The sequence below is a fragment of the Gopherus evgoodei genome, chromosome 2, assembly GCF_007399415.2.
Source record: "Gopherus evgoodei ecotype Sinaloan lineage chromosome 2, rGopEvg1_v1.p, whole genome shotgun sequence".
NCBI classification, from domain to species: Eukaryota; Metazoa; Chordata; order Testudines; family Testudinidae; genus Gopherus; species Gopherus evgoodei.
Window position 1 is genome coordinate 196,993,343 of NC_044323.1, and position 144,179 is coordinate 197,137,521.

The window sequence follows — 144,179 nt, forward strand, 5'->3', positions numbered from 1 at the left end:
AAAGGAAACACAGCAGCTTTTATTACTAACTTGGGAGGTGTTGCACCAGAAAGGACACAGAAATAACACAAGGGTCCAAAAAAGGAAATAATCCAGTGAGATTCATTCTGACAAAAAGCAGACAGACACACCTGGGAATGAATATTGCAAAAAAAAAATAGCTATTCAATGAAGAGAGATGGGGAATAGCTAGCTATTCAATAAAGAAAGCGCTATGATTCAGTTGTGACTTTCAGCCACTGATCCACATTGGGGGCTGCGCACAGTGGTACAGACCTAGGCAGAGCTTCCAAAGAAACTGTGCTTCCAAAAAGTCTCCTGGAGTTTTGAGGCATTTGCAGAGGGAGTATTCATTATCTCTTATGATGATGTGCCATTCCCTGCTCTGTGCATCTGACTGGGGAGGCTAACTGAGGTGGAAAGAGGGTATGGCCACCATGGTACCTCGTGCGCGCGCGCACACACACACACACACACACACACTCACACCCCTTCCTGACCAAGGAAGCTAGGAGGGTGCAATATCTGCTTCTTCTGACCCATACCCCTCCCCTCCCTGCAGAGTGGCCAGGTACAATTAGTCAGCAGTAAGACCAAAACACCTAGAAGTGATATTTCATTTCAGTATGATCATATAATGTGTAAAGGCAGGAAAAATGTGCAATTTTGAGCTGTTGAGGTAGAGACTATATTTTGGCACAAATGATAGTGCCCTTCTCAATAAAGTATTCTTGAGGCTGATGTAAAATTCTGCACATAGTTGTTGGCATCTGTATCAGAAAGATTTGCAGGAACTGGTGTGTATATACAGAGAAGAACAAAGAGACACCAGCGATTCTGCAAATATTGTCGTACAGTAGGAAGAAGCATTAAAAGACTCAAACGTATGTACTGGTACATTTAAAGAGTTAATCTCTTAAAAAAAAGAGACCAGCTCCAGCAATATTTCCTGTACTTCATGACAAATACCACTAAAACCAGTAATAGTTCCAGAACTGGGAGGAACTTTTTTAACGCACCCACTGTAGCTTGGCTAAACAATCAATGGAGCCTATGATAACCATCTACAAAGGTTTGAACATGAAAGAGAAATCATTTATGGTGACCCAAGGAGATAACTAGAAGTAGTTAGATGTATCTAAAGAAAGTTTAAATTCCCCTAAGGCCTCAGGTCAGCAAGGTGCTTAAGCACATGCCTAACTTTAAGCACATGAGCCATCACAAAGGCATCGATGTGGTATCATCACTCCCAAGTCTTTGGGAATCCATGTGAAACATCTACACTTCTGTGCATCCTCTAGATTTTCTCTCTTTACTCATTCCAAGAGCATGGCAGTGCAGGGAATGGTCCCACAGTTTGCAACTGCACACTGCTTCTCCTTTGGCAGGTTAAAGGCCATGGATCCAGAGTTATCATCTATATGAAACTCTGGCAGTGGCTAGTGCAGCTGAAGTTGCTACAGCTGACCTGTGTCCTAAGTCCTTGCAGCTGAAGTCCCCCTGGCTGAAGTCCCTACAGCTGACCTGCCTCCTAAATAACATGGTGGCCTGGATGCCTGTCATCCAGACTGATCATGGTGTCCATTCCATTCCATTCCCACTCTCCAGGCACATTGGAGAGCAGAAGGCTTTTGATTTTATGAACATTAGGGGGGAAATATACTTCAGAATTCCTGTAATTCAGCTCATTAAATATCAGACTAAAGTTTTTCAGCTGAGTTATTTTGTTATGACATCTCAAACTCCTTTGTTCTTTAGAAAAAGGGAGCTTGGCTAATTAAGGACTTCATTGTCAGATCACCACTGTACATGAGTGCTTGAATTGTAAACAGATATTCCACTGCTGCAAAAACAAAACCACAAACCAAGCAAGGACAATGAAAGCAAGGAAGTCCTCCAAACAAACCACAAGTGCTGGTGTGACATCAAAAGGCAACATGTTGTAACAAAATAAATCTTTTTGCATGTTGACTGTGTGATCTGGAATCTCGTAAATCTATCTCCATTTGTAGGTATGCATTGATCAAATTCAATTTACTGAAACATTGTCTCTCATTAAGAGTAGCAAACAGATCTTCCATACAAGATAGTGGATATTGTTCTACACACTTTGAAATCAAGGATTCAGACAACTATCCCTCTTGATCACTGCTACAATGAGTGTAGCCCACTGAAATGGACACAAAACTCCAGTGTTAACAAAATTGTTCAAATCAGCTTCCAACAGAGACTTCAGAGTATAAGGCACATCCCTGAAGTTGCAATATTTTGGCTGGCTGTCAGACTCAACAGTGAACTTTACTGACATGTTGCTCATCATTCCAACTTTTCTTTCAAAAACTCTGTCCAGTATTTCTTGAAGATTTCAAGATGTTTTTGTGATCACCTTGATCTCCATCCAATTAACCTTCTCCATATAAGGATGGATACTTTCCTTCAATCATATACAAGGGTACAATGACTGATTGTCCATCTAGCGGAATCCCTTTTGGGACCAACTTTTTTCCGGTATAAATCTTCAAAACTGTGGAGGTTCCTTCTAGAATAACTTGTGATAGTCTGATTATAGGAGCAGAAATCAATGAGATGCCTGCCCCATATCAAGCTCCTTTCTTGTAGGAATTCCTTCAAATCAGGTGTGCAACCCCAGTGCCATTTTTTACTCCAGCTTGTGAAAAAACTTGATCAGTGTCATCTGAACTAGGCTTCTTCCACATTATGAATTCCTGACTTCCATCCTTTTTTAGGTTCAATCTTCATAGATGTCTTCTTTTATGGACAGTTGCCCTGTTTTGGTTAGTGCTGAACTGTGTGACAGTTGAACTGTGTGTCCTTTCTTCTGGCACTTCCTGCAAATAACCTGGTATGCCCAGCAAGCCTTCTCAGCATATGTAGTTTCTGCACAATGACCACACAGAAATTCCTTACATTCCCATGGGTGTTTTTCACCAATTCAGGAGATTAATTTCAATTCACACTAAATTCCAGAGAATCCTTCTCTGCAGTTATTTCAACCACATTTTTGAATGCAAGCACTGATACAGTCAGTAACTTCTTCCAGACTTTTTCATTGCTTAATCCAGAGACTAACTGATTGCTCAGGGCATCACTAAATGCTTGGCCAAACTGACAATGCTCTGACAACTTCCTTTGAGCAGCAACAAACTGTGCTACGGACTCTCCACTGATGGAACTGATATCATTTTGTTATCGTCTATGGGTTAGGAGAAAAATGTGCCTGAATTACTGCAATAATTGTGGTGTGCAAGCAGGGCTGGCTCCAGGGGTTTTGCCGCCCCAAGCAGCCAAAAAAAAAAAAGCCGTGATCACGATCTGCGGCAATTCAGCAGGAGGTCCTTCGCTCCGAGTGGGAGTGAGGGACCCTTCGCCAAATACCTGAAAGTGCCACCTCGCTCTGGAGTGGCAGCCCCAAGTACCTGCTTGATAAGCTAGTGCCTAGAGCTGGCCCTGTGTACAAGGCAATTATAGGAAATAACGGGTCATGCAGCAGTTCATTTGCCTTTGAACCCATCACTCTCAGCAAGGTTGAAACTCATCCATCTGCAATGGTGTTGAAGGTTACAAACAGCTCAAAATGTTTGAGGTACACCACTCATGATTTGCAGTTCACAAAAATTGCCTTTTCTTTGCTCTCCTGTTGGATTTCATGCCTCCTGGATGTCTTCTCTGGCACAGAGAAACTGGTTGTTTTTGTTTTGTTTTGGTTTCTTTTTGTATCTGTGCTCGACCTGCCTCTTCTGGTTGCATGCCAACACTGCAAAATTCTTCCTTTGGCTATACTTGGGTTACCTGCGCTAGTGTGCACTGAGGCTGCATAGCCAAGCTATTTGTCTGACTGCTTGCACATGGTCAACCAATATAACTGCTTACTTCCCTCTCACTGCTTTGGTCGCAGTAGCTCCAGACAGCAAACTATTCCTTTGCTTTGATTTTAATTGTCAACTCCCCCTCTCTAGTTCATGCTGTCCCAGCAGCAATAGCAGCAGTTTAGACAAGCATTTAGTGATGCCCTGAGCAATCAGTTAGTCTCTGGATTAAGCAATGAAAAAGTCTGTCACCTTGTTCCACTAGGTGAGCTTTTCCTTTCTTTCTTTCTTTCTTTCTTTCTTTCTTTCTTTCTTTCTTTCTTTCTTTCTTTCTTTCTTAAATAGAATTATTTGCTTAGTCTTCCTTCTTCTGGCAGAGGCACAAGTGGACACCCAGGAGATAGAAATCCTTCATCACCAAATGTGATATTGGACCCATCAAAGAAGGGAATAGACTGACACAGAGGGAGCTGTCAACTGTGGGGGTGACTTTATTGGTCTGACTGCAGAATTGAAACTAACATGCAAGAGAAGCTTTGTATGGGAGAGGGCAGAAGTGTTCAAGCATTTAAAGGGGCAGGACATCACACACATTACTAATAAGACTAGCGAGATTTTCTGATTATTCCTGATTAACAGAAATAACAGACATCTAGGGACATTTTCGCTTCCTCCTGTAATGGAAGCACAACTTTAATTTCTTTCCTAAATTAAAGCTGTTTAAAAAAAAGGTAAGTTTTAAACAAAATCCTAAACTGGTTTAAATCGTCATAATTCCACTGAAGGGCAAAGGAGCTATGCCATTTTACATTAGTGAGGATCTTGCTAGCAGTTTGATAATAGTGCTGAAATATATCAATATTTCTTAAAACTAAATAGATATTGGGATGCATGGAACACTCCAGGGTTTTTTTTTTTTGTTGTTGTTGTTGTTTTTAATTAGTACCTGTATACATTCAGAAGCAAAGACTTTTTTAAAGTTTGACAAATTCAGAATTGTATTTCTTATTAAGGGCTCTAAGCCACTCTTCAGATAGCTGCAAAAAATTGCTTGACCTTAGAGAAAGGTTAGCTCTATGCTACAGGGATTCTAATTTTTAGTTTCATTAAAGAATTAAATTAGAGTAAAACTCTTACCTCTTTTCCCCTCTCCTTAACTCAAAAAAGGAATGTTAGCTTCACCCAGACTTGCTGCTCATCTTCAGTACTTTGCAACCTTTTCTTCACAGCAAGGGCAAAGGTCTCTGCATTGATATTCTGAAGGGAATCTGCATGACATTGTTAGGAATGGGCAAGTGATCTGAAAGTCCCTACACAGCCAATATGATTCTGATTAAAGCTTAGCATTTGTTTTCTTGCTCTTTGGAGCAGACAGCATGCTGCCTGGAATTAGAAATATGAAAGGGAGAGGAATTTCCCACTGTGCAGAGAGCATTTCTTCCTCTTTTCACAAGGCAGTAAAATTGGCAATTGTTTTTCCTGAGATTCAGATCATTAAAATGAGGTCATCTTTGCTTTCCCCTTTAGAATGTGATGGTGTTATGACTCTCAAACATTATTCCCTAGAGTTGCTGAGAGAGACCTGAGATTGCACTCAACTTTCTAACTAATATTTCATATGCAGCATTTTAAGCTGGAAAAAATATACACATTATTTCGCCAAGCAAAAGAGAAAGTTATAGTTTGAGGAAAGTTTCATGTAGCAAATTAATAATAAATGTAAATAAAGCATCATGCATCTTGAAGGACGGCTGTAACACTGTGAATAATTTCATCAGGCTGAATAGTCCCCATAATTATGCACTAGGAATCATTCACATTTTGATGAGAAATTGCCAAAATTTAGCATTTTTGAAAAACTTTCCATCCATGCTATTTCTAGTATATCCATCATCATAGTAGCTAATTTCCAATACCAGTATGCCACACATAGCATATATCTGCCATAATTATTTTTTCCTAAAATATGAAATCTGTTTAAATCTATTTGACTATTACAATCGTATAAGAAAGTGATTCTGTCCACTCCTATTATGATTTTTTGTAATATTGTCACTATGTATAATTTTAAAATTGTCCAAAACCATACTTGCAAAATGTTTCCGCATCTGTTGTGACCACAAGATCCCACATTCTTGTACTCAGTCACTGTATATGTGTATATTTAGTAATCAGATGCACAGTTTCTGAATCCCACAAACCAGCTGACAGTGCAGAAATGTCAACCTCATAGGTGTTCCCTAGGGCATAAGGATGCTGCCCTCTGGTGCTGCTGGCAATCACTGCCACAGCTACTACAGTGTTTCTTTAACCTAGAGGAAGTTGGAGAATTCTTAAAGGACTACTCTTTCTGGGATATATTGACAACTTTATCCAGGGGCAGCGCTGGGGGCAGGGAGGCTTGCGGGGGCTATAGCCACCCTAAAATTTCCCTTAACCTCTCGTAGTCACCCCTCCCAGTGCAAAGGTCAAAGGTTATGCAGAAGTAAGGGTGGCATGGTATGGCATTGCAATGCTTACTTCTGTGCTGCTGCTGGCGGCAGTGCTGCCTTCAAAGCTGGGAACCCAGCCAGCAGCTGCCACTCTCCAGCTGCCTAGCTCTGAAAGCGAAGCAGAGAAAGAGCAGTGGCTGCTAGGTGGGTGCCCCGCTCTGAAGGCAGCGCCACCACCAGCAGCAATGCAGAACTGCAGAACCACGGATGCCGTGTGCCCGCAAGATGTATAGCGCAGCCTTCCACAATTTTATATCTAGCCCAGCTCAACCCCTCGCTCCAGTGGGAAGAGGCTGGCACCGCCCTTGCCTCTAGCCCATGTGGAAGATTTTCTCTGGGCCCTGTGCCTCTAAAATCCTTGCTCCATCAGAAGCGGGATTTGCAGTACATGCTTTACTGGACCGCAACCCTTTCCAGTTTGCTATGTTGTAAGTCATGGCTGCAGACACATTGTCAATGGAGTTGCTTTTATATTCACTCCAGGGTAAATTAGAGTGGAATCTGTTCCTGAGGCAAATTATATCCTCAAATGTGTACCAAACTCTGATGTCAACAGGAGTCATATGAGAGTGCAAAAGAGTAGAATAAGGCTCTTGATATGGGGTGGTGTAGTTGGGGAAGTGTTCAGCTATGCAGTTGCTGAGTTTACCCACATTTCTGATTTGTAGATGCAACCCACACATTTTTGGGGCACAACTAATGTTTGATTATTTGACCCCAAGGGCCATATTTTTAATTGTAAGGTCTTTAGGGGAGGCCTTGTGAATGGGATTTTCAAGATGCCCAAATGATTTAGCAGAAGAGTCACTGAAAGTCTTTCAGTGGGACTTATACCCCTAAATCACTTTGGCACTTCTGTAAATCCCACACTGTTTATTCCTGCATGTTTGTACATGACCTCATACATCTCAGGGATTAAAGTAACAATAGAGTAAGACGCTGCACCAGTTTAGCTGAGAGAAGACGCTGGACCTAAGTGTTTGACTTCAATGAACAAAATCAACAAAAATACAAAATAAGGAATAAATCTGAAATGACAAAAGTGAAAACATGAATCCTTTCCCATGACTTAGTGCCCGGATGGGTCATATTTAAGTCCACACCTCTTTCAGGTTACTACAGTCCCCGGTCTACATAAAACAATACCCAAAGTTCAGTCTCTTCAGACCCTCTTTCTGGGAGTGACTAAGACCCATGGATCCTTACAAAGAATTTTCAGTGTAGAACACAGAATGAAATCTCAATTCCTGAATGTCTAGTTCTATTTAACTCCTCAAGACTTTATGGAACCCTGTCTCAAGGCTCACCTCAGCAAGAGCCTCTTGTTTCCCACAATCTTCATACTTTCTCAGTCTCAGCTCCCTATTGAAACCTCTTTTGGGCCTGCTGCAGTAAGAATTGCCATCCCCTGTAACCTTCGTCTTTTCACTGACTGGCCTTACCTAGACTTTTCCTTGCCTCTGGCAGGCTTCCCTCACTCTCTTAGCTTTCCAGACTTCCCCTCCAGGTCCCACGCCCTCCTTCTTCAGAATGGCTTGGTGGGGCTCAGCCTAATGCCTGCATGGTTCTTTCTGACTCTTCTTTCAGAAGCCCAGGTTTCCTCCTGACTCAGGTCCCTCAAGTTCTGGTCCAAGGACAGGGGTGGCTCCAGGCCCCAGCATGCCAAGCATGTGCTTGGGGCGGCATGCCATGGGGGGGCGCTCTGCTGGTCACCGGGAGGGCGGCAGGCAGGGCTCTGGTGGACCTCTCGCAGGCTTGTGTGCGGCGGGTCCGCTGGTCCCAAGGCTTCCGTGGAGCCGGGGGACCAGCGGACCCTCTGCAGGCACGCCTGCGGGAGGTCCACCGGAGCTGTGGGACTGGCGACCAGCAGAGAGCCCCCCGCAGCACGCCACTGTGCTTGGAGTGGCGAAATGTCTAGAGCCACCCTTGTACAAGGATTCTCTCAGCCTGTTGCCTAAGGTGTTGTTCACACTTAAAATGCTGCTAGTGCAAACCAGGCCTAAGAAAATTAATTCCCTTTCTCCTGGGTCTCCTCCCTAGCTTTTCTTCCGACTGCCCCCTGCTCTTACCTTTCTGAAGATCCAGCTCCTCTCCAAGTGTGTGCAATCACCAATTAAGCCTGTCACCCCACCAGGTACCCCCAAGTGGCCTCATTGGGCTCAGGCTACTGTTAAACCATGGTTAACCAATGTGCGGTTAATACCCCGCCCCCCATCACAGAATGTTAAGAATTAAATTCTGAGGCCTGGTCTACAGTAGGAAATCCACTCCCTCGAGCAATGAAGTTAAACTGATCTAACCCCCAGTGTAGCCAGTGCTAGGTCAATGGGAGAATTCTCCCATCAACCTAACTACCACCTACCTCCTCTTATGGAAGTGGAGTGCCTACAGCAATGGGAGAAGCCCTCCCATCAACATAGGTAGCATCTTCACTGAAGCACTACAGAGGCACCACTTTAAGCATAGACAAGCCCTTAGTTCATGATTCATAGATTTGAAGACCATTAAGTTCATCTTGTCTGAAATCCTGCGTAACACAGACCTTAATGCTTGAACAGCAACATATTGTGCATGTTGCAATATCTTGTTAGGCAAAAAGAATCTTTTCTCCAAGAATCAGGCAAGCATAGACAATACTGAGGGGAGTTTATTCATGGTACCGGGAAGACTGAGAAACAGCTTCAAAAATATGGTGCCACCATGGCTAGTTATATACATTCTCTTATCAATTAATTTGCATTTATCTGTACATACAGAGGCAAACATTGTTACAAGTCAAGAGAGAGCCCTGAAGAAAGATAAAAATAGAAACAGTAGGTACATATAGAGGTCATCAAACATCTATGGCTACCTTGTGGGGGAAGGAGACAGTATTTGAGGGGGAGGGGGTAAGGAAAGAATGCTTACAGATATCTGGTGGGCAGTGAAGGGAGAGTTTGTTCTGTTCTAAGGGCTGAGTTACTGGGTGGGCATTGACCATATAAGCTTATGAAGTGTTTCCAGTTGTCAGTGCCTTTTGAGCTACTGAAGCATTCCTGCTTGATCTGCAGTTTCTGTCTTAGCTGTTAGCTAAATTTTAACTCTTGCCTGACAACCTCATGTTGCTATCAGTCTTGTGCCGCACCTAAGAACTAAAAGGAAATTGTGTTTACATAGATTTTCAGTTTTCACTGTCAATTTATGTTCCTTGATGAGTTTAATTCAGCTCTTCAAGGGTATTCATTATAAGTATTTTTGTGGTGGCATCCACTCATAGTGTCTGTGGGCATTTCAAAGTACAGACTTTTCTAGATTACTTCATGTTAGCAGATTTGTGGCCACTGGAACAAATTAGTCCTTGGTGGAACTCCAATGAAGGGACATATTTGGTCCTTGAAACGGTCCTGACCTCTCACAGGTTCCTGAAGATCTGCCAGGTTTGGTGGGGGAGCAAAGCATGCCCTCTCTTGAAGAAAATTATTGGGAAGAACCTTAATAAAGAGATAAAGACATTCTCCCCTAGATTTTTCTAATCTTGAAGTTGTTCCACTTTAATTAAAAAATTGAATAATTAAATATTCATTGGACCAGAGAAGGAGTGAGAATGACTTTATAATATATTTTTATTACTTTCATTCTAGATGCTGACTACTGGAATATTTTGATGAGGAAGATGCTATACTGTCATGGTAAATAAATAGGAGGTAAAACCTATGTGTTTAGAGGCTAATTACCTTCTTCTTTCTGTATTTTAAACTACCAGGCCAGTAAAATCTAAATTACTAATGAACATACTGTAATCACTATGGGCTACTCTGTGCCACTGAAGTTTAAGCAAAACTCTCTGTTAATTTCATTATGGAGATCTGTTTATACACAAATGGCATGATGTTGCCTACCCTGTGATATTTGCAGGCATATGGAAATAATACTGTTGTGACACTATATTTACCAGTTAAAGCCTGCAGCGCGTATTGTAGTCACCATGTAAGCAAGTGAGCATTTACAGAATACTTGAATGCTGTAGAATAAATCAGTCATCATTACCAAATGCTTTGGGAATATGCCCAGGGGAGAACGACAAGCTAAAGATGTTTTCCACCGGAATTATCCTTAATGAAGCTTGTCACTTGGCAAACAGATATGGTGGAGTTAATTGAGCATGCAATAACCTTTTTGGTTTAAGTGAAATCTATCAGTTTTATCACTAATATGTGATAAATCATCTTTGGAATTTAAAAATATAAAGGAATTTCAAAAACATTTGGAAAATGTGCATCCCTATATGTAGTACATTTTGTTATTAAATTCAATCCTGCATGTTGTGCGTAAATGAAATGTCTCTCCCTTATGGGGTTATCAAAGGCTAAATTGCAATGGCCTGTCTTGTGATAACACGAGAAAATCCTTGAAAATAAGCTGCCATGGTGTTGCTGAAATTAAAGATGCATGCATCCACATACTGAGATGCATTAGCAGGTCCCATTCATTTTCTTTCTTCACTGTTATCAATTTGATTTCAAATGCTGGCAGGCTTCTCCTTCACACTCTTGTTTGATTTTCCACAGTAGTTCCATATACTAAGATGCATGGGGCATCTATTTTAGTGACACTAGTTATATGTTCATGACTTGATTATACATTTTAAAACAAGGAATTTTTACTTCAGCATGAAAGATGGAAAGAATCTGAATTGTCCTTGGGGTTTCCTGACAGCAGGAGCAACAATACTGACTCCTCTACTTAACTGTAACAACATCTCAACTGAGATCATTCAAGACACAGTAAACCAATATGTGTATAGCCAGTGACTGTTAATTTATAAACTGAGGTGGGTGAGGTAATATCTTTTATTGGACCAACTTCTGTTGGTGAGAGAAACAAGCTTTCGAGCTTACAGAGCTCTTCTTCAGGGCTGGGAAATGTACTCAGAGTGTCACAGCTAAATGCAAGGTAGAACACATTGTTTAGCATAAGTAGTTGTGAATCATAGACTATCAGGGTTGGAAAGGACCTCAGGAGGTCATCTAGTCCAACCCCCTGCTCAATGCAGGACCAATTCCCAACTAAATCCCCAAATGGCTCCCTCAAGGATTGAACTCACAACCCCAGGTTTAACAGGCCAATGCTCAAACCACTGAGCTATCCCTCCCCCAACATATTTCAAGGGACCATTCAAGGTGAAGTGCTCTGTTAACATATTTCCAGCTGTAGAGAGAGAAAAAAAGTGGGAGGTGAGGAGGGAAACAGTAAGCAATCACTCTACATCTACATTCTCAGTCCTCATCCTCAAAGGAAACCTGCATAACACCTTCAAAAGACAAGTCTAGGAGCTTAAATTCATATCTTTGCTAGATACTAAAAATCATATACTGAATAGAGACACTAGATTTATGTTTTATTACAATAATCTATAATCCACTAACCCACTACCCTCCCCTCCACCGAGTTTTTCCCCCTTTTCCCCTCTCTGGCTGGAGAGGTATTAACAGACAACTTCATCTTGAATGGTCCCTTGAAATATGTGATTACTACTTATGCTAAACAATCTGTTCCACCTTGTACTTAGCTGTGACACTCTGGGCATATCTACACTACAAAATTAAGTCGACCTAATTTACATCATCATGCAGTCACTGCAATAATTACATCAATAGTACATGTCTACATTTTGATCTTTGTGTCAGAGGTGCACGTCCTCATCAGAAATGCTTTCACTGATTGAACTGTCAGTGTGGCGCATTGTGGGACAGCTTCTGAAAGCAACAGTTGATGCAAGCAATGCAGTGTCTACATGGTGTCGACATAACTACATCAAAATGACCTCTCAAAGAAGTGGAATTATTAAGTCAGTGAAGCGTAAGAGTTACATCTGCAAGAGCAAAATTTTAGTGTAGACACTTACAGAGTTGGGTTGATGTAGACTGCCTTGTGTTAACCTAACTCTCTAGTGTAGTCCAGAGTACATTTCTCAGACTGAAGCAGAGCTCTGTAGTCTAATAAAATATATTACCTCACCATTACAAATATTCCAGGACCAACAAGGCTATAACACTGGATAAAATTTATGGACTGGCATTTGTTCTGCCACCTGGAAAAGCCTCCTTTCAGTAGCCATACAGGTAAATAGCATCACTGAAAGAAACTGCAGGTTACTCAAAAACAAACAACAAAAACATTTGCTGTACATAGTTATCTGTCTCTCTCTATCATAGTAACTAGAATTTATTTTCAACCTTAACTTCAGAAGAAGGGAGGAAAGGAAGGAAGGAAAGATTCAGTTTAGCTTAATCCTTAATGAGCCTAGTGTTAGGTAATGTAGTCAACATCCACACATGTACTAATGATCTAGGCCCAATCCCCAATTGATGGAATTTGGTGTGCTCTATTGGATTCAACACAGTTACTTTGGTTCACACCAGCGGAAGATTTGGCCCTTTTATTACCATAACATACAATAGATCAGATTTGAAGTATAAATTGATACAGCTCCCTTGATTTCAATACAGCAATATTGATTCACATCAGCTGAACATCTGACTCAAGTCTTTTATTAATTTTCAATATTAACTGATTTATTTTCTGCAAATTTTGATATTCTTTAAAATAACAGACTAACATCACTAATTTCTGACTGGAGTAGAAATACAGTACTGGCACACCAGTGTCACATCCACAGTTGCTCAATGGGTTGTCAGTCTAGCATTTTTAGTGAAATTTTACATAAGAACTAAAGTATGGTTCACATTTTAAAAAATTCATTCCCTACAAAAGCATGTGATTTTAATCTGAGGATGGGGAGAATTAAATAGAGCAATAATAGTATCTGAAGATTAGAGGACAAATTCTGCTCTCAGTTACACTTGGTAATCCAGAGTAACCCCTCGGGAAATCACAAGAGTTATACTGTATGTGCATCAGTGTAACAATGGGCAGAACTGGTCCCTAGATATTGATATGCACATGCTCCAGTATACGAGTACTATCTTGGGCAAGCTCCCTTTCAGTTACACTGGTATAGCTGAGAACAGAATTTGGCCCTAAGCATCTGGAAAAGAACAACTCAGTGCAACAAAATTATACAGTGTCTGTAAAAGAATTCTGGATTGACTATGGAAAAAAAAAGGTGATGTGTGCTCCTCTCTCACAGCACCTCTAATTTTCCTCATGGTTCTTGACATGTACCACATTAGTATCACACTAATTACATTGTATCTCACATTCTTCAGCTTTAACTCAATTTCTCAGAATTAACCCAGCTCCAAAGAAAAGTCATTTTTCCATTATCTTTCTTCTCATCTCACTGAAACCTTCCTGAAATGAACTTCTTGACGGATAAAGGACTGTTATTCATTCCAGTTTCAGTGATTCTTTTCCCCAAGAAAACTAAATTGAAGAGTAATTTTTGACAAGAAAGAAATCATACCCCATGCCTGGAAACAATTTAATTTCAACAGCATCGACATCCAGAAGAAAATACAAAATTCCTGAAGTTATATTTTTCATTCAGTGACAAAAATTATTAGCTTTTGACAAATGACACATTTAACATTTATTAATTCAGCTTCCAAGCCAGGAGATCACAGTTGCTCTCCTTCTCTGGATGAAAATGTACAGCATATTATATGGAAGTGCTGCATTTCATCCCAATTTAGGAAAGCATCCCTATTCAGCAATGGCACATAAGCACATGTTTAACTTTAAGCAGATTATTAAATCCAGTTAGAATCAATGGGACTTAAGTACATGCCTAAGAACTTTCCTGAATAGGGATAGATTTAAGTACATGCTTAAATTCTTTCCTGAATCAGGGCCTTTGATATTGCAATTCCTGCTCTGAGCAATATTGCCCCTTCATTGGCTATATCCATTCTTTTAGTTTAGTAAGAGACTGGCAAGCAAATTGCTAGATCTAATAATTGTTTAAGGCAGGGAATAGGATAGGGGGACTTTCTTCAAAGCTCTGAGACAAAAGAGGATTAAATAGACATTAACAAGTATTAGCCCCCATGGGCTGTTATTAGAAAACAAAACCAAGTGTAAATCCAATCCATTGAATGGATAGTTTGTTTAGACTGAAGCAGAGCTCAATTCTCCACTAAACAGTTACGGGTTTCGATTTTGAAATAAGCCTGGTGAATTTTAAAATATAATTATGCTAAACAATTTTTCAAATGAGCCAGGCAGTGTCTTACTTTTCTTCTTTTATTATAAGTTACAAAGTAATATCATATGCTAGAAATACACTGAGCAGATTATTAAACTGGCTCTAGGCACTGATGGCTGGAAAACTAATTTTACTGAGACTTCTTATATTTCACATTCATTTAAAAAGAGCAATAGAACAAATAAACACCCCACCAGATGTTCAGTGTCAAAGCAACTGAGTTCTGTTTCAGCTGAGCCTAGCAATTCTTGCAGGGCATCATGGGAGATGGCATCTCTTACTGGGCTGCAGATGAAATCAGGTGTTGAGCATAGAGGGAGCACAATTTACTTTAAACAGTTTTATCAATCTCAGCAAAAACTTTGTTTCATGAAGAGTAAGAAAAAAATAAATCCTCCTTGAAAACGAAGATATTAATAACTTTATAAAATAAATGCTTGCCTTTCTCTAGGTATTAAGCCTTTATTTTATTTATTTGTTTGTTTATTTATTTGTTGTGCAGGCTTTGCAAAATTTGTAAACTGAATTATAGAACAATTTGCTGCGTCTTTGATGTAATAACTATAAAATGCATTCAAAGGGTGGACAGATCTGCAGGGGAGGAGTAAACAAGGCTGGAGTTTAATTGGCAAATAGTAAGGTAGTATTCAGGAGGAAAAAAGCTTTACATCTATTTCTTTCTCCTCTGCCCCCTCCTTTCCCTCCTCCTTCCTCTACTTGGAAAGGAAAGCTGACATCTACCCTGAGTCAACCTCTGGTAGACAAGTCATCAAGCTATTTACAAGCTAATAGTAGTAGTCCAATTATCTCACCAAAGCATCACAAGTCATCATTGTCATGCTGCAAGTCTATTTTTCATGAGAGCCTTTCAACAGGCAATAAGCAACTTGGCAACAAAACATAGCATACTCATCTAGCTTCTGTCTGTAAAAATACAGACACCATTCTTTTCATATATGGGAACATTTGGGTACCATAGGGAGCATTTAAGGTATATATCTTATCTGGAGATTAGAAGTGGTAATTTGGTATTTTACATATCTGCCTGCTATTTACCAGAGTTAAGAGTTAGGGTCCAAGCCCACAAATACTTTTTCATGTTATCAACTGCATTTTCATGTTATCAACTACATTTGTGAAGGCAGTTGTTTTCAAAGTAATTGATGTTGATTTCAAAGCAAGTGCTCACAAAGTTACTCACCTATGCAAATATTTTCAGGATCAGGCCCCCAAAGTAGCTGGTAGATGTATCCTAAGAGATAGACACCTGTAACCAGAAAAGAAAGACATTATCTAAATAAATTAAGGCAATTTCCTTCCTGTGCAATGTATGTACACAGAGGGTATAAATGCCAGCTACAATGATCCCAAACCTTTTCTTCCTGCTCCTTCTGACAGTTATCTTGATGGAGAGTTTGCTTGGATTTGTTCTTATTCTCTTGGAATAAATGTCAATATTTATAGGATCAGGTGGTCCATAAACGCATTCTGGGTCTCACAGGTCCCCAAAGCCCTTAATTTATGCGATATAGCAATAGAAGCAAATTCTCGATTTAAAGCAGGTAACATTACTGCACAATAGCTAGAACTGCTTCTCTTTGTAGTTCTGTTGCTAATGTTTTGGATTCCCTTCATTGCAGTATTGACTGTACTTACTTTCCATATTGACAGGATGAATGTGAAAAAAGGAAGTTTGGGCCAAAATACTGCAGGAAACTAGATGCTACTGGGAATGGCCTGGCACTAAATTACCCATGTCAGTGAGAGCAATAGTTTGTGAGATTGGTACTATATTGATAGTAATATGTTAATACAGTAACTGTACAAGGCCTCAGCCAAAGTCTAGTGAAGATAATCGAAGGACTGACTTTGAAAATCCCAGCCTTAAGCATTCACAGTTGCTACAGGTGGTTTCTGCTCCCGACAGCAAACAAAATGTGCTGATGTACCTTTAAGAGAAAAAGGGAGAAAGAAAGGAATGTTAGTATCAAACATTTCCATGTGGCTTGGGCTTGACTGGCAGATTATTTCTTTTATTCCAGCAGTCAGAAAGAAAGGGAGGGTACTGAAGAAAGCATCAGAACTCTCCAGGAAAAGGAGAGAGAAGGGCCAGTAATAAAAAGTTACGGGATGCAGGGTGATATGAGGGAAGTGGTGTGTGTGTGTGTGAGAGAGAGAGAGAGAGAGAGAGATGCTACAGGACTAATTGGGTATGCAAGTGGCCTATTGTGCAGGGTTGCCAGGTGTCTGGTATTCAACCATAAAATCCAGTCAAAATGGTACCTGTGCAGTGTCCAGTCAGCACTGCTGACTGGATCCAAAAGTCCAATTACCTCAGTAACCATGATCGGCCTCTGCCACTGGGAGGGTGGGAGGAGCAGCTGCTGCTGGAGGAGAGGGGATTCTAACAATTCTTGGAGTTTGGGGAGTGGGGCTGGCAACCAGGCTTGCAGCCCATGATGGCGCAACCCACTTTCTCAGCCTCCTGGTGCCCTAGCTCTCTCCAGTCCCATGCTCCAGGGAGACAACCCTAACACTGTGGTATGAGCTGTTATAGGAACTAGATACAGCCCACAGGCCTGTAACTGAAGAATGGTTATATAACATTTTTGGTTTTTGTACTATGCTGTGGCTAAAGGGAGAAAGAGAGGAACAGCTGCTGTGTGCTGGGTCAATATTCTCATGTTGCCTTAGTTAAAATACAGTTTTACTGAATTCAGTTCCTAATGCAACTCTTGGAACACAACTTATAACACTAACTCTGATGTGCAAGTTTCAATAACATGTTCAACAGAGGCTAGGGGCTGGGTTCTATACTGTGATGTGGTCTCCTGGTGCCACTCAGGAAATGCAAGGAAAACAGTTTTCCCCAGCTGGAAATTCTTGCAGCGTGGCTCCACTGGGCATGTAGCTGTCATAGCCTGTTACTGTGCCACATGCCCTTGCAAGCCCCTACTGTGATCTGGCAATCCTCATCTTGTGCCCATCTCTTTGGAGCTCAAAACCAGCTAGCACTGATAAAAGCAGCCCTCAGCTTGCTCTCCACTACAACAGAGCCATCACAGAACTGATCCCAGAATCCAGAGACACAGCTGCTGGATTGTAATTAACAATCTGGCACCTTTTGTATTTAAAGCTGTCTACTGTACTCGTTCCCCAAAACATTTCAGTTTTATCAAAAGCAAATAGGCATGAAGTATTGGAATCTCATTGAGATGTTTTTCCCGCAGTTATCTTATCGAGAGAGGTTGTTTTTCCAAATTGTTTAGAGAATGCCAGTGATAGTGACATAATGACAGGTAACTAGATCTTAAAGTTACTCACCAATGTCGAGGCCTTTAAACAGCTTGCATATTTGTGCATGTGTCTGGGGGGTGGGGGTCATACTGCTTTCTGGCAGCTGGAATAGTGCTAAATATTCCCAGGTCTTTTGTATTTGGTTTATTAAATTGGAACCTGCACATGCTTTGGGCACTACTCTAATTTTCTAATGTCTTCTTTGTTTTTAAAAGTAAATTCTCTTCATCTTTCTCCTTCTTACCCCTTAAATCCCCTCTAGAAGGGCCTTATTTCCTCCTTTACATGAGCTCCTAGTCACTCATTCTCTTTTTTCTTCGTAATAATAAATTTGACTGCTAATGAGAAATTTTAGATATTGGATGCGGTGGCTAAATATTGCTTTAGCAAAGTGAATAATTACGTTTTTAGGTGAGACAGAATAATAGCTTGTTTCACAGTGTAGCTAGTATTGCCTGCCCACATATGTAGAAGCTCTTATTTTTGCCTCAAGTAACACTGTCAAGTAACACTTCCAACTCCTCGAGTACTGAACTGGGGTACCATATGTGGTTGTTGAGGTTGAAAACTGCTGAGACTCAAGAGGTTCTAGCCAAGCACAGGACAATGCTCAGATATTACAAATCCACTGTCATTCTTTTGTAGAATATGATCATTAATAAACTGTTTCTTTTGAGTTGTTCTGGTGTAAGAAATAGGAAGCAAAGTTAGTTTGTTTAGCACCCAAAGGAACTGGAAAGCAGTACCTCCTAAGAAGCTCTCCATGCATGTATATTATAGTATAACTCATATTGTCAGTTATTATCATTGATGAGTATAAAAATATTGCACAGGCATGCAGGAGTGAAATCAGGAAGGCCAAATCACACTTGGAGTTTCAGCTAACAAGAGATGTTAAGAGTAACAAGAAGGGTTTCTTCAGGTATGTTACCAACATGAAGAAAGTCAAGGAAAGTGTGGGCCCCTTACTGAATGAGGGAGGCAACCTAGTGACAGAGGATGTGGAAAAAGCTGATGTAATCAATGCTTTTTTTGCCTCTGTCTTCATGAAAAAGGTCAGCTCCCAGACTGCTGCACTGGGCAGCACAGCATAGGGAGGAGGTGACCAGCCTCTGTGGAGAAAGAAGTGGTTCAGGACTATTTAGAAAAGCTAGATGAGCACAGATCCCTGGGGCCGGATGTGCTGCCTCTGAGGGTGCTAAAGCAGTTGGCGGATGTAATTACAGAGCCATTGGCCATTATTTTTGAAAACTCATGGTGATCAGGGGAGGTCCTGGATGACTGGAAAAAGGCTAAAGTAGTGCCCATCTTTAAAAAAGGGAAGAAGAAGGATCCAGGGAACTACAGGTCAGTCAGCCTCACCTCAGTCCCTGGAAAAATCATGGAGCAGGTTCTCAAGGAATCAATTCTGAAGCACTTAGAGGAGAGGAAAGTGATCAGGAACAGTCAGAATGGATTCACCAAGGGCAAGTCATGCCTGACTAACCTAATTGCCTTTTATGAGGAGATAACTGAGTCTGTGGATGAGGGGAAAACAGTGGATATGTTATTCCTTGACTTTAGCAAATCTTTTGATATGGTCTCCCACAGCATTCTTGCCGGCAAGTTAAAGAAGTATGGGCTGGATGAATGGACTATAAGGTGGATAGAAAGCTGACTAGATCGTCCGGCTCAACGGGTAGTAATCAAGGGCTCCATGTCTAGTTGGCAGCCGGTATCAAGCGGAATGCCCCAAGGGTGGGTCCTGGGGTCGGTTTTGTTCAATATCTTCATTAATGATCTGGAGGATAGTGTAGACTGCACTCTCAGCAAGTTTGCACATGACACTAAACTGGGAGGAGTGGTAGATACACTGGAGAGTAGGGATAGGATACAGAAGGACCTATTAGAGGATTGGGCCAAAAGAAACCTGATGAGATTCAACAAGGACAAGTGTAGAGTCCTGCACTTAGGATGGAAGATTTCTATATACTGCTACAGACTAGGGACTGAATGGCTAGGTAGCAGGTCTACTGAAAAGGGCCTAGTGGTTACAGTGGACGAGAAGTTGGATATGAGTCAACATTGTGCCCTTGTTGCCAAGAAGGTTAATGGCATTTTGGCCTGTATAAGTAGGGGCATTGCCAGCAGATCGAGGTACATGAACATTTCTCTCTATTTGACATTGGTGAGGCCTCATCTGGAGTACTGTGTCCAGTTTTAGGCCCCACGCTACAAGAAGGATGTGGAAAAATTGGAAAGAGTCCAGCAGAGGGCAACAAAAATGATTAGGGGTCTGAAGCACATGATTTATGAGGAGAAGCTGAGGGAACTGCGATTGTTTAGTCCAAGGGTTGGCAACTTTTCAGAAGTGGTGCACTGAGTCTTCATTTATTCACTCTAATTTAAAGTTTCACGTGCCGGTAATACATTTTAACATTTTTAGAAGGTCTATCTCTATAAGTCTATAAACTATTATTGTATGTAAAGTAAACAAGTCTTTTAAAATGTTTAAGAAGCTTCATGTAAAATTAAATTAAAATGCAGATCAGTTTAGTGCAGTGGTTCTTAACCTGGGGTGAAAGCACTGCCTGGGGCAGGGCCGGTGCAAGGATATTTTGTGCCCTAGGCAAAACTTCCACCTTGCGTCCCTCCAAACCCTTGTACATCGGTTCATTGAGGGGCAAATGAGCCTTTACAGTCCCCAGGGGCCAGCCTGCCAGGGGCCAGCCATGCCTAGGGGCTGCTCCCCAGACCAGGTTCCCCCCTCTCTGTTCCCTGAACTCCCCTGGAGGGTACACAGCCCCCCTGCAAGACCTCCCCACCCCACCCCAGTGGCCCCTGCCTCGGTGGACCCCGCCCTGAGTCCACTCACTGGCTTTACCGGGCTTGGGCCACTGCAGCAGCTCGGCAGGGAGGAGCCACTTTCCGGAGACACCGAAGAGCCAGAGCTTCCCTCTTGTGGCAGCAGCAAGCCCCAGTCATGAAGGAGCTGGCATGGTGCAAGGGGGCAGCAGCCCTACAAAGACGGTGGCGCTGCTAGCGGGGAACAGCTGTGCCCCCCCACCTCTCCTGCCCAGGCTGCGGCCCGGCACCCCCTGGAGGCTCCTGCATGCTGCAGTGGATGTATGCAGGTGCTAGCCCCCATGTACCCCTCCCCCGGGTCCCCTCTCACTTAAGGTTACCATATTTCAACAATCAAGAAGAGAGGAGATCCCTGCCGTAGCTCCGCTCCTATCCACTCCCTCAAACTTCCCACTCCGACTGCCCCCGTCAGAACCCCTAACCCCCACCCCCGCTGCTCCTTGTCCCCTGTCAAGTTGCAGTGGGGAAGGTTCAGGTTGGATATTAGGAAAAACTTTTTCACTAGGAGGGTGGTGAAGCACTGGAATGGGTTACCTAGGGAGGTGGTGGAATCTCCTTCCTTAGAGGTTTTTAAGGTCAGGCTTGACAAAGCCCTGACTGGGATAATTTAGATGGGGATTGGTCCTCCTTTGAGCAGGGGGTTGGACTAGATGACCTCCTGAGGTCCCTTGTGTCAAAGTTAGAATCAGGACTCACAATTTGTCAGACCACTCTGTTTATTAGCGCAGCGCTCCGCCAATAACATTCAGAATATGTGAGTGGCCATGCAAGGCCCAAACAGTCTTATTTATACAGATAAAAGAGCGGGAATTAGACAAAGGGACAAAGAAAGCAAAACAGGAAAATTCACCTGGGGCACAGCATGCACACCCTATTTCCTTACTAACTGTTATCGATTTAAGGCTAATACTTCACCAATTGCCCTCAAACGGTGCAATTGTTCTATGTTAATGTCTGTATTCCTGACACCTGGATTGCAGCATTCCAACAGTTTTGCTTAAAGGTACAGACAGCATTTCTTTAATCCTTTCTATTCTTACTATATAATTCATTCTACTTTCACAATCCCTCCTTTTGGTCAGGCGTACGCCATGACCAATCCTTACTGAGTTCCACAAATTAACCGTTCCTTATCTCTTAGTTCATCAGCGATATTCAAAATCATCATATTAGCACTCTGTTTTGGGGCAGTCATCTGGGTGACACAAGTCTGTATACAACAGGAGATTAACTGAAAGCATACAAAAATCACTAAGATTCCAAACAAGATAGTTAGGGCTCCCTGAAACAACCAGTTTCCTATGCCAGAGAAATTGAACAGGTTACTTAGCCACTTCCATAAAGAACTCGACTCTTCATGGGGAAGATATGTGATTTGTTCTAAGTGGCTATAGCGATCTATTACCTCATTGGTATTGTATAAACATACAACATTGTTTTCCAGTGAGAGCACAGGTCCCTCCTTTGGCCGCCAGCAGCACTATGTTCAATGCCTGATAGTTCTGGAGGGCCACCTGTCCGATCGCCCCTGTTTCTTTGGCCAGGGCTCTTAAACTTTCTCTGGTTTTATTTGCCATTATTTAACTACTTAGGAGCCTTTTTTTTTTTTTTTTGCCTGGTGTATTGCTCCCCCAAGTGGGATAAAGGAACTGCCAATAGCCTCTTCCAGGTGTCATGACTGTTCCATATTGTGTTAAACAGACAAGGTCCTCCAGTGAGGTCTGGGGAATTGAGTGGGATAGCCAGGACAGGAACACCAGTTTGAGATTGGGCTGGGATGTGGCTGCAGACCCAGCATCTAGAAATAATAAGGGTCTGAGCTATCCACACTTGCTGCTGGATAAAAGAATTGTCATTGTGGACTCCCCAGACCTTAAGATACCAGCAGCCGAAGAACAGGCACCACCAGAGGCGCATGTTGGAGGCAGGGCCCTTCTGGTTCTGACAACCTCAACTGAGGGAACTGCAGTCACAGTTTTATGTCCACCAGGCAGCAGGCGCTAAGCTAACTACTGCTTCTTCTTGGGCCTTGCTTTATGTAGTCATCTGCTTCTGGCAACCCTTACGAGAGCGTAGATTGTAAGTTATTGCAGGCTGTTCCTCTACGTCTTCTTCTGGAGTCAAAAAAATTGACTCTGCGTGGTCCTGAGATGGTGGTTGGTTCACTGGGGGTGGTGCATTCTTACACTGCGAACATGTATCCACTCTGAGATGCCAGACAGTTTAACAGCTGTCCCTTGACTCTGGCTGTAACAATGGCCTTCACACCTTGTCTTTTCCTGATGCATACATTCCTCATTCACACAAACAGATTGAGAATACAAACAGTAGTATTTTATATAGAACAAAAAAAAGCATTGCAAATTAAACCTTGCTAAGTTTTACAATTGATAACTAAGACAATTTACATTGAGACCCAGGCCTTCAATGTTTCTCTAATTTACTTAACACAGACACAATAGAGAATCCTGTCTCTTACTACCTAAATCTTAAAACAAAGAGTTAGAGAGGGCCCAATTTGTAATGCATATGGGAAAACAGAATCTTATAGTCCCAGAGGGTGATTTCTTTCTGGTATTTAAAAAAGGTGGCTGGCAGGATGAAATCAAATTATACTGTAATTCTTATGGGACATTATAAAATCCTGCTCCTACATATCCCCCTTTTGACACTAAGATTATTAATCGCCAGTGTCACTTCTTATTTAGTCCATGTAATAGAAAATACTGGGAGATGATTTGGGCCTGTGGCTTTAGCTTTACATACATTTGTTTTATCCACCAGCACATTTTAAACATTTCAATTAAACACATACAATTTAAAACCAAAAACAATTAGGGGTAGTAACATTAGTATGCCAGTAGTTGTGGGAGACCATCCAGAAAATATGTTATACCAATGGTAAGCTGTTATGCTTTTCTGCAGTGGCAATTCTTAACATGTCCCCATTTGCGTGTATAATATGAATAGTCCAGTTTCCAACTTTTTTTTTTTTTTTTTTTTAGGAACTATGTTACCTTTTTACCTTTTAACAGATGATTGGTAACTGTTTGCCATTCAGTGCCAAGATTGATAGAGAACTCAACTAAATCAGTGCTTACAGTAAGCTGAGACTCTTTTGGTGGTGTTGTTGTTGTGGCAAATAGTAAATGTGATTATTGGTAAACACAGTACTTACAGTACATTTACATTTGTCTTCTGGTGGGTTGCTAACACTTTTTAAACACTTTTCCCCAAGAATTAACACATACACATAGTCCATTATACAGTACTTTGGATTATCTGAAAGACAAAAAGAACATTTTTCTACCCCTTTTGGGGTGGCATTGATTCTACTTTTTAAGGGTTATGCAAAAATTATTCCACTGTTTAGTTATTAAATTCATGAGGTGGTGTACCTCAAGTTTTGCCTCTTATATAGCAGACCAAGTTTGTAATGTTTTTCCTGCTGTGTTAAGCTTTAAGTTTATTTACAGGTAATAGCTGGGAAGCATCAGTACCATATTACTTTAAAGGATTTATTTCAAAAATCATACACACTACAAGTTGTTACAGGGGTACTTACTAACATTAAAGTTATTTTAATGTTTAATATTAACAGTAACATTAGCATCAAATTTATAAAAGGTATCTTGTTATACCATGCCTTTTATGTAGGCAGTTTGTCTGCTGACCAGGTATGTTCTTTATTTGCAGCTTCTTTTGTGCTGGTAGTTCTCACCTTTCTTTATCAGTTAGGTAATTTGCATCAACACAGGCTAGGCTTTTGGATTCAAAGCCATCAGCAGAGTTCAGAGACTCTGTCTTAACACACAGGGATCTGAAAAAGAAAACACAGCCTATTGCGGCTCTTTTTGGAGCTCTAATAGGATTTTAATTCAGCAGCACGTTTCATTTGCATTTTTTTTTTTACATCCCTTTCTACAATATATGCTGCACATGTCCTATGGAAAATGCACATTCTTTCTATACTATAACTTTTCAAAAACATTAGCCATATTAATGTTTACATAAAGTATAACTGTTTCTTTTGTTCTGTGCACTTCACCTCTGCTGTTGCTTCAGAGGGTCACTGTTAATTTCTTATTCTTTCACTACAGCTCTTATCTGCTATTGTTACAAAAAAAACAAAACAAACAAACAAACAGACTCCAGAATCTCTACCTATTCTCCTGATTTTGACTGCCCTATTGCAGCCATGACTTGGTCTTTATTTAAAAACATTTTAATTTTTGTAAAGAATCAAGTTACCCCTTAAGGGTTAAATGCTAAATCCCAAAGCCAAACAACACTAATTACCTGTGTCTTGCAAAAAGGTCTGTCAGTTTTGCAACTTTGAATTAAAGAGTCAAATGAATTTTTAGTGGCATTAAAAACAAAAACAAAATCAATTTATCTTACACCTACAAAACAGTAGTTTTACAAACCAGATGTGCTGGTTTAGATTCTTAGAACTTTACATATTTTCACAGACATAGATACATACACATTTTCTTTTCCTTAACATTCCTTTACACTGTTTTGTTTTTACATAGCTGTATATATATATGGATTATTTACAGGCACTCTTCTGGAAAAGGGCCCATTTCCCTTCAGAATGGCTGCAAAGAAACCAAGAATTCTCTCTTTAACATGGTCCTTTTTTAACATTTTCACAAAGTTTAACTGCTTAATTCTCTCCAGCCTTTGTAGAGTTAACTTTTCACTCTCTTTACTTAAATCACTTGTTTATGTCCCAAAATGACACCTTTATCACCTCAGATTTCACCATTTTAGGTATTGTTCCAGGGGTTCATGCCTGCACTTACTGCTTTTCTTACTTCTAACACTATTCCCTTAGGGCTTTCAACCTGTTTTTCAGTTTCTTTATCTGTTGCTTGCCTGCTTTTCTGGGCCCGATCCTGCTTTTTTTTTTTCTTCCTCCAATGAACCGTTTGTGAGTGCTATTGTGGTCACTTCACAATTTTGAAAGAAATGTTCAAGGAAAGGGACCAGGAAGGGTGGGGGCTAGTTGAGGAGCTCCCCCCGCCCCCAGCCTTGCTGAATTGGTAGTGGGACACTATAAAGAATCAGTTTCTGAGGCAGACAACAAAGGGGAACAGAACAAGGGACTTTTTGTCCTTTTTACAATGAGATGGGAGTATGAAGGGGTTTGGATCGATCCGGGGTTTGGAGAACGGGGTAAAGGGGAGCGCTCGGTTTAGTGGTGGGAGAGGAGGCTTTTAATAAAGCTTTTAACTTATTATTTGAATAATTGAGAGAGGCCAGTTTTGATTTTGTCCACCTATGATTTGCCTCTTGCCACCACTGCATGAAACAATTAACCTCTCCTTTAGCAAATTTAGTTTTAGGTTGGCCGAGTTTGTCTTTTAAGACATCCACTCAGTCTTTGTTCCAAGATTTTAACAGTGGCCACTGAGTTTTGGGATCCCCCTGAGTTAGCCTAGACCATTTTCCCAGAAATTTACAGGAGTCTGGACCCTTTTTACAGGAGTCTGGACCCATCCTAAATACATAAAATGAGCCGGCGTTCATTTAGGGAACTGTCCCGACTTAGACGTCTGGTTACCAGTACAGGAGGACTTTCACACACCAATCACACAAGAAGGAAATTCAGGTTCGTCAGAGCGATGCCTGCTGCAACACACAAAAGGAGCCCACAGGCTACTGCCTCAATTGCCCTTGCTTTCACACTAAAGGTTTTACCCAAGGTTTGGTGCGGCTGCAATTGTGCAGATTTCACTCACTCAGACCGCGGGGACAGGAACCCCTTGGTCGGCCGATCCCCAGACAGAGACGGCACCCAGACTCAAACACTCCACAAGAGGACAGATAGACACAGAGACAGAACAGTCCTCAGTCCGGACAAAACACAGAAATAATTACCTGACCAGATTCCTGATGTCAGATCCCGGGATCCCTACCAGAACAGAGTGGGAACCAACAGGTTCGATGGCGTAGACCTCACTGTGGCTGTGCGCCTTTCCGCTCTAGTGGAGGACCGCTTGGGCCAAATGCCCAGGTGCCGGCTGCCACGTTCATCCTACAAAAACAGTCAGGAATCACACAGCCCCAGTGAAGACGGTTGCCATCTCGGTGGAACCTCCAAATTGTCAAAGTTAGAATCAGGACTCACAATTTGTCAGACCACTCTGTTTATTAGCGCAGCGCTCCGCCAATAACATTCAGAATATGTGAGTGGCCATGCAAGGCCCAAACAGTCTTATTTATACAGATAAAAGAGCGGGAATTAGACAAAGGGACAAAGAAAGCAAAACAGGAAAATTCACCTGGGGCACAGCATGCACACCCTATTTCCTTACTAACTGTTATCGATTTAAGGCTAATACTTCACCAATTGCCCTCAAACGGTGCAATTGTTCTATGTTAATGTCTGTATTCCTGACACCTGGATTGCAGCATTCCAACAGTTTTGCTTAAAGGTACAGACAGCATTTCTTTAATCCTTTCTATTCTTACTATATAATTCATTCTACTTTCACACTTGCAACCCTAATATTCTATGATTTCCTTCAGAACAGTTTTCTCAATCGTTCAGATAACTCTAATAACCAGGAGACACAGGAGATTATAATCTTTATTTAGTCCGGTGGTACCTTAAAGACTAACAGATTTATGTGGACATAACCTTTTGTGGGTAAAAAACCCACCTTTTACCCACGAAAGCTTATGCTCAAATAAATCTATTAGTCTTTAAGGTGCCACCAGACTCCTTGTTGTTTTTGTGGATACAGACTAACACGGCTACCCCCAATACTTGAATCTTTACTTAGAAGCTCACATCAGTTATATAATTAAGGTGTCATGTGACCACTTCCGGAATGGAGCATTTTGAGCACTGAGTTATTGAGTCCAATTGCTGAAACATTAGTCCATACTGTCTTGAGGGGATTTTTCCCCACTTGTCACACTCGAATGCTGCAGTTCTGTGCTTGTGGTTTCTCCAGATAGTATTTTTCAATACAAGATTCAGAAGAGAATATGTACACTGTGCCTCAGCTGTTTCAGCATCTCTCCCTGTACTGTAAAAAAGACCTTCCCTGGCTCTCAGTTACACAGTGGATTGATTTAAAAGTTACACATGACTTGACTTTGTCTTATTAAGGTGAACACTTGGGTCCATAGTATCTTCATTCGGCCAGCTGGCATTTACACATTCTATGGTACAACATTTTTCTTGGAAATTGTGCCCTTTCACACTGGTTTGTCAATGGAATCCAATTTATTTATGCAATTTTGAATGTCAGATGCACAGTGCAGTTTTAGAACTTAACTTAAAAACTTCTCTGCTTGATTAAGCCTTTTTAAAGTTTTACTGGTGCTTGTATTTTGTATTTACTGAATCCATGCCCCTCCCCCAGGTATTTGCATAAAAGGGGAACATTAGAAAGAAAAATTCAGATGATGAATGAATTTATGTGGAGAGGTTTATTAACATTTTTTGTCATTTTATCCCATTAAATACGCCAGCATCCCACAGTGGTGATGAACTGCAATATGTTGCCAACCTAAAGAGAAAAAAAGAAAAAAGAAAAAGAGAAAAAAAAAGTCTATGAAGATTAATTTTAAACAAAGCTCCTTCATTTTTCATTAATTTCTAGGAAGTGAGTTTATTAGAAGAAACATCTCCCAAAATGTCAGCTCTAGAGCAAACATAGCAGAATTCTCACGGGAAGTGAATTTTGAAGTCATAATTGTAGTATCTGCATCATGAACCCAATTCTAAGAATTACCCTCATCCCCTTCAAAAAAAAGGAACAGAAACAAATCATATGACTTATGGACCCCAATGCCATCTGAAGTCAATGGAATTTTTCCCATTTACTTTAACATGAGGATCTATGTGTCATAGCGGTTAGCGCCAGAAGGGACCACTAACTGACTAAATCTGACCTCCTGCGTGGCACAGGCCATTAAACACCACCCAGCACCTACACACCAAGCCCAACAGCAGTATTAGACCAAAGTATGACAGCCCTCAGGAGACTAAACTGAACTATTGTGTGTCCTAGCAAAGGAAACTTGAATTTTAAATTTTAATTGCTAAATACTCACAACAAATGGCTCATGAACAAACTACAGATCAACATTTGTTCATAGAAATTATTCAGCAAACAACTTCAAATAATGACTAAATTTGAAAAAAATGTGATCTGCTCATGATCATGGATACCTGGTAAACCGAAAAGAGGCAAAATTCATTGAATAAGTTTTTCATTATGAACTGTTTCCAGCTGTTCCACTAACTCCATATGTCAGAGCAAGTCACTTAATTAAATTGATCCTTCATTTTATTTACCTATACAATAATACTTATTGGGATGGGAATTTGAAACGTATTATGATTATTAAATTCACTCATATTTGTAAAAAACTTTGAGATCCTTGGGGGAAAAAAACCTACAAGATTGTCCAAGAAGGTAAAGCGAGGAGTAATAGGAGGAAATTGAGATAAGAAACATATCAAGAAAATATTCTTAAAATTGAGATCCATTAGGCTGCCAAATCACATCCCAAAAGAAGGGATCAACACTTCATTGATTGGCTGATTTAAAGTACCAGTTGATGAAAAAGTTGAGAATGTAAAGTAGCGAAAAACTTTGTCCTGGCAGCAAATGGCCAAGATAATCTAATCGATCATCTTCCATCTCTAATTCCTGTGATTCCTGTTATGTCATTCCTACTTAGCTATGCTGATGAAAACTACTTTTTATTCCTGTTAGTTAGACTTTTAGAATGGATGTCTGTACAAAACAGCTGCATTCTGTTCTGCTTCGTGCTTGTCAACAGACTACTACCTAAATAGTAATTTCAGGAACTGTATTTTTGTGATGATAGGTTAAACAGAAATAGAGCTGGCCTGATGTTGAATAAATATTAAGCAGAAATGAGGGGGAATGCTGTTGAAACTGACTCAGTATTGTCCTGGCACTTTAGCACACAATAATCTGATACTTGTTCAGGAGAGTGCATGTGGTGAAAAGTACCCCTGTGTTTGGTCTCTCAAACCTGCGGCTGCCACAGATCAGAAAGACCGCAACTTGTTTTTAAGGTTGACCTAGCCTTGCTGGCAGTTAGAAAAATCTTATTTCAGTTTATTAACAGGCTAATTATGAAATAGAAACATTTTATTGAGGATAATATGAAACATCAAGGTGTCTTTTTTTAAATCATTTTCCAGATCATAAGAGCACTTCAGCTAAAGCTGTATCTTATGCACATACATTCAGAAGACACACACACACACACACACACACTGCATTCCCAGATAAACTGCTGTTCGTTTGTACATATCTTTATTTTCTTTGGGCTGTGAAATAAATGTTACTAAAAATTAATTTCCTCCTAGTGTGCAACTTGAGAGTCACACCAATAGAAATAGGTCCTTTCATGTTGCTGACATTTAAAGAAATGTGTTTTTCTTTTGGTGACCCCCTGAGGGCTACCAACCAACAATTTCAAGAACCTTCATCAAAAGACCTTATCACTATGTGTCTAAAACCAAGAATAGCATTATCTTGCATAAAATCTAGTCGAACAAAGCTAGCAAGGACCCAAAGGCATGACAAATTTAGAGCATTCTTAAATATTTAAAGTTCAAAACAGCATTTTCATTCTTGGCTTTAAGCATACTTTTAATGGTTGCCAGTTTAGCACTTCTTTTAACAGCTCACACATAGTATATATAAATCCCCTAAGGTGCAATTGAAACAATGATGTTACATTGCACTGTAGTGGTTAATACTTTATTTCTTCCCATAATGCTCTGTGTTTCAAACACAGTGCAAAGACTAGATTTAACCGCTCATATATCACAATAAATACCACATTTTGGAATATGATTTCAGAAGGAAAGAAAGCTGGAGAATAGAAGACATCTCTGTAACCAAACACATTCATCTAAAGCCTGATCTAAAGGCCACTGAAATAAAATGAAAATCCTCCCTCTTACTGTAATGGGCTCTGGATGGGTGAAAACTCTCATTTTTGTTAGAAAGGATTAGTCCAGAAAACTCTTAATTAGCCAGTCTGATATTAAGATATGCTGTGGTGTTCAGGTATTTATGAATAATGAAGGCTTAAACTTTTCATGAGCTAATTATTATTTTATGCAATAACCTGTGGCAGCTTGCAATGATGGGATTGTGTTAACATGATAATAGTAATTTTGCTTCCAGCAAGAAAAATCTTATGATAGGACTATGACTGATGTATAGCACTGCTCTATGGGGCAAATTCTGATATCATGGAGCACTACGAGTATGTTTGAATGTATTCTGCAAATGAATGAACTGTCTGATTACCTAGTAAAGCCTTTTCTTCTTGCTCCCAGGGCCTGACTAAAAGAAGCTGACATACATTAAAATTGTTGCAGTTGTCCAATGGAAGCTATTCCGGTGCCAATGACAGGGAAGGCGGCCTACACAGTTGTGTATGGGAGGGGAAGTGGTTCATAAAACAATCGTTCTATTAAAATAGGATCCACAAAATTACATTTTTGTAAGCTTCCACAGACTACATAGTGAGCTACTGTACATTTTGGTCCAAGAGATACAGTTTCATAACAGCAATAAAGATTAAGCACGGATACCAAAATAATTATACAAGCACATCCCTCTTGTCCTTCTGTAGGCAAAATTCCTACTGAGTTCAAGAGGATTTATATGTGTATTTGAGCTTCAGATACCGTCTGCCTAAGAACTGCAGGCGCTAAAAACATAAATGGCCAGACAAGAAGTGTAGGCAAAATTCTGAGCTCAGAACTCCATAGCCATCTCATCTCTGATATTCTTGCTTTTCTATCATGCAGCTGACATCCCATCCTGCAGTGCTTACTCAGGCAAAACCCTCATGACAAACGGCATTTTGCCTGAGAAAGACTTTACTGAAAAAGGCTCTAGATTCAGATCCCATTTACGATTGTGTAAATCTGGAATAACCCCAGTATTTTCACAGAGGTTGCCATAGTAAAAACTGAACTTTTTCTGCTTGAATTTATCACTGCTACTTTGTCCCCTTCTCCCATTCCTTCTACAGTTCCTCCCACTTATTTGTTGCATTTTGTCATAAAGTGTAAACTCTTTGGGGCTTTGATTTCAGTTACATTACTCTGGATTACACCAGTGTAAATGAAACCAGAATTTGGCCCTAACTGATCTATTATTTGGAGTTTCATTTAAGGACACCAGCTGTTACAGACTTTGTGCTTTATAGATTGTGACAAAATGGCCGATGTAGTATGGTAGGTCCTGTGTTTTTCTTGGCGAGGAGATAAGATGCCACCCCTTGCCTCTGTTCTTGGGGCACCAAGGGCCCCGCCAGTGGCCCGGAAATGTGGTAAAAGAGGGAAGTGGGGGAGGTGTCTGGGTTTGATCCTTACTCTGAGCCCCAGACCCTCTCAATCCCTGCGGGTTCTTACCCTCTTCCCCCTTGGGTGGGGTACCTTTGGTCCTTAAATGCTGGGGCAGGCTCTCCTTTACTCCAGCTTTTTGATCTTTCAAGTCTCATAACACACCTCCAGTCCTGTCTCCTTCCTCCTTCTCCCAACTCCCTGAAGCAGGGGGGTTTATTAGGTTGCTAACACGGCCTTAATTGACTACACGTGCTCCAATTAACCTGTAGCAACCCTCCCTAGTCTACAGGGAATCACACCTTAATTAGCCTAGGGCTTAGATACATCCCCTCTACCACTCTCCCACTGCTCCCTGACCTTCTATGGAAAATCTCCATTTTCAGGCACACTCATAGGTGATCATTAACCCTTTCTAATCTTGTCCTGCAGGATAGGACAGAAGTAAACATAAACAGATATAACTGATAATAACCATCATACTTGATTACTATGAGAGCTGATCAAAAATTGATTTTCTGTCCCTTGGGAAATTCCATTTGTTTTTGTTCTGAATCAGGACAAAATGTCAAAGTAACAATACTTTTTATGGAACAAAAGAGTCTGAAAAATTTTGATTTGGAAATGTTGAAATATTTCATTTTGGATCATCAATAATCTGCCTGTACCCATGATGCACATTGGTCTCATAAGACTCATGCATGACTGGATTAATGCAGGGGCTTTAGGGATTGCAGCCCAGGTCCTCAGGCTAAGGGGGGACCCAGCCCTGCAAAAATAAATCCAATTATATATATGAAAAAATGGGGTCAGCAACAACCTTTGGGACATGGCCCATCAGGGTAATCTGCTGGTGGGCCACAAGACAGTTTATTTACTTTAAGTGTTGGCCTCTCCAGACATGGCCCCCTGCAGGCAGCTCCCAGTAGCTGTGGTTCACCCATCCTGGCCAATGGAAGCTGCAGGAAGGTCAAACATGGATCAGATGAGACTGAATAATTTGGCTCTAATGTCAATAGAGTATGACTTGCCTCGTCAACTGGATTTCAGTGACAACATCAAGAATTTCTCTACCCTGAAGACCAGAAAGAAACTAATATAACAGCTGTTTAAGGTAAGAAGTAGGCTATTTTGAATTAACTTAACTAATATTCTACATGTTTTAAGACTGAAATGTAACCGCAGGATGGTCTTATGTTAATTAAAAAGCAAATTTAGTATAATGCTGTCATAGGTTTCACCCCCACTCTGGACTTTAGAGTACGGATATGAGGACCTACATGTGAACCCCTAAGCTGAATTACCAGCTTAGATCTGGTTTTGCTGCCACAGCTCTCAAGTACTAACTCCCTTCCCTGAGTAGTCTTGAGAGACTTCTTCACCAGTTTCCTGATGAGCACCAATCCAACTCCTTGGATCTTAACACAAGGAGAATTTAACCATCCCACTTTCTTTCCCCCATCAATTTTTGGTAAGTCCAGATCCATCCCCTTGGATCTTAACAAAAGGAAAAATCAATCAGGTTCTTAAAAATAAGACTTTTAATTAAAGAAAAGAAAGGTAAAGAAAAAACCTCTGGGAGAGATTAGCATACCAGCTACTCTCACAGACAACAGATTCAAAACACAGAGGATGTTCCCCTGGGCAAAAACTTAGTACACAAAAGAATTCCCAATTTGATTATTCCTCTAACTGCACAAAGACAAAGTCACAAAAGAAAATAAATATAAACCTATTTATTCTTTTTTAAAACTTACTACTCTGATAAGAGGCTGGTTCCTTGATCTTTCCACTCCGGCCAAACTGAAACTGATCAAGACAAAGGGAACTTCCCTCCTTCCTTTTGAAACATCTTGTTTCCCCATTGGTTCCTCTGGTCAGATGTCAGCTAGGCTAGGTGAACTTCTTAACCCTTTACAGATAAAAGAGGCATTAACACTTAAGTATCTGTTTATGACAAACGCTAATAGCCTTGATGCCATAATTGTGATCATTTTGTTTTAAATTAGGAAAAAGACTTGTATACAGAGGTGTCCCACAAAATCTAATAGCCCTGGGCCCACAGGAGAGTTAATCCAACCCTGGATCCATGAACCATCTCCAGCAGCTCTGTCTCAGGGAGAGACAATGGTGAAGCATGGAAGAGACCTCAGTTCCCACAAGGAACCTTACAAGAAGACACCAACATTAGTGTTCACCTGAAACAAGACATTTCAGTGCGATTTTCCCAAAGGATTATTCCACAAAAATCATCTTTTCCCACAGGAAATTCTGTTTCCAACAAAACCTAATTTTTCAATGGGAAAAGGTTGAATTTGAAATTATTCAGTCAGTCCTAATTATTATTAGTAGTAGTAGTCTAATAGCACTACAGTAGTAGTGTAGTTGTATTGTTCCAGTAGCCAAGAGTGCCAGTCGGGAACAGGGCCCCATTGTCCAGGCACTATACAAATACATAGGAAAACATATTCTACTCCTCAAAGAGCTTACATTCCACCTTTTGACAGGATGTAACAAGTGAGTACGGCAAACAATAATAGGGAAGGGGAACAGCAGATAAGAGTAACAATAATAAGTTCAAGCGGTTACCTAGGCTAAATGGGCCTGACTGAAGGGTTACCCCAATGCAAAGTATGGGAGCAGAGAAGTAAATTTTTAGGCTGTGGCTAGGAAATATATTTTTATATGTCATTGCAATGAATTTAAAGCAGGTTAGGTAATAAAAGCTACATGTGCTGTACTGTAGAAGATAGTATAAAAAGCATAGATTGACAAAGGCAAAAGGTTTTCTCCTTCCTCCCCACCATCAACACTGATAGCCTCTGTGGGACTAGCCTACTACCTATAGGAAAGTATTATTAAAATATCCCCGTTTTAAATGTTCCAGTGGGGAGCTTTGCAGGTAACCTGAAATAAAGCAATGCATCTCATGCTGTGGCTCCCTTGGTGAAGAGACTTTATTAAATATCACAAGCATGATCCCCTGGTTAAGTGTCTGAGTACCAAAGGTTATCAGGGAAGATGAGAAAGTACAGGTTTTCTTTCTAAAGTTTTTGTTGAGTTTGACGATCTCTAATGTTCATGAGAATGTTCATAGAAAAAAGCATAATGCAGACAACATCTTTGCAAATAGCAATGATAGACAGCTTTTCCAGTGTACCTCACTCCTGATTTGCAATACCCCCAGGAGTTCTTATGCTGGGCATCTTCTGCGGTGAGTTGTTCACTGCTTGTGTGTGTGTGTGTGTGTGTGTGTGTGTGTGTGTGTGTGTGTGTGTGTGTGTGTGTGTGTGTGTGTGTGTGTTGGGAGTTCATGATACAGGTAAATATTGCATGAAGAATCTAATAAAGAAAGAAAATTCATTTCTTTTATAATCTAAATCTAAGTTGAAAACCAAAGACCTGATCCTCCACTGCCATGCCCCATCACCAATGGAAAGGGAGTGCAAGATTGGTATAAAATGCTACCAAACCAGAATTTTTCAGTCTGGTAAACTGGTGGTAGTATTTTACACCCACTTTGGGATCACTTTTAAAAAGAATAAATGACTACGCAAAATGCAAAGCAGAGGAGATTCAGACTTTAAAACTTTAAGAAATAATTTTCACAGCATTGCCACCTATCAGATTCATTTAGTTGTTCTTTATTTCTTAAAGTAATGAATCTCTGCTTACCTGCTTATTCAGAGAGTAACCAATACATTCAGTAAAATCACAGTCTTTGTTTCCATCCAGGTCCCCCAGCCGACCCAGGGCTTGGACCTTACCATCCACTACCCTCGTAAGAGGGTTAAGGAGAGCTATGGGGTGGGGGAGAGAGAGGAGGAGGGGAGTTAGCTCCCTGCCATACCAATCATAGGAGTCCCCGTTCTCTTCCATTATCCAATACCTCCTTTAAGTCCTTTACCAGGCCATTTATCTGGTCACTGGCCGCCCTGCCTATGGAGCACTTGCACTGAACATCCACCACAAGGATGCGCCAGCAATTTGCTTGGCTGCCTCCCCCACAACCCTGCCAGATTCCCAGACATCTCCAAATGGCCTGTTGCCTGGCAGCCCTACTGGGGAGAAAGAATCCATTGTCCCAAGTGTGATCATCAAGGGGCACCAACAGCTGCATTGTCCTTGACCCAGTACTGCAACAACCGCCCTCCATGGGCAGAGCCTTCTCAAAATAAAATTACCCTTCAAAATAGAAACCCAACAGGTCAAAGTTCAATGGGCACACCGGCAGTAGTAGGAAAGCAGGCTTGATATCATATTTAACCATTAACACCCCAGGCCCATACTCCCTAATGATATGAATGGTTTCATCAATGGAGGAATAGCATACGGAATATAGTGCCTGGTCTCGTCCATCATTAACAGAGCCACCCTGCGGGTATGACAGGTGATGAATTAATGGGTATGTCCCTGGGGTCTTCTTGAGGACCAACCCCAGGAGGGAAACTCTCATATGTGCTATAGGCAAATGATTAAATGGCCCAGCTATCCTACCCTCCTTCAATTCTTGTGGAATCTTTTTTTGAACAATATGTCCCATCCCAGATACTGTCTTTACATTTTTTGACATCAAATTAATTCTATTTCCCACAAAAGGGATCCGAAATCCTGCTGTAAACCCCTCCCACAAATTTGCCCCATGTGCCCTGTTAGGGTAATCCCATAGGAGAACCCTTAACACATCTGGCCTAACTGGTGTTGGAGTCAGTGCCCATTGCACCACCCCTACCTCGTCCCTTCCCCAGCTTGTGCTTTATGTCCCAGACCCTGTTCCATCTGTGCCATACCTGTGGTTGATTCTTGCGCCACCCCCATTCCTGTTTCCTCCCTGTGATCTTCCCTTTCCACTCTGGCAAAAACGGGCTCAGTGAGTCCCAAAACATGTCTCACAAACATGCCGGTATCTACAGGGGTTGCGAAAACAACCATCATTAAATGCCCAGCAAATACTATTATGTGCCTGGGGTCCCTCCTGAACTTGTTCTCATAGACTCATGGATTCTAGGGTCAGAAGGAACCAATGTGATCATCTAGTCCAACCTCCTGCACAAAGCAGACCAAAGAACCCTACCCATCCCTAACCTATGTCTGAGTTATTGAAGTCTTCAAATTGTGGTTTGAAGACCTCAAGCGCCAGAGAATCCACCAGCAAGTGACCCATGCACACTGCAGAGGAAGGTGAAAAACCTCCAGGGCCTCTGCCAATCTGCCCCGGAGGAAAATTCCTTCCCGACCCCAAATATGGTGATCAGCTAAACCCTGAGCATGTGGGCAAGACTCACCAGCCAGCACTCAGAAAAGAATTCTCTGCAGTAACTCAGATCCCATCCCATCCAACATCCCATCACCAACCACTGGGCATACTTATCTGCTGATAATCAAAGATCAATTGCCAAAATTAGGTTATCCCATCATACCATCCCTTCCATAAACTTATCAAGCTTAATCTTAAAGCCAGATATGTCTATTGCCCCCACTACTCCCCTTGGAAGGCTGTTCCAGAACTTCACTCCTCTAATGGTTAGAAACCTTCGTCTAATTTCAAGTCTAAACTTCCTAGTGTCCAGTTTATACCCATTTGTTCTTGTATCTACATTGGTACTAAGCTTAAATAATTCCTCTCCCTCCCTAATATTAATCCCTCTGATATATTTATAAAGAGCAAGCATATCCCCCCTCAGCCTTCTTTTGGCTAGACTAAACAAGCCAAACTCTTTGAGTCTCCTTTCAAATGACAGGTTTTGCATTCCTCGGATCATCCTAGTAGCCCCTCTCTGAACCTGTTCCAGTTTGAATTCATCCTTCTTAAACATGGGAGACCAGAACTGCACACAGTATTCCAGGTGGGGTCTCACCAGTGCCTTATATAATGGTACTAACACCTCCTTATCTTTGCTGGAAATACCTCGCCTGATGCATCCTAAAACCGCATTAGCTTTTTTAACGGCCATATCACATTGGTGGCTCATAGTCATCCTGTGATCTACCAATACCCCAAAGTCCTTCTCCTCCTCTGTTGCTTCCAACTGATGTGTCCCCAATATATATCTAAAGTTCTTATTATTAATCCCTAAGTGCATGACCTTGCACTTTTCACTATTAAATTTCATCCTATTACTATTACTCCAGTTTACAAGGTCATCCAGATCTTCCTGTATGATATCCCGGTCCTTCTCCGTGTTAGCAATACCCCCCAGCTTCATGTCATCCACAAACTTTATTAGCACATTCCCCCTTTTTGTGCCAAGGTCAGTAATAAAAAGGTTAAATAAGATTGGTCCCAAAACCGATCCTTGAGGAACTCCACTAGTAACCACCTTCCAGCCTGACAATTCACCCTTCAGTATGACCCGTTGTAGTCTCCCCTTTAACCAGTTCCTTATCCACCTTCCAATTTTCATATTGATCCCCATCTTTTCCCATTTGACTAATAATTCTGCATGTGGAACCATGTCAAATGCCTTACTGAAATCGAGGTAAATTAGGTCTACTGCATTTCCTTTGTCTAAATAATCTGTCACCTTCTCAAAGAAGGAGATCAGGTTGGTTTGGCATGATCTACTTTTAGTAAAACCATATTGTAATTTGTCCCAATTACCATTGACCTCAATGTCCTTAACTACTTTCTCCTTCAAATTTTTTTCCAAGACCTTACATACTACACATGTCAAACTAACAGGCCTATAGTTTTTCGGATCACTCTTTCTCCCTTTCTTAAAGATAGGAACTATGTTAGCAATTCTCCAGTCATACGGTACTACCCCTGAGTTTACTGATTCATTAAAAATTCTCGCTAACAGGCTTGCAATTTCAAGTGCCAGTTCCTTTAATATTCTCGGATGAAGATTGTCTGGGCTCTCCGATTTTGTCCCATTAAGCTGTTCAAGTATGGCTTCTATCTCAGATGTGGTAATATCCACCTCCATATCCTCATTCCCATTTGTCATCCTTCCATTACCCTTAAGCTCCTCATTAGCCTTATTAAAGACTGAGGCAAAGTACTTATTTAGATATTGGGCCATACCTAGGTTATCCTTAACCTCCTTTCCATCCTCAGTGCTTAGCGGTCCCACTTCTTCTTTCTTTGTTTTCTTCTTATTTATATGGCTTTAAAACCTTTTACTATTGGTTTTAATTCCCTTTGCAAGGTTCAACTCTGCTTGGCTTTTAGCCTTTCTCACTTTATCCCTACATGTTCTGACCTCACTAAGGTAGTTTTCCTTGCTAATCCCACCCTTCTTCCACTCCTTGTAGGCTTTCTGCTTTTTCTTAATCACCTTTCTGAGATGCTTGCTTATCCAGCTTGGTCTACAACTCCTACCTATGTTTTTTTCCCCCTTTCTTGGGATGCGGGCTTCTGATAGTTTCTGCAGCTGCAACTTAAAGTAATTCCAGGCCTTCTCCGCATTTAGATCCACAAGTTCTTCAGTCCAATCCACTTCCCTAACTAATTTCCTTAATTCTTTAAAGTTAGCCCTTTAGAAATCAAAAACCCTAGTCCCAGATCTATTTTTGTTTATCCATCCATCTAGTTTGAACTGAATTAGCTCATGATCACTCGAACCAAGGTTGTCCCCTACAACCATTTCTTCTATGAGGTCCTCACTACTCACCAAAACCAAATCTAAAATGGCATCCCCTCTTGTTGGTTCTTCAACTACTTGGTGAAGGAATCCATCAGCTATCACATCCAGAAAAATCTGAGCCCTATTATTCTTGCTAGCACTTGACCTCCAGTCTATATCTGGGAAGTTAAAGTCTCCCATGATCACATATTTCCCATTAGTGTTTACTTCATTAAAAACAAACCACTGTGTCATCCACTCCAACCACAGTGTGTGATGAGGTATGTCCCATCTTATCCCAGTTTGCACTGCTGCCCTTAATCGCAACTGCTCATCATAATTAAATCGGGACATGCCCCCAAACATATTGTATGCCCACCTAATTAAATCCATATACTTAACCAAGGCAGGGCTCCTCTCTGGGTAAGCCTGTACTATAACACCCGCATAGATGAGGAAGGTTGCCTCCCAATTTTCCCATGTTCTAGGCACCCATGGTCTCTTAGGCAGATCGCTGTTTTGCTTGCCTTGCCCATGTTTACTGTCTGTCAACACCTCCCTGTGCAATAGGGATAATATAGACACATATTCGCCTCTCAGGATTTTATCTTTAGTTGTCCTGAGTAGGTAAACTCCCATTGGGTCAGCCACCCCGGCATAACCATACTCAGGACTGCATGGAGGGAGACCTGCAGAGCCCTACTCCCCCATAGACCCCTCACACCTAGCTTCCTGAAACTGCTATAGTAAGTGCAGATTAGCTTGCAGCCGCTGTGGAATACCATCAGTGCCCCTACTGAAGTGAAACCCCAAGGAGAGTCTGCCTAGGTGAGTCTGGACCTTCCACCTTTGAGCCCAGAGTATTTACTACCCCAACAGGCTCACTCCTGTCCCCCTCAGGTGAACTCACTGAACGACTGATTGAGCACCGTACCTGCACCTTGCTGTGGCCCCTGCAACTGCTACCCCTTGCCAGGCTGGAAGGCCGGATACCACCTCTGCCACCCATCTCCCCAAACTCTGTGTGGTTCAGATAACACTCACCCTTGGGATGAGCATTACCGCCATCCCTTGTGTTTAGGGGAAGAGAACTTCCTGGTTCTAAATGACCTCGTGCCCTTTGGAAGCACTGTAATGCTGTGGAGAAAACCTCAGAAAGAACTTCACTGACCATTTGCTGCACAGCTCCAGTGACTACCCCATTAATCCACACAGCTTGCCTACCTGCATGCATGGACACTTCCCCTCCGTCATTTCCCTCCCTCAGTGCATGACGCTGCCCCGGGTCATGCCTTAGGTTATTAAACACACCACTCAGGGAATGAGTACCCCCCCCCACTTGTGAGCACCCCCTGTGCCTGCTGCAATATTGTCTCCCTTGGGTCCCCTTCCAGCCCTTGGGCTCCATTGGGACTGCCTTGCTGCAGCTGCTGCCTCTGCTTGCCCCCTTTCCAGCAAAGGTACAGGCATCTGAGCAGCAACCTGCTCTCTGGTACATGAAACAGTTAAATTCCCTCCCCCTCCCAATGCAGGTTGATTGTTTCAAAAGCTGACTAGCCTCACATGCCAATTCACCCTCCCTGATTACAGGTTCCATCCTGCTTAGGCTATGGGTGGAAATAACTGGGACAGGAGAATGTTAGTTCCCCTTTCTTTCCACTCTCTCCTTTTTGCGTGAGTCTAAAGCCACACTGTCTAGTGGACTGCAGTAGACACGAAGCTTCACTTGCTAAATCACCCCCCTTGTGTCCTACTTGTAATTTTCCTCCACTTGCCTTTCCCTGCCTCTGGGGCCGGGGGAAACAGCCTCTGGTTTTCCGAGCTCACCCTACTCCATGCCCCTGGATCCATACTGCTTAATCCTGATTGCTGCTTCCCTGGAGCCATACTGTGTCACAGTCCTGTTTGCTGCTTCCCTGGAGCCATACTGGCTTCCTCACTAGGTGGAGCAAAGAGACTTTGGTGGCGTACCTTTATGCACATTCCTGGCGGAGTGGGGAACTCACTGTGGTGAGTCAAACCTGACCACGGAGCACCTTTTTAACAGCAGTTTCTGACTTACTTCCTTCCTCCACCTCCCCCCTATCCAACAAAGCACAGCTGCTCTTTCTTGGGTAAGCCCCAGACAAACTCTGTCCCACTTTAGTCATGGTGCAGTCACTGACGTTCATTTGAGGGTTCTGTTGGAGTTACACCAGCATAAAACTGGAGTAATACAGAATTCAATCAGACTCATTGTGTGAGAGTTTTGAAACGTCTCAGGAGAAGATGCGATACATATCTGTACAGTACACATCACATACTTTTTTTCTGCACGCAGCATTATTTCAGCTATGAACAAAAACAAGCATTCAGTCTTATTCAAAGATACTCAGGAGAAGTTTTTAATAACTGGAGACAAAGCACAATACTACAGGAAAGTTAAACTGAAAACAGAGGGCCTGATTCACCACTTTCTTACAACATGGTACACCAACATAATTCCATTCCCTTCAGAATAGCGAATCAGGCCCAAAATATTCATTGCACTACTATGTTGCCTACTGGTTGTCTATCTTGAAGATACAACGGAATAATTGAAACAAATGGATTTAGAACAGATGACCTTTCACCCAGAGGTCTTTTCTTTTAATATCTGCAGACTACTGCTATGATATATTTTTACAGTGTATCAGTGTATTTTTACAATATACTCACTTTTACAGAAGACCACCCCAGGAAGTCAATTTCTAAAACTGGAACACAGTCAAAATCAAGCCATTGCTTTATGGTACATATGTAATTTATAGTACATTATATTAGGAATCCTGTGAAAACATGCTGCTAAATTCTCATCTCAGTTTACAGAGGTGTAACTGAGTAAATCAATTGATCTGGATAGGGTTACTCCGATTAACATTGTATTTTGTATGTTCTGATGAATGCCACACATAACATGATTATGTTTCCTTTCTGTGTTACCCTGACAAGAGGTGAGGATAGAAATTGTTGGAACAACATTCCCCCTACAAATTATGCATTTCTCTCAGTGTCTGAAAAAAGCACAGTAGCATCTGTAAAATGCTCACACACTTCCACAGTCTCCCTCTCAAATCCACTTAAAATAAAAGAATAAGAATAAATAAGTATGAAGCCTAATTAGGCATCTTTGACCTTCCTAACTTGCTGCTTAACTTGTTGAGTTCACATTAACTGTCCAAATGAAATGAGCTAATTCTCCTATCAGCAGGATATCTACTTCCTTTTAACAGAGGCTCAGAAATATTAATTTAGATTCACATGGGAAGACAAAGAGAACTCTCCCTTATTGTACAGCAGTGTCCAAATCTGATCTTCAGGATTCCACATTGAGTTCTGGCAGAGACCTGGAAAAGAAGGAAGAAATTGCCCTTAGTATGGAACCACTTCTATTTTACAGGCACTTCAGAAACATGGGTATAGGATTCTCTCAAGCACATCTTCACCAAATTACAAACACAAACTGTGAGGACAGCTCACAGAGCCAAATGAGTAAATCAATCACATGATAAGCACTAATATCTTATTTTAAATAGTATTTCCCAAATAACAATCACATGATTTTCCAGATGTCTAGCATCTAAAACAAACAAATCAAAAACTTGATTCTATTGAGAAAATGTACTTTTTTTTCCCCACGTAAAATGTTTCAGAAGATTAGAACTGTATGGGTTTTTTTTTCCAGAATTTTTTCCTACTGAACAAACATGGTTTTGTTTACACTGAAATTCTGCATGGGAAAAAAAATTTAGTTGTTAAGTGTGAAGCTTCATTTTTTTTTTCATTTCATGAACTGCCATTTCAGTTTTTGTCAAAAATCCAAAATGAAATGATATTTTACGTCAGATTGATTAGAAACAAAACAAACAAAAATGTTTTGAATCGGTTTGAAACTCCCTGTGGGGAAACCAAAATTTCTTGTAGGAAAAAAATGTCAATTTTCTGACAGGCTCGAAAAACATGTAGTACCTACTGTTGTGAAATAGATAGATAATTGTTAGACTCTGTCTGTGTGCACCTTTAAATCTTGATGGAATTTCCTGCTTTCAGAGACTGGAAGTTTTTTGTGGTCTCTTCAGTGCAGATTTTACAGACTCATGAAGACACTATTTTTTGTTCTTTCTTATGTTATTCTCTCAACCTAAAGTAAAAGTCAGTGAGGCTAAAAGTATCTATTGGCTCTTTCAGGCCTTAATCCTGCAAATATTCATTACTAAACATAGAATGTATTAATATAAATAGTCGTGTTGAAGTTAATAGGGCTATTTACAGCAATAAGAAGGACTATATCTGGTAGTGTTTTCAGGACTGAGCATTATGTGTGGAGAAACATGTCATACACTGGAAATGGACCAAAGGCAAAATGCTACATATAAACAGTTTCAACAGTGTTTAAAACTTGAACTTATAGAAATGTTCTGCAAAAGGCTGCTATTTTTGTAAAGGGTTGACAAACAAAATCAAATAAGGATTTCTGTGAATATATTTCAGAATTCACTTAAAATGTCTTGTCTCTGCATGCATTCCTGCCATACACTTGTTATTAGAATATTGGTGGAAAGCAAACAGAAAAATGCACTCACATAATTTAAGGACACAATCCTGACATCTTTGTTGAGTACTCATATAAATTGCTTACATGCTTAAATGTTTGCAGGATCAAGAATAAGTTAATTCAAATCTTTAGGCTCTCATCCAGCAAAGCTCTTAAGCACATGCCTAACTTGAAGCTGAACAGGATTGCTTTCATGCTTAAAGTTTTGCACATGCTCTTAAGTGTTTTGCTAAATCACGGTCTTAGTCTCTTAATACTTGGTTTATAATTTAACTTCAGTTACAAATGAAGTGGTGAGTTCACTGGTTTTATTTTATTCATAGGAACACAGGAATTGCCACACTGGATGAGATTGAGGTCCATCTATTGCAGTATCCTGTGTCCAGCGATACTCAGCACCAACCCATTTTTGAATCATGCTAAATTCTTGACCTTAATGACTTCCTGCGGCAATTAGTTGCCCAGTCTAACTACATGTTGAATGAAAAAGGATTTCCTGTTATCAGTTTTGAACTTTCTGCCTTTACATTTCATTTAATGTCCCCATGTTCGTGCCTTATGAGTAGGCTTGGAAGAATTAGATATTTTTATATAATTTTGATGGATAGCAATGTTTATTTTTAAAGTATTTTTTAAAATTTTTATTGATTTAAATTTTCACAGGTGTGCAAAATTATTTTAAGTGTCTTTTTCAATTATTATGTATGTAAAGTCCACTCTTCCAAGAAATGATATGGAGTGTCAGACAATAGTTATTTAACTACAATAGAAATTGTTATTCCAAAAATTCAAGCTTTATAACCTTTAAAACACAAACACTTAGCAGCAGATGTCAAAATATGCAAAGTAAATATTCTTAAATCAAACTCTTAATTCTCAAGCAGCATTTTTCTTACTTTGCCTATCTGTATATTTCAATTCTCCTCAATATTTTTCCATTGGTTTGTATGTATATGGTGAAATCGATGTTTACCAACATTAAGCAAGAAAAACTTAATTATTTCAAACCTACTTATGAGACAAGGAGAACAGAAATCCCTGATATAGCATTTCTGTGCCATCTGTTATTTTATATACTTTTATCATGTCCCCTTCTCATTCATCTGCTTTCTAAAATAAATGCACCCAATGTTTTCAATCTCTTTTCCTATGAGAGTTTTTTAGGCTCTTGATCATTCTCCTTGCTTTTCTCTGAACTCCTTCTATTTCTGCAATATCCTTTCTGAGAGAGGATGACCAATACTGCACACAATATTCCAGATGAGGCCTTACCATTGATTTCAAGAAAGGTCTTCATTTTGGAGTTGGACTTTCCATAGGAGTGAGGAAAGGGTCTCCACCCACAAGATAAAGTCTATTTAAACCCCTGGGAGACCCCTCCATTTTGTCTTCAGATGGCTCAAGAGATAGCCTCTCCACCCAAAAGGATACCTGAAAGGAACTGGAACAAAGGCCAGTAACTACAGGGGGTGTGAGTGATTGCTGGACCCAGACTAGCAGGAGTCTAGTCTGTAAAAGGAAACTTACTGGAACTGGTAAAGTTTTATTTGTATTCAGTTTCTTACACATAGACTTGCATGTTCTATTTTATTTTACTTCATAATTCACTTTGTTCTGTCTGTCCCTACTTGGAACCACTTAAATCCTACTGTCTTTATTTAATAAAATCACGTTTTACTTATTAATTAACCTAGAGTATGTATTAATACCTGGGGAGGAGGAGGTATTATGCTGTGCATATCTATCAGTGTTATAGAGGGCAAACAAACAATTTATGCATTTACTCTGTATAAGCTTTATACAGAGTAAAATGGATTTATTTGGGGTTTTGACCCCTTTGGGAGTTGGACACCTGAGTATTAAAGACAGGAACACTTCTGTAAGTTGCTTTCATTTAAGCCTACAGCTATTGGGGGACGTGGTTCAGGGCAGGAGAGCAGGGGCAGAAGTAGTCTTGACACATCAGCTGGCAGTTCCCAAGGGGGTTTCTGTGATCCAAGCCATCACACACACAAATAAAGGTGAGTAAACAGTTCCCAACTACTTTGCTATGACACCGTGATAAGAAGCAACGCATTCCTATATTGGAAGGGAAGAGTGAAGGAGTGCACCTATGGCTTGATGAGCAGTGTTGTGTGAGAGAGGCTATATGTGTAATATGCACCTTGTGACATGTGCAGACTCAGACCTTAGACTCAAACTTATAAAATTGCCATTGGCTAGAAGATGTAAGCAGCTTTTCTCTAATTAGCAAGATTGTAAAATATACAGGAGTCTTCCACAATGGAAATGGTGAATGCAGACCAGAAAACCATTATTATGGGGATTTCAGGTTTGGTGGTATGGGCTGATGGCCCAGTATATCAGACATGGTGTCTGCTCGGATCAGTAGAGCAGTCAATCTGCCCTTCTTGTCTAAGTCTCTATAGTCCTTTTCTAGAGGCAAAGATGTTAGTTTCTGTCTCACTGGAGCATAAGGACTAAATTAGGCTCATTTATGAGGAAAAATGTCATGCATGTTTATGTGTGCATTTCTTGGAAGTATATAGTTGGTCCTTATGTTTTCTTGTTGGTCAGAAAGGAAGTATAGGGGCATATAAAAGTATACGGGGGGTGGGAGGTGGAGCGGATCAAGCGATGGGGAAGGGGGTGGAGGGAGAGCAACATCTGGCTGGGCCTCGGGGAGAAGAGGCAGGGCAGGGGAGGTCCCGGCACTCTTGCTGGAGTGTCCCATGAGGCCCCCCGGGACCACAAAACATTAATCTGGCCCTGCCCTTGGATCTCTGTAACTCTCTAGTCTGTCAGTCAGTTTGTCCCCTTCTGAACTGTTGTCTGTGGGTGACTCTTGAGTAGCTTGCTGGCAGGAGCTCCTTTATCCAGCCTGTTCACTCCCCGGAAGCAGCCCCACCCTTCTGCTTCCTAGCTCTTTTATCCTTCCAGCCACTGTGAGACTGCCAAACCAGTGGCCCCACAGTGCGTGTATTAACCTTGTTGCTGGGCTAGCATACGGTACATACACCCCATGACACCTACTCAAGCCTTAATATGGTCTATATTGGCAGACAGAATGATGAGAAGATCTGCACATCACTAGATACCCCAACAGTGTCCATCCCTTCATGCCCCATTTGTTTCAACTTATGTGCACTGCAACATAAGGACCTTGTTTCTGTGCACTGCCACATAAGGAGCAGAGCAATGTTTCTGTGATGTATGTTTCCTGCTGCTTCCTATGTGCAGAAGAACTTACCCACCCCCCATTAAGGTATAAGTACTAAAATTATTAACCTCTTCTGTGGGCCCCTATTTCATATATTAATTTTAGTGGCATGTTTGCGTCCATGTCTGCAATTCCATTTACTGCAACTGAAGCCAGAGCCTACTTGCTGGCAGAACAGATTACTTAGGTCCTTGTAGTCTGTGTGAACTGGCAGAAGAGCAAGATAATTGAAAGACAATAAAATACAGGGTCAAACAAAGAAGGGGGGAAAAGAACAACAAATATGTGACAAAAGCTTCCTGACAAATAGACAAAGTAATAATTAACTGCCTCCTACCAACAAGCTACAATTAGCAAGAGCAGAGCTAATGATTATAAAAGTCATGCTGGTGATCTTTTGTTTTGACATTTAGATGCACACACACAAAAGCTTCCCGATAGAAAGCATGTTTCAAGAGAGCTTCTTCCATCAGTCTGTTATCATAAACTGTCATACATTGTCATCTCTCATGGAAATAGCTGCCTGACAGCAACACTGCATTTCTAAATAATACATCAAACAGAATTTGTCATTTACAGCCATTATTGCACTTCTCTGTATATGAGTTGTAGCTCTATTTTCTTATTAATTTAGAATTTCAATAGCCATCTTTGGTTGGAAGGGGGAGGAGGAAAAAAATGCTGCTGGAGGAAAGATGTCATGTGTAAAGAATTGTTAGAGTACAAAGTACAAAACACAAATAAAGAACTGCTATGGAATTTGCAGGTAGAAGGAAAGGTGCTCATTACCTGCTGCCATAATGATGTATGCCTCTCCTGTCAGTGTAACTAATTCAACCCATGGGGTACGCAACTTCATTTCATTATTTCATAGAGTGAAGGGTGTGTAATATGGCATAAAATAAAGAAACATCAACAAAACAAAACTAATAAAAAAGCATCCATGGAAATGTCACTTCCTGACTGTAAAGAGAAAATGGCCCTCTAAAAATAACTGTAATATAAGAGAGTACTCATTAGTTTTAAGTGTCTTTTGCAAATCCAAAGTACACTATCAAGAAAGATACTAACCTCCTTCTTCAGAAGTTCATCTCAGTAGTTTATATTCAAGCTAATTTCTAAATATAAAAAAAAAAGAATTATGTATCTATGTGAGGAACGTTGTTTGCACTGTTGCTGTAGCCCTCTTGGTCCCAGGCTATAAGAAAGACAAGGTGGGCTTGGTAGTATTTTTACTGGAACACGAAGCACCACTGAACTCTTCTTCAGGTCTGGGAAAGGTAATCAGAGTGTTACAGCTAAAGATGCTGGAACAGATGAGTTAAGACATATTGCAAGAAAACATTCTAATACAGTGCTAATTAGCACCTCTGTAGTCATAGGATAAAGGAGAATTAGGGGATTATAGATGGTGGTAATGAGACAAAAAAAACAAACAGTCTCTCTGTTGAGTCCATGATTTTTGGTGTCTATTAGAGTTCTGTATTTAAGCTCCCAGGTTCATCTTTTGAAGGTGTTGTGCAGGTTTCCTTTGAGGACGAGGACTAAGAGGTCAGATATGGATTGACTGTTTTGTGAAAAGTATTCACATCGGTGATGGGGTGTTTTATCATTTTTTCTGTGAGAGTTCATTTGAGAGCATAGTGATTGTCTAGTTTGGGGGTTCAGTCCCCCTGATGACTGCAGTCTCAGTCACCAGTGTTGCCAATTCTCACAGTTCTGTCACAAGTCTAGTAAAGTTTGGTGCTTTTCTCAAACCCATAAAGTCAGCAGAGACACACTCTGTCTCTCTCTCTTTTTAAATAAAAGTACATTTCTAACTCTTATGGCTGCAGGAACATGCTTGAAAATGTTACCTGAGTGCATTCTAAGGGGTCAGAAACCAAACAGCAAATAAAAAGCACCCAACAAGGATTATGTATTTTTCAAAATCTCATAATTTTTAAGCCAAGCTCATGATATTTTCCTGAGGGGGATGAAGTGTCTGACTCCTGATGTTTGTATGATTGGAATTGGATATTGTCTGTATGCAGCCATAGTTCATTACATTATTATTTTGTAATAGAAAATATTGTTATTGCTGAACCTTGATTGAGTGCATGTGGTCATGTATGCTTTTGTCTCTATCCAATGTACATATATATTTGCTTCTTTGCAGTTATTGCAATCATCACAGGTATTAATCTTCCTTGAGAACTAAGGGATAAATAATTGTCTCACCTCCACAGTGAAGGGACATACATCTTGTGCTGGTCTGGAGGAGTGCTATATCTATGGCATCATCTCCTTCTTTCTCTGACCCCATGGAGACATTTTGTGCGTACTCCATGGAGACACCTACTGGCACTGTGAAGTGGGGGCAGCCATTCTCACATTGGGCACCCACATCATAGCCATCATCAACTTGGGTTGCCCTCTTACCTCATCACAAGGTTCTGAGACCTGAAGCAGCGAGTTCATGGGCATGTTTCTGACAGGTCCAAAGAAACTTGAGGCCAATAGGAGCAATATGGAGATACAGAGCCTCCACAAATTGGCCTTGGACTCTGATAAATAGCTTGAGATCCATGTGGTATCTAAAGGGGATCTGCTGATCTTTGGCAGCAAACTCCATGCCAGGTTTGCAGAAAAGCAAGCTCCTCCTTTCATGAAGGAGGCAATTAAGAATGAATCTCTTGAGAGCAGAAGACTAAATTCTCTAAGTAGCTGGCCTCATTGGTGCAGCTCACTACTCAAGAAAGAAAACCACTCTGCATTCCAACAAGTACAAAACCTATTTACATAACTTAAATTTTTCACAAAAATTTAATTAGTTTTTAAAAAGAGATAAAGTACAATCAAATCAAAACAAATAATTTCTCAAAATTGTGGATGAGAGAGAGAGAGGGGGGGGCTCTAATTTATTTTGTTTTATTTTATTTAGTACTTTTCAAGTGTTCAGACACATTTTAAATTAGATTAGATTAGATTAAAGGGAAAAATCTGTGGCCTGGATTCTCTGCTGGTATAAATTGGCAGAATCTGAGCCAATGAGTGTAGGTTTTCAGATTTTCTCAAAGGAAATAATTCTATGTCAATCTGGTATGTCTGAAAGCTACTTCAACAATATCCAAGCAAAAAAATAATGTTTAAAATTTTTCTTAATTATTGGTAGAGGGATTCATTTGCAATGGATGTCCCCAAAATGGCCATTGAATAATATTGAGACACTGCAGGCAAGAACTAAAAGGTTCCTAATTCACATTAATCTAGTCTTATTTTGAAAATAAATTTGCTAACATGAACTAGAAACCTTTCAGTTCACACCATCAGAACCCGCACAGGGGTGATGCACTGCAGCACTTTGGTGTGCACTGCTATTCACACCCCCATACTCTAAGCTTCAGGGCAGTGTAGACCAGCTCTTTTTCCACTCAAAAAAGACACCCCTTTCCAGCAGCACTTGGATGCCTGTGACACAGGTGCAGAAGCTTGAAATCTTTTTGCCAGCAGTAAATTTGATAATATTGCACTTTATAGTCAGGCTATTTCTAGTGTTCAGTTAATTTATCTCAACTGCCAGACACGTTGACTAATTAACAGATGTTCAAGTAGTAAAATATTCAGACCTTCTAAGCATCAAATAAATTTTCCACACAAGTATAACAATTAAACAACCAAAAAGGGAAGGATGTGGAGGTGGGAGGGACTAAGGCTCTCTGCAGTTACACAAGAAATAGGAAGGGGCCATTAATATAATGGAGTATTTGAACTGATCTGTCTACCATCAAAGAACAATAGTTGCAATGACTGTATCTTGAAGATTTTTTTTAATCAACAAAGAAGGAAATAAACAGAAATGAATGAAAAAGTGAAAGAAAGGTAGAGAGCCTTTACATGCTTACTCTGATACTTCTCCCCCCTTCCTTTTCTTTTTTTCTTATTTTTTTAAGTAAGATTTAATGATTGACAATGCTAGGGAATGAAGCTGATTGTCTGTTTTGCTAAGGATGCTCTATGCTGTGTTGGGGAAACAGCACCTGGGAAATACTCATTGATTAAGGGGGCTTTCCTGACAGTGTAAAGATGTGGAGTAGATCTAGGCCAAACCCCCTCCCAATCCTTGGCATACGGGGAGAGCAAGAAGAAGGAAAGAGAGTGCAACTGTGCTCTGGCTATCTCTGCTTCCCTTGAGCCATAAGGGGATATGATAAATAATTAGAATAGCCTCATCACAAGAATTAAATTGAGCTGTTAAGAGGGAGAAAGATTTTTAAGTTAGACAATTTAAATGTCCTGTTTTTTTGTTTGTTTGTGACACTACTTATTTAAATTCATTTTGGAGAAAGGAAGATTTTTTTTAAATATTTAGCACCCTCAGCAATTCAATTAAGGTGCTAAGAGTTCTCAGTAAATATCCCTTTGACCTCCCAGAATTTCTCCAGCAAAGCCTCAGAAGAGTTGACATCTCCGATATCTCTGAGGTTAAAAAAAAAGTAGAAAAACAAATAAGCAAATGCCAGACATTCTCTATGCCTCATAAAGAGAAGGGGAGGGGGGAGAAGGGCACTCGCCCAATTTTTTAAAACATTTTTGCAGTTAGCCTAGAAGTGAAACACAGACTTCATCATGTTTGAGTTTTAGTCTGATTTTCAAACCTACAATGTCTAGTGTATTTATAATTGGACAAAAATGATTCTCCTCATCCCTACTACACTACCTTACCCTGTAAATTATTTTTTTTCAGCAGCTGGGCCAGCATTTACAATAATTTTGCTCTTCTTTTAACACCTTTCTTTGGGTTAACTAGATATAGCATTACCCAAAATAAACTATTACAACAGAGACTCAAATGTTATTTGTTTTTGTAAAGAAGCAAATTATGTCACCAATAATAATCACATTGTTTGACTGTGAAGATTGTAATAACTGTGCACAAATGGAAAGCTTCTGCCCTCAAATAAGATAAACTGTGCGATACATTAATGGGATTTGTTTTGTGTTCTTGGCTGCCAACCACCTGCTGGCCAAGCATGAGCGCTGACTGGTTAATTTGATTAAACATCCACATGGGTAGATCTTGTTGGCTTTTCAACTTCAGAAACGTAACAACTCAGTGGCTGAGTGACAAATTGTTGTTGAAATAGCTCATGTATTTAAGGTATTCTAATGCAGAATACCATTACCAGTCTCTGAGAAAAAACACCACTCAGGAATCCCACAAGTTTAATTTTCCTTTTATTAAAAGAATCTTCTGCACATTCTCTACTTCCTCCATCAAAGTGAAATGATCTGTAATAGATTACCCTTTAATGGTTATATTGGGAATCGGGCACGGATGTTTTCCATTCTGATATACAGTACCTTCAGTTTTGTCACATTGTTCTCTGAGCAATAATGTGTGCTACTATGGTGATACAACTCATGGCTATTGGAACAAAACATTCTTAGTTACACTATCTTCTTAATACAACAGTGATGTTTACATAAGCATAAATGTAGGCAAAGCCTTGTTTAGGCCAGTGTTTCTCTGGCAAGAGGCTAACATACCATAATATAACATTATTCAGCAGAACCCATTATCTAGTTTGCAAGCATAAAGCAAAATTGGTTGAATTGCATGTTGTTTTACTTGAAGAGGCTTTACCTAGTGTCCAAAACCATTTAGAGGGGTGGAGTGAGGAGAAGGGAGGCAAACCGGTATTTTATTTGTGATGAAACAGTATTCTCTAGACAGGAAGTGTATTAACTCTTGGGCCCTTAAGGACAGTAATCTTTAGAATTCTAAAATGACGGAAAGTAGGCAAGGAAACTTGGTTATCTCGCCATCTGCTTCTACTTCCTCCCTCTCTCTCTCATCTCTGGACTGAGACTCCTTTTCCCCCCTTAGTCCTTTCACAGCATCCATCTTTCCCAGAATGCCAGAGTTCTCCTCCCTTTGATAGTGGGTCAATATAGTCATGGCACCAAACCATAGCTCTTAACCCATTTCCCCATCCCACAGGCTTTCAACATGGAACAGGTCGTGGCTCTACACCAGTGTCCCTCATTCCTGGCACAAATATACCTGGTCAAAATTTAGTGCAGAAGATGGAGTTACATACACTATTCTCCTAGTATTGTGAACAACAGCGACTGTCTCAGCTTTTCATTCACCTAGGATTGGGACACTATATTTCCCCTGAAGATACTCTTCCCTGTCACTGCTACTTTTTTCTGATCACCCCAAAAATGTATTCTTTTTTCCTCAATCTCCTTGTTCATTGGGGAAATTAGACCCTAGAATTATAAACTGGATGTTTAGGATAGAGTTTTCAAAAGACAAGCTTTAGCTTCACGCAGAAAAGTGCAGAAGAGTCATTAAAATAAATGTTATTAATCCAAATTACTTCTGTAAAAAATGGAACAAAGTTCTCTCTGATTCACTGTTTGACTCTCTTATCTAGAGTTTAAATCTCTATCCTATGAATTTAAGTATTTTGATTATGTTCATTCTCACAAAGGTATTGTTTGATGCATCATGCATATTGTAGCCCCTTTTTGACCTAAGCATCTAGTCAAAGTTTGGGGCCCATGAGTCAGATATTTTCTTTGTTGCAATCTGGCTTATTTATAAGGAATGTACAAAGTCTTGCTTCTCCAAAGGCAGAAGGAACCAAAAACAAAAGGAGAAGTTTCTTAGTTTACAGCCCCAAACCTGTTTAGCCAACAGACACAAAAGCTCTCTCTTTTTCCAAGGTCACATTGTGCTCATAGGCTACTGCTGGGTTTTCTTGCTTTTTTGCCTCTGCTTCTCTCTCTGTTCTTGTCTGTTCTCAGTTTGCGTGTGTTCTGCTCCCCCACACCCAGTACTCAGTAAAACATCTTCACCTACATAGTCCAAACTTCTGGTTGGGTTCACAACCACCTTTTGTCTTAGGTGGGGGCTTCAAGTATGTTGATAGAAGGGTGTGTTCTCACCCAATCTCAAAGATGTTTGTGATCCAAGCAGTCACCAGTACCTCTCAGGATAACAATATTCTGCATTCATCCTATGGGCAAAATTCCCAACAATATTAATGGAAGTTCTAAATATGATGCAGGAGCAGAGTATCCAAGAGATAGCCACATTAAGACATGGAGGAGAGAGTCTGGGTATCTAATGGCTGGATGAAGGTTTATTGCTGTGAGTTGGCTTAGATGGCTGAAAGAAAACCATTGCATTTCTCATCTAACACCTCACTGAAAGCGAGAACATAGCAAACTTTTTAAACTGTCGCAATAACAATGAACGTTGGTTCAGGTCTACAAAATGGTTGGCCACAAACCCTTTCGTTCACTTACTAGAACTGTCCTGAGGCAGCCACACAGAACACTGTGGGACAGTGAGGCCCAGATGACAATTACACATTACAGAACAATACCAAGAGATACTAGAACCTCTGCTGCTGCCTTTCACATCACTTGTTTGTTTGACTATCATAGCCATTTCTTATCAATTTGGCTTGAAACCCATCTGAAGTAAAACAAGACCCTTTACACAGGGAGCTTTCCTTCATGAAAGTACTCCCCTTCCAAATTAAAATCTTCAGTCAAGCCTTGAAATGTTGGAGCAAAAGAAAAAAAAAAGCTTTCTAAAAGTCTGCCTTTCAACTCAGCAAATCAAAATCAATGTTGTTTTCCTTCTGCATTCCTTTCTTTTACTGAATGTAGTCAAATGGTAGGGGGAGTACTTTGTCACACTCAGGATTAAAGTAATATAAAGGTCTCTGTGGTTTGTGGCAATTGTATGTTAAATAGTCATACAAGACCTCTATGGTGCTCTGAGGTGCTCTTTGGCAGGATATGTTTGCAGTGTTGGTGACTGTCTTATGAAAGGCCCAATGGATTCTCACATTAATGGGTCGGAAAGAAAGAGTCCTACTCATAATAAGTATGGGTCTTGATTTATGTTATTCTGTCCATAGGTACCTGGTTAATGCTGAACCAATTTCTGCAGTATCAGTAAGAGAATTCTGCAGCACCATTTACTGCATGGCGATTGGAGGACATTTATGATCATGTGCCATAGAATTTAGTCTCATTGCCTTAACTCAAGAACTGACCTTTCACTACTCCAGGACCATGTCTTTGGGCCTAGAATCAGTTACCATCCTGGCACCTGAATGAACATATTCTCAGAAAGAGCTCTTAAATGGTTCTATAGGAATATATGCAAGTCTTACTGACAAATCACTGTTTGATAAAAGGGCACTGCAGCAAATGTAGACCTAGATAGATAGATAGAGCAAGGCACTGAAAATATTAAAGGAACATATGTTACCAGTAAGTTGAAAGCAGGCATTTAAAATGGAGTTTGCTAGTGCCTTTTTTTTTCAACATGCAATTTTAACCTGTGACAAAGATCACTGTTTATTAAAGCTCTGACTCAGTGAAATGTGCTTCTTCCACCCTGAGATAACGGAAGGAAAAAAGGTAAAGTTGCAGGAACCCCAGAGAGTTTTAAAGCAATTTGGTAAAACTGCTGATATGAAACCTGTTTAATTGTTGAAGCTAGGTTTCTTGTTAAAAGGATTTTAAATTCTAGTGAAGTAGAGGCCCCTTTAGGGTTGTGTGACTCCAAGCAGCAGTTCAGAACAAGTTTAAGAATTCTATAAAGTCAGGGCTTGTTTGCCTGCCTTCACAGTCAAGGGTCAATGAAAAGGTTCATGTTTGAAATAATGTGATTTGTCCTTGGTCAGTTCTCAGTGTGAACCTACACATAAAGTTTGGGTTTATGCATATTCATACAAGTTTGCTAGTTCATCAGAACTGAGATTGGGTCATACCAACAAATATAAATCTAGGTACTCCTGAGGTGATTAAGAAAGCGTATATCAAGAAAGATCACATAATAAAAATAACTTTAAAAATAATTGTAGAATAAGGAGAAGAAGAGGGCAGAGAAGAGGGGAAAAGAGACTGCAGGAGAGGAATATGCAGAAGAACCGTGATGTGGTAGTGCAAAGGAGAGGAAAAGACAGGTGTAGTAACCAGATGTGCAAAGCGGATCCTTGTTGGTTACCAAGATGGAGGTCTGTCAAGGTTTTTTCCCCACTTGGAACTTTAGAGTCCAAAAAGTGGGGACCAGCATGATCACTTTTAAGCTTAATTACCAGCTTAGATCTGATAACACTGCCACCAGCCAAAATATAGTGTTTGGCACACTTCCTGTTCCCCCAAAACCTTCCCTGGGGAACCTAAGACCCAAACCCCTTGGATCTGAACACAAGGAGAAATTAGCCTTCCCTCCCCCTTTCTCCTTCCAGACTTTCCCCTCCCTGGGTTACCCTGAGAGGCTACACTGATCCAAATTCCTTGGATCTTAAAACAAAGAGGAATTAACCGTCGCCTCTCCTTTTCCCCCCCACCAATCCCTGGTGAGTTCAGACCCAATCCCCTTAGGTCTTAAAACAAGGGGGGGGGAATCAATCAGGTTCTTAAAAAAGAAAGCTTTTAATTAAAGAAAGAAAAAGTAAAAATTATCTCTGTAAAATCAGGATGGAAAATGCTTACAGGGTTCTCAAATTCATATAGCCTAGAGGGACTCCCCCACCCGCAGCCTGAGATTCAAAGTTACGGCAAACAAAGGTAAAAATCCTTTCAGCAAAAGGAAAAAACATTCACAAGTTGAAAGAAAACAAACATAAGACTAATCCACCTTTCCTGGCTATTACTTACTATTTTGAAACATAAGAGACTGATTCAGAAAGATTGGAGAAAACCTGGGTGTAGGTCTGGTCCCTCTTAGCCCCAAGAGCAAACAACGAACAAAACAAACAAAGACTTCCCTCCACCAAGATTTGAAAGTATCTTGTCCCCCCATTGATCCTCAGGTCAGGTGTCAGCCAGGTTCACTGAGCTTCTTAACCCTTTACAGGTAAAAGAGACATTAACACTTAACCATCTGTTTATGACAAGGTCCATCTTAGATTTGGAGTCAGTGTGCTGTAGAACATACTAAATAGTTCAGTACCTGCAATGTATGGTGGTTAAGGCACTAGACTAGATTCAGAAGATTTAGGTTCAATAACTTGCTCCACCATGTGTTCCCTGGAGAGTATTTCCCCCTAACTCATGTCAGCCAGTAGCAACAACACAAATTAGCCTCTATATGCCGCACTCTGCCATGTAGAAAATGCTGTTTCTAAAACTGGATGAGGTCTGCTGACCTCATAGCATTGTATAGGTGACATGCTCATTCCCCTACAGTGTTAAAATCCAATATCAGAGAATTAATCCAGATTCACATTAGGGTAAGAGCAGACATAGGCCTAGCAAATTAATTGGGTCTGTGACTGAGCCTATATTAGCCAATTGTTGGTGTGGCATTATTTTATCTGGAGTAGGTAAAATGAGATTGCCCCCTTCTTTCAGGTGATGAGTGGTGGTAAAGAGAAGGGAAGGCTGGAGATGTGCATTAGGAAGGTATTGTCTACCTTATCAATAGGCTCTGCTCATGTCTTTGTAGCTTTCAGTGGTCACATCAGCTAAAAGTACATTTTAAAAAATGACTGATATGACCATGTAGGATCAAGCTGTGAGGGCGTGTTTTATTCCCCTCTAGCAGTTAGCAGGAAAAGAATGAACATTCTCTTCCTGAGTAGTGGAAAAAGCTCACAGCTGCATGCCCTAAATGCAGGGATTGTCTGAGTTGGACCAGCTGGGATTAATTCACTAACTGCCCTCAGCTACTATAAGAGTGAGGTGCTGTGACACATTGGGTTTAGCTGGTTTTAAAAGACAGTTTCTTCCTGAGACTGCAGCTAGACTGTTACCTGAGAGGGTGTGATTTTTTTTTTCCTGAATAAAGCTATCCTCTTCTGGTAAAAGTCATTTAGAAAGATTGAAGAAAGCTATTCTGAGTTCTTAGTTAGGAACTTCTGATGGGCAGTTTGCTGGGCTTTAAAATGTCTGGCCCCCTCTGTGAGCCAGGTGAAAAAGGTCTTGTGCTATAGTACCTAGGTGCAGCTTGCCTACCTGTTGCAAAACTACAGATTGCCACTCATGAAAATTACCTCATGCATTACTATCAAAGTATTTGTGGGAGTTTGAGGGTTATATGAAAAAGCAAGGTTGCTCTTTTCCTGAATACATCATGTGACAATTTGCAGGAGTTAGTTAAATCCTTTTGTGTCTCAATTATCCTCTTGTGCACACAATTGTACAAAATATGAAGAGTAAAATGGACAGTGTAGGGAAGAGACTACACAACTATGAAACATGTTGAAGACTTTCTGTCAGTGTAGGTGTTAAATTAAATTGGTGCTGTTCTGGGGTTTCTCTGTGTTGCATTATTCTCAAACTTTTGTGCTAACATATGTAGATTTGATAGCACTAATTAATAAGCACTTCAGTGCTGGAAACCTCACAAGCTTGTTTATCTGTTCTGACTAAACAAACAAAATCCTATAGTCATATACTAGAAGCCTTGAAGTTATCACAATATTTGCTTTTATGGGACACTTACAGTCCATGTTTCACAGAAGTTTGCCAGCAGAGCAAGTAGAAACCTCATAGCACACCAAGAAATAAGATGTTCCTTTAAGGCATTCATGTAAAAGGCATGCTTAAGGTGACATAACCAATCTGAATAATAGTTCTCAAGAGACATGACTTTCAAAGAGATGAAAGAGAAATACTGTACTAACCAGAGATGTTCCCAAGCCATAAAGTTCAGACTGATCTATGTCCAAACACTGTGACTGGCAACTTTCTGAGTTTGAGGGGAATTGGCTTAGCCCATCTTTAATCTAGTGTTTCCATAGATACAGCAAGCTATAGGATGTGCTTGTGGATTGTTCTTTCCACTTGTTCATAAAGTTTGCTCTAGTGGTCCTTATGCATTACTCACATAATCTAGAAATGTGACATTTTGCATCTGCCACATCCCATCATCACCTTCTGCCTCCATTGGTACAATTACCAAAGAATCTACACAACACACAATGTAAATAAGTAAAGACAAAAATAAAGTTTGTATGAGATTGGAGATAACGCATCTTACGTCGAAACTAGCTCTGATGCCTTGCCCATTTCCCAGTCTAATTAGTGAGATACTAGGATGTTGCATGCTGCCTCAATTCACATCTACCTGGTAGACAGCAAACATATCTTCCTTCTACAGTATTGCAAAGCCAAAGATGTAAAAGGTGGGATTTCTGTCTGAGCTACTGTTGGGGCAGATTGCTTTGAATACAGTGATCTGCAAGACATTACAGTTTGTAGATTGTGGGAGTCACCATGGGTTGTAGATGTTGCAGTAACCAGTGAGTTGTGTATGTTTGCATTTTAGGCAATGTGAATAAAAGTGGAACGGGGGCATAGTCATCTTTATTTAAATAATTTCTTTTTGAATTTTGATAAACAAGTTCAATTTTCAGCGATTGTCAAGTATATCTAATAGCGGTGTAGCATAATTACATTAACAGTAAACAACTTTACAGCCCTTGCATATATCCTTGCTTCTGACTATGTAAACTATTCTTGTCATATTATCTAAGACAGTAAAGGAAACAGCAGTTTTCCCTTTAAGGGCTGGTCTACACTAGGGGATGGGCTCGGTCTAAGATACGCAACTTCAGCTACGTGAATAACGTAGCTGAAGTGGAAGTATCTTAGATCGAGTTACCTACCTTCCTCACAGCGCTGGATCGATGTCTGCAGCTCCCCCATTGACTCTGCTACCGCCATTCGCGTTGGTGGAGTTCCAGAGTCGACAGAAGCGCATTCGGGGAACAATATATTGCGTTTAGATGAGACACGATATATCGATGCCCGAGAAATTGATCGCTACCCGCCAATACGGCCAGTAGTGAAGACATACCCTAAGTCTTATCCTCTACTGATGCCAGTGTAATCACTATAGAATGTCAAATCATTACAGTCACTTGATTCCTTTGCAACTACAAATTCAGATGAGAGTGAGAACTTCAATTTTCTTCATTTTTCTTCCTGTCAGGTACTTCAGTACTAAACAGGAGATGGAGACATTTAAAAAAAACTGTGAAAATGTTGAATGGTCATGGATACAAAGGGCCACAGTCTCCATGATCTTCCATGCAGTATCTGTGATTTTTCATATTCTAAACCACTGCTAAGGCAGTTTGCTCATTTTAAGTAATAATGTCAATTGATTCTCAAGGCAACCATGCCAATACTTTGGCCATTCTGTTGTCTCTCTAATAGTGCTTAGCTTAATCATTACTAAAAATGTGAGAACCAGGAATTCAGAATATTTTAGACTATTCTAGAACAGAACTTTTTGGGTTCTAGAACTCCACAAATTGTAGGACTTCAGGGTTTTGTGACTAAGTGGAGAAGCATGGGAAATAAAGATGTCTCTGCAGGGAAGTAGACATTCTTTACAAAAGGTTCTAAAATGTCTTATGAAATCGCTAGAATTTTCCAAATATTCTAGAAGTTTGTGAAGCCCCAAATTGTCATAGTTTACCCATCTCTTGTTGCTACATCTCAGTGGGAATAGGTAAGAAATGTTTCTCCCAGAGAACTGGGATACATATGTAGTTGGAGATGGGACCAGAGCTTACCACAGACTTCCTGTGTTACCATGGGCAAGTCACTTAATCTTTCTGTACCTTAGCTCCCCCTATGTAAAATGAGGATAATGCTTCCTTTCTCTCACCCTTTGTCCTTCTTGCCTATTTAAATTGTTAGCTTTGGGGGAAAGAGACTTTTGCCATGTGTATGTACAGTGCCTAGCACAATGCGGCCCTGATTTCAGTTAGAGATTTTAGATAGATATAGATATATATATAATAAAATAATATTGTCACTGGATGTTTTTGCACTTTTCTTTTCCAAAGTCATTTTTTTTCTTTAAGTTGGCCTCTAGTTACTCAGTAAATATGACTAAGATATACAACAAGCTAACTAGGAACTTTGATCCTATGTCAGATCCTTCATGCAAAATATGTAATGCAGCTCCTGGAGAAAAATGATTTTTATGTAAGTCTTTGACAATGACTCCATTTTATAGCACAACCTTTGTTGTGTGGGGATTTATGAAAATATCCCTGTAGAAAATTTTCTTTGAGAGATTCGTTACTGACTATTCATATAGAATGAGTTAGAAGTCTGTTCTCTCCTTGTTGTGCAACATCGGTTCCATTTGGAGTTGTGATGGGGATGTAGTCACGTACTTGTACAGTTTGTTAATGTATATCTAACTTTTATTTTGTTATGCCTTTTAAATTTCTCCTCCTCCTCCCATTAAGCTTTATAGTCTATCCTTGGTACCAATTTTATTGATTCTGAGGACTGAAGGCATGGTATGACCAAGAGTGCTTTAAAATTTCAAGATACTCGCTGAAATTCCTCAGATATTTGACATCTTCTAAGCTGTTGTGTTTTAAACTGTACTCTTTCAGTATTTCTCCTATTGATCTTAAGTGTAGGGGGCAGCATTGTCTGGCTTGCCGGGGAAGGAGTTTACTGCTTTAAGGAGGGGGCAGAGAGGCATGGACATTGCTGCTGAAGCAGAACGGGTCAGTGTGGAGATGCTGACTCAAGAAGTGGATTAAGCTTTTGTGTGGCCCTGAGCCAGAGCAAATGCTCCCCTACCACCCTGTGCTCCTGCTGGGGAATTGGGGTCAGGGCTCTGGAGCTTGCCCTGCTCCATCCACCCAGAGTTCCTCCTATAGGGGAGTTGTGTTAAGGCACAGGGGCTTTCCCTGCTCCCAGGCGGACAAGTGGAGCAGGGCAAGCCCCTGCACCCTGATCCCACTCCCCAGAAGAAGCACTGCGCAGGCGAAGCAGGTCAGGTCATGGGGGCATCCATTTTTCCAGGGGCCCCCAATTAGCCAGGGGCCCTGGGCACAGACCTCATTGGCTAAGTGGTTAATCTGTCACTGTTGACTCATCCCCCAGGGACTGAAAAAGAAGGAAGTCGATAAGGGCCAAGCCAAATGAGAGAACCCTTTTCCCCAGACCAGGTAGAGCAGCACCCATCCTCCCACTCTCAGAAGTGGTGAAATACCAGGTTTGGTCAGGATCCTCTGTGAGCACTGTGAACTCTGTGAGTTCGTTTCTCTGGGGGCTGGGAAGGAATTTGTCCCTCACCACCAGATTAGCTCAGGCGGAATGAGGTTTTTAACATCTTCCCCAAAGTGGATTCGGGTGTGTGGGTGGGAGCTAAGTTAGGGTGAGCAGGGAATGGGAGTTAGGCTATGATGTTGTGACACATTCTGTAAGCATGGGGCAGATGTCGAGTGCAGGTTCTCCACAGGAAAGGGATACAGTGATCAAATAAATGGTTTGGTAAAGGATTTAAAGGATGTATTTGTTAAAGGAGCAGAATGGCGGAGGGGGTCAGGGCACCTGTGACTGGCATGGCTCTTTCATTAGACAGGGGGATGGTAAGGTTCCAGCAGTGGGTTGGCTGGGGACCAGGATGGGAAAGAAGGGTGGGCTGATGGAAGCCTGTGAGTAGATATTGAAATGATCATAGACTTGCACTGTACATGTTTATCTGCTGGGAATCTCCAGACAGTTGATAATAAAGTTGCAGCCCAATTAAACCATACCCAGTGTTTCCTGTCCTCCTTCCAGTATAGCTGGACTACAGAACTCCATATCCCAATAGGAGGCAGTAATATCTAGAGATTTGTTTTTACACACTCCCACGGGTGGCAATTAATTTGACTTTTTCTTAAGAGAAGAGAACCTTGACTGTGACCCTCAAAACTGTGGTCTGACCTTCAGATACAAGTCCAACAGCACAGGAAGTTAAGACGGCAGGTTTATCTGGGGTAATAGCAACTGCTGTGGGAACTCTGACTGCTCTGTAGAACTAGTTCATTTCTGGTTGCCATGGTGAGAGTAGATGTATACCACACGCTTCTCCTTTATGGGCTATTAGTGTTATGCTTTAGTTTCTCAAAGTCAAAATTAATTGTTTGTGCATATCTTCCACATGAGGTATGTTAATGAACTGAACCAGTGGACAAACACTCTAAGCACCTACCCTTTAAGGGAAACAGGACTCTTCTCTTTGCCCTTGTTGAAATTGTGCATGCACAATAAACGGTCCATGCATCATTATTCTATCTGCAATACTTACTTGCAAGCTCCTTCAACAATATCTGATATTTCTTCATAAAATATGTGTCCTATGACCTACCTTGCAACTACAACACCACAGAATTAAGCACAAGCTAATCACAGAAGCCTTGTTTGTGATGAATAGAGCTGTTAGAACTGATGTAGTCTGTACTTTAATTTCAAATGAGTGTTTTTGCACCATAAAATACATTTACTATGCAAAATTAATTTTTACATCCCACCTTTTCAATGCTATTCTGGATGGCTTGTATACGTTAAACAATTTCTGTCTTTCTTCACTTTCTGCCTGCAGTAACTAGTTTATTTCCAGTGCCTGAAGTTTCTCATAATGCTTTTAGTACACCGACGGCTTCTTTAATAAATTTCAAACTTACATTACCTTTGTTTGATAAAATGGATAAATGAATAAATAAATATACCTTCACATTAGAAAACTGGGCACAATGAGGTAACTCTTTTTTTTTTTAATAGTGTTTGTAAGGGAACATCACAAGGATAAAGCCATAGCAAAGGTTCCATGTAATCGGCCAAAAGCTCACTGTGGCTACAGGTATGCTACTTTGCGCTGTTATCACAGGAATAAGTTTCTTCTTGCTTAGGGGATAGTTGGAATAGAGAATTATTCTAGGAACAGATTTATGTACATTTTGTTAAAGGTCATGTTGCCAATGAATTATGATACCTTAATTTGTATCTTATGGCCAGATCAGTAAGACACACAACACAACTGTCACTGTCAAGTAATGTAAAAGGAATGGCTCCCAAGGTATTAAAAGGGCAGAATCTGAAAAATCAGCTTTTAAGAAGCACTTTGGTTGCTGTTGAAGACACTAATGTGGCAGAGGATAAGGCAACTGGTAATTTATGGTTCCAAATTATAAGTGGTGTGATCTGTTATATAAGTATTAAAACGATATTTTTTTTTCTTGGCCCTTACTGTGAGGTGCACCAAGCAAAGGGAGCAAAAAAAATGGAGCAAAATTTGTCATGCAGGAAAGAGAGACTGAAGAAAGACCAGACAAAAGCAAATTTATCTAAAGGCAGAAGGACAGGGGGAAAAAAAGAATTCCAAGAACGTAGGAGATCTGGCTTGACATGAGAACACAGAATAAAACAAAGCATGGTAGAAGGACAGGCAAGCAACCATCTGAGGAATCAAATGTGGGATACTGTTGCTGGCAATAGGCAAAAGCCTACAGAAGGAAAGGCGATCATCCAGAATCTGAAGAGGACCGAAGAAGATCAAGAGTCTGAAAATGACTCTTTCACCCTATTTAAAAATATATGTCCAGCACAAAAAAGAGAAAATGATCAGCAAAAGTTAGCAAACCATTACCCCCTTAATTTTCAAAGCACTATATAGTGTTTTAACCTACAACTCTCATTAAGAGAATGGGATTCTTCTGATTAAAGCTCCACTACTAGGAAAATGCAAGGATTGTTGTCAGTCCTGTATTAATGTCTGGGTCCAGAGGCAAACAATGACATTATCTAAATTGTTTATGTGATTGCAATCCTACAAGCCTTTAATAGCCCATCAGAGTGAAACAGTTTCTCTGTCTCTCACACACACACACACACACACACACACACACACACACACACACACACACACACACACACACACACACGACTAGTAATAATGGAAAAATAAAAGTCATGCTATGAGGTCATAGCTAGAAAATTTTATTCCAAATAATTGTAGTAGTTATCAGAAGCCAAGACAGCAAAGATTTGTCCTAGACATTGATTTTCTGACAACATGGGCTTTTAAAATTTACTGATTTAATGCAAAAAAAAAAAATCGCTTTGACTGAAACTTACTATATTCATTGTAGCCTGTATCCATTTATTCTACATGAATAAAGAAAGATTACACAGACATTTCTCTAGATGAAAATTCTAAATAAACTTCTGCTTTGCATCGAAAAATAAATTTTCCCATTAAAATAAAAGACAAAAATGGTTTCCAAGAATGACTGTGTATGTGTGTATGAGAACGCACGCATGTGGCTGCGAGTATGCACCCACGCACTCTCTGAGGTAGCCTAGAGAAGTGTGGACTCCTACCCTTGTCACATAGTTACATTGTGAATAAAGAATATGCTCTGAGGAAAAGGTAGCAGCTGTCACTCTGATACATTATTCTGTAAGAGCACTGCGAGACCATGACTGCCATTCCTGTTGAATGTCTGGCTAAGCACTCTCCTTCATATATTATTAATGTTCATGTGAAGTGAAGGTGCATGTTTTTTACTCACTGCACCTCTTTGCTGTAGCAGATGATGTATAGCAGAGTCTCATTTGTATGACAGCAGGCTGATGTTGAATGCCAACCATGGTATTTAGAGGGTTATTGTTGTTAATGGATTTTACTAGCTAAAAATGTATTGGCCTAGGATGAAATAAAGCCAAAATTGCCTTAGAATTGAAAATGCCTTTCACAGAAGGCTTGTAGACAAAGATGTTTGTGTGCAAGAAGTCAGATTTTAAAATCTAGCTGTAATTCTGAATTTGCTGTGTTCTCCTTTTGTTTTGCTAGATATATATTTTTTCTTGGAACTGACTGAGAAGTGTGTGAAAGATTATATTTAACTGAAAATGATTAGACTTATAGTTATAATTAATTCAGTCCTTATAACTTGTTAAAAACCCTATGCCTTTTATGTTTTTCAAATACCTCTTTTCAGAAAAGTGACATCATAGCAGGCATACTGAACTGAGAAAAGTTGCCTTGTTAAAAGGTATCTTTTATGCTCTGGCACTCTTGGCATCTCACTTGGAATAGGAGTCAACTATCAGTGTAAAAAGTAAAATACTCCTCCTCCCATTGCATATTAAGATACTGTATTACAGAGGAAGACCAAAATGAAGACAGCAAATGGAACACCATGTTAGAATAGTGCAAGCAGCCAAGTCTGTTGAACCTTTTTTTAATATACCAGAGGAAGCATAAGGACTAAGATTCATACACATATTTATAAAACCATGGAGCCTTTCAGGAGCAATACTTTATATTAGAAAAAGTAAATAAACATATATTTTGCACTAAGCACATGATGATGAACCTACTGACCTAGCCGAGAAAGCCCTAAACTATGCAAAATGTTGGCCACATGAAGCTTCCTTGACTTTGACTGTAACCTCCAATCTCAGAAAAGTTTCACTCAAAAGTCACCCAGCCTTTCAAGGGTTTCTTGACCTTGGTTTGCATGACTATTGGATTTGTATGAAAATCATGCTAAATTTGCAGTTCCACGTGGTTTGTTTTGTTGAAAACCTAGGAAAACAACAATTTTGATCAAATTTCACAAAGCCCACTAATTCCAGGACAGAATTATACAGAAGGACTGAGAATCCAAAATTCAAAGTGTGTGGAGGGAAATATTGCAAGAGTGAACAGACAAAAGTTAAGACAATATTAACAAACTTCTGTTAAGCAAATATGATGTTTCCTGCTTTAATTGATAAGTGTAAAAATGCCATTGAATTACTTTGTGAACAATACTATCAATCAAATCTTTTTGTATCCAGTTGGTGTACTATAGTTTGAAGGTCTCTTTCAGGATTCAGTCTGGCCCTCTGTGTGTCTCCTTGGACAAATCATTTTACTTCTCTGTTTTCCTATCTGTGAAATGGGTATAATAATACCTACCTTGATCACAAAAGTGTTCTGAGGTTAGTTCATATCTGTACTGTGCTTTGAACATAGAAAGTGCTATAAAATGCTAAATACTTCAAAAAGCAAAGCCTAAAGTGCTTTAAGCTGGACACCTGATCATCAAAACATCAAAAAATAAGAGAGATTTCCAAACTTTGGCCTTTAATCTCCCTATGCCTCAGTTTCCCATTGGTAAAATGGGAATAATATTTTGTATCTCACATAGGAGCTGTAAAGATGAATTAATGTTTGTGTGGCTCAGATAAATATAGTGATAAATACCATATAAAAGCCAATGAGGGTATTAATAATTCTGTATTCAGTATGAGGTCGGTATGTGCTGATAAAAAAAAAAACTCTGGGGTCACATACTGAATAAAGATAAAAATAAATATTGAACAGCTGTTTCACTCCCTGAACACTGTTCATCTTGTGTACTGAATGAGGTAAGGTCCTATGAAAAAAGTGTAATCATGTAATTAAAGACTATCATCATGCATTCACACAAAGGGGCTGAATTAAAGTTGCGAAGGTAACTTTAATTCCAGTATTTCCTCACTACTGAGTGCTTGATTTTGCAACCTTTATAATATATGAATATATTTTGTGCGTAATAACCTATAACTCCCTTTAAGTGCCAGTGTTCTAATGCTTTCCTCCAAAGCAAGGTGTAATAAGAGGATAGAAACAAGGAAGAGTATTGCTAGAAATGAAGATGAAACAAAAAGGATCCATTCAGTCTTATAAATTTTAAAGTACTCCTGTTGCCTCAAGAAAATCTCAGTTACAGTAAAGCATGTACCAACAATACTTTATCAGAGCAGACAAGTATAAGCTATAGAAGATAAACCCCAAGGGACTCTTAAAAAAAATTATTTTCTGTGTATATTAGTACAGGCATCAGCAGAAAAAGGCTTATCTGTCACTGCCACCCTTGCTATCGTTAAGAATTTAAAACCTGATCCAAAGCCCACATAAGTCAATGGAAAGACTCTCACTGACTTCATTTTGTTTGGACCAGGCCTTTAGTGTATTATACATTTCTTCTGTTTCCTGTTTGAGCTGAATAGATAGATATGAGCAGTCTGATATATAACCTTTGCCATTAAAGACAGGAATTTTCTGTCTGGAAGAAATGTAATTATGCTGTTTGATACAGAAAACAAATTAGGATTATCTACTCAACCATTAACTTGGTTAACATAACTTAGTATAAACATTTTGATACTTACCTACATTCAATATATTTTAAATTATGGAAGAGTAAACTTTTTTTTTAGAATAAAGTAAGAACTGACTCCTGAACCTTCAACCCTTTCAGTTAGAATCAATCCAAACCTGAACTGAAACTCAATTAAATTCAGTTTATGCTCTCTTTGATTGTGTTACTCCATGCATTCTGGTTTTGCCATGGTCCAATGCACAGAAGACTCAAGAGGTGGTTTGTTCTTGCAAAATTACCAGCCCAACCACATCTGTATGTACTGGAAATGTAGATCATGACTGGATGTCTAACTAAAACTATGTTCCTTTTCAACCACAAGTTATTGGATTTGAAATAGGGGTTACCTGGCAAAATTCTATGGGGTATGTTATGCAGATCAGACTAGATGATCATAATGGTCTCTTCTGCCCTTTCTCTATGAAATCTTGTAGGAAACCAAGCCCATATGTGGTTCTCAGCCCATCTCAATCCTAAAGCTTCAGAAAATAGAACTAAATATTTGATTTCTTTTTGGATTCTTATCCAAATTTTCACCCATACCTCCATTGCAATTCATATCCAAGTGCTTGCACCTCTAAGTTCCTAGCTGAATGGAAAATTGTGTACTATAATGTACATTTAGTTACATATAGTGAACATGGAAAGTTAGAGTTCCACAGTTTTCTTTAGCAATTTCAGCTATTCTGTGTAATAGAGATAGGATGACCAGGTCACCACACTAAAATATCAGGACACATTGGAGTGCCATCAGCCGTACCCACAGTCCACCCCTGCTCCTCCCAGGCTCCACCCCCACTTTGCCCCAGGCCCTGCCCCCTCCCCACTTCTCCCCCCACCATGCCCTTCCTCATCCCATGCCCTGCTGCTGGCTTGCTGCATCCCTCCTCAGTCCCCCATCCACCGCTCACCTCCCTGCCCACTCGCCGCACACCTCTTCACTTCCCTCCTCACCACTCACCCCTACAGCACTGACTTCCCCTCTACTGGATGGGTGCTTGCCCACCCCCCACCTCTTCCCGCCCCTGCACTGCCCTCACCCTGCCCCCATTCCACCACCTTCCTCCAAGTCCCCGCTCCTGCCCTGCCTCTTCTCTGCCTCATCCACTGAGCATGCTGTGTACCCACTCCTCCCCCTTCCTCCTGGAAAGTGCTAAGCGCCACTAAACAGCTGCTAGGCAGCAGAAAGCGCTGGAGGGGGGAGGAGTGGGGACATAACATACTGGTGGGAGGTGGGAAGAAGGAGGTGAGGAGGGGGGAGCTTGGCTGCAATTTTTCCCTGTGGATGCTCCAGCTCTGGAGCACCCATGAGGTGAGCACCTCCTACCACTAGCCTCCTTACCTGAATATCGGAACAAATGGCGTCCCAGTCGTACTTTGATCGGGACGCGAGTCAAAGGGTTAAATATTGGGACAGTCCTGATTTTATCAGGACATCTGGTCACCCTAAATAGAGATCTCATCTTTATGCCATTCTTGAAATTAGTATATATAGTATCACTTTTTCAGTGAACCAAAGCATGGCTCCTTTGTGCAAATGACCCAAACCAATATTCCATGTAACTTCTTTGGCATGGAAGATAAGGAAAGGCTTTCAAAGGCCTTGAACATTTGGGCTTTATATATTTGGATTATTATGGATCCTTGAAGGTAAACCTCAGTCTTACATAAACCAATTTTATTTCTTACCTATGGTTTGTAGACTTTTTTTCAAATTATAATAAATATTCATAAAACAAAACCAATAATTGTCTAGGAAGATGTATAATCCTGCATAAATGTTCCTCACAATGTAACATTAACACACACACAGTGGATCACATCTGATCACTTTTACAAATTAACCAGACTAGTTCAACATAGTCTAGGAATGCTGCTGTGTCAAACTGTTATTGAGTAGCACAATGACACTTAAATGCACCTTACATAAGGTAAAACTGAACAGGAACCAATAAACAACTAGTACGAAATCTTCTAGTTACTGCATCTGGCTTGGTTGAGGATCATTGTTGCACAGTCCTGGGCTAGTAGCATAGACAGAAAGGTGTAGGCAGATGGAGAGAGAATAGAGTGTCACTGATGTATTAGTATAGTGATATGTAAAGGATCTATAATCTGTCCTTCGTAAAGAGCACAGGATTATCTGTTGTTTATCTTTTGAAAGAGAGTGAAATTCTTATTTTCGCTAAGGCTTTTTTGCACCATTCTGCTAGTATAAAGAGGCCTTAAAGTTGCTGTAAATTACCAGACCTCAAAAATATTGAAGTTTAACATTTTGTCAGCTCAGTCCCAATCACTTTCTGAGCTTTTATGCTTTCTCCTAAGAATGTCCTTCTACTAACTGCATGCAACTGGGAGGGGAAAATGGATTCAGCCTTTTGTGAGTCTAATAACACTGCTCTACAGCCAAAACGCTTCTAAAATAAATGTAGTCCAACTTTACTAATTCTGGGTCACTGAGAATGAAAATGATGCTTAAAATTGTTGATTGGCTCTAGTTTTCAAGATATGTTATTGGGTCAGTCTATACGACCCTTGACTTGGGAATGGCGGAGGATAAGTGAGTTATAAAGGGAAGGGCTCTCAATTTAAACCAGAAATGACTAAAATACACCTTTGACTGGATCTATGAATAAATCTATGACTGGGTTTGGACAGTACTTTCTTTTGAGGCAAAACAATGAATGCTGCAGTCTGAAGTTGGTATTGCATCATAGATGATATGAATTGCATCATGTTATTCCTAGAAGTCATGGATGATGCAATCATAACGAAACTTACATCACTCTGCTGAACAAATTGCCCTATATCAGCTCTAGAAATCATACAGTGTCGTGCTCTCTTCTTTGTCAGTATTTGATTTTGCAGAGGGACACATTTCTGTTTAGCCAAAGTGAGCAGAGATGCCTGGTACTTGTGTGAACAGTGCAGATAACTTCTGCTATGTTTGTGGTGAAGTGACTTTTGCAACACAAAAGCGCAGTCTAACCACTATGGTTAAGAAAGCCTATCACCTTTCTTTTGGCTGCAAAATTGGAGATCAGGACAAGAGGTGGGCTGCAACACTTGTGCAACAAATCTTGGCAAGTGGTTGAATAGGAAAAGGAAATCTATGCCTTTTGCAGTGCCAATGATTTGGAGAGAGCCAACAGATCATACCAGCAATTGTTACTTTTGCATGGTGCCTCCAGTTGGGAAAGGTGTGTCAAACAAGAAAAAGTGGACTGTGCATTATCCAAACATTCCATCAGCTATACGCCCAGTACCCCACGGAGAAGGACTGCTGGTTCCTGATGCACCAGAATCATTCTCACTTGAGTCCGACGAGGAAGAGGAAGAGGATGAAACTTCTGGTCCTGAACCATCAATGTCACAGGACCCACATTTTCTCCCATCCTCCTCCTCCTCTGAACCACACCTCATAACACAAGGTGAACTGAATGACCTTGTCAGTGATTTGGAACTCCCCAAGAGTAAGGCAGAGCTGTTGGGCTCCAGACTACAGCAGTGGAATCTCCTGGCAGGCTATCGGGGCAAATGGAGCCCATCAAAGCTTGCAGACTACTGCTGGACAGTGACAAGAGATGCTCCATTTAATGAATACAAGAGACAAGCCAAGAAGCGCCGAGTAGACACTGAATAGAATTAAACTATGTACAGAATAGTTTTTTGCCTTTTGTTTCAGAATAAATTTTTTTATAGAACCCTTTTGCTGATTTTTAAAGTGTTACATAAACAGGATAGGTGAAATATTATCATGTAAAGCAACCATAAACACATGAAAAGACCTAGGTTTACAATTTATGATTAAAACTCTACTATCTACACAATAGACATAGACATAAAATATAAAAACTTAAATATCTTAGAAACAGTAGCCAATAAGTTGTTTTAATTGTCATATTTGAATTCAGCATATCAAAATACATAATAAATAGCACATTTTATCTCTGAAGCAGACAACGTCTCAAAAATTGTAGACCAGTGTAATTTTAAGTCTGCCTTGGCATAATGCTGATGAGTTTTATTTTAATGACCAGAAATACATTTAGTTGCACATATTTAAAACTCCATGCAGACAGGAACCATTCCACCTAGTCTTACTGCAATTTTTTCCACTGGGGTGGAAAAATGGTTTCCACAAGTGTATCAGATGCAAATTCAGCTCATTGCTCGTTACGTCAGTGAACACCATTCAAACATATTAGCTGGAACAATATTAAATTATCCACCATATGCCAAAAAGGATAAAAATGTAATCTTTAACGTCAGAAGATGTAATCTAAGAGTTATATTTAAATTAATCAGAGTAGAGCTAGCTTGCCCATAAGGTAATAAAATATCTTGTGAGTGCCACGCACTGATATACACTAAACAAGGCATATTGGCTAGACTAAGGAAACTTTCCACTTCATACTTCTACGGCTGTGGAGAGTTATGCAGTAAAAATAGAAAGAAAATTATGCAAAGATTAGGTTTCAGGCAGACAAAATTATTTGCTGAAACAGATGAGGAATTCTGTTTCCCATTGTCTTAAATACTAGTTCAATATAGAAATATGACACCAGACAACTTTTAAACTGTAAAAAGACAGAAGAATGGGAAACAATAAAGAATCTTCCTGCAGCATGAACCAAGAGTCGGACCCAGCTTTCCAAACAGGTTCATAACTCATCAACTTAAGGGCACACCTAATGTCCATCTTGATCACAGATGCAAGACTTGCTGTAAAAGATATATCCCACATAAGGAATTGTGCAATCAGAATGTTAAGGATCTTACACTAATTTTCAAAAACCAAGACATGAGCAAGGCTTCCATTCTGAAAGTCCTGAATATCCAGCTTGAAAATCAGGCCCCTGTAAGGTGTCTCAAATTGGGCACCCAAACATTGAGACACCAATAAAACAGGGATAATACTTCCCCAATGTGAGGATAAATTCATTTGTTTGCATAATGCTTAGACATACAGTAATGAGTCCCATAGATAAGCCTCAGTATAAGAGTGGGGACCATCTTTTTGTTTTGTTTGTTTGTACAGCACCTAACAAAATGGTATCCTGGTCCATAGTCCTAGGTGCTATTGTAATACAAATAATCAATAATAAATGACACAGAAGTAAGGTTCTATAGTTCCATTCTCATCTCTCACAAAGATGTATTAAATATAGTCTAAGATACTATTTGCATTTTTCCAGTTTTTAATAGGCATGAAAAACTGCAGCTATTTCATAATGTGGATGGACATACGGACTAGTGACTGAGATTCTTATTGAAACCTTAAAATTAGGTCTCACTTTCTAATGAAAACATCACCTTAAAGTTTCTTCAGTAATCAGATTAGGGCCAAATATTCTGTTTGCAGTGAGACCGTTTATACACTTTGGGCTAAATTCTGCTCTGTTACACATCGATGAGTTAATGGATTTTCAGAATACTTATTTAAATCCAGAGTAATAGATGGAAGAATTTAGCCTAGCATCAAGCTTAGTATATGGCTTTACTGTGAGGAAAGCCTTTTGTGCCTAAGTATTACTGATTTTGGTCATCATTCCACTAACACTCCTGGGTCAAATTCTGGTGCAAATGGCTCCAGTTTAAATTAATGGTGTTTCTGTAGATTTACACTTATGTAACAAAGAAAAATCTGGTTGCCTGCATATTATTCTTAAAGTGTTGTATCATTTTAAATGATTTTTTCCCCAGAATATAGTTGAAGCTGAATTATGAGAAGAGTCCTTTTTTCTGCCAGTTACTGATTTTCTTTGTCACCTGTCTATTGGTGCCTTGTTAATGTGATTTTTAGATAGCAAAGTGCAATAAGACTATAGTTTAGGATGAGGAATTTATATCTTCTAATTTCCTTAGGAAATTACTTCCTTCTTTGAACTGAGTTCAGTTATCACAGAGGTGAAAAAGCTCCACTGAGCCAAAGCATATATCTCACAGGAGAAGTACAGTGAGTATTACAAAACAGGAGGGCAACTAAGTTTTGTACACACTTTCCATGTACAGTTCATGAACATTGGACAGAAAGATATCTGTTGATGGAAAACCGAAAACTACAATAAAACTTGCTTTCAAAAAAATAAAATTGAGTAAAATGCTTGTGATGCTCTAAAAATTAACTCACGTGTTGTAAGATATCCAAGGGCAACTAGAAGCAGATGACCTAGCATAACTATTAATGATGATGTAAAACTGATGAATGTTTTTTTTCAAACTGGGGAAATGCCTCTGGCCAACAGAAAAATACCTCTGTTGCAATTTCCCCTCCAGTAAATTTGAAGTTCACTTATTAAATCAATGTGTTTTTTTTTAAAGTGTGATACAGAAAGTGGTTTCTTTTCATGGTGGGCTTGTGTGGAAATATGTGTGTATGTATGGGGGCGAGTATTAGATATAAACAGCTATCCACACATACATGTGTGTATATAAGTAGACCTATGTATGTATCTATAATGAATTGAGTTCTGAATTATCACATTCTGATTCTTGATTTTTCTTTTTGAAAGAGTCAGACACTTATTTTCACCAGGGCAATTCCATTTGTGTGTAATTTCCCCACTTCCTGCCACTCCTGTTTCACATGAAGGATCCTTTTGTTAGGAACTCTGCTTTGTCAGGAAGTGGGGAAAAAAGTATATTGAGTTTTACACATGAGGAATTTAAATTATTAGGGGCTGGATGCTAAAGTTTAAAACTTATTAATGAATGGAATGAAACATGCCTAGATGCCAGTTTTACAAGTGATAGAAAATTTAGGCTTAGAAACTCTTCTCAATGAACATTATCTATAATAACTCAGAAAAAAGAGCCCCTCAGGAATTCCTCTATGTTACCCTGTTCTCTATTTCCTATATATTTTTACAAGTATTTATTTGTGACTGTTGTTAAAGACACTTCTCTGCTGATTCTCCATTATTTAGCTCTGCTGGTTCTCCATTATTTAGTTTTGGCGATCTCATCATGTCACATCTGTCTCTTATTTTATTTTCATTTTCTCTGTTTTGACGGTAATTCAGCTTTATGGGTTTTGTTCTGGTTTATTATCATTGTTTCTTTCAGCAGCCCTTGTTTTTATGATTACTTTGTTTTGTTGCAACTCAGCTATATTTTGATTTTGTTTCCTTACTTCTGTCTCTGAACCACATTTTATCTTAATTTTTTTTTATCATTTCCCCTTCTGTTGTTTTCCAGGAGTCATTGTGCAGTTGTTGCACAGTCTATTATCTTTGCAGCCTCCCTACTGCTGCTCTTTCACACCCAGCTGGCATGCACTGCTCTAGATGAAAAGTGAAAATGAAACTGCTTGATCAAATTATCCTCCAATATTTTTAATGGTTCTTTGTCTTTCAAAGCAATGATTAAGAATAATTTAAGGCCCTTACAGCCAGAGATGCAGCTAGGATATTTTGGCCCCAGAATAAATAATAGAAACAGCCTAATGACTTCTCCCTTTTTCAGTGCTGCCAATCCAAAGTATTCAAAAATTGTTAGGATTAATGCTTTTAAAGTTTATCAACTTTTTCCATAAACATGAGGGGTATTTTGTTCTGTTTTGTTTAATTTAATAACAAGATTCTCTCATAATGACACAACTCTCTCCTCCCTCACCTCCCCCTAGCCTCTCCCTTTCTTTCCTGTCTTGCCCTCTTCCTCTAATGTAGGACCAGCATGGAAGGTTAAGAGATTCACTCCTCAGCCTGTTCACCCACAAAAGGACTGGGAGGAGATGACAAAAACTAAAAGGTTATGTTATTCAGACGTTGTTATTGACATCATCAGTATTCTATTGTATGCAACCAATACGCAAACTGTGGTATACCCTGGTGGAAAAAGAAATAAATTGGCCAGCCAGTTATCTCAGTCCTAGTAGCCAGAAGAAATGTGATCAAAACATGTTATGTATAAACTATTTACTAAGTAGTGGAATATTGTTGAGCCTTGCAAGTGGTAAGACTAGGAACCGGTTCTGACAAAGATGTAGGAATCTGGGGAAATATTAGCTTCCCCTTCTCCCAGCCCTGTAGTTCAGATGTTTACATTTTTCTAGCTATATAACGGGAGAGAGAGAGAGAGAGAGAGAGAGAGAGAGAGAGAGAGAATGAATGGCAGGATTTGTCAACAGTGATTCTTTCTAAGGAAAATTAAATAAACCATTTTAAAATATATATGCACATTATTATTAGAGTTTGGCAGTCTACTCAAGAAAAGCACAGGACTAGAATACTAGGATAAGACTGTGTCTAAATAGTGCTGTGTACGCGAAGATAAAATTTTCACATAATCTTTCTATACTGAGCCTTACTTTAGCCAGTCCCCCACTTTCAAAAGCACCAAATTTACCCTTATTTTTTAATGAAATCTGTGTGTCATATTGTATCCATTTTAACAGGACTTCGGGGGTTCTTTCCTATGCAACAACAGAAGTTGAAGCAGAGAATGAGAATGTGATGAAATACAACTGACAGGACGCTATCCAGAAAATGCTGCTAATCATATAGCATCTAAATACAATCAAGATGCTTTCTCTTTAAGAACAATTTGAGAGACAGAAAGAGAGTAACAAAAAAGAATTTTGTCATTTTCACAGCATTGTGGTAATAAGCATGATCTAAAATATGCCACAAACTCATAAAGTAATAAGAACTTTAAGTATTTTGGGCCCAGTGCTGCTCTCGGTTACTTCAGCACAATCCCAGTGTTGGCAAAAGTAAGAAAAACGCAAGGAAGCATCTAAAATAACAGGCATTTGAAAATGTGCATGTGAGTGACCATAGGAGGGTGGGGGGAGCCACCAGTTAAATGCCACACTTTCAGCAAGTACTAGCCAGGCTTGATTCTCACTACAGAACCTCTTGCAATCTACCTTAAATGCTGATGCAACCTTCCTTCTCCTGGCTCTGTGGAAACTGTGTCCTAGACTCCCCTAATGTGTAGAATGCTACTTTTTTTCAGACTTCACAGTGAATACAAATGCAGGACCAAGCTATCAGTACAGATTAAATGGAGCAAGTATACAGCAAAGAAATTGTTTCTAAAATAATTGGTGCACTCTTACACAGGTGTTCAGGGAATGCTTTACATTCTGTTGTATGTAAAAGTTATATATCAAATCTAAAATTCTTCCAGCTATTTAGCAGACTTCCACATATATTAGCTGCTTGGGAAAACCTTATTGTACAGAGTATAATTGTATATTATGTCTCTCAAAAGAACGTAGCTGTATAAATATGATTTGTATCCCTTTTACCTGCAAAGGACAGAAAATCTTCAAGGATGCCCCAAGGATACATCCAGTTTTGATCTTGGTATGAACCAACAGCTGTGCAAGCATGACATATTCCCTAATCCTTTAGAATAAGGGCAGATGCCAGTCCTATTGTATAACACACTGGTAAAAAATGCTTTTATTATTAACTTTATTGGGGGTGGAGGTGTAGGCAAATGGGGAGAAAGGTTTATAACCTCAGGTTCTGATCCTGTAAATTCAATGCATTACTGTTATGCATGTAGATACCCCCAATTGAACTCAGAGGGCAGGATTTTCCAAAGTCCCAAATTTTGTTGGATTTTGTTGGAAATCCCACCCAGTGAACTCTACTCTATGTGTAGAGTTGCATGCATAGATATCTGAAGGACTAGGCCCATAATTTTCAGTTGAATGTCCCCTATTCTTTTGACAATTTAAGATCTAGCATCCAAGTAAAATCTCAAAACATCAAGCAATATAGAGTTCATCTCCTTCATTCTCCAGAAAAAAAGCAAATATAGATGCTCTCATTGGACTTTTTTTAAGGGCTTTGGAGAAAGGTACAAATCTGAAAAACTGGAATTACAATTTAATAACAATACATTCAATGGAAAGACTTCAATGGGCTTTAGATCTGGCTTACAAATGACAAAAGCGTAAAAGTAGCAACAACATTCACATCACCATCCAAAACATTTATGAAAGCACAAAAGCCTTACATAAGACATGTGCATTATATTCTTCATAAAAAAGTAGTTGAGTGAGAAGTATTGTTCAGTCTCCAGTTACAACCACGCTTGTTTGTGTATTGCATCATTAATAAATTAGATAGTTTATTCCAGTGCCAAACAAATAACATTTTACGTTGATTTAGAAAAAAAATAAATGTGGGTTGACAATATGGACAAATTTTCTTTTCCTTTCTCATCAAGATCTGAAAATATGCTGTCACATATTTTATTTCAACTCAACATGAAACTCTGGAGGTACTTTAACATATACTTACTAGATCAAAATAGCTGAGATCATAAGGAAGCATCAGTATCAAAAATATCTTAGTCTACCTCCAATTTGCCAGAAAACAGAAGTGTTTCTCTTCAACCCCAAAATCTCTTTATTTTTCTAAGGAAAAATATCCATTGAAAAACCTTGACGTTTTTATGGAAGGGAACACAAACTACATATTCTGTTTTTATTTTATAAGTATATACATTCCTCAAACATAAAAATGCCCATTTATTTCTCAAAATGAACAGATCAGAATTCTATAAATAAGACACACAAACACTAAACAAGTCTCCTGTCAAGTAACTACTTAGGCCTAGAACTTTTCTGTATCTGCTCTTGCCTGTGATACACCTTTACCAACTCATTAGCATTTTCAGAATCTGCCCTACTAAGACATTTCAAATAAACCAACCAAATGTGCTAAAAAACATGCTCATTTGATACTTTTTTGTCTGGAGAGGCGTGCAAGTCTTTGAAATATTGTCATTTGAATTCAGCTGTCTACTTTAATTTTCCATCATTTTGATGCAAGGACCTGTGACCAAACCTCCTTCACAAACATACAGCAGATTTTGGAGGTAGAGAACTGGGTCTTCCATTTCCTATGCTAGAAGAAAAGGAAGAAACTCAGGATTGCATTCCACTATCTATGTTTAGGTATACCCTTCCTGTTTTGGGCGCAGTGAATCACTTTTGTCTTTGTGATTAGTCATGTTTGCTCAAAAATATGGAAAGTTTCCTTAGATTCTCTGAATTATTCATCAGATCTATTCTTGTGTTCTTAGTTATTAATTAGATCAGACCATACTTTCATGGAGACTGTGACAATAAAGTCATCTGTATGTGGTCTGTCAAATCTCTCCAGACAAGAAAATTGTTCTTCTGAGCTAATACAGCTTAAAATGTGCAGCACAGAGCATGGGAGAGAGGGAGTGATTGTTCTAGTTCAGTGAATAACCTTTGACAATGTATTTTGTAATTATTCAAGCAATAAGCTAATTGTGTGAAGAGCTCTCATTCTCTCCTGCAGAGTTTGTTGTCTTTGGGCTTGTCTACACTGGCATTTTTTTTTCGATTTAACTAATGTCGCCAAGGAAAAATTGACAAAAGCAAAGTCACCAAAGCATGTCTACCTTTGCTCCCTCTGTCAACAGATGGTGTCCACATGCAGAACACCTTTGTCAACAGCCAGTACAATGGACTGTGGGTATGTATCCCACAATGCCTGGTGACACCATCTGTCGCTAGGTGTTGTGGGAATGCAAAAACAGAGTGCAGTGCATTCTGGGATGTGCAGAAAGTACCATCATGCACTGCATTGTGTCTCACCCCTACAAAGGTTTCTGGCTTTCCTTCGTGCCGTTTTTCCAACTGTCATTCTTTTGTAGTGCGCACCAGCATCTGCAGTGAAAGAGGATGGATCTCACACTTCTTTCCTATATGCTGTTAATTGTCGTGAGGACATCCAAATGGCAGCACAGTTACTCGCAGAGTTACTTGCAAAGTTAGCAGAGGATGAATCGCAGGCACCTGAGTGTGATATAGATGGCAGCAACTTATCAGTGCTTTGTGAATTCACAGAGAGCTACATACGGTAGACTGTCACTTTTGGGCTAGGGAAGCAATCACTGATGGGTGGGATCGCATTGTCATGCAGGTGTGGGATGATAACCAGTGGGTACAGAACTTAGGATGCCTAAAACAACCTTCATGGAGCAATATGCTGAGCTGTCCCCCCACCTGTGGCGCAAGGACCTCAGATTGAGAGCTGCCCCTTTGGTAGAGAAGCGTGTTGCAACGATTGTGTGGCAGCTGGCGAATCCAGACTGCTACCAGTCAGTTGCAAATCAATTTGGAGTAGGAAAGTCCAGTGTTGGGGCTGTGTTACTCCAAGTGTGCAGAGCAATAAATCTCATCCTGCTGCATAGGACCATGACTCTGAGATGTGCATGAAACAGTGGATGGCTTTGCAAAGATGGGTTTCCCTAACTGGCAGGGCGATTGATGGCAGACACATTCCAATTTTAGCACCAGACCACCTTGCCTCTGAATACATCAACAGGAAGGAATACTTCTCTATGGTATTGCAGGCACTTGTGGATCACTGGGGGCGTTTAATGGACATCAAGGCAGGTTTGTCTGGAAAGGTGCATGACACATGCATCTTCAGGAACAGTGGCCTGTACAGCAAGCTGCAGGTGAGCACTTTCTTTCCAGGCCACAAATTCACAGTGGGGGATGTGGAAATGCCCATAGTAATTCTGAGAGACCCAGCTTATCTCTTACAGCCCTGGCGCATGAAACCTTACACAGTCCACCTGGACAGCAGCAAGGAGCATTTTAACAACAGGCTGAGCAGGTGCCGCAGAGTAGCCAAATGTGCCTTTGGCTGTTTGAAAGCTCACTGGAGGTGTTTAGATGGCAGACTAGACCTTACTGAGGATAATAATCCCATGGTCATAGCTGCGTGCTGCACTTTGCATAATCTGTGTGAATCTAAGGGTGAAATGTTTGCTCAGGTGTGGAGCATTGAGGCAGAGTGTTTGGCTGCACAGTTTGAACAGCCAGATGCTAGGGCTGTCAGAGGAGCCCAGAAGGCTGCTATTAACATCAGAGAAGCTTTGAGGAACGACTTTGACAATGCAGGGCAGTAACACATGTCTGCTTTGGAGTTGCTTCCCTGTTGTACAATTTTAGGGCCCAAGATATGTGCAACACAATGCTTTAGAAGCCTGTTCCCGAGAGTGGATTGACTGCTATACGCGTTTGCAGAACACAGAATAAAAACACTGTACCATTGAATACCTTAACCTTTATTTAGTGTTAAAAAGGGAAAAACCTCACAACTGTGTGTAGCTCTATCATTGTGCAAGCTGTGAGAGGGGATGGAGCAATGGGGAATCTCAGGAGTGCTATGAAGTGAAAAGGAATCAGTAGGCATAGAGAAGGGTAGAGTTGGCAAAGAATTGTGTATCTGCATATGCTGCAGTGGAGGTCGGCCACGGATTTACTGAGTCTGCAGCAGTATCAAAGTCTTAAGCATCTCTGTCTGATCCTCCATAACTTTTATCACCTGCTCTGTCGCTTGCCTAGCAGCAGCATTCTCTTTTCTGTCCTGCCTTTCGGCTTTCCAGCACTCTTTCCATTCCCTGGTCTGTCTCTTATCGCACTGCAGCACCTCCCAGAACATGTCTTCTTTGCTGCACCTAGGGTGTTTTCTTATCTGCCAAAGCTGGTCCACGGAAGTGCATGATGTGTTCTTCAAGGTCTGTGCTGAACAGAAGAGGGATTGTTACATTCTGGCAAATGATTGAAACATTTTATTACAAAGGGTATTTTGCTAATAGAAATCACTTTCTCTCTGAGACTCTAGCAGGCACACAGCTCCGCAAGCACCCCAATCATGGTGGGTGTTGGGAGTGGGGGGAAGGTGGTTGTGTGTACGGACAAAAAGGTCATAGCTTGCAGTGCAGCTTTGCATTCTAAAACTATCCCACACTTTTTCACAGGTGCCCAACCTGCTGACTGACATCTTGCTGCTGCGGGTGACCAGAGAAACCAGGGCACAGCTGCTGAATGCTTGTGGCTTTTGCCCCTGTCTATATGCAGCTCAGCTGTGTGCCACTTTGGTCCCAGCTCCAGTGATTGCTACATGGCATGGTACAGTTTCCTACAATGAGGGAGCTAACAAGACTGCAATCTCTTGGAATCTGCAGCAGAGGATTAACAAGTACCTCTTGGAAACTTTCCAGAGCCTCTCTCTGGAGGATTCCCTGCAGGTCTTGATGCCCATTGACACCCTGCTTGACCATGCAGTTTAGCTACACTGGGCAATGTTCAGCTCACAGAAAACACTACCTGTCTCCCACTTTTCGATTCCCTACCCAAGCCACAGCAACTTACCTGGAGTCTCATCTGCTTCCTGCTCCCCATTGAGCACTTCTGGAGTGGAGAAAAGTTCCTGGCTGCCTGTCCCACTGAGCGACCCCACTGGGAACACTACATCCTCTCCTAGCTTGACTTCTTCATACAAAATTTCACCCTGTGGGTTACCCCCTCTTTCTGCTGCCTGAAAAGTATCCATGGGGCCATCGGCAATGGAGGTGGGGTCACCACCAAGGATAGCATTCAGCTCCTTATAGAAGAGGCAGGTCTGGAGCAATGGTTCGCTCGCCTCAGCTCCTTTATTTTCACTGTGCACTGCTGGGTGTCCTATTATAGCCCTTTTTACACAAGCCTCAAGAAATTTGCCCATATGTGTCCCGATTCCTACAGGTCACTCGCAGCTGCAACTGAACCTGCCACCTCTCCCCATATACTGATCAGATCTAAAAACTCAGCAGTGGTCCAACCAGAAGGGGGGTTTGTGTGATAGCCAGCCATGCTCACCTGGGAAGCCACCTGGGAAGCTCTTCTGGGAAGCCAGCAAGCAGGAAATGAGATTTAAAATTCCCAGAGCTTGCAAGAGGGTGGTGGGTTGGCTGCAGGGCAGCGGAGTTCAAACTGCTGACCAAAGTGGCATCACAGGAATTGTGGGATACTTTCTGGAGGCCAATAAAATAAGGGGGGAGGGGAAATGGTGTCTACACTGAATGTCTGTCGACAATAAAGGGACAGGAAAAGACAAAAGTGTCTTGCAGAGGTGGAAGTTTTTTGTCATCAAAACTAGGCTTTGTTTTTCTGAAAAAAGTCACATTGCAGTGTGTACACTATCGCTGTTTTGTCACCAAAAGCCAGTTTATAGTGACAAAACTTGCCAGTGTAAACAAGCCCAACTGTCAACTGAAGAGAAAAGACTAAAAAAGGATGTCAGCTCTCCCATGTCATCACAAAATGTGAAGGCCAATCTCAGGGCCAATCTCTGGTCTTAGAAAGTCACATTTTAAAAATAGTAGAAGCTGCAGTCCACATACCAGAATGGTGCATGCAGATGCTAAACCAATTAACCATAACAATAGGTGCTTGAGCCTTTTGATGTGCAGACCTGTGTCCACATTTTGAAACGTTAAGACAATACCATAATGTAGCAACATCCTCTGAGGACTTCATTTTGCATGACTAGGTGTAAATGTGCCACATTCAGAGTGCATGGACAGAAATTAAAGGGATAAATGAAGAATTCTATGATTGGGGGCCACTGGGCTGAAGAATCTTAGCTAGAAAAGAAGGAACACTTCAAAAGGCAATCACTGAATATCTTCAGAAGATGGATCTTCTCATCTCACCCTCTTTACCGTAAGTGCCATCTACATTTTCCTCACCTTGAAAATTCCTCCGACATCAAATTTGCCTATATCAGTCTTTCATACCACTAAAAGCTACACACACAAAAAAGAAAAAAATCAGTCCTACAGGATTCTCTTCTCTGAGTGGCAGAGAAATGTGAAGAGAGCCAGCCTTTAAAAACAGATTAATGCATGAAAGATAGGCAGAAAGAAAAACAGATTGTTTCAGTGAGAAACTGTCAGGTTAATCCTTAAATAAAATAAAATAAAACTCACACTAGCCAACTTGCTTTAGGTCATGTTGTGAGCTACAAAAATGCTTTGTGATCTATAATAGCCATAAAATTTGTGTATATATCAGTTAATAAACAACCAGACATTTTATTCTAACAGAATATAATTAGAACAGGTCTGAAAACGTCCAGAGGAATGAAAGTTCAATGTAAAAAAGGGAAATTATTTTTCATGATTTTATTTTTTTCATTTCTTGGCCAGCTCTAAATATTATACAGACACTGAAGTATTTCTTGGAAAATATCCAGATTTTGTTAGCCTCCATAAGCCTAGTTAGATGTATTATGTTCTTAATGTCAATCTTATGACATCTTTCCCTGAAAAAGCTAGTCTCTGACGGCACTGTATGGCTTGTGAGGATATCAGGCAGTAAATGTAAGGTATTATAGAGCATTATCAACTGTAAAGGGTGCTATAAAGGTGATTACTTTGAAGATCAGGACAAGCTATATTTACAGCTATATTTCTTACTTTCCTAGCTTTCTAATTTTGAAGATTTGTTTTAGTTACTCTTTGCCAAAGCAGATTTTGCAGCAGCCACAAGAGAGAGGAAAAGTGCTAGAGCATTTACTACATTCTGCCCTAGATATAACAGGGTTAATAATGTTTGATAAGCCTGTGCAATATAAAGACTGAAAAGAACTGATGCATTTTTAAAGGAATTGTCAGTCCCATTTGAGGCAGGCTCAACCATCACCCAGAGAACTCTGTCACTAAGCCTTGTCATTAACAATGATTTATGGCTATGGATATTCACAACAGCTGTGCCTTCACCTTTAACTATCTCATGCAATATTTAAAAAGTACTGGGAGATGCTGCAGCAGGGAAGCAACTCAATTGCTAGAAGGCATTACTGGTTTAAACTGGTTATTGTGCCTCCTTAAAACTAGGGTACTAATTTTTCAGAGTTGCTCTTGCTCAGTCAACCTGCTGCAAGCAAAATAAGCAACATGTAGATCTCCAGATGAAGATCTTGTGAACTCAGAAACTCTGGGGTGTTGGCATCAACACTGGAATATTTCATCAACTTATCTATCTGCTGGCTGTTAACCATTGTCCTTCTTCCATTAACATTGGTTAGAAAAATGTGGTGCAGCTGTCTAAGAATACCCCAATTTTAAATTCCAGAAACACTATTTTTTGAGGGCTCACTTCCTCCAAGACATTAAGTTGCTTTTGTTCAAAGTGCAGTGTTTTGAATTTCTCACAGTATGAGCATACAGAAGAGGAAATTCCGAAAGCAGGGCTTTCAAAATGCAGCACATAACTTTCTGTGTCTGACATTTGAAAGCAGGAGGAAACATTATTAGTAATGTGTTGCTCAGCTGTAACTCTTTATCTTCAAAGCACTTCACAAAAATTTATTCTGACCGCTCCTTTAAGAGCTGCATAAATATTATCGCCATTCTATAGATATGAATGCTCAAAGAAATTTACAGTGAGATTTTCATAGGGGTTGGGTAAGGCATGCAGTATTGCATCTCTGAGGGGCAGGGTGAGTGTATTATTGTGTTGGAATCTTTGAAGTCTTCCAGTCTGATGATGGATATGAACAGAATTTTGAAAGTTCAGCTGCCTTGCGTGGTACCCAAGCTTTTCAGTACTCTATGTGAGTGCTCAGCCTTTGGGATTTTAGTAAGCACCTGTTTAAAGCTGTTATAACCAGCTACTTTGTACTTATTTTGTTACCCAGGGCTAGAATTTCTCTGCACTGCTCCAGATCCTGGGAGCCATATCCTAGGTCAAAGAGGGTGCCTTCACAGGAGAATGGATTAGAACTCAGGAGTTTCTTGCTGCTAGTCTCTTGCTCCAACCATTAAATTATTCCTTTACTACTACACATGCTTCCTCTTTCTGTGTGTGTATGTGGTGCTTCTGAAAGGGGCTGGATTCATCTTGGAGACTCAAGTCCTCTTTCTATTCACAGAACAGGTACAGAGAGAGCAGCAGCCATTACACACTTCCTCACCATTGTGCAGGAAACTTAGCCATAAAGAGACCAGATATAGGGGTAAGATGATGATTCAGGTACTATTCCATTAAATACTGTATGCTGTGGACAACTGCCCACTAGGAACTGGACTCAGACCATCAATGCATATAGGCCCCCAAAACAGCCATCAAAAATCTGTTAGTCTTTAAGGTGCTACTGGACTCCTCATTGTTGTTGTTTTTTTAATCAAAAGGGGATAATTTTCATTCACTACCAGCAAGAGATGAAAAGTTCTCTCCTTGCCCCCTTTCTCCACTATGTCGAAGCTGTGCTAAGATATAGTGTATATTTTCAGCCTGATGGAGCCAGCTGGAGCTCCCTAATGCTTAGCCATCCATACCCAGTGGGAATTAGATCAATAGGGGGCCCTTTTAACTTCTACCACTTGTGTAAATTCCATAGCATGAGCTATAATGGAGCCCAGCTTCACTGAGCCTCCTCTTAAGCCCAGCCCCATCTTGCCTCTGATATGCCCCTTCCCCCCACTTATGGGGGGGCAGCTGTCACAGCAACTGACTAGGCCTCCTCCACCAGATTCATGCTTACTCAGGGGGAATTCTGTGCTGGGATTCTCCATCCAGTTGAAGGTTACTTTGCACTGTGTAACCTTTGTTAGTTAATGGTTACAGACATGAACTGCCATTCCATCAATATGTAGAGCTACAGGACACACATTAAAAAAAAAACCCTATAGAAATCACTAGTGACGTTTAAGAATACAATTTTCACAACATTTAGGAGCCAAAATGCCATTGAGAGCTGATGGGATTTAGTCTCCAAAGCACCTAAATCACTTTTGAAAAGGAGATTTAAGCTTCTAAATCAGTTAGGCATTGAAACACTGAGAGCAGCAATGACTAGATACCTTTAAAAATCTGTTCCAAAGAAGCTTTGAACACAGTGCTATGTAGGAAATATATATAAAATTACATGTGCATTTCCTTATTAATTCAATAGTTTATGAACATTTTTTAAAAGTCTAGAAAAAATGCCACCTACGTTTGTAGAAACAAAATCTAAAATATCCGTGTTTTTCCATCTAAATGTCATGTAAACCTGTATGAAAATTCTTATATATACTGAATATACAATGGTACACATGAAGTTAAATAAAAACCACCTCTAAAATCCACAGTCTCTTGCATTAGAGATCATTCCCCTACCGTGCAATAATTTCAGTCAACTCATAACTCAATTGCTTGAAAAAAGTTACTATTCTCTGAAGAAAAAACAATTGTGAAATCCCCATTAAAGTCTGTAAACTTTCCTATATAACCTTCAGAATGCACCACGACTAAAATGGGGCAAATTTTGTCTGGGGCTTACCCAAGGAAGGGCAGCTCTGCTTTCGGGGTGTAGGGGGGAAGGAGGTCAGAAACTGCTGTTAAAGGTGCTCTGTGGTCAGCTTTGCAGCAGTGACTCACACCCCCTCAGGAATGTGCATAAAGGTATGAAACCTTTGTGGGGCAAGTCTCTTTGCTCTAAGTGATGAGGAAGCCAGTATGGCTCCAGGGAAGCAGCAATCGGGATTAAGCAGCATGGCTCCAGGGGCACGGAGAACGGTGAGCTTGGTAAAACAGGGGGCTGTTTCCCCCTGGTCTCGGAGGCAGGGAAAGGCAAGCAGAGGAAAATTACAAGTAGGACACAAGGGGGGTGATTTAGGAAGTAAAGCTCGGCGGTGTGTTCTGCAGTCAGGAGACAGCGTGGCTTCAGGCTCTCAGGCAATCAACGTGCATTGGGAGTGGGAAGGGGAGGGAATTTAACTGTTTTATGTACCAGAGAGCAGTTTGCTGGAAAGGGGACAAGTAGAGGCTGCAGCACAGGACAGAACCAGTGGATCCCAAGGGCTGGAAGGGGACCCAAGGGAGACAGTAGTGCAGCAGGGACAGGGGGTGCTTACAAGCTGGGAGGCTACTAATGCCCTGGGTGATGTGTTTAATAATCCAGGGAAGCCTTATGCACTGAGGGAGGGAAATGACTGAGGGGAAGCATCCACCATGCAGGTGGGCAAGCTGTGTGGATTAATGGGGTAGTCATTGGAGCTGTGCAGCAAATGGTCAGTGAAGTTGTGTCTGAGGTTTTCTCCACAGTATTATAGCGCTTCCAAAGGGCACGAGGTCACCTAGAACCAGGATATTCTCTTCCACAGAACACAAGGGATGGCAGTAATGCTGATACCAGGGGTGAGTGTTATCTGAACCAGACAGAGGTTGGGGGGATGGCTGGCAGAGGTGGCAGTTGCAGGGGCCACAGTGAGGTGCAGGGACCATGCTCAATCAGTCCCTCAGTGAGTTCACCTGAGGGGGACAGGAGTGAGCCTGTTGGGGTTGTAAATACTCTGAGCCCAGGAGTGGGAGGTCCAGAAGCCTGGGCAGACCCACCTAAGGGTGGCACCTTCAGTGGGGGCACTGATGGTATTCCACAGCTGCTGCAAGCTAATTTTCATTTACTACAGCAGCTTCAGGCAACTAGGTGTGAGCAGTCTGCACAGGGTGACAGGGTAGGCCCAGCATAGGCTCAAGTTTGGGCAGTAGGACGGGGGCAGGCTCCCGGCAAAGGTAGCAAAGCCCATGCTGGGAACGAACCCCCTAAGCATGTGGGATTTCATTGGCCATCAGGGCACGTAACCTCAGGGGACAGAGTAGAGCCTCTTGGGAGGTCTATGCGGGAGCAGGGCTCTGCGGAGTTCCCTCTATGCAGTCCTGAGTGTGGTTATGCCTGGGTGGATGACCCAATGGGAGTTCACCTACTCAGTACAACTAAAGATAAAATCCCGAGAGGGAAATACGTGGCTATATTATCCCTTTTGCACAGGGAGGTGTTGACAGACAGTAAACATGGGCAAGGCAAAAAAAACCAGCGATCTGCTTAAGAGACCAAGGGTGCCTAGAACATGGGAAAATTGGAAGGCAGCCTTCCTCATCTATGCGGGTGTTATAGTACAGGCCTAGCAGAGAGGAGCGCTGCCTTGGTTAAGTATATGGATATAATTAGGTGGGTACACAATATGTTTGGGGGCATGTCTAGGTTTAATTATGATGAGCAGTTGCGATTAAGGGCAGCAACACAAACTGGTATAAGGTGGGACATACCTCATCACACATTGTGGTTGGAGTGGATGACACCAAGGATGCCAGGAGTTCACGCAGACAGTGGTTTGTTCATATCACAACAAGCTCTGGCGGGGCCCCAGGCACGTAATAGTATTTGCTGGGCATTTAATGATAGTTGTTTTTGCAACCCCTGTAGATACAGGCATGTTTGCGAGACATGTTTTGGGACCCATTGAGCCCGTTCTTGCCAGAGTGGAAAGGGAAGATCACTGGGAGGAAACAGGAATAGGGGTGACGCAAGAATCAACCACAGGTATGGCACGGATGGAACAGGGGTCTGGGACATAGAGCACAAGCTGGGGAGGGGATGAGCTAGGGATGGTGCAATGGGCACAGGCTCCAACACCAGTTAGGCCGGATGTGTTAAGGGTTCTCCTATGAGATTATCCTAACAGGGCAGATGGGGCAAATTTGTGGGAGGGGTTTAAAGCAGGATTTCGGATCCCTTTTGTGGGAAATAAAATTCATTTGTTCTCAAAAAATGTAAAGACTGGCTGGGATGAGACATATTGTTCAAAAAAAGATTGCAAAAAAATTAAAGGAGGGCAGGATAGCTGGGCCATTTAATCAATTGCCAATAGGACATTTGAGAGTTTCCCCCCTGGGCTGGTCCCCAAGAAGACCCCAGGGACATACCGATTAATTCATCACCTGTCATACCTGCAGGGTGGCTCTGTTAATGATGAAATAGACTCGGGACTATGTTCCATATGCTATTCCTCCATTGATGAAGCCATTCGTATTGTTAGGGCGTGTGGGCCTGGGGCACTAATGGCTAAATGGGATATGAAGTCTGCTTTCCGACTACTGTTGGTGCACCCATTGAACTTTGACCTGTCGGATTTCTGTTTTGAGGGACAATCTTAGTTATTTTTTTATTTCAACAAGGCTCTTCCCATGCAGCTTTTGAAAAATTCAGTCCGATGTTGCACTGGGCAGTGGTGCAGTCAGCGGGACTAAACCAAGTAGTGAATTATTTGGATGATTTTTTGTTCACAGGGCGAGCTGGGTCAGATGAGTGTATTCACCTGTTGGACACATTTCAGGCCCTGGCTAAAAATTTGGGAGTACCCCTAGTGGAGGAAAACACAGAAGGCCCTTCCACTACATTGACCTACCTGGGGATTGAGCTGGACACCAAGGAAGGTGTATCTCAGCTCTCTCAGGATAAGCATCAGGAGCTATTGGAGTTGCTCCAGAGAGCAGTAGGGGCTAAAAAACTCATGCTGCAGGAACTGCAATCTATTCTGGGGCACCTTAACTTTGCTTGCAGGGTTGTTGTCCTGGGGCAGGCTTTTGTGCCCAGCTGGCAGCAGCAATGGCTGTCATAGCCAGGCCACACCATTACATACAAGTCACTAGAGAGATGAAGGAAGACTTGAGGGTGTGGGAAAGTTTTCTGAGTTGATTTAATGGGGTATCATTGTGGAGGGAGGAATGGTTATTACAAAGGGGTTTAAAAATCCACTCAAATATGGCAGGAGGTGCAGGTTTTGGGGTGTTTTATCAAGGCGAATGGTGTGTGCAAAAATAGCCCACCACCTGGACACAAAATGGGATTGTGCATGACATGAACTTGGAATTTTTCCCTATTTTAGTTGCGGTGGCAATTTGGGGATAGGAGCAATTTGGGGATTAATAAAAGGATGTGCTTCTGGTGCAACAACATGACAGTGGTACAGGTTATCAATCACCAAACTTCCAGATCGCACAGGATTATGAAGTTGGTAAGGGCGTTTGTTCTACAATGCTTAACCTTCAACATCTGTTTTTCTTCAAAGCACGTGCCAGGCATGGATAATGGCACAGCAGACGCCTTGTCTCATTTTCAGTTTGACAGATTTTGTAAGCTTGCACCAGGGGCTAGCAGTGAACCTGAGCAGATGCCACTGGCTCTCTGGAACCTCAGAATGAGATGTGGTCGGTGGAATGGAGATTTTTGGCTCCAGCTTACAAGTTGTTTATTTTGTTTCCTTTTAAGGAGTCTTGTCAATTCCAGGATCTAGAGAATGGGTTGCCTATGTGGCCCTCCATGGAGGGCGGTTGTTGCATGACTGTGTCAAGGCCAATGCAACTGTTGGTGCCCCTTGACAATCACACATGGGACAATGGATTCTTTCTCCCCAGTAGGGCTGCTAGGCAACAGGCCATTTGGAGATGTCTGGGAACCCAGCGGGGTTGTGGGGGGAGGCAGCCAAGCAAATTGCTGGTGCCTCCTTGTGACGGATGTTCAGTGCAGGTGCTCCATAGGGAGGGAGCCAGTGACCAGATAAATGCCCTGGTAAATTACTTAAAAGGAGGTACTGAATAATGGAACAGAACGGGGGAGGGGGTTGGGGGCTCCTATGATTGGTACAGCTGGGAGCCAATTACCACCACCACCACCCTCCCATTCTCATAGTCCTCCTTAGCCCTCTTACGAAGGTGGTGGATGATAAGGTCCAAATCCTGGGTTGGCTGGAGGACCTGGATGGAAATAAAGGTGGGCTGGTGGAAGTCCCGGAGAACTGATTTGAATAAGCATGGATTTGCCTGCCCTGTACACTTTAGCTGCTGGGTGGTCCCAGACATCTATATAATAAAGTTGTGGCCTGATTAAAACCCATAATAAGTCTCCTGTCCTTCTTGTGGTGTACCCAGACAATGATTAGTAATAGACTTAGGTTTTTAAAAGGGCACAGTTGTTTCTCCAAGTTTTTCTCATTTCAAATATGTATTGGCTGGATAAAGTGACCTCATCAGACATACCCAGTCTCATAGGGAGAACTATGATTTGGGGGTTTCATTGCCAGCAAACACAGTAACATAGAAAAAAACACAAGGTTAGAGTTGTAGTTGGTTGGCTGGTTTTTGTTTTTCCTCCCCAACTTGTTAACTTGGGAGTAAACTGAGCATTCAAGAAAAGTCCAGAAATAACAGCATTGATAAGTGCCAGGTAGTATGCAAGCTTCCTCATACAGTACTACTAATACATCTACTTCCTGACTGACTGTAGTAATCTTGTTGATTCCAGAACAGAGCTGCTAGTCATGCAGTGAACAAATAAAGAATGGGATGAGGCCCTTAAAGTCATTTTCATTTGTGATATATGCTGTGATTTGAACTCTGCTCTCCAGAGGTGAAAGGCACATGCACTGGATTACCTAGACTTTGGATATTCTTTGAATGTTGCATTTTTATTGCAGTGATATCCTACAAAGCGTAACTGTGGAAGGTGAGATTGAATTTGTCTTGTGCATTACATGAGTATCAGCTTTTGGGGAGAAGATCAGTGACGCAAATGCAACTCTTTTACTCACCTCTCCTATCTGTTTTGCTTTATAGACTGGACAAGAGACAGTTGACATGTTCCAAACCTCAAGGCAAAGGATAAGCAAATGCCCTGCACAGAAGATGAGGCAGTTGGCACTATCTACTGCACCAGGCATGTTTCCAATTTATAAAGTAGAACATTTAAGTTACTGGTGCAAAACACTTACCTCATTGCCAACTATGTGAAACAAAATTAGTTATAGTCAATTTAATTATGTACAGAACATAGAAGTATAATCAATTTATTAAGAATTATTCCATACACACTCTACCCCCATTGAGTAATAAAGGAAACAACACATCTCATGAATGATTATTTGTAAGGCAAAAGGAGAACTCACATACTGTTGTGATTAGATAATCTCAAGGAGGAGATAGCAACAGACAAAGGAAACAGCGCATTGAAGAAAATTCAGAAATAAATGTTAATATTTATTGTCAGTACATTTTGAATTAGCTGGTCTGTTTTCTTTGCTACTTCTTACCAGCTGTACTTCTCAAAGATACTTTCTTTGTTTTTTTCCCCTCCTCTTTGATGAGGAAATTATTCACATCGGGGTATATCTTCAAAAGCATGAAGACACACTAGATACCCAAATGTCAATGAAAGTCATATTTGCAACCTGGACAATGTCTTACTATATGTGTTCTATGAAATAACCTCCCAGAGAAGTATTTTGTTTGTTCCCTTGAAGATGGTTTGTGTTTATGTTTAGCCCTTTTATCAGCATAAAGTGATCTCAAACTTCTATTTATTGTTGATTATTAACTTATTTTAACTGTACAGATTCCCCTGTGGTTGACAGCTCTAGTTAAAAGTTAAGGGCTACATTTTCAAGTGTCCATTCATTACTTTATAATCAGTTTAATACACTAAATCTTACACTAGCAAGGATCAGGGCCACAATGTGCTAATCACAAAGATAGTCCCTGCCAAATGAGCTGACAGTCATAAAGTATTTCATGAGAAACAACAGACAGTTATAGCAAATAGGTGGGAGGGGAGCACAAGGGTAACAGTGACATGATTAGTGTTTTAAGCAGTAGTCATAGCCTGCCAGCTGCTCTCCCCATTGCTAAGAGTTTCATAGGCATCATGGCAGAGGTGTGTTTAGGAGATTTGAAGGATGATATTGTGGATTTTTACAGGGAGCTCCTCCAATGTATGAGAGGCAATATGGGTGCCTCGGTTTTGGGGTGCCCAAGTTCAGAATCTTAACTTTTTATCAGAGCTGCATAATCAATGAAGGATTTGCATGGGTGAAAGTGATCTAATAATTGAAATCAACCTTTTGCTTATGTTGTTTGACTAACATAAGATAAAATAAAGGAAAAAATCAGTCAGGTGAACAGACTAAATAATTCTCTGTGAAGACATTCTTGGGAGTGAACATCTTTTTGAAAACCTAACCCTCAAAATTATAGGCACCCAATATTAACAGACACCCTTGAAAATGTAGGCCTAAACTATTGCAGAGGCTCTCCTCAAACTGGACAATATCAATTACTCTTGAAATGCATTGGAGATTATGGAGAAATATTCTCTCGGACACAGCTTAGCTATGAACATTTTGTTCACACAGATGCTGCAAGCCTCTGAGGTAAGTCAGGAACAAGTACAACCCACTTCCATTGAAAAAGAGATTATTGTTCTCTATCAAGGTTTCCAACTGCTGCTCATTAGCTGAGACAGCCAGAGTGAAACACAATGAATGGCATTTTTTTTCTTTTCTTTTTTTTCTGGCTTCCAAGAATTTGAGCCAAATTCTGTCTTCAGGTACATCTGTGTAACCTGCTGACTTTAATAGGGTTATGCAGGTGAAACAGAACAGAACGTGACCCTTGATTTTTAATACACAGAGTACTGGAGCCAAATTCTTCTTTCAAAAGTAATAGAAAAATCATTTTCCTAAGTCCTTGCACACATGTTCTGCTGTGTGATCTGAGATTTTTCATTTCTCTAGCTCTATCTATTAGATTGTTTCAATCTGAAGATCGGTAACTAAAAGTAGAGATGTATAAATCTTGATCTGGTGTAAATGTACTCACTTAAACTGACCTATCTACTGTTCTTTCCCCTCTCACAGCTCTAACTTTTAAGGGATATCAGTACTATGCAAGGTTTTCTTTTGTCTGCCTTAGTTGCTGCTGAGGGTTGCTACATACAGAGATTAGAAACTTGAACAAAAAATAACAAAAATACATTCATTTCAGAAACAATGCATTTTCATAGTAGTAAATCCTCTAGCCCCAAATCAGCAAAGCATGTAAACACAAGTATAATATTAAACATGGTCTGGAGTCCCATTTAAGTCAATAGGACTTGTACATGTGATTAAAGTTAAGCACGTTTGTGTTTTGATAAACAATGCAGGCTTGCTAAACAGGGATCTATGTGCCAGATACAGAGCACATTGAAGGCAGTGGGAGACTTCTAAATGACTTGAAGGATTTTGGATCACACCCATATGCGTAGCAGTGCTTGCCAGACTGGGCCCTGCTCATATTCTTGCCCCTTGCTCTTAAATGCTGATGTAAAGTCCTGTTACATTTGCAGTGCACAGCAAGAAGTTTTATTGGACCTGCAATAATATTTTCAGGAACTATGCTAAATATTATTGAGAACTATCTGCTGGCATCTTCGCTGTTATCAAACTATTTACATATATACAAATAGACACTCCTGTAACATCCTTCTACATAATGGAAGGTGAGTCAGATCAATTAACTACATAATCTTTAAATGATTTGGTAACTTTATAGCTCTTCCACTTTAAGTGGTTCAAATAAGAATCCTTTCATGCCCTTTGCCCTCAAGAGATTTCTGTGATGCTAGATTTACTGTCAATGCCTTTGCCAGCTTCTGAGAGTCACCAGTAGAGGAACTCCCCTCATAGTCACCACCAGTCTCCATCCAGACTGAGAACTATCACAGGTTGTATCTTGGAGGTCAACTTTGTATATAACTACAGACAGAGCACTACTCTAACAACTGGCTTTCTTAAAGAAATGGAAATCAGAAAAGGTCCCAACAGCCCAGAGAAGTTTCATAGTGTAAATAAGTCCTGCTAGATACTACAGGAATAAAGCTTCTTATATGCTTATTTCAATAAAGACATAAATTAAATTAAAAGGCCATTGAAAGGTAGATGTTTGTAACTAGAAGTTTAATAGATCAGGGAGATGTTAGTACTACATGGGTTTGGTTCGGGTCTGATCACGCCCTATTCCGTTATGAGCATTCCTTTATTAGAAAGACATTGTCAAATTGAAGGGAGTTCAGAGAAGAGAAATAAATTATTATGGGGCTGGTAGGATTTGTTTAGGAGAAAAGATTTAAACTGTAGCTAGAGAGAGACAGAGAAAGAGTAAGAGAGATCTTGCATGAGAAGCCAATCCTGAGGGAAATAACAAATCTATCAATATATGAAGTATGTACCAAGGAGAGAATGGAATTATTTAGGATGGTGCTGGAAGACTAAATAGGCATAAACAGTAAAGTAGAATTTTTTTGGTTGGGAAAAAAATTGTTAAAAAATTCATCCCATTTTTCAACCAGTCAACATTTTTGAATTTTTCAAACGAAAAAAGGGATAAAAAATGTCCCCATCTTTCAGCCAGTACTAGTGACGGATGAAATTGAGAAAGGGAACATTTAATCTGCTAGCAGGAAAACATCTGACATCCTGTTAAATAATCTTCCCAAATTATAATATCTTTTGGGATGTTTAAAATTAGACTAGAGAAAGGAGGTAGAAATGCAATTTGTGGCAAGAAAATAGAGTATATGACCAAACAAATCTCTTCCATCTCTAGCTCTAGCCGGTTGTGTCGGGGCTCGTCCCCCTCAGGCGCGGCGGGGAGCCAGGGCGCCTCCTTACGCACTGCAGTCCGGGTCGGCTTAGCCCCTCGGCAGGTGTTGAGCGGGGTATAAGGTCTGTAAACAGGGTAGAGCCCCGGCCCTCTAGCCGGGGTCGGGGCTCTCAAAGTCAATGAGCCCCGGCCCTTGGACAGGGCGGGCAGCAATAGTTCAGGCTCAGGCCCCTAGCAGGGGCTGAGCAAACACAGTATCAGCCCGGGCCCTTGGCTCGGGCGGGGTACCAAACACAAGTCTAGTTCACTCTGGCCCTCTGGGTAAGGACAGAGCAATGGCAAAGTCAACGGGGCCCAGCCCTTGGTTCGGGCGGGGCACCAAACACAAGTCTAATTAGCTCTGTCCCTTTGGGTTAGGGCAGAGCAGTGGCAAAGTCAATGGGGCCCAGCCCTTGGTTCGGGCGGGCACCAAACACAAGTCTAATTAGCTCTGTCCCTTTGGGTCAGGGCAGAGCAGTGGCAATAGGCGGGAAGAGGGGGAGTCTGCCACCCGGTTACGGGTGGCAGGGGGAACGCAGGCCCTCCCACTCCACTGCGTTCCAGCCCGGGGCCCTAGCAGCGGTCAAGACCCGCTGCGGTCAGTGGGGATCCTGGCCGCAACACACTGACATGGGTTCGGGCTCTTCTGGAGCCAAACCAGGGTCGGCTATCCCCGGGCTACTTCCAACCTCCCCCTCTCTGGGTACCTGGTCCTTGCCAGCGTCCTCTGGGGGGTCCCAGACCATGGGCTCCTCCGGGTACCGGTCGTGGGGAAGCTCAGGCCACTCCTCGGGGTATCGGGCACACGGCAGGTCAGGCCGACGTTCCTCCCGGTACCGGGTCTGAGGCAAGTCCAGCCAGCGTTCCTCTGGGTAGTGGGCGCGAGGCAGGTCCGGGCAGCGCTCCTCCGGGTAGTGGGTGCGGGGCAGGTCAGGCCAGCGCTTCTCGGGGTAGTGGGCGAGGGGCAGGTCCGGCCAGCGTTCCTCAGGGTAGTGGGCACGAGGCAGGTCCGGCCAGCACTCCTCCAGGTAGTGGGCATGGGGCAGGTCAGGACAGCGCTCCTCGGGGTAGTGGGCGAGGGGCAGGTCCGGCCCGGCGGGAGCCCGGGCACCAGCGTCTGTCCTCTCCGGCAGCCTGCCTCCAACTGAGCGCTGGGGCCGGGCTTTTATACTTCCTGTCCCGCCCCTTGACTTCCAGGGGGTGGGGACAGGCCGTGCTGACTCTGCCCACTGAGGCGCCTGCTCTGGCTCGTTCCCCTCAGGCACGGCGGGGAGCCAGGGCGCCTCCTTACACCCCCCACCCAAGGCTGGCTCCTGGGCGACGGGGCCAGGCTCGTCCATGCCCCCCCAGGCGGGAAAGGAAGTCCGCGTTGGCGTGGTCCTTCCCTGCCCTGTGGCGGACGGTGAAGGCGTAGGGCTGCATGGCTAGGTACCACCGTTGCAGCCGCGCGTTGTGGTCCTTCATCCGGCATAGCCATTGGAGGGCGAAGTGGTCAGTGACCAAAGTGAACGGGGCCCCAAGGAGGTAGTAACGCAGGGCGTCGCAGGCCCATTTCGCCGCAAGGGCCTCCTTTTCGACGATTGCATAGTTTTGTTCTCTGGGGAACAGCTTCCGGCTGATGTAAAGAACCGGATGCTCCTCCCCATCCACCTGTGAGAGGACAGCCCCGAGCCCGACTTCCGACGCATCTGTTTGTAGGATGAATGGTCGCTGGAAGTCCGGGCTAAACAAGACTGGCTTGCTGCAGAGGCTTGCCTTAAGTGCCTGGAAGGCCTCGTCACACTTGGAGGTCCAGCGTACGTGTCGCGGACTGTCCTTAGTGAGGAGCCCGGTCAAGGGGGCGGCCACCGCTGCAAACTGGGGGATGAATCTCCGATAATAACCCGCCAGCCCCAAGAACTGGCAGACTTGGCGCTTCGTGCTTGGCGGTGGACAGGCAGCAATGGCCTGAACCTTCTCCACTAGAGGTTTCACCTGTCCATTGCCAATGGTATACCCCAAGTAGGTGGTCTCACGTCAGCCGATGCGACACTTCTTCGGGTTGGCCGTTAACCCAGACTCCCGCAAGGACCTTAGGACGGCGGCGACCTTGTCCAGGTGGGTCTCCCACTGCCGACTGTAGATGACCACGTCATCTAGATAGGCGGCAGCGTAGTCATGATGGAGGAGGCGGTCCATCAAGCACTGGAACGTCGCGGGTGCCCCATGAAGACCGAAGGGCATCCGCGTGAAGTGGTACAGGCCAGTCGACGTGGCGAACGCGGTTTTCTCCCGGGAGGCCGGATCCAGGGGAATCTGCCAGTATCCCTTGCTTAAGTCCAGGGTCGTAATATAGCGGGCCTCTCCCAACCGGGCCAGCAGCTCGTCTATTTGGGGCATGGGGTAAGCGTCAAATTTGGAGATGGCGTTAACGCGCCTAAAGTCTATACAGAAACGCTGGGAGCCATCGGGTTTAGGCACCAGGATGATGGGACTACGCCACTCACTTTGTGACGGCTCAATTACTCCCAGGTCTAGCATTGCCCGTACCTCGTCTTCGACGATTCGCCTTCGGTGATACGGCAGGGGTCTGGTCATGGCCCGGATCACCACTCCCGGCTCCGTCTGAATCTGATGATAGGCCATGGAGGTGTACCCGGGCTTGACCGTAAAAGTGTGAGGGAATGCTTGAAGGAGGCAGCGGGTTTTTTCCAGCTGCTCTTCTGTCAGCGTTTCCCCGAGCTGGGTTCCCTCGGGGTCCTCCGTAGTGTGTACCTGGGGCCCGAGTTCGGGTTCTGGGGGACAGGGATTGATCAGCAATCCTTCTCGCTCCCGCCAGGGTTTAAGGAGGTTAACATGATATCGTTGCAGCTCTTTCTGCCGGCCGGGCTGACGAATATCATAGGTGACGGGGCCCACCTTCCGCATCACCTCGTACGGGCCCTGCCATCGAGCCAGGATTTTGGACTCGCTGGAGGGGAGGAGGAGTAAGACCCGGTCTCCAGGTTGGAAGTCTCGGGTACGTGCATCCCGGTTGTACGCCTGGGCCTGCATCTCTTGGGCGGCTTTTAAGTTTGCCTGTGCCAGGGTCCCAGCCTGCTTGAGACGCTCTTGGAGCTGGATCACGTATTGCAGGAGACCCTGGGCGGGTGAGAGGGTTTGCTCCCAGGTTTCCCTCATCAGGTCCAACAGGCCCCGCGGTTGGCGGCCATATAATAGCTCAAACGGCGAGAACTTGGTGGAGGCCTGGGGGACCTCTCGCACCGCCAAGAGCAGGGGCGGGATAGTTGGTCCCACCGGCGGAGGTCTTCTGGGGGGAATTTTCGCAACATATCTTTTAGGGTGCGATTAAACCTCTCTACCAAGCCGTCTGTTTGGGGATGGTACACCGAGGTTCGCAGTTGCTTGATCCCCAGGAGCCTGCACACCTGCTCCAACAGCCGCGAGGTGAAATTGGTCCCCTGATCCTTGAGGATCTTCCGGGGCAAGCCGACGCGGGCGAAGACCTTAACCAGCTCGCCTGCGATGGTGCGGGCGGTGATGTTCCGGAGCGGGATCGCCTCGGGGAACCGGGTGGCGTAGTCCAGCATCACGAGTATGTACTGGTATCCCATAATATTCTTAGGGAGGGGTCCCACCAGGTCCATGGCCACCCGCTCGAAAGGGGTCTCGATCAATGGCATCGGGACCAGTGGTGCCTTGGGTGTCCTCGCCGGCGCGGTCAACTGACACTCCGGGCATGAGGTACAATAGTTTTTCACCTCGCGATATGCCCAGCCAATAGAAGCGCCCCAATATTCGGGCCAGGGTCTTTTCAGTACCCAGATGTCCGGCAGCCGAGATGTCATGGGCCAGTTTCATGACTGCCCGCCGATGACAGCGGGGTACGAGGAGTTGTGATCGGGGCTCCTTGGTGTGTGGGTCCCTCTCAACCCGATACAGGCGGTTCTGGTGCAACTCGAAGTGTGGCCACTGGGCAGCTCGCCCAGGATCGAGGATAGTGCCATCCACGGCGGCGAGCTGTTCATATGCCTCGCTGAGGGTGGGGTCTGCTCTTTGGTCCCGGCAGAAGTCCGTGGGGGCCGACGGATCCCTGGCCTTGCCCGGGGAAGCATCATCCCCATCCTCGGCGGAGGGGTCCTCCAGGGGGTCCAGCTCATCCTCCTCCATTTCTGGGGGCCTCTGCTCATCGTCCTTCCCTCCTGAGGCTTCTCCTTCCAAGGCTGGTACGGGACCCAGGCTGCCCCCGGCATGTCGGCATAGGACGGCCGGAAACCCGGGCCAGTCCCGGCCCAGGATTACTGGATAGGTCAGACTCGGTGCTAGACCTACCACCATCCGTCGGGTCTCCGCGTCAATTGTCAGTTGCGCCCAGGCGCTGGGGTACGGCCGTATGTCGCCGTGGATGCATTGTAAACGAATTTCCCCCAGGCGTGCATCTGCTGGGGGACCTAAGTGGTTGCGGATTAAGGTCTGTCCGCAACCAGAGTCGAGGAGGGCCACAGTCGGGTATCCCTCCACCATCACCGGCGCCGTAATCTTGGTGGGCTGTTGGCGCCGGGCCCGAGCCTCCCCGGAGCAGACTTGGCCAAAGGTACACTCCATTTGGGGGCAGTCCCTCTGGAGATGTCCCGACTTGCCGCAGGAGAAACAAGGCCCTAAGTCGGGTCATCCGACTTGGGGCCGGGTCCTTGGGGAGTCCCTGGCGGGGTTCCAGGGCACCTTCCAGGGAGCGGGCGTTGGGGCTTGGGCCGGCCGTGCTGGTGGGGTTGCAGTCCGTGTGGATGTCGCCTTCTTCCCGGGGTTGGGGCGTTCTGGTCCTGGTGGGGTTGGTCGGCCTGTTGGGCCCATCGGCGCTTCTGCCGCCAGGAAGTCCTCCATCAGGGTGACAGCGGCGGCCAGTGTTGCTGGTCGATGATGGAGGACCCAGGCCCTTCCTCGCGCTGGCAGGATGCGGGTGAACTGTTCGAGGATCACCTGCTCGGCTAGCTCTTCCGACGTTCGACGGTCGGGGTGCAACCACCGCCGGCAGGTCTCCCACAGTTCCTGGGCCACCATACGAGGCCGGGCCCCCGTGGGATATGTCAGGCCCCTGAACCGCTGTCGAAACGTCTCCGGGCTCACATCGAGGGCGTCCAGGATGGCGGATTTCACCTGCCCATAGTCCCGGGTGGCCTCGGCAGACAGGCCTCGGTAGACTGCCTGAGCCACTCCCATCAGGTACGGCGCCAGGATGGAGGCCCAGTGGTCAGGGTTCCACCCCGCGATGGTGGCCACCCGCTCAAAGGTGACCAGGAAGGCCTCCGGGTCATCACCTGGGCCCATTTTGGTCAGTCAGATCGGTGGGCGGGGCCCCAGGCCGCCATCGGTGCCCCCCGACTGGACCCCCTCTCGGGGCCCCCGCTCCGCTGCAAGGTGCTGGAGGCATTTCAGCTGGAACTCCTGCTGCTGCTGAACCAGGTCCTGGATCAGCTGGCATTGTTGAGTCCCCAGCTGCTCGGCGAGCTGCTGCTGCTGCTGAAGCTGGGCAGCCTGCTGCTCCCTCTTGCCGTCGTACCTGCGCCGCCTGCTGCTGATCCTGGTTCTCGGTCAGAAGGGCGGCGAGGTGGGACGGGTCCATCTCGGGGGAGGGGGCTCCCTCTCCCGCGGCCCCCCGTTCACCGGCGTTAAGGGTCCGCGTCCACATCCTGGCGCTGTGTATACTCCCAGTAGTGCCTCCACGTGTAAGCCGGTTGTGTCGGGGCTCGTCCCCCTCAGGAGCGGCGGGGAGCCAGGGTGCCTCCTTACGCACTGCAGTCCAGGTCGGCTTAGCCCATCGGCAGGTGTTGAGCGAGGTATAAGGTCTGTAAACAGGGTAGAGCCCCGGACCTCTAGCCGGGGTCGGGGCTCTCAAAATCAATGAGCCCCGGCCCTTGGACAGGGCGGGCAGCAATAGTTCAGGCTCAGGCCTCTAGCGGGGCTGAACAAACACAGTATCAGCCCAGGCCCTTGGACAGGCCGGGCAGTAATAGTTCAGGCTCAGGCCCCTAGCAGGGGCTGAGCAAACACAGTATCAGCCCGGGCCCTTGGCTCGGGCGGGGCACCAAACACAAGTCTAGTTCGCTCTGGCCCTCTGGGTCAGGGCAGCGCAGTGGCAAAGTCAAAGGGGCCCAGCCCTTGGTCCGGGCAGGGCACCAAACACAAATCTAATTGGCTCTGGCCCTCTGGGTCAGGACAGAGCAATGGCAAAGTCAACGGGGCCCAGCCCTTGGTTCGGGCAGGGCACCAAACACAAGTCTAGTTTAGCTCTGGCCCTCTGGGTCAGGACAGAGCAATGGCAAAGTCAATGGGGCCCAGCCCTTGGTTCAGGCAGGGCACCAAACACAAGTCTAATTGGCTCTGGCCCTCTGGGTCAGGACAGAGCAATGGCAAAGTCAACGGGGCCCAGCCCTTGGTTCGGGCGGGGCACCAAACATAAGTCTAATTAGCTCTGTCCCTTTGGGTCAGGGCAGAGCAGTGGCAAAGTCAATGGGGCCCAGCCCTTGGTTCGGGCGGGGCACCAAACACAAGTCTAGTTCGCTCTGGCCCTCTGGGTCAGGACAGAGCAATGGCAAAGTCAATGGGGCCCAGCCCTTGGTTCGGGTGGGGCACCAAACACAAGTCTAATTTGCTCTGGCCCTTTGGGTCAGGGCAGAGCAGTGGCAAAGTCAATGGGGCCCAGCCCTTCGTTCGGGCGGGCACCAAACACAAGTCTAATTTAACTCTGGTCCTCTGGGTCAGGGCAGAGCAGTGGCAAAGTCAACGGGGCCCAGCCCTTGGTTCGGGCGGGGCACCCAAACACAAGTCTAATTAGCTCTGTCCCTTTGGGTCAGGGCAGAGCAGTGGCAATAGGTGGGAAGAGGGGGAGTCTGCCACCCGGTTACGGGTGGCAGGGGGAACGCAGGCCCTCCCACTCCACTGCGTTCCAGCCCGGGGCCCTAGCAGCGGTCAAGACCCGCTGCGGTCAGTGGGGATCCTGGCCACAACACACTGACATGGGTTCGGGCTCTTCCGGAGCCAAACCAGGGTCGGCTACCCCCGGGCTACTTCCAACCTCCCCCTCTCTGGGTACCTGGTTCTTGCCAGCGTCGTCTGGTGAGTCCCAGACCATAGGTTCCTCTGGGTACCGGTCATGGGGAAGCTCAGGCCCCTCCTCGGGGTATCGGGCACATGGCAGGTCAGGCCGACGTTCCTCCCGGTACTGGGTCTGAGGCAAGTCCAGCCAGCGTTCCTCTGGGTAGTGGGCGCGAGGCAGGTCCGGGCAGCGCTCCTCCGGGTAGTGGGTGCGGGGCAGGTCAGGCCAGCGCTTCTCGGGGTAGTGGGCGAGGGGCAGGTCCGGCCCGGCGGGAGCCCGGGCACCAGTGTCTGTCCTCTCCGGCAGCCTGCCTCCAACTGAGCGCTGGGGCCGGGCTTTTATACTTCCTGTCCCGCCCCTTGACTTCCGGGGGGCGGGGACAGGCCATGCTGACTCCGCCCACTGAGGCGCCTGCTCTGGCTCGTCCCCCTCAGGTGCAGCGGGGAGCTAGGGTGCCTCCTTACACTCCTATGATTCATTTCCACCTACAAGACCAGAATAAATACAAATATCCTAATGTGAAACAGTAAATGAAATATTGCAGTTATAACATGCATGGTTACTTTGGTTTTTATTTCAGTTTCCAGATGAATCCTGTGTACTGTCTATCAAAATGTTAAACATTGGAAAAAAAATCAGGCTATACCTTAAAAGCATCCTAATAATATCTTTGTTGACTGAATGAGGTATCTCTGAAACCATAAAGAGGCTGTCAAGTCCTTCCATTGACAGAATCAGGGCCATCGCTAGGGGGTACAGGGCCCAGGGTGGAAGTGAGGAATCTGTCACTTCTGGAACCGACCATACCAGCCAATTGCACTGGTCTGCAGGGTCCCACAAAGCACAGGGTCCGGAGCAGTCACCCTGATTTGCTGTACCCAAGGGATGGTTCTGTACAGAATATAGCCACCTAAGTAGGTTAACAAGAGCAGAAGTTGGACGATCTCATACAACAACTCAGATTCTGTAGGAGTATTGTCCAAATATGCTAAAAAACAGTGAAGCAGCCACCTGCTGCTCCTGTTCAAGCCACTGGATTCCCTCCTTGTTTCCTGTAGACAGCATCTCTCAATCCCTCCTTAGGAGCTGCTCAAACTACCCAACATGCACTGCCCAGCTGTGAGCAGCCTCTTTTGTTCACTCCACTGTAGCAACTGCAAGGTTCTTTCCAGTTTTCTCTAGCCCATGCTACTGCTGGTATTGCTGATATTTGTTGTTTGCCTCATCCCCTCTGTCTTGCTGACCAGACATTCCCTGTCAACATCCCTTGGCTATTATTGCTGTGGGTTACTCTCTGGCTGGAGGGCCAAATAAGAGAATATATGTGTATGTAGCACAGAGACAATTGTCTCTTATACACTGCAGACCCTTTGCTCCATGATCTGGAGATGGAACGTGCACAACGTTTCCCCAAGCAAGGGATTCTTCTGCTTCTGGTGTTGCAAATGGCACTAGCCCCGTCTCCTTAATGATGCTCATGATGTATTTATTTTAAGACACTTTGATTTCTCTCCATGCTACCATGCCTTCTCCTTCCACAAATTCGTTCCTGATCCAAAAAAGACAATCTAAGATGGACTCAGTAGGCATTGCTAAGATGAACATAAACTTCACCTAACTCACATGTAAACAAAAATGTTTCCATGAATCTACATAAAAAATTTTAAAAAATGGCTGCAAACTCAGTAAAACCTAAATTGATTATAATTGTGAGAATGTTTGTAAAACGTTCTCACATCTCTAGATGTAGATCTCTTTGCTATGAAGTCATTAGAAATTGAAACTGGCTACATAAAATGTATTCCATCATTACATTCCCTATTTTTTCCATTTTGTTATTAATTTAATATAGAAACCTCATGTGTAGAGATATATACACCTGCCCCTGGATGCATCTGACGAAGTGGGTATTCACCCACGAAAGCTCATGCTCCAAAACATCTGTTAGTCTATAAGGTGCCACAGGATTCTTTGCTGCTCATGTGTAGAGTTACCTTGTGCCTGTCTTGGGAGGTGCACCAAAAGGAAATGCCTCAAGGAGATATAATCCCAAGTATGCAGGGGGGAGACACCTGCAGCTACATATTGTAAGGTAGTATAGTGTATGGTCCACCGGGAACCCAGTCTGATATTGTGACTGATGTAGAGGAAACCTAGCTATGACTCTCCCTCCTCCTAGAGAAAAGCTCTAAAGAATCATAATAGAGACAAAACTAATAGGTTGCTCTGGAAATTAAAAATAGCTAAACCTATAGAATTTAATAGAGACTGAAGTTTCTGTTGTAGAATTCTATACAATGCATTTACAAACAAAACAGACAAATAGATTTTAAGACCAGAAGCGTCCATTAGATCATCTAGTCTAACCTCCTGGCCCTAGAATTTCATCCAGTTACTCCTGTACTCATCCCGGTAGCTTATGTTTGGTTAAAGCATATCTTGCAGAAAGGCAGCCAGTCTTAATTAAAAGACATGAAGAGACAGAGAATCCATCAGGTCCCCTGATGGTTTTTTCAATGGTTAATCATCCCCATTGTTTAAAACGTATCTCTTATTTTCTAAATTGTATAGAAATGTTATGACTCTTTATTAGCATTTTATAAGAATTTGCCAGCATAGTTCCCTACTCTTCTTTGCCCCCTTTGGCGATACCTTGTGCCCTAGTGCAAGAGCGATCCCTACATTCAGGGAGCTCACGTATTGTGATTACACCCATCCACTCTGTGTAGGTGCAAGACAGCGTCATTGAAAATGTCCTCCCTATTTCACACAATATTAATAATAAATGCTGGGATAATGAGGTATTGGGTTTCAGAGTATTTCACCTACTTTGTACTATTACCGCATTATACTGTTACTTGTAATTCCTGAGTTTTCTGCAAAGACACTCAGGCCTGCCTTTATCCTAGCAATGACACCATCAAAATCCTTTTTATTAATAAACCTGAATATTTATTAAACAGGCAACAGCAAAAACCAAAATAAGAGCCAACAAAATACTTGGAATTCAAAAGTAAAACGATTATTCATTTTGAGAAAGTTTATTTCTTTTACTTTAAGTAAAGTCCTTCAGAGGGGAAAATGTTTAAAAGTGGAGCAGGTCAAGAAGAAAGATTCAAGCTTTAGAAGTAGTTCCCACTGTGCAGAATTGTAGATGGATATATTTTCATACCTTCTTCTGTTATTTTTTTGAAAAATTATTGGGATAAAAATATTGATGTACATTTGAGTAAAAATATCATGGGCTTTTTTAAAAATTCCACCCCAAAATTATAAGCATCACAGCAACATGTCCCAGAGAAAAAGATAAAGCTATGTGGAAAGTCCATGCAGTTTTACTGTTCAGACTTTACTAAGTTTTACTATTATGTTTATCATTATTTACAAAGTGTGCAACATCCTAGAATCTAGGTGTTTCTATGTGTAATTAAAGACTTAATTATTTTTTTAAATAGTTGACTAACTTTTCTTAGTATAATTGTTGGTCATTCGGATAATTGAGCTTGCTGATGTCCTTGAAAAGTAAGTTAAAAGTGATGTTTCCTGTAATGAGGCTTCCAAGATTTTATAAAACATGTTCTAGAAGCAACAGTATTTTAGTTAAACCTTCCTTCTATTTTTCTAAACTATACAAGTAGTGCCAAGTGAAGGAAAAGAAATAAAAGTCTTCCCAAATAAATTTCATGCATGTTGGCAATATGTCTCCAGGGATCTCTGTCCACAGGAATGAATTTACAATCTGAGCTGGATTTGAACCAGTCACCCAGAGTTGACCTCATTACCAATTCTATGAGCCATCTGGTCCCCTTTAACTATGTTGCTTATAAAATCACATCTCTTTTTACACTGCCACTGTCAGTGTTGCATAACATGAAGCACTAATGAACCCAGGAGATATGACATGTCAAGACCAAGAGGAAACTCAGAATGATCCAGCTTACTGCTGTGGGAGAGGTATATCCTTACTTATTAGACAACTTTTAAAGCAAAATTACATTCATACAAAACTCATTTGCCATGGGATGAACCTCGATTAATGGGAGATATGATCACTTTAGGCCAAAACATCATTATGGTACAAGATTTTATTACCTGTTAAATTAGAACATGACCATTTTCCCTTTACCTCTGAAGGGTGTGTGTGTGTGTGAGAGAGAGAAGAGGGAACAAGTGACAATTATTTTCTGCTTTTCCTGAATGGCTTTCTATGTTCTCTGAAACTCTCAGCAATGGTATCCACTTGTAAGGGCGAAGCTCATCATCTGTTGGCAGACTGTGTCAGGCAAGAAGCTGATCATTGTTCCACAAGATATTTTTGACAGATTTTAAGGTGAATCAGTATCTCTTTTTTGCCTCATACTGGAACAAAGATAAGTGCAACACTGCAGAAACCAAAATGCTGAGCATCAGTACCATAGCATTGGGGACAGCTCCCAGAATCAGAAGTCACACTGAATTTATAACTATTCTCCCACAGTAGACAACATTGTTCTTACTTTTCTAAGAGCAATAGGAACTGCACAACAGAGTAAAACAAGGCCAAAAGGACAATGACAGGTAAAAAATATGTATTTTAAAAACAAAATCAGATTTCCTTCATTGTGTTATTAGTAATGTTATAGATTTTTAACTGATTTTTTTAAATCTATCATCTATCATCTGTTTTTCTGTTTAAACATTTTCATTTCATCTTTGACAACAAAAATAGGATAGTTTGGTACAATTTTTTCTAGGGTGATGAGTACCAAATAAAAATAGCATCAATTGAAATTTTGTAAAATTTAATAAAATATTTCCATTAAGATTAGGTTTATAAAAAAAGCTTTAAAGCTATAAAACATAAATTAGGTTGCATGTTAGCTGAGGTCATCCCTATAACAACTAAAATGAAAGCCCTTGTGACAAAGGAATATGATAGTCCAGTTAATCAAAAAATGTTAACACATACTTTTACTATGTAAAATAAACCAAAATTGATCTCCTTTGTGGCATGAGCCAAGGGCAGTATAAGTCAGTGAGTTTTTCCATTAACTTCAGTGGACTTTGAATCAGGCTGTTACAGAGGTGCCTGGAAAATTTTCATCAAAACTGGAAAATGTTGTTGGAAAACTCAGACTAAGATTTTTTTTCTATTTTCCAACCAGTGCTCCTGTTTTATCTTGAAGTTTATTTTGTTCCTTATTTTAGCGTGTAAGCTCAAGATTTTTTTCTAACAATGTCTTAATATAGATTTCAACATAATGGATAACATTCAGACCAAATCTCAATACATCAAAACCACCTTAAAATATGAATATTATATTGTAATATAATTTTCTAAAAGATAAATGAGGATGGGGAAGATTGAAAAGTTATTTTCATACTCTAATGCTTATTGGAGGCACCTGAGTTAAGGTTATTTCAAATGCTAGAAATAGTAATTGACATTAAATATGCTCTAATGTCTGGATTCTGTTAAATTCAATTTTTGTATCAAAGCAATTTAAACAATTTGCTTCATTATTGAAATAAGTATTACTTAAAAATATGAACAGCTTTCAAATTATTTCATGGGGTACATTAAGAAAAGACCTGGCATAATAGATTTATTTTATTTTCCCTAATCGTCAAATACATGCATAAGAATGATAAAACAAATGTTTATTAGAGACAGAGCTGTATACAGGACAGTAGTAAACATAAATCATTATTTTTCCCACCTTGTGGTTAACAAAATTGAAGCAGGATCAAGTCTTGCATATGGTCCAGGTTTTTTGACCCTCTTTGTTGGAGCTTGTAGAGATTGCTTATCAGCTTCAATAACTGGAGAGGAATCACATTACTTCCAGTACCTGGGAAAATCATGTGTAACGTGATCCTGAAGAAACATCATCAAGAAAAAAACTTAGAGAGGAACAAGCAGGATTTAGACCATTGAGACCATGTGCAGACCATCTTGTTTGTTCTCAGGCATATTAAAGAACAAAATGTGGCATGGCAAGTAGCTCTTGTGATAAATTTTATAGATTTCAACAGGCTTTTGACAGCAGACTCAGAGACAGTCTTTGCAGAATTATGGGATATTATGGAATACCAACAAAAATAATTAGAATAACTAAGGATCTATATGATAATACCAAATGTGCAGTCAGAGATGGTGATAACATCAGCCAATGGTTTGCAGTGACAACTGGAGTTAGGCAAGAGTGTATTATGTCGCCACTATTGTTTGCACTGATCATTGAGTATGTCACAAGGAAATTAACTATCAGAAAGCAACAAAGGAACTTAAGGGAAAAATAATAAACCTTGTTTTTGCTGATGACATTGTCCTGTTTAGCTCCACACATGGAAAAGAAGAGGCAGCTTTTTGCAGATAAAGCAAAACAAGTTGTTTGGTTTGATCAACAAAGGAAGAGAAAATATATGGTAATCAATGACCTACAACTAACCATTGGAATGGATAAAGAAACACTAAAAAAGTAAGACATTTTACTTATATAGGGAGTGAGATGTGCAATGATGGTGACACCATGTTAGATGTCAGCCAATGAATATCAAAAGCAGCAAAAAACTTTCATAAACTTGAAAAGATTTAGAAAAGTTGCATGATTGACACTCACACACAAATTTTTCACACCAGCTATATGTCTGTCTTCTTTCATGGAGCCAAGTCATAGAAATCTACAACAGAAATTGGTAAGAACAGTGTTTCTCAAACTGGGTCTGCCACCTGTGTAGGGAAAGCCCCTGGTGGGCCGGGCCAGTTTGTTTACCTGCCCTATCCACAGATCCAGCTGATCGCAGCTCCCACTGGCTGCAGTTCGCTGTTCCAGGCCAATGGGAGCTGAGGGAAGTAGCGCAGGCCAAGAAACGTACTGGCCGCAGCCTGGAGCAGCGAACTGCGGCCAGTGGAAGCCTCGATCGGCCAGACCTGCGGATGCAGCAAGTAAACAAAGCGGCCCGTCCCACAAAGGGCTTTCTCTACACAAGCGGCGGACCCAGTTTGAGAAACACTGGCTAAGAAGAAAACTCATTTGAAAAGTAAATGCCTGCAGATCCTCAAAGTTCATTAGAAAGAGTTTATTGCAACATCAGAAACTTTAAGTAGAGCAAATCAATCTAAAGCTTTAAATAGGGTAAGAAGACTACAGTGAACATATTTAGAACATTCTGTAAGGATGCCACTAACACTACTTCCATGGCAAGTGAAAATACAGACCCCACCTGGAAAGAATAAAAGGGTAACCTACAAAACTTTCTGCAGAACAATAGAAAAGGAAGCCAAATCCATGAACATGATACTCAAAGGCCTGAACAAATCAACACATGGTGGGGTCTCCATGCACCTGTCAGTGAAGGAGGATCAAGAATAAAGTAGAGAGAGCTCTTTTCACCTCTTCCACAGTTTATCTAAAAGAAAAAACCCTCATCCTTTGCACAAGTCCATGATATTTCCTTTTTCTCCTTGCCTATTTTTCATGCATGATTAATACAACTTTAATACAATTCTGTCACTATAGTCAATCTTATTAGGGACATGAAAGCAATGCAAATATTTTGATATGACAATACAGGTTTAAAAAAATCTCTATGGGTCTGATCAAAAACTTGTTTGTCAATTGGGGTCTATTTATTAATTGATTTTAATGAGCATTGGATTGGGACCTAAATCTATGAATAAAAATAGAAAAATCAAAATCCCAAATTCTGCAAGTATGTATGCACATGAGGGGTTTCATACACTTGGATAGTCCCACTGAGTTAAAAGGAACTGCTCTCATGTGCAAAATTATTCATTATGCGTAAGCGTTCATGTGATCTGGGTCTAAGTTGAATTCATAGAGTGGCTGTTCTATTGCTTACTTTCTGTTGTGGAGATTCCATCTTTTGGTACTGAAAAGCAGGATCGTTACATGATTCTGGCTCTCCCTCTTGTTTCCACAGTCTGAATTTCATTAAAAGACATCTCAAATACATTAAAATACTTTAACATTACTTTTCCATGTAAGTGATTGCTGTAGTTGCCATAAGAATGTTGTGTTCACAAAAAGGGGTGATGACATGGTCCAAGCACTTGTGAAAGGGAGGAAAATATTTGGCTTGCTATTTCCTGAATTCTGCTACCCTTGGTTGAGCTGTCCTCAACTCATACATTCCTTCAATCAAGCTGACGTTGACCAAAGCCTCCCAAATCTAGCCGTCTTATTTACAATGAGACCTCTGTATAGTTCAATTGTCTGAGTCCAGTTTAAATAACTTCTTCCTGAAAATATATCGCGGTGCAGCTCCTGATACAAGAGGCACCGTGAAGTGTTTTATTTTTGGACTAGCATTTTAGACCGATCAAAAAACAAATGTAAAAATGCATTGTGCATGCACGACATTTCCCATTTTAAGGTCTTCTAGTTTTAAAACTATTAAACCAACTCTCTTCAAAGTCATGTTAGATAACAGAGAGACCTAAAAAACAATCCCAGTTTGATCTTTCTAGCTTTTTTTTCCCACTAACCATATATGAAATTTATAATTAGAATTTATGGAATAAGTAAACATGTATTCTTTTTTTTAAAAAAAACATTTATTATTTGAAAAAAGGCACAACAAATTTTCCAAAATTAAAAATTCCCTTCAGTTCCATTGGGCTTAGCATGAAAAAAATTGCTGGAAAAAGGAATAGTTGGAGAAAGTTTTGAACAACTGCAAAAGAGGATTAGAAAAGAAACAACAACACAGCCGCAATATACTGACTACTATCATGTCAATTCCTGTCTGGAATGAAATTCCTCATTTAGGGTTAAATATATTTTCAATTAGCAAAAATCCTGCATAGTCTAACAGATCTTGTTTTTATACTGAGAATACCCAAAAGCCACATACACAATAGCTTTAACTTATTTGCAATACTTGAGTGTACTATATTGTGTTTTAGGAAATGTTCCAACAGGACCACGTCATATTCCCTAATTAACACACAGGTGACTTCAGTTAAAGATTAATCAAAGCTTTTTCCTACATCCAATATTGTAGATGTAGGCCAAGTGTAAAGAGAGAGAGAGGGCTATCATTTCACTGACCTTAGCAGCAGCTGGGTAAGCTTTCATCAACTCTCTCATTAGTTACATCTGACTGATTGACAAGGTTACCCCAAGTAGAGGCACAGAAGTCAAACAGATTATTTGCATATTATATTAATGACATTCATAAGCCACCATTTGGTGTTCCTTGGGGAGATATCAGAACGCTGCTCAGTTGCTTTAGTATTCACAAGTTGTTATAAGAAAAATATAGTGATTAGTTCTAATACCTTAAGGCTAGACTGGCTGGCCGATGGGAGTGTGCTAGGGTGTAAAATGGGTAAGAAACCTAACTCTGCCTTGCATTCTCTACACACACAGAATTAGGCACAATTTACTTATTTGTACTTATTTATTTCCATTTATATGAATAGCTTTCTGAAAATCATGTATTCCAAGCTGCAGCCACTTTGGTTATTTTCTGGTTTGGAGGGAGGAGCTGGCAATCTATAAAAAACATACGGTTAACCTATACTCCACCTCACCCAAATGGTTGCCTCCTCAAAAAGCTTGGGTAAATATATTGGTCTTGCAGCATGCCCTGAAGGTCAACTGGATTGTGCTATTTTGGGTCAAAGGTGATAACAAGTACAGCTGCTCAGATAATAGTATCAGAAAAATTTTGTTGGGGAAAAAAGGTCATTTTTTTTTCCAAAAACAATTTTTTTAACAACAAATTTCAACTAAATCTAACAATAAATTCCAAAGAGATAAAACAATCTTATAATCTGTCCTGAGTACAGGAAGGCACATAATTACGCTGCTCCCAGGGCACTGTAATGAACTGCAGGGAGCTTGTTTCTGCTTTCCCCCCTTGCTCCTTGGGGGAAGTGAGCTGAGCCAGACCTTGTCCTCGAACACTTATTGTCTGGGTACACCACAAGGAGCACAGGAGACACTTCTTATGGATTTTAATTAGGCCTCAACTTTATTATCTAGATGTCTGGGACTACCCAGCAGGTAAAGTGTACAGTCAGGCAAATTCATGCTTATTCAAATCAACTATCTGAGGCTTCCCCCAGCCCTCCCTTTGTTTCCATCCAAGACTCCTTAAGAAAAAACAAAGTAAACAATTTGTAAGCTGGAGCCAAAAATCTCCATTCCACTGACCATATCATATTCCAAGGTATCAGAGAGCCAGCGGCATCTGCTTGGGTTCACTACTAGCCCCTGCTGAAAGCTCACGAAATCTGTGAAACTGGAAATGAGACAAGGCATTTGCTATGCCATCATCCATGCCTGGCATGTGCTTGGAAGAAAAACAGATGATGAAGGTTAAACATTGTAGAACAAATGCGCTTACCAACTTCATAATCCTGTGCAATCTGGAAATTTGGCAACTGATAACCTGTACCCCTGCCATCTTGTCGTACCAGAAGCACACCCTTTTATTAGTCAGCTCCAATCCCCAAATCACCACTGCAACTAAAATGGGGGTAAATTCCAAAAAGGTCATGTTATGCAAAACCCCATTTTGTGTCCAGGTGGCAGGCCATTTTTTGTGCACACTATTTTCCTTGATAAAACACCCCAAAACCTGTGCCCCTTGCCATACCTGAGTGGATTTTTAATGCCATCCCCCGTAATAACCATTCCTCCCTCCACAATGAAACCCCATTAAATCAACTCAGAAAACTTTCCCACACCCTCAAGTCTTCCTTCATCTCTCTAGTGACTTGTATGTAATGGTGTGGCCTGGCTATGATGGCCATTGCTGCTGCCAGCCAGGCACAAAACGCCCACCCCAGTGCAACAATCCTGTAAGCAAAGTTCTGGTTCCCCAGAAAAGATTGTAGTTCCTGCAGCATGAGTTTTTTAGCCCCTACTGCTCTCTGGAGCAACTCCAATAGCTCCTGAAGCTTATCCTGAGGAAGCCAACATATGCCCTCCCTGGTGTCCAGCTCAATGTAATTTAAGGGCCTTCTGTTTTCTCCTTTGTTAGGGGTACCCCCAGCTTTTTAGTCGGGCCTGAAATGTGTCCATCTGACCCAACTCACCCTGCAAACAAAAAATCATCCAAACAATTCACTACTTGGTTTAGTCCCACTGACTGCACCACTGCACAGTGCAGCACTGTACTGAATTTCTCAGAAGTTGTACAAGATATCGAACAGCCCATGGGCATAGCCTTGTCAAAATAAAATTGCCTCTCAAAACAGAAACCCAACAGGTCAAAGTCCAATGGGTGCACCAACAGTAGTCAGAAAGCAGACTTGATATCACATAACTTAGAGCAGCCTCATTGCTACTCTCTGTTGTTCCTGGAAGTTTGTGACACCAAGAGGGGACCACCAGGTCACAAAGGTTTCCCTCTCATTTCTGTCTTTCCCTGACACTAGAGATTCCATTGGGATGGGAAGTCATCAGAAAGCCTGTAAAACTGGCACTGTAAACCCACAGATCTCCCGCAATCTGCCTGGCAGCCCCTGCCATACTCCACACTTACCTTCAGCAACCCTCCAAAAACAATAGAGGTCTCTCCTGCTAGGAACAGCCTGCCTCGCTAGCCTCACCGCAACAGCCCTTTTGCTACCTAACATGAAGCAACACTGACAGAGTTCTGCAGGAAGATCAGCACTTAGAGTGAGAAACTAGCCATGGTGACATGTGGTTGTGTGCAGAGAAATGAAACTGTTATTTAAGGCAAAGCTTTGGCCTTGAAGAATATGATTCTTGTAAATGTCAAGTTCATGTCTCCTAGGAGAGACAGCGCATCACGCTTGTCCCTGAATGCCAGCCACAGCAAACTAGCTGATGTAATGTTAGTAGTGTTGTTACCGGTGCCAAATATTAAATAGAAAACAAATTAGTATGCAGGGTAATTTTTCTGAATGCAGATCATCCTTTACTAATTCTAGTGAAGCTGCAGATACTAATAGGGATGTTACAGACTCATATAGGCTGTCTACATACCAGCAACCAGCAATAGCAGTGGGGCGGGGCGGGGAGAAAGTTACAGCACCAGGTAAAAAGCAGCAAAGGACAAAATCAAGGACATATGATTCCTTTCCTTGATGCCTGCAGTGATCAAACCCAGGAAACGTGTTTGATATGTTGGCAGATGAAGTGTTCCTCCAAATCTCCAATAAGTGGGTACTTCAACAATGCTAAACCACACAAAGCACTGTCAAAGCAAGGTATGTAATGAGAAAAATCAGGGCTGTCAGCAGCACGTTTCAGGTGGAGAAAACAGGGTCATAGTGTGACAGGAAGCTGTGAGATGGGGCGGCAGCACAAGCACATGCACAATTGTCTGTAGGTGGCCCAGAGTAATCGTGACCCGCTAGACTCTTCCTGAGAACTCTGAGAGGAGCCAATGATACCTTGATATACAACCCACAGAATCAAATGTAGCCTGTTCATAGATACTGATGTTTGTCCTACTCCCCATCTCCTTTGTGGAGAACAAAGGGTTCTGGACACCTAATGGCTGATCTTCTATGAGGGCAGGAGCTAAGACATGTTTTTCCTCATAAAAGGCTCTGCCCAAGCTTTGCTGAACAGTGAACAGTTCAGTATGGATATGCCCGTTAGAGCTCTGAGAGGGGGAGGTACATCAGACTACAGCCATTTGGACAGGGTGTTGTGAAGCTTAATCAATTCTTCTTTGTAAACCACTTTGAAATCCTTGCATGAAAGGCATTTGCAGATAGTATTATTATTATTATTATATTCTATATGCACATTGCTCTTTCCATTCCTTATCCATGCTGCAGAAAATCGTCCATTCATCTGGGTGCAAACTCTGCCTAGATGTTTCTATACTCAGACCCCTCAACTGTATAGAACTTCACATGCTTTGAAGCTCTCTGTCATGCATTTCTGCCTTCTGAGATGATCTTACACGTCTGGGCTGCGCTGAACAAAAGACAGCACGGCACTTGCCAATGTCCAAGGTGAGCTGTTACCACTCCCTTGCTATGCTGCCACCTTCAGCCTGATAGAGCCTGGTGCTCCTGTGCCACGTCCCACAGCAAGTCTGCAAGTGAGAGAGAAAGGTGGGGAACAGGGAGAAAACAATGGTGGAACCCAATGGAGGGAACAAGCAAACAGCAGTGGGTGGGAGACAGTGGGGCATGAAATTGGGTGGAAAACAAGGAGAGATCAGTCACAGGTATGCAAACAGGTGTTGGACATTTCTGTCATCTGTCACATATCGTGCTGGCTCATGTCAAGCTGTGGCAAGTGTGAAGGTGGTGAGGTAAACTGATACTTTCCAGGTGCTTCCAACTTTTAGCAATCGGAATACCTAGTGGAATGTGTATCCTTCAAGCCTCTCAAAAGCCCTTCTGAGGAAGAGAGAAGTACATAAACACAAAAACTAGACTGAAGCCCTAAGGGTATGATCATTTACCTTTACTGCTTATGTAACTTTGAGCTAATTACATTACAGTTCGGCTTTTCGCTTATAAGTACTATCCTAATGTTCAATAGCTGCACTTTTAACAATCCATTGGTATCTAATTAGCAGAGTAACTGTCTTCCTAAATCTAAATTAAATGCTTATTGGAGACACCTAAGTTAAGGTTATTTCAAATGCTAGAAATAGTAATTGACATTAAATATGTGTATTGGTAACTTGCTGATTATACCTATCTTTTTATATGTCAATTATCTAAAATCAAGAGGTTGTTATTTTTCTAAATTATAAAATAAAATGCTGCACTAAAAATTGATTTACACATTTTACTGAATATTGAGTTTTAATTGTATCCCAAGAAGTTTTACGTCTGCATCCTCTAGACTATATGTCTGGAAACCTTAGAGGTTGTAATAATGATACTTTAATATTGAACTTAGACAAATGCAGATTTCTTCTTTGAGACTACTACCATAATTTAAATTTGCATAAGCTTCTCCATCTTGCCTACCTCATCTGATTCCTAATACGTGTACAAATGTTCTTCAGCAAGACAGAAATTGTCTACACTGCTATAAATTCTAATATGTGATCATTATCTACAGTACAGAATTTAATGTTGCCTACTGTACCATTATATAAAGGAGTATATTGTGGGATGGTAGCAATGAAAGCAAACAAAAGTTCTCTAATTAACTGTGATGTTTTCAAAATTGAGGCCCTGCCCTGAGTCCAGAAAATAGACCCATTCAACCCATTTTTGTACATACAAATCTATTTGCACCTGGCAGTTACTTGCTAGTGTTAGTTTATGCAGCTTTCAAGTGCACGTGATAGTGAGGGGGTGTAAAGCAATATTTTGGATGTAACTTAGGGATCAACCAAAGTTTTGAAAACATGGTCTTGTGTCTTCTCCTACTCATGTACTTGTTGTAGATGTAATTTATGTAGAAAAATGCTGAGTTCACTGTCTCCATGTAAGAGGAACAAGTGAAACATTTTCATGTAACTATCTTAGCAATGTTCTGCTCTAAAAGCAGAGCACACCCCAGCTAAAAGTTGGCCAAGCAAAGCTTTACCATATATATTCAGTCTAAATAGCCTTTTATTTTAATGAAGAGTTATAGATACTATGCTAAGGAATGTACCTCTATCCTTGTTCTATGGGCTAATCAAGGTAGAATATGCCCCTGAATATATATGGTATATTTCAGATACTAAATACATAATTATGCAACAAGGGCTTTCCAAATGCCCTTATTAACTTACATAAAACAGATGTATGGTATTACATGTAGGTGAGACGAGTGATGAAGAACTATTTATTTCTATACTTAAAAATGAACAAACACTCTTGTAGGTTAGTTTTAAAAAACTGTATTGCCAATTATGTTCTGACCAAAGCATCTTTTATTTTAGGGATTTGGGTAATGGTAATTTCAGAACCTGATCTTACAGCTAAATAAGGTTTTGGTTTGGTTGGATTTTCTTGCTTGTTTGAATGAGCTGTTAAAGATGCAACTGTAAAAATCCTGCCTAAGCAGAATACCTACATGAATTATTTTCAAAAGCAACTAAGTAACTTAAGAGCAAAAGTCTCATTGACTCTCAACAAATACAATATATACACTATAAGTGAAATCATGGTCCCACTGAATCCACTTATATACCTAATCTCAATTTTACTTTCAATGAGACTTGGGATTACTAAGTCACTTAGGCACTTTTGAAAATCGCACCTTTTAAAACCAAATCCTGCACTCCTTACTGGGGGGGAATTATTGAAGAAAATTGATGTGAAGAATCAGTCCCATAATTAGTGGCAACACAAATTCACTATTTCCAATTTAAAATTAGGCTCAATCCATATTCTGCAACCTTAAAAAAACGGGTTGTATTGTCACATATGCTGAACACCTACAATTCTCATTGACTTGTATGAGATTTGTTGGTACTCAGCACGTCAGAAAATCAGGCCACATTTATGGATTTAGGAGCCTAACTTTAGGCATCCATTTTTGAAAATGTTTGCCATACTTCTTACGTAAATTGAGATTAGCCATATGTAGTATGCATATAATAGTTATTGAATTGTTCCATATTTATCAAGATGACAGCAGGAAATATTATGTACTGCAGTCGATGTTCTTTATTCCTGATTAATGGGAAAAGAGGTATAGAATTGCCCTTTGAATATTAAAATAAATATAAGGAGAAATCTAGTGGGAAACAATTAATAGCTTGAACTTAATAGACTTCTACAGGGCCAGGTAATTTCTTCTCTGTTGGGGAACACCTCTAAGTCCTCTTTTTCTTGTTATGTTCATAAGAATAGTTGAAAGAAGCCATGCTGATAATAATTACATTCTAAATTAGCTGATAACTCTTTACCAAATAAATCATATAGCACAGTCTCTGTTAGACCATCAATTATAGTTTAAATGAATCCATGCAAAACTCCATAATTGTGAGTTAGAATCACAGTTTTTGGAATTTAAAGTATTATTACAGCAGAGCCTCAAAGGTCATCCAGTACAGTGGAGAGCAGTTTCCAGTTAGCAGAATCTTCTTTTATCGACACACTATAACCAGCAACCTTACTATAGCCATATGGTAGATAACATCAGAATTTTAATTTCTACTGACATTTATCTTCCAGGATACTTCCTCTCATAATAATCATGCCTGGAATTTGTAGAGCACCTCACAAGCAATGCATTTTTTTCTCTCTCACTCTCTCTCACACACATGCACACTCTATATTTTAATTAAAAGAAAATAATTAACTTGCTTTAATATTTATTGCTTGCTGTCCCCCATATAATTAAGGTTTCCCAACATTTCCCACTATAAGATCCTGTTTTCAGTTGCTTAAAAGTTTCCCAAACTCTAAGCATTCAAACTGAAATTTTCCATGCAGTCAGAATTTATTTTGAAAGTTTCAACAGAAATGGTTTCACTGTTTTGAAGAGTTAGGTTAGGGAAATAATGTTGTTTTGCCTGAAATTTAAAAAAAAATGCTTACAACCACTTCTTTGAGAAGCCCTAGTGCCTTCGTGTTTTGGAACAACAACTTAAAATTTGGCAAGGGGTTGTCTTTTTGTTAGGTGTGTGCTTTTTGCCATCCTCATGAATTTCTGCCTTATTTTGGCCAAGTCATAAACCTTTGTGAAAACTCAGTTCATACATGTTCAATAGAGATTTGTTAGAGTTTGGCACCTAAATTCTCCAAATATTCCATCTGCAAGGAGCATGCTCCAGCCCAGAACTGTGGAGACCAAGCAGAATTTTCCCTGCAATTGCTCCTCCTAAACTGCTGCAGGGAATTGTGGCTCAAGGTATCACAGCTGAGAGCAAGGAGACTGTGCTCTCAATGTGTTCAAATACCATGAAAGAGAAAGCAACCTGAGTCAAATGCAGAAGGGGACAAGAATGGAGGATAATTAAAGACTGTATACAATACAGTATATAAAACTCACAAAGGGGACAAATTAATGTTACCAGGGCAACCTTAATTCTGGCATTTCCTAACATTTCAGTGCTATACTTTGCCAACCTTAACATTCTTTTAGCATAGTAATCTGTAATAAAGAGGCTCAAGTTATTGAAACAACCTGGATCTTCTTAAGACTTTGCCGCTACAAAGTGAAAAGCATTTTCAAACAGTAACAGCTTGCTTTGTTGAAACCTGTAACTTTCTTGCCTCTACATATAGCCACATTCACATATAGCCACAATATAGTGTAATCTACCTGTTTGAGGGATTAATACACACTTAAAAGAAGTGAGAAATAAGCAATTGTGCTCCATTGTGACATATAAGGAAAACCTATGGGGGGGGGGACAAAATATTAAGGTGCTTGACCTACTACTCTTTGGAGTACCATGGTCCCCCACCATGTCACAGAGTCACATTATGTAAAGATGAGACTGTCAACAAAAATAATGCCTTTAATTCTATTTAGTTTACTTACTTTATACAATAGTCCTGGGAGAATACTGTGCCACTGCACATAAGCAGAATTCATGTCACCTGCAGTTTTTTTGCTTCCCTGCAGAAAAATGACTAGCTGTGCAGATACATTATTTCAGGCACCCGGAGCAGCCGATGGAGAGGTAAATCACCCTGGGGTTGGGGACACCCCAGCCAGTGGCTCCTTTTCTGAACCAGGATCAGCTGCTAATACTCGCTGAGCTGGAGGCAGAAGAGGATGGGACTTTCTCTTCCCCTGCAAGGAGTGGCTGGGGTTTTGTCAGACCCACCCCCAGAAATCTCCCCCAGCTGCAGGAAGCTCAACATCCTCCCCTGCTTTCTGCCCCATTGCTCCTCAGCTGTGGGGGGAAGGGGTCACTGTATGGGGAGCTGCTCCCCCATTTGACCAACCTCCATGCATCCAGACCACCCATACCCAGAAACCCCCACCAAGCCTCACTCCACACACCCAGAACCCCCCCTAGCTGTCCGTTCCCAAATCCTACCCCATTGAACCTCAACCCCTGCATCTGGACCCCCCTGCCTCCGGACCTTCACACCTGCACCCAGATCACACCCCACTGAGCTCTCTGCACTCAACCCCCACTTTAACAAGCCCCACACCCCTGCACCATCCTGAACTCCCACATCTAGACACCCATGCCACTGACCCCCAATTAGCTGCACACAGACCACCACCCCACCAAGCCCCACTCACCCAGACTCCCTGCTGAGACCTCCACATGTAGACCCCTCCACTAAGCTCCAACCATATTCACCTGGAAGCCCCTGCAAAGTCCCACTGCCCCTGTACCTGGAACCTCCCTCTCCCACACCTAGACTCCCCACTGAGCTGTCTGCACCCAGATTGTCCCACACAGAATCCTCTCACCCCACTTCTGGATCTCCCCACTCTGAGCCTCTCCACACTTGGATCCTGTCTGGTTGAGAAGACCTGGTGTGCCTAGTACAGAGGGCAGAGCCCTAAAGTGTTTCTGGGGCAGGCTCAGACCTTGTGCTGTGTCAGGGTCAGGAGCAGCCTCAACACCAACTCCCTGTGTCCCTGGGATAGGAGGTGCAGAGGCTGCCGGGTGTGCAAAATTTTAAATTTTTTGGTGCAGAATGCCCTCAGGAGTAATACAAACTGAGTTTCTTTTCCCCAGACAATATAATCAGTGTTCGGAATTCTGTGTCCTGGGAGGTTCTGGCATACTCTGGGATATTTGGTGTGTTCATTTCTATGCATGTTACAAGGAGCTCTCCATGTGCACATGGAAAGGAGAATATAACGTTATCCAACTAGCTTCTCAAGAGCTAAAAGATGACCAGACTTACGCAGTGACAGATTGCATACTTTGTCTTTTACTATTCAATTTTAAAGAAGTTACTACCTATAGCAACTACTTTATTATAACTATTCCTACTACGAGAAAAGTAAAACTTGACAAAAATCACTGTTTGCCAGTGCCAAGCATAACCTCTGGCCGTAATAATTCACCCACCCAAAACCTGCCCTCAGTCTACTGTGTTTCACTTTTATGTCATCCATCTTTCTTAAAAATTGCAGTTCCAGTCCTCACCTTAGCTCTTACAGCTTTCTTCGGTTTTCAGTGTGGAACTGCTGTTCTTGTTTTTAATGAAAAAAGTTTTATTTTTCCCCTCATTATTTTTCCCCCTTATCCCTCTCATATCAGGTACTGATGTGAATTTTTTTCATTTCTTTCAGAGCCCACTGCACAGGCATTAGTCAGACATGCCTTTGGAAATCAACTCACAGCATCACTTTCTTGTCAAAATATAGCTGAGCCTCTCATTGTCACTCTCTCTCTCTCTCGGGTTTCCTGCCATCAGCCGGGTACTCATTCCACAGTGTTTCACTGGAATTTTTTTTTAGTAATGCTAATATTCATTAGCAGCTTTGATTTCCAGGTGCATTTGGTTATTATTTGTGCTCGTAAAAGAAAGGAACTAATATCAGATCAAGATCAAATATAATGGGCTAATTTTCAAAGAATGCACTTTTAGGGACTACACTTGCGAGGGAGCAAGCGTACACCCACAGTTATGTGAGGGTTTACCATTGGCCTATTAATATTAAAAATGAATTCAGTGAGGTTAAAAATATATATGAAAATCATAAACTTCCAGAATATGCAAGTGCAGGCAGAACAAGGGGCTATTGGACAGCTACCTGTGCCTGCTGTACGGTCTTGCACCCATCCAGGCTCAGCCACAGTAGGAGACATTGGAAGGCAGTGGATAAATGAGGATGTTGGTCTAGAAGAGAAGCAGCCATGGTAGATCACAGGAGACTATCCCATTAGTCAGAGCTATAGTCTCATGTTAAGAAATGTATTGGCCAAGAAGGAGATCTTTTGAATAGCCAGAAGGATGATAGATAGGTACCTGTCCACGCTGGTTATTTACAGCATGGTGGTGTCAATAATAGAATGTTGTATAACCTCTGGTCAAAATGAACTCATGGCTCTCCCCAGCTGGCTACTTCTTATCCAGTAGAGCATGGCACTGTCATAGTTCTAGGACTGCTGCCATGAACCTCCTACTGTCTAGACACAGAAATATCCTTAGAGAATATCCATCTGCCTAAACAGGAGTCTCTGTAGTATAAAATTGGGACAAATAGTCTGACTGTGTCTGAAGGGGTGAGGCTTCTCACTCCCACTCCCCTAGTCCCTTCAAAATAGTCTCAGTTTCCCTAACCCCAAAAGGGGTAGAAGTAAGCAGTCCCAACCATTTAATGGCTCCCTTTGGGGCTTGCAGAACTGATCCTACCCAGCTAGCATACTAAAGACCATTTCTTCTTACAGGACTGGGGGAGAGATCGATGAATGAACTGCCTGGGGCAGATCCCTTGAAGGCTTCCAGGGAATTCTTCAGAACTGTAAAGCCACTGTTTGTTTTTTAAGGCATTATTCCACCCTCTGACAGGGTAAGAGGGGCAGGGTCCAGCCTTGACCATGGCAGCTCTTTGATCACTTCCTTACCAGTGTGGGGTTTATATACCCCATCACAGGCACCTATAGTGTGGAGGATTGGCAAAAGTCCTCAGGGGGAATTCCTCAGTCACATAGAACCAGAACTCCTAAATCCATGCTGGTGATCTTGTCTCTCCCATGGAGAGTACAGTGCTGCCCAAAAAATACTGGGAAAAGCTTGATAGCCGGAGAAACACAGAAGAATAAGTGGAGTGAATTCCTATTCGGATGGATACCATGCCATGTGCATGTATCTTTGCTGTTAGTTTTCTATTTCCTCAATCCCTTTAGAAACTATCAGATATGTAGAAGATTTTTGGCAGGTGATGCACATTTATACCAAAACAACATTGTACTCTCTCAGTAAGAAAACCATAACTTTTAATCTCACACATTGGCTGCATCTGAACTAGAAAATTTTATAATTTTCCATTACTGTTGGTCCCCTGGTAACAGCAATAGTATATGCTGTGGTGTAGAGAGGACTCAGGTGTTTTACCAACATGTCCTCTAATCTTATTCAGAACAAATTTAGATGACACAGTGGTAAGAGTTCTTGAGTACTGACTACACTAAAATGTCCAAAATTGCTATAACTTATGGTGAATTATGGGTCCTAATTTTCCTGTTGTAGATAAGTCCATTGATTGCATCAAGATCTTTACACTGTTTTTCACCTTGGCTTCTCCGGTTTTTGCACAGAGAGGCAGAAGAGCCAAATTAAGAAACAGTTGGAAAGGGATTTTATTAGAAAGACAAAGACCTGTTCTGAGTGGAAATCGGATGGATTCCATTGTTAGCAGACAGCCCAGAAAGGATAGGATATGCCTGTTTACTTTTGCTATAAATTATTTTAAACACTGGACTTCTTCATGCAGATGACCAGCAACCACAGAATCCTATTCTTTGCCGCCCTCTGAGTGCATTCCTCTTGGATATGCTGTAAGTTGTATTCATCATGTGTGAGATAGTACAGCTCCTATGAATCAGCACATCCCTGTGAGATTGAATAATAATAATAGCAGAATAATGCTGCATATAGAAGGTACAAAATTAATTTTATATAGAGACAACAATTTAGAACATATTAAAACCACATTTTTGCCAGTGTAGATACCACTCAATCAGACAACAACTGTCTTGAGTATAATAAGTATATTTTCTGAAGGGTAAATGCAGCCACACCATCCAACATTAGAAACCAATTAATTTCAGAGTTCCTTTTTTATCAATTACCACTCATAAATACACTGAAGTGATCATCTCTGACCCAGTCCTTATTGAAACGCGACCACGTTACTGAGTAAAGCACATCTGTCTAGTTTCATTATCGGAAACCCTACCCTTTCACTGAGCCAAGTAATGGGCAGCAAATATTTTCTTTTAACAGCTCCAAGGCAAACTTCTTGGAAATTCCTTCAATTATCCTCATCAGGCACCCGCATGGCCCCACAATATGCCAATATCTTTATGGCCGACCTGGAACAACGCTTCCTCAGCTCTCGTCCACTCACGCCCCTTCTCTACCTACGCTACATTGATGACATCTTCATCATCTGGACCCATGGGAAGGAGACTCTGGAAAAATTCCACCACGATTTCAACAGCTTCCACCCCACCATCAACCTTAGCCTGGACCAATCTACACAGGAGGTCCACTTTCTTGACACCACGGTGCAAATAAGTGATGGTCACATTAACACCACCCTATATCGAAAACCTATATGCCTACCTTCATGCCTCCAGCTTCCATCCTGGACACATCACACGATCCATTGTCTACAGCCAAGCACTGAGGTACAACCGCATCTGCTCTAACCCCTCAGACAGAGACCAACACCTACAAAATCTCCACCAAGCATTCTCAAAACTACAATACCCGCACGAGGAAATAAGGAAACAGATCAACAGAGCCAGACATGTACCCAGAAGCCTCCTACTGCAAAACAAACCCAAGAAAGAAACCAACAGGACTCCACTGGCCATCACATACAGCCCCCAGCTAAAACCCTTCCAACGCATCATCAAGGATCCACAACCCATCCTGGACAATGATCCCACACTTTCACAGGCCTTGGGTGGCAGGCCAGTCCTTGCCCACAGACAACCTGCCAACCTGAAACATATTCTCACCAGTAACTGCACACCGCACCATAATAACTCTAGCTCAGGAACCAATCCATGCAACAAACCTCGATGCCAACTCTGCCCACATATCTACACCAGCGACACCATCACAGGACCTAACCAGATCAGCCACACCATCACTGGTTCATTCACCTGCACATCGACCAATGTAATATACGCCATCATATGCCAGCAATGTCCTTCTGCTATGTACATCGGCCAAACTGGACAGTCTCTACGGAAAAGGATAAATGGACACAAATCAGACATTAGGAATGGCAATATACAAAAACCTGTAGGAGACCACTTCAACCTCCCTGGCCACACTATAGCAGACCTTAAGGTGGCCGTCCTGCACCAAAAAAGCTTCAGGACCAGACTTCAAAGAGAAACTGCTGAGCTTCAGTTCATCTGCAAATTTGACACCATCAGCTCAGGATTGAACAAAGACTGTGAATGGCTTGCCAACTACAGAACCAGTTTCTCCTCTCTTGGTTTTCACACCTCAACTGCTAGAACAGTGCCTCATCCTCCCTGATTGAACTGACCTCATTATCTCTAGCTTGCTTGCTAGCATATATGTACCTGCCCCTGGAAATTTCCACCACATGCATCTGAAGAAGTGGGTATTCACCCACGAAAGCTCATGCTCCAAAACGTCTGTTAGTCTACAAGGTGCCACAGGATTCTTTGCTGCTTTTACAGATCCAGACTAACATGGCTACCCCTCTGATACAGGAGATCTGTGGTGACAGCATGGATGTTTGATTGATACAATCTGTATCTAGTCCTCAGTCACAACATTTCTCTCTATTGGCCAGGGAGCGAAACACACTTGACACCACAAGGAGTTACAAGCTCCTACCCAGACTCCAGTCCATGTGATCCATTTTTTCTGGGTGTGGGTATAATATATCACCAAAATAAATATTTTCTACATCTATCCTGTGGAAAATCCCAGCAAGTTTCTAAGGAAGGTATATTGCAGAAATAGAATGATTGTCTGTTAACTAAAGCAAATATTCAAAACATTGTTGCATGTCAATTCACTGTCATCGGAAAGCTGTCTTTCTCCATGGAAGTCCTTTAAAGTTTACAGTGGGAAAGAAGTGATAATAACTGTGGTTTAGAAGTAACACACTAAGAATACTGATCTGAAGTAGCAAATCACTGTATAGATCACTATTCATTCACCTACCACTAGCAAATATTAGGAAGGATTTATTTTTACTAATAACAAAGTTACTCATTCCTGAGAAAAGCACTGGTTTTCATCATAAATAACAGATATAATACCAAGTCACAAAATTGAATACTATGGATTATCCAATGAATAAATTAACATAGAGTTCCATGGTGATGGGCAGATAATGATATATTAAACAGTAGTTCCCAATATCATCTTTGCCTGACAAACCAATACAGAGGTTTTTTCAGTACAGACCATTCAAGAAGAAAATAAAACAAAACGGAGTAATATACTTCAGAAAAATCTGAATCAGGTATAGACTTATTTAACAAGGTGAACAATGTGGGGGAGAACACATAAAAACCTTTAAAATTCAACATCGCATATTTTGAGCTTTAACATGAGCAGACAATAGCTCTTTAAATACATATGGAAGTGTCGGGGGAAGGGTGAAACACCAGCTAGCCCATTCCTTGATCAATGATAAAAACATGGCCAGGAGCATCCTAGTGTGATCATTATGATAGAAACAGCATCTTCCATCCGTCATCAGTAACAATTAGCTGAAGAGGATTTTGTATAGAAGATTCCAGCCAAAGGGCCTCTACCTCTGTATGTCATTTAATAGATGTCAAAATAGTCTTTTCGTATGTCAAAATAAAAAAGAACATCTTATTTACATTACAAAGAACAAAGGTGACATAAAATGAATCTATACATTATAAAAAGAATACAAATATGGACCAAACTTAAGCTGGTTGAATGTGATAGTATATTCCTAGCCAATTGGAACTATGGGGTGGCAATTGAGGTGGGGGCAGCACGTGAAGCCTTCTGGCTGCCCCTACGCATAGGAACTGGAGGGGGAACATGCCGGCTGCTTCCCTGGAGCTGCATGGCATGGAGGTTAGCAGGGAGCCTGCCAGCCCTGCTGCACAGTGCCGTCAACTAGACAGTCAACGGCCCAGTCAGCAGTGCTGACTGGAGCTGCCAGGGTCCTTTTATGACCAGGTGTTCTGGTTGAAAAATGGACACCTAGTCACCCTATTCTTCCCTGATGGCTGTCCCAGCTATTAGCTCCTCATGACCCTCCCCTCAGGTAGAGGGACAACTAGCTCCTATCTCTTCATCAGTCAGCTCTGAACCGATCCAGGCTCTCTCCTTTTCTCTCCCTTCCAAGCCTGGCATTCACTGCAGGAATAACTGGGCTAGCTGGGTCGATAGGCTCTCTTAACCCCTTTCCTGTTGGTCTATCAGCTTCACCATATAGACTTTACAAAATAAAATGTTTTTTGTTTTAATGCTTTCTAAGGAGGATTTCACTCCTACTTTGCTTCAGCAAATTTTAGGATTGCTTCTTCTGGTATTGGTAACTATTCAGTATATTTAAGACACTTAAAATTGTTTTAAGTGTTATTATTCCTTATAATTACATGTATTGATTAGACCATCTTACTGCACTGGAATTTTTCTTTAAAATGTATCCTAGATAGAAAGTTGATTGACCATTTTACTCTGATTGTAATGCCATGAGACAAAATTTGCCCTTAGATCTGTATGCAGAGCCTCTCTTCACTTCAGTGGAAGCCACATATTTATATCCAAAAGCAGAAATTTTCTATATATGTTTACAACCATAACCCAAAGTAATACTTGAGGTCTTTCAGGGAATCATTCCACATCAATACAATCAGTCTAATACCTGATAAATAACAATAAAAACAGTGACAATGCCTACTAATGCATTAAATATGCATGCGTTCAAAAGTAGATTCTCTGTTACAATGGAATTTTGTTACTGGCAGTCAAGTACTGGAATTCATGAGGTAATCTTTTACAAAATGAGAATTATAGACTTATTAGGCTGTAATGTAGCTGGTTGGAAATGTAAAAAAAAAATTTAAAAAATGAAAGTTAGAGACCGAAAAAAATTCTCCACAAAACTTGTTGCAGAAAGTTCATCACCATTTTTCAATATGGTTTTCAATAATAAAAGTGTCACATAAGGACATAGTTTCAGACCTGTGTAAGGAGCTCTTTTTTGTCTTTTACACAGGGCTAAGACTAATGGCTAGCAGCTCAATTTTCCCTTGCACCAGAGATACCCTTGTATATCTCTGATCCTATATAGCCTGACCCCAGTATTAGTTAGAATGTTGAAAGGCTGCACTAACTTACACCGATACAAAATTGGATGGAGTTTTCCTTAATTGAGTTTGTGATCTTTTGTTTCATTGGTGTTTTGGTGGATTTTATTTAACTTTATTTCTACTTGTTTTTTGCCTTTTGAAATAGCAGGAACGTTGTCTGGTCTTAGCAAGTTTAGCTGGGAAACTTCTGCTGGAAATCAGGAAAAGTACATATTTCTCAAGTGTTTATTAAAACTGGAGTTAAATAGGTGTTAACACAAATTTTAAACACACTGATTGATACCCTTCTCCTCTTAATTACTCAGCTTTATTTCATGTCTTGTGATGTCAAAGTTCAATTGTTCTCTTGTCTCTGTAAAGTCTTCCAGCGTAGACAGAAATTCATATTTGAAAATAATGAGCTAATAATCTGCCCTCCTCCTACCTCAGCTTTTTGGTTGACCCCCTCCAGAAGTCCTTCAATATAACGAAGCATGAAAGTATAGAAGTCCATTTTTTCCTTTGCTGCTGTTCATCTTTAATTATGTTCAGAAAAGATTTCCAAATTCATTTATAATACTCCCATTCTTTCTTATTATGGATCTTGGTTTATCAATTGGAAGTGTACTCTGCATGTCTGTGAACCATTTTCATGGCATTAGAGGATGGCTTTATTTCCAAAGAACAGTAATACATTGCTTGGCAATGTCAGATATGCAATATATAAAAAGGCTGATTCCACAGTCATTGTTTAAATCATTAGACTGAAAAAAAATATATCCTGCTATATTGAACAAGATGTATTTAAAGGAAAACAGGACCAATGAATATACAGCAAGTTATCTTCATGTATTTTTAGGTGTTTCTTTCTAAAGAGTGCATTAGGAGAAGGAGATTTTTGAGAAGTTGGATTCTGTTTATGGGATAAATGCAACAATACAAATGTGGATCTTTTATAAATAAATATTAATCTAATAATCTGATGATGTCTAACTCAGGCATTGGCTGCTAATGTTCTGAACTGTATCCCACTGAGTCAGGAAAATTGCTTTTGATCCATTTTTTATTTGTCCGAAGTATGGTGACTCAACCTTATTTCAAGATAGTTTATTTTTACTGAATATACAGTCATGCATAATTTTAAAAAAGATGCTTATCATTTGCTTTCCATAAGGGAAGGTGTAGGGGACCCCGGAAGATATTGTCACGGTTTGAGCTAGGGCTTGCGCTTTCTCAAGGAGAGGTTATGAGCGGACAGAAGTTGCTAGCAGCTGCTGCTTTTAACCGGTTAAAACTGCCCTGTGTGGGAAGCCCCGGTGTTTTGAGGAACTGCAGAAAAGTTTGCAGAAAGTCCCTGGCCCAAGGCCAGGGGATGCGGCCATTGCTGCTGGAAAGTCCCTTATAGCATATTTATAAGGCTAGTTTGCATGCTATTAGCATGATGCTATAATCGCTAAGGGCTAGAGCTTGCGCGTTGAACTTCGCACCCGACCGAGCTGTTCGGACGTTGGACTCCCCAAGCCAGTGGCAGCAACGCGTGGAGTTCCCATTGCGGGTATGTCACTTAACCTTCATTAAAGCCAATTAATTCACCTGTGTGTGTGGGCCTCGTCCTTGCAGAGCATCCAGGCACGTAACAGAAGGATACAAGTCATTTCAAATATTTTTGACCTAATGGTGTCTAGCATTCAGCAGATCATTTAAAAGATATATATGCTGAGTTATGAAAAAATCTTCAGAACTTAGGGATTTTAATGTAACCCCCCATTTAAATGCATACATGTCATGAAATTGAACTATACTTCAAAAATAAAGCTGCCTTTACTAGGTGACTAAATGATATCTAACCTGAAATGAGAGAGAAAAAAATATTTCCCCATATGCCTAAAGAAACACAAGTAAAATCCATTATTTCTGCCTCTGTTTTTACCTCCACCACCTTTTTTTGTGATAATGGGCATTAGAGAATAGATGCACATGAGAAGCAAATAGAACATGCAAGTCTTATCTTCTTTACTGGCTGCGCATCCAGAAAGCAAAGTAAGCATCAGTAATTCAAGCCCATAACAGCCAATACAAACTAGTTACCGTTTGTCTCTCCCATTTCCCTGCTGATACAGAAATAAAAATGTAACCAAGTGGAATAAGGGATGCTTTACAAACCTGATAGGTTCCTGGTTACCAAGGGGAATCATCAGAGCCTCTGCTATATGAGACTGTAATAACAGAAATCTAACTCTACCCATGTGATAGTAGACCAAATTCAGTGGGGATGTAAATGGTGGTTTTACTGGGAATGTTTTGTAACTCTACACCAGTTTAGGATTCCGTGAAAACCAAATTCAGTTTCTAGCATAAGTGAGTATATCTCCCATTGAAGCCTACTAGAGCCATGCCCACTTACAACAGGGCTTAATTTGGCTTTGGAAGTTTTGAGGATGGTGTGACATGGTGGATCAGTGAAGAGGGACACTTTGTTATCTTTTCTTATATCTTTTTTTTAACTCCCTCTCCCCTCATCCTTCATACATACACCTTTTTACATCTTGATTTGTAAGTTATACTCATTTTTCCACTAAAGTCCAGGTTGCTAGTTACATTACTTTTTCCATTTGCACCCACTTTCTGATTAACTGTCACCATCTTTAACAGCTCTGCTGGATTGGTCCTGGGCAAACTGCACTGCCAACACCTCCTAGTCTCTCTGAGTGCATTCCCTCTAGGTCTAAGGCCTCAAGCAGACATGTTTTTCTTGGGGTGGAATCATACAATACATCCATTCCCAGAATGGTCCATGGGTTGTTTGAAGCTAATAGCTTGCCCCTTTCTCTTTCTAGGGTATGCTTTGCTAAATCTGTTGTACTGCTTTCCTGTTTGCTTTCCCCACAGACTCCTATTAAGATAGATCAATACAGATACAGGAAACTGTAATGACCACTGTAGTTATACAGTAAATTCCCCTCATTGACTAGGTCTCTTACAATAATCAGACCATTATTACATATCATTATTTATGGATTATTACATTGCAGCTTCTCATCCAGTATAGTCATTATTTTAGTCCAGGTGTTATGTGCTGTAAGGATGGAATTCATGACTGAACAGAGGGCCAGCAGGAAGCCAAGTTCAGACTTCAGTAGTACATTGGTGTTGCTATTCCTCTGCTCAGGGGTATATTTAATCCTCAGTGCTGTGTGTGCATCTATATATGTACACGGATCCCAAGTAACATATGCATCTTCAGGTAAGTGCTTGCTGAAATGTGTGAGTCTATGAGTATACACTAATAATACTTAACATGAAACTTCTAATCATCTGACTACCTTGAGAAAAACTTCATTCCAATGTTGGTGCAAAAAGTGCGACAGAACAACAATGAGTCAGGGCCTGTGTGTTGAATATATTATATACTGTTGGAAGAACAAATGTACAGAAACTTAACACTAGAAATAACATTTCCATGCTGAGGGTGCTGAGTCATTTGAACTGAAATAGCATTTCAAAGCCATAGGTCTGTCTTCAGACTTTTAGTATTCTCTTATACATTGCACGTTTCTCATGGTCAGTTGCTTTTCCTTATGGAAAAGTCCTATAGAATTTAATAGAGAATAATAGCCAATACAATAGAATTTAATAGTGAATTATATCCGTGCTCAGTAATTCTGTTGCCCCTTTTTGACCCAAGCGGCTAGTCAAAGTTTGGGGCCCTGGGGATGTTCCAGTTGAAAGTAGAAATTGCTGGAAACTGATATATTCTTGGATACAGTCTTGTGTATTTCTTGTAAGTAAACAAAGTCCTGTTTTTGTGAATGCAAGAGGAACCAAAACCAAGAGGAGCAGTTTCATTGCTCACAGCCTCAAGCTTCTGTTAGCTAGCCCCATCTCAAACATTTTCCAAGTTCATACTGTGTTTACAGGCTGCTGCTTGGTTTTCTTGCTTTTTGCTTTTGCCACCTCCACCCAAAATAGTACTCAGCAAAAGCTTTTCCACTCATTCAGTCCAAAACTCCAGGGCAGGTTCACAGCCTCCTCTTTTCTTAGGTGGGGAGCTTGTGATGACTTCTCCTGACAGTTATGTGAATCACAGGGGAATTCACACCCAGTCTCTGAGACATTTGTGATTGATGCCTTCACCAGAACCTCTCAGTATAACACTCTATAGGAATTTATATATATGGTTATTTTTATTAAACGTTATAGATTTAGAGTTATATCTAAAACAAATCCTATTATATTTCTACCCAAACTTATTTGTTTAATCCCAGTTTGATTTTACTGGACTTTCCCATAATCTACATGTATGTATTACTTCTAAGTATCCACTGAATAGTTTGAAAAAATATTTTTAATACTCTGGATTTTCACAAGATATTCACTCAGACTATTTGCTAATCACCATTTGTATTGTATTTATTTCTACTCTGTGGATGGATGGATAGAACCTTTTAAATAGGAGAAATTAATAGGTAATAGTAAATAGCAGAGCTAACTTTGGGCACAAACTTTTGGATAATAATAATAAAATGTGCAAATTTTCAGGGATTTGACAATATTGTCATGAGTAAGGCTACATTTTAGTCACAGGTATTTTTAGTAAAAGTTATGGACAAGTTACAGGCAGTAAACAAAAATTGGGTGCTCTGGGGCAGGGGGCTCCGGGGGGGAAGCACAGGGGCATCACGGGTGCTCTTGAGGGGCATCACGGGTGCTCTTCAGTGGCAGGCAGTGGCATGTGGCCTGGGAACTTTGCTGCTTGGGGGCAAAGGTGGGCTGTCAGGCTCCTTGCCCAGCTTCGCGCAGCTTCAGGAAGCGGCTGGCATGTTCCTGTGGCCCCTACTTAGGTGGACTCGGAGGTGTGGCCAGGGGCTATGCATGCTGCCCCCACCATGAGCGCCAGCTCTGAAGCACCCATTGGCCAGGAACCACAGCCAACGGGAGCTGTAGGGGTAGTGCCAGCAGGTGGAGGCAGTGCACAGAGCTGCCAGTCCCACCTCTGCCTAGGACCAGCGGGAGGTACATGTTGCTGCTTCTGGGGAGCCCCTCCTCCCTCGAAGTAAGTGCCGCCCAGATCTCTCACTCCCTCCTGCACTCTAGCCCTGAGCCCCCCCTGTACTCATACTCCTGTTGCTGTTGGGGGGGAGGGGTGCAGCGATCCGAGAATGCCCCAGCAGTGGTCAGTGCGGCTGGCCGGGACCCTCCCAAGCTACTCAGGCAGCCCCTGGGCCAGCTGCACCAGCCGCAGCAGAAGTCATGGAGGTCCCAGAAAGTCATGGAATCCATGATTTCCATGACCTCCATGACAGACTCGCAGCCTTAGTCATGAGAACCAGGGTGTCTGGCTGCATACTCATAAAAGATGAAGAACACAATCTCATGATTGATAGTGAACTGAATTCAACCCTTATTTCATGATAGTTGAAAAAAGAAGAGATATATAGAAATACTATTTTTCAGTTTTATCAAGAAAATTGGCAATTACTGTCAATTGTGGTGGAGATGATTTTTGTCCATTAGGAAATGGATAAAACCCATTTAACTTATAGCACAGCACAGTCTCCAGGTGATAATGGATAATGTTTGTTAGTCTATAAGGTGCCACAGGACTCTTTGCTGCTTTTACAGATCCAGACTAACACGGCTACCCCTCTGTTACCTGACAGATGATAATGCTCACTCTCAGGTAGATTAAAACATCATCACCACTACCACCAAAAATTCCAAGAGTATGCGGTCTCCTTGCAAAATTGAGCACCGCCTGGGTCAATCTTTGGCAAGGTGCTTAATGCAGTCTAATTGTATATTCAGTTTAGGTCTATCACTGGCTATCTTATTGCACCATTTATTGCCAACACCACAATATCGTTAGTGCATTCCAGATCTTGAAGCAGAATGGTGTCCAGCTCAATGCCAGGGACAGCAGCCTCCTCAAGCTTATCCATCAGCCAATCAGTGCTGCTATTGAGCAATGGTAGTGACAGAATGCAGCCTTGCCAATCTCCTAGGGAGATAGCAGACCATGCTGGTTATCTGCCATAGACTCAAATGCAACCTTTTGTTCCCTTATAGAGCTCATCTGTCAAGGACACTATCTTCCCAGGGATGCCAAAATGCCTCATAAGATCCCACAAGCTAGTTTAATGAACTGAACCAGTGTCTGACAGAAGTCTATAAAAAAAGTGCTGTTCCCGGCTTATTACATTTCAGCCATCTTCTTAAAAAACTGTCTCAAGATAAAGGTCTGGTTGGAAAGACCAGATCTGTTACATGGAGTATCCAAACCTTGCAGCACAGTGCTGTTGATTTGAGACATTAAGACAGACAACAGAATAATATCGCTATAGTTGCAACATTCAGCTGCGTCACAACTTTTTGAACAGATGCAGAATAACCCCCTTCTTCTAGTCACAGGGATGATGATATTATGCTAGATGGTCTGGAACAGCCAGTGCAGCAATACTCTTACCTATCTTTAGCAACTCAGAGGTGATGTTACAAACCCTTGGTGTCTTTCCAGACTTCAGCTTATAGACAGCTATCCAGATCTCTTCTTGTTTGAAGGAAGATGGCTCTGCTGGAACATGCTGCCCCTCTTCAAGTGGCAGAGGGACTGCAGGTGACAGAGAATTGAGAAGCGCCTTGAAATGATCTTCCCATCAGTGCAGTGATCCTGTGGGCTGTGGCTCATCCTGCTATCCTCCGTCTTTCTTGAACAAGCTGGGGCCACCATCCCTGCAAACAGCACAAAGTTGAATAGAGGGCGTGAAGATTAGAACTGGCTGCTACCAGGCACAACATTGCTGCCTGAGTTGACCACTAGGATTCCTTATCTTTGCTACACAATGGCTTGACAACATTCTGAAGTTTAACCCATTTAGCCTTTGCTCTCAGCAAACGCGTAATTGAAGACTCAAATTGTAGCCTCTCTTTTTAATTAGGTCCAAGTGCTGTGAGCATCTCCTCACTGAGCCAGGGATGATATTTGAAGGGCAGAGGCCCCACACTGGGCTTGCAGCAGTCAGCATTGACGATTGAAACAACATGATTCCTCATCAGATGGCAGAGTGACACTTCACTCTCTAATTGTGTGGTTGGCTTATGCAGTTCAGAATGGAAAGGTTTTTGATAGCTTGGTTGAAATAAGTGCTGAATAGAGTGGGACAATTACCTCTCATGTCTTATATATGCCAGTACTGTTTATATACCCAATATTAGCCTTTTTTGCAACTGCATCACGTTGTTGACTCTCATTCAATTTGTGATCCACTGTAACCCCCCAGACCCTTGTCACCAGTACTACCATCTAGCCAGTTATTCCCCATTTTGTAACTGTGTATTTGAATTTTTCTTGCTAAGTAAAGTACTTTACATACGTACATAAAAATGGCCAGATTTGGTCAGACTAATGATCCAATTAACCCTGTATCCTGTCTTTCATCAGTAGCCAGTGTCAGATACTTCAGAAGGAATGAACAGAACAGGGCAATTATTGAGTGATCCATCTTTTGTTGTCCAGTCCCAGCTTCTAGCAGTCAGAAATTTAGACACGTCCATCATAGGCCTATCCTGAAGGAACATATCTAATTATTTTTTTTGAACCCAGTTACAGTTTTGGCCTTCACACCATCCCTGGCAATGAGTTCCACACATTGTGTGAAGAAGTACTTCCTTATGTTTGTTTAAAACCTGTTGCCTATTAATTTCATTGGATGACCCTTGATTCTTGGGTTATGTGAAAGGGTGAATAAGCACTTCTTTATTCATTTTCTCTACACTATTCATGATTTTATAGATTTTTCTCATATTCCCCCTTAGTCTCTTTTCTAAACTGAACAGTCCCAGTCCTTTAAATCTCTCCTCATAAGGAAGCTGTACTCCTAATCATTTTTGTTGCCCTTTGCTGTTCCTTTTTAAATTCTAATATGTCTTTTCTGAGATGAGGCAACCAGAACTGTACACAGTATTCAAGGTGTGGGAGTACCATGGATTTACATAGTGGCATTATGATATTTTTATCTTACTATCTATCCCTTTCCTAACGGTTTCTAACATTGTTAACTTTTTTTATTGCAACTGCATATTGAGTTAACGTTTTCAGAGACCTATTCACAATAATTCCAAGTTCTCTTTCTTGAGTGATAACAGCTAATTTAGACTCCATTATTTTGTGTGAATAGTTGGGATTATTTTTCCAATGCACATTATTTTTCACTTGTCAAAATTAAATTTCATCTTTCATTTTGTTGTTCAGTCATCCAGCTTTGAAAGATCCCTTAGTAGCTCCTGACAGTCATCTTTGGACTTAATCTTGAGTCATTTTGAATTATCTGCAAACTTTGCCACCTCACAGTTTGCTATTTGCTCACTTTGAACTTGTATTTACTGAATTTCATTTTGTTGATTTCAGACCAAATTCTCCAGTTTTTCAAGTTTATTTTTAATTACTGTATAATCAAAGGTGCTTGCCACTTGGCCAGTAACCCTGTCAAAGAAGGCAATTAGGGAGATTTGGTATGATTTGTTCTTGAAAAATCCATGCTGGCTATTCTTTATGACTCTATTATCCTCTAGGTACTTACATATTGATTAATAATTTGTTCCAGTATCATTCCAGCTATCAAAGTAAGGCAGACAGGGATCTACAATTCTCTGGGTCATCTTTGTTCCTCTTTCTAAAGATAGATGCCATGTTTGCCCTTCTCCAGTCTTCTGGGACCTCACCTATCCAACATGAATTCTCCAAGATAATTGCTAACAGGTCCAAGATTGTTTCAGCTAGTTTCTTAAGTACCCTAGAATGAATTTCATAAGGCCTGCCAATTTGAATATACCAGTATCTAACTTACCTAAGTATTCTTGTGACTGAATATAACCTTGTATTCACCTTCCTCTATACACTGTTGTAATAATCTTTGCACAAAAAATGAGATATAATTTGAAAATTAATAACTGTCTGTCAATCATATCACGGTGAAATGTATGTAGCAACATTATATGTAAAGTTATGAACATAAACTGAAATTGACTGAAATTTGTTTACCAGACAAGTCTGGGGTTGGTGTGGAGGGTGGGGGAGGGGTAAACCTATTTCTCAGGGACCAAGGACAAGATGATAGCTCTAGCCAGGCATCATCAAAATTGATTGGCAATCACCTGTCAAGTGGCCATTCTTTGGCAATGGAGGGAGGCATTTTAGCAAACAACAACATGGAACCTCTTTTAGCATGAGACTCCATGTTTCTGTCCTCACTGCAGGAATTAACTTTATTGAGGGGTAACCCTCAGGAAAATGCATTTCAGAGGGGGCACTGGACTATAAAAGTAAGGGGTAAAAATATCCCAGTTCTTCAGTGTCTTTTTGCCTCTCTCTCTTTCACCAGAGACAACAAAGGAACCAGCCTTTGGACTTTGAGAGGGGCTCTGACCTGAGAATTTGTTCAGCACTGTTGCTGGTACCATGTGGTGAGGATTTTACCTTAAACCAAGTCTAGTTTTGTTAAGTTTAGGTATTAGAAAGCATTTTATCTTTATACTTCTTGCAACAATTTCTGACTTTAATACTTTGTACTGCTATTTACTTAAAATATCTCTCTTAGTACTTAAATACATTTGTTTTATTCTTTAATCAAAACTAATCCAGTGTTGTGTTTAAATTGAACTGTTTGGGTAACTCCAGGTAAAAAGCAAATTGTTATAGATCTCTTGCCCCTGCAAGGAGTCAATATACATCGGAACTACCCAGGAGAGGGCTGGACAGTGCAGAACACAAGTGTGAGGGATAATTTGGAACTGGGAGTGCATTGGGGTCACCTTGCAAATAGTTACCAACCTGGTGGAAGCCGGTGTAGCTGGTGTGTTGCTGAAAGGCTGTTGAGAGTTAGATTGCTGGATCAGGACTGCAGCTATACACAGACACTCAGCTTGCGACCTGAATGCTATTTGTGAGTTCCCCAGGTTGGGATCTACAACAGCAAACCATTGTGAGGCACTCAAGCCTGCAGGGCAGGTGGTGACACAGCCCCTCTGTTAAGGTTCCTTCCCTACTCTGAACTTTAGGGTACAAATGTGGGCACCTGCATGGACACTTCTAAGCTTAATTACCAGCTTAGATCTGGTATTGCTGCCACCACCCCCAAGAACTACTGTTCTTCCCTGGGTAGCCTTGAGAGACTTCACCAATTTCCTGGTGAACACAGATCCAAACCCCTTGGATCTTAAAACAAGGAGAAATTAACCATCCCCTCTCCTTTCTCCCACCAACTCCTGGTGGATACAGATCCACCCCCTTGGATCTAAAAACAAGGAAAAAAATCAATCAGGTATTAAGAAAAAGAATTTAATTTAATTAAAGAAAAGAAAGGTAAAAGAAAACCCTCTGGGAGAGATTAGCATACCAGCTACTCTCACAGACAACAGATTCAAAACACAGAGGATGTTCCCCTGGGCAAAAACTTAATACACACAAGAATACCCAAATTTGATAATTTCCTTAATGGTACCAAGACAAGTTACAAAGAAAATTAACATAAACCTATTTATCCCTCTCTAAAACTTACTACTCTGATAAGAGGCTGGTTCCTTGATCTTTTTCACTCCGGCTGAAACTGAAACTCTCAACAAAGGAAAACTTTCTTCCTTCACTTTGAAACATCTTGTTCCCCCATTGGTTCCTCTGGTCAGGTGTCAGCTAGGCTAGGTGAACTTCTTAACCCTTTACAGGTAAAAGAGGCATTGACCCTTAACTATCTGTTTGTGAGTTCCCCAGGTTGGGACCTACAGCAGCAAACCATTGTGAGGCACTCAAGCCTGCAGGGCAGGTGCTGACACAGCCCTTCATTAGTCTGAATTGCACCCTGGAACATGATAATTCTTTAACCTATTCTTTCCTTGTTTTGGCTTGTGTTCCTTCCTCCTTGTTAATATTTAATTGTGTGGTGTATCTGGTCACCATTAACCTTTTTAGTGAAGACTGAAGCAAAATGGGCATTGATCACCTCAGCTTTCTTTATGTCATAAGTTATTAGCTCTCCTTACTCACTAAGTAGGAGAGCTATGCTTTCCTTTGTCATTTTTTTAATTCCTAATATATCTAAAGAACCTCTTCATAGATGTAGCTCATTTTGTGCCTTAGCCTGTGTGATTTTGTCCCTACATGCTTGTGCTATTCATTTGTATTCTTTACTGACAATTCATACTGTTTCCATTTTTTGTAGGATTCCTTTCTGGTTTGGTTGAATCAGACTAATTTTGGCCTATTAACACTTTTGTCAGCTGTCAGTGTAAAGAACAGCACCTTTGCAAACTTGTACATCAGTGACCATTGACCAACAGATTGTTAATGAGGACATGATCAGTAACAATCTGGGTTGTACCAGGTCATTTTGTGAAAAACGATTATCTAGAAATACATGTTAGATCATCAGTTTGTGATCTGGCACAGAAGAAAGGGCAGTGTATTGTTTTGCTGCCCCTGGAGAAGCCCAGGCAGTAGACTGTGACTCGGAAAGTCACAGACTCCCTCCTAGCCTCCCTACTTCACTGAGGAAGAAATAAACTACAGCAGGTCCATACCTGACACAGCATATATCCCCTGACATGCTACCAGTAAAAATTATGTAACTGGGTTTAATTAGGTATCAGAGTCAAGAATCCTTTGCATCCACTTTCCTCCTACGCCTTTCTACGCACCTGTGTGAGTAGGGGACATTCTGGTTCTGTGGAGCTCAGCTTCCTTGCAAAGAGGAAGTAGCAGTGTGGTGTGCTTGCACAGTACAGTGTGACATCATATGAGTAGTTTATGGCTCACTCAGCGCTCTGTGAATGTGGTACGCATCCCCAAATGGGCCAAACTGAGAAGAAAATTGGTTAAGGAGTGCATTATTCAACAAGTAGCAAGGTGGTTCAGATCATCAGAAAGAGGAAGGAGGAGAGGGGAGAGGGCCAGAGAAGCTTGGGATCTCAGGGAGGTGAGATCTCTTCCCCTTCTTGCCCAGGAGAAGGTAAAAGACTTATGTTGTGGGGAGACAAGGACTTTTACAGCTCGCTGTAAATAAAGCACGTGGTGTTAGCCCATAGAAGAACTAGAAAACATGTCCTTTTCTACTGATCTCTAGTCTAGAGTAAAAACAACGAGTCCAGTGGTACCTTAAAGACTAACAGATTTATTTAGGCATAAGCTTTCATGGGTAAAAAGCGTCACTTCTTCAGATGCATCTAGAGCATATTTCTCCCTAAGCCCAACCAAAGCAGGGTTTTCCCTAGGTAAGAAACCTTGAAATGATGCATGATGCACACTCTGTGTTTCAACTGAGCATGTCAAGTGGATTGCTTAACATTTGCAAATTAAGTGTGTGATAAGACATGGCATGGCAATTTGTAGTTGAAGCACAGAGTACTTCAAATTTAGATGTGGCTCTCAGTCTCTCCAATGTATGGATAATCTAAGTGTTGTTGATCACAAATTTAACTCTGTTCCCTTTAAGTCTCCAGAGCATTATCTCTCAATGCAGTGAGACACACACTGATCTGTTTGAAGTCTATGAGATTTGGCAGTCTTTGGGATGTGGATTGTGTAACAGCATGGTCTGGGTACTTTTAGAAGGTAATTTTACTGTAAAGTATGAGAGCCATAAAACCATTAGGGGTCAGGCTTTTAGGATGATCAGAAGGTATCTACTTTAGGCCCTCAAAGTAATACCAGCTATTCTTCTCAGTTACTGTGATTAAAGAAGATGTGTATATTAGCTCCAGTATAAATCTTTTCCAATTTTTGATTAATGCTCTATCTGAGGTAGCATACACACAAAGACAAACACACAAAACTCTCTCTGTTGATACTCACACCTTCCTGACAACTGTTGAGAATAGGCCACTTCTACCTTGATTGAATTGGCCTAGTTAGTACTGACCCCCCCGCCACACACACACACACTTGGTAAGGCAACTCCCATCATTTCATGTTCTGTAATATATATACTGTTCACTGTATTTTTCACTCCATGCGTCTGATGAAGTGGGTTTTAGCCCATGAAAGCTTATGGCCAAATAAATTTGTTAGTCTTTAAGGTGCCACAGGGACTCCTCGTTGTTTTTGCTGATACAGACTAACACAGCTACCACTCTGAAACAAACACAATGATGTTCTTTCAGAGTTATGGTTAATTAGGAAACAATTATTTCTGGTTCCCCCACCTTTCATGGCCTATTCCTTTAAATCTCAGACTTTATACAACACATCATAAATCAAGTAAAGGTAGGAGCTTAATTTTGTTTGCAGTTTACACTTTATACTGCTAAATCGGACATCAATTGAGCAGAATGTTTCCCACAAGGCCAAATCCTTCTTTAAACCAGACCTTCTTTTTGCATCCTTCACCTCTGGAGAAATCAGCTGTCTATTGCTATGGAAATTAACTCAGTCAGTATTTCTTAATGACAGCTTGTGCTAAATGCTAAACCACCTGCAGATCTAGTTGACATAGTTGTAAAAACTCAAGTGGTCTGTCTACATTAGCACTCCCCAATAGAGAAATGTAGGAGAATTCCCTGAGATTCGCAGTGTCAACACATCTTGTACAGCTTGGCAGAGGAGGGGGACGATTTTTGCTGTTGGTGGAGATGTTTTAACCTCATCTCTGACAGAATCAATGCGTGAAGTAAGAGGGAGTGTTGGGATGGGGGAAAGTGCAACTTTCCGTCCTCTCCCTGACTTAATCTGGGGGCTCCCTCTCATCTCCCCGTCTCTTCTTGGCTAGTGTGGTGAGAGCGCCCCCTAGTGTTCCAACCTATTTTTTCCGCTAGCCCCAAATGTGGGGCCTATTCAACCCATCCGTCTCTCTCTCTCTCACACACACACACACTCTGTCCCTACATTGGAAAGGTGCATGTGTAGTTAAGAATCCATTTTCCTTGCTGTTTGTTATCAGCATCCTCCATTTCCAGCTACTGTAACTATAATGAAATGTTTTTTTCCTGAGGTGCCAGTTCTGAGAGATGATAAAGGATGACTGGTTGCCCGAAGGAGCAGATAATATAAGAGCTGGCCATCAGTGTGGCAAGAAACATGGCATTACCACAATAATAGTTATTCTGATTGTGGGTCAGCAGCAGTAACTTTCACCACTGGACAAGGCTGAAGTTGATTCCTTAGTTGTGGTTCCTCATTCAAAAGCCATTTAAAAAAATAATCCATGTAAGTGTTTTTTAGTTTTTTTTCTTTTTTTGAAATTTCAGAAAAAAATGCATTTTAATTTTATTACAACTTATTAATTATACAATTAAGGAACTGGATTTTGACTGTGACAATATTCTTCTTGGGTCAGTCCGACAGACATGTCACTGTGACTGTTTGACTCTTCTGAAGTAATTGAGACATGCTACTCCCTGACCAGAAGCATTATTCCTGTGTGATATGCTGCCACATGCCTCCCCCGCACACCCACAACTCCTTCCATTTTGCAAATGGCACTTGAATAGCAAATAGGATTTTGACTGGCTAGATAAGAAAATACTACTTGGGTCACCTCACGTGACACATTCTTGTTATGCCATTCTAAAGAGTTGATGATATGGTATTCCAGAGCTAAACCTTCTTTTCCAGGTAAATCTCTGCTAATAGTGTCCCCCCATTTCTAGTTTGCATTTTCTGTACAATATATAAAAAACAATTTGTTGCAAACCTAGCTGTAATTTCACATGAATTATTTAGACAGTTACAAATTAGGAAGTCTATAGAAACCCCGGTTTGCTCTTAGACAAATTAAGAAAAATGGCTACATTCATCAATTCATTTAACTGTTACAAATATAAAAACACGCTGGGTTGGAGCAAACAGCCTGTCAGCACAGGGAGAAAAAGTCCAAGTCCTGTCAAAACTGCGGAAAGTTTTCCAAAAGTTCCTCTTTTGGTGGCTTCTGCTCCCACCAG

At 41.5% G+C, this 144,179-nt stretch overlaps 1 long non-coding RNA gene across 1 annotated transcript; it reads left to right on the forward strand.

Moving 5' to 3' along the window:
* Positions 1–9,943: 9,943 nt before the first annotated feature.
* On the forward strand, positions 9,944–93,175 carry LOC115646622. Its single transcript, XR_003999083.1, has 3 exons — positions 9,944–10,002; positions 92,205–92,405; positions 92,516–93,175. It is a non-coding gene; the product is annotated as an uncharacterized LOC115646622 (long non-coding RNA).
* Positions 93,176–144,179: the final 51,004 nt, after the last annotated feature.